Source organism: Thermobia domestica, chromosome 9 (assembly GCF_964235325.1).
Source record: "Thermobia domestica chromosome 9, izTheDome1.hap1.1, whole genome shotgun sequence".
NCBI lineage: Eukaryota > Metazoa > Arthropoda > Insecta > Zygentoma > Lepismatidae > Thermobia > Thermobia domestica.
The window spans coordinates 123,054,057-123,198,235 of record NC_137462.1 but is presented as its reverse complement, the minus strand read 5'-3'; the positions used below and the strand labels follow the sequence as shown (position 1 = coordinate 123,198,235).

The 144,179-nt window shown below is 36.8% G+C and overlaps 1 protein-coding gene across 3 annotated transcripts; it reads right to left on the bottom strand.

The window, feature by feature from the left end:
- Nucleotides 1-50,601: 50,601 nt before the first annotated feature.
- Nucleotides 50,602-136,339, bottom strand: LOC145694987 (uncharacterized). Of its 3 annotated transcripts, none has more exons than XM_081771819.1 (6): nt 136,116-136,339; nt 129,123-129,328; nt 122,273-122,401; nt 116,782-116,982; nt 111,588-111,788; nt 50,602-50,861 (listed from the first exon to the last, which is right to left on the bottom strand). In XM_081771819.1, exons 2-6 carry the CDS (start codon nt 129,279-129,281, stop codon nt 50,733-50,735), a joined length of 819 nt encoding a protein of 272 aa, XP_081627945.1. In that variant the 5' UTR covers nt 129,282-129,328; nt 136,116-136,339; the 3' UTR covers nt 50,602-50,732. The 3 variants fall into 3 exon arrangements, with proteins under 3 accessions (XP_081627945.1, XP_081627946.1, XP_081627947.1); XM_081771820.1 differs by lacking the exon at nt 50,602-50,861 and adding an exon at nt 104,857-105,238; XM_081771821.1 differs by lacking the exon at nt 50,602-50,861 and adding an exon at nt 105,117-105,645.
- Between the last annotated feature and the right edge of the window lie 7,840 nt (nt 136,340-144,179).

The following is a 144,179-nucleotide window of genomic DNA, read 5'->3' as shown; positions in this document are numbered from 1 at the left end:
AATATAATGACTCCCTCTCATTTAGAAGTTTTAGCAAGCAACTCATAAACGGAAGAAAGTATACACGATGTCCGAACTTTATTGTCAGTATAAAGGAAAGAAAGTTGTCTTCCTTTCTTTTAACATTGTGCAACATAAAAAGCTTTTAGAATGTTCTCTCTAATCTACATGTCATTGCTTAGTTCACAAGTTGTGACTCTTTAAGAGAAGAAAAATCTTCTCTTAGATTATGTCACAAATGCTAACATATGATCTCTTTATTTTAACAAATGATTTCAGACTAAAATAAACTTTTTTTCAATCGGGGAAGGGTTTTAATTGGCAAGATTCAACTGAGAGATGTATGGTCAGCGAATCGATTACAAACACTAGTCTTTCTGGTTAAATTGACTACAGTCCACCGCTTCTTGATTCAAGTATATTTTCTATTGTATTACGATCCTGGACCAACATAAAATGTTATAAATTCTCATCCGAAATCTAGTCGAGGCTATACGAACCAACACAGAAAAAGAAAAATATCTCGTATATGTGCTAGCTATTTGGCTACATGGTAGGCTATTTACTATTTATTTCATCTAGCTTTTGAAATATTAAAACTTTTCGTTTACTTTTCATTTTAATGGAAAAGTTTAATTTCTTTTACAAAAGCTACCAAATTTATATTTTTTAAAAATTATTTTCATTCCATTAGAAATAGACGGACAGGTGAAGCTTTTTATATGGCCAATGGTTTCGAAATAAAGAGACTTCTCAATACAATTACTCATTAATTAATTAATTAATTAAGTAATTAATTGAAGATCCTTTTTACTATCAGTGCTATACGAGACATGATCTGCTGCTGAACGTGGGATCGGAACCGCTACTTGGGTTTCCATCCGAGGCCATATTCTCTTCATACTGAAACCAAGATCATGTTCATACAAAATAAGCGTGTTACCTACTTTGTCATGATGGGACACGTTAGGAAGTTAAGAGGAGCGCTAATTGTCTTTAGCTCTACCTCCTCAGGATTAGGACATTTAAGTAGATTATATTCCAAATTTCAAAGCTCAAATCGCTTTGGTTCCCTTTTTGTACAGGTCTGAAGTATAGATGTTATAACGAAATACTTTAGTTTGTATAATATTTACCTGTACCGTGGGCAAAAAGTGCTCATAAATATGTAATATACTTAGTAGAATGTTCATTTTAAATTAACAAAAAAAAAGAAGAATGTTTTTGATATATGTAAGAGATTATTATGGGATAGTTGTGGCTATGTACATGTTATGTGTTGACTTAGTCAAGTGAATTTATGTATTTCACGGTTTTAAAAAGGAATATTTAAGACATATCCAGCAATAAAGGTGAGGCTAATGATCTTTGAATATCTGAGTTGATTCTTGCATAAAGAAAAGTTATTATCGCTTCGTAACTTATATTTTACCAGACGGACCAGGTTGACGACGCTTTTCTATAGAGTCGTTATAAAAATTTGGTTTACCAAACCCGGGATCTTTTGAAAATTCAGTTCCCGAAGAAGGAAAGTAGGGCTGAATTTACTTGGATATTACCATTTATGAATACGAACTTAACCGTATTACGAAGCGGTAAGGTCATCAAAAGAAAAATGGATAGTGAAATAGTGCAACAGGAATCTAATACCAGTAATCCAGGTGAAATTAGTGCAACACCAAGTTTGTCATCTGAGGATCGACTTTTGTTAGCTGTGCAGCGACAAATTATGCAAATGACGACTGAGATAAAACAAACCATGGAACAGAAGCTCAATGAATCTAACAAGACCATGGAACAGAAGTTCTATGAAGCTAACCAGACCATGGAACAGAAGATAGAACAGAAGTTCTATGAAGCTAACCAGACCATGGAACAGAAGATAGAACTGAAGTTCTATGAAGCTAACCAGACCATGGAAAAGAAGATAGAATTGAAATTTAATGAAGCTAGCAAGCAGTATGAAGAATTAAGTAAACGAATAGAACGGATAGAACTGAAATCAGACGATACGAAACAAACAATCGTCCAGGTGATGAACGACATATCCTCGCAGTTTGAAGAGAAGTTAAAAAGGTTAGCCGATGAGTGTCAAGAAAAGCACGATCATCAAAATCATGAAATCTGTGCTGTAAAAAAGGATTTAACGTTAATAGAATCTTCCGTTAAACATCAAAAGATCCAGTTGGCTACTATGCAGGAAGAAATTAAAACGTTACAGGCTAGAGACAGCATTTATCGCAATAATCTGGGCAGTGATCGCTTCGAGTTTCCCCAATCACCGGATATAAATACGCCTTCGCCGGAATCTGAGGAGGATATTATATTAGAGGAAAATTGTCCGAAGATCACTGATGAACGAAATATAAATGGTATAATGACACAACACGCTACGGACCGGAACAATCACACCACAAGAACAAGGAGTGAGAAAAGAAAGGTAAAGCTAAGTGTCAAGATGAGCGAAATCAAAGCCATGAGTAAATTTAGTGGTAAGTGCAATGAAAATGCTAGTTCTTTCTTAGAGAAATTCCAAGACGAATGTAATATAATGTCTATCGACCGATCACAATACATGAAATTAATACCCCATGTATTACTCCCACCTTGTTCCTTATGGTTTAAGGCAATACGTGATCACATTAGTACATATGAGGAATTTAAAGCGGCATTGATCGCGAATTACGAAAATGACTTTTTGCTGGCAAACAGAGATGCCACTCTTAGAAATCAACATTTCAATCCTCGATTGCACAAATCTATTGTAGAGTTTGTTATAAATGTCTATAACGAATTAAAGGTTGTTAATCCCTTGCAATCGGAATCAAGAATAATTGCATCGATTCGCAATTTGCTTCCATTTAAATTACAGCAGATCTTATTTTCCACACAGTGTATGAGTTTCAGTCATTTATTAATGCTTGTACAATGCTACGAAACTCAATACCATGCTATGAATCTAACACAATCAGGAATGGGTAAAAATAAGAATAATTCAGATCATTTGGTCCCTGTTCGGAATTTGAATATCCGAAGTGTGAATAATAATGAACCGAACCTAAGACGAGTATACTCTAGCAATCAAAATGAACAAAATAGACAAGGCTATGTAAGGAATCCGCCTAACCTAATCAACCGAAGTAGACACAAAAATAATAGAAATACATGTCGAAATCCTAGAGATGCTATCAATCCTATGTATAGACATAATCATTGTTCACGAGATGGTACTTCGTATCCAAATTCAAATCACGATGAAAGACATGTACAACCTAATGTGGAACCTAACCACGATTGTGCGGTACAATGCACTTTATTAGATTCATATGCCAGTGCGAATGTAACATGATTACCGTTAACGAAATTAGGTTAAACCCATGTTGGTTATAGATTCTTGTGAATTTTCGTTTTAAAGTTTGTGTTAATATTAATAATGAAAACGACGGTTATAAATATTTGAAATGCATCTAGTTAAAGAGTTAGTAGCACCCAACATTCTTGATCAAATAAATAAGAATGAAAAATAACAATAATAATGAAAAATGTGTTTATTTAATAACAAAAAGGTGTCTTTTGTTTCTGTAAAATAAATTTATTTACTTCCATTTGATTATTCAAACGTAGGTTTTGTTTAATTTTTATTCTTTCTTATTAATGTGAAGAATCATAATTCAATTTATAATTAGTTAAAGGCAAAAAAATTACTTTATATCAGATTGATTTGTGTTTAATTGTCAAAGATTATGTTAAGAATAAGATCCATTCTATAAAATCCATTATTCAATAACTACCTTGAATGAAATTCTTCTTTATTTATGACATCTTAGTGCTACTATGTATACATTACAATTGCAACATCTAACTTATTTGTTATACAATGCGCCCGAAAAGAACAAATATTATTTGTCACATCATCGTTTGTAATAATGATCGAAACTAGTAATCTTGATAATTTGTGTTTCACCCTCGTTAATTATATTCCTAAGCGACGATGTTTTTTTTAATGATAAAGAATAAATAATAATGTAATAAAAGAGAAATATTAATGAAATCAAAGATTTATTGTAAATGTATTTATGTGAATGATAATAACTAATATTTTATATATATATATGAGGGTTAACCAAAAAAAAAATAATGAAGATATATACGAGGTGTGATCAAAATATAAAGAACATATGTAATGTACGAACATTAATCTAATCAGACCAGTGGTTCTTGAATATAAAAGCCAAGCCTACTCATGACTTTTATATTCAGTCCCTTTGGCGGGCGACATTTTCTATAACGAAATACTTTAGTTTGTATAATATTTACCTGTACCGTGGGCAAAAAGTGCTCATAAATATGTAATATACTTAGTAGAATGTTCATTTTAAATTAACAAAAAAAAGAAGAATGTTTTTGATATATGTAAGAGATTATTATGGGATAGTTGTGGCTATGTACATGTTATGTGTTGACTTAGTCAAGTGAATTTATGTATTTCACGGTTTTAAAAAGGAATATTTAAGACATATCCAGCAATAAAGGTGAGGCTAATGATCTTTGAATATCTGAGTTGATTCTTGCATAAAGAAAAGTTATTATCGCTTCGTAACTTATATTTTACCAGACGGACCAGGTTGACGACGCTTTTCTATAGAGTCGTTATAATGTAAGCCAGTAAGAATTTCATGCAAAAAGAGTGCTCTGATGAAGTTCATCTTCGTACCGCGAAAGTCTGCAAATATATATATTTTTTTTCAATAGTAGTAGCAACACGCTAGGGGATAGTGCTCCGTCATTTGCATTGGTGAAGAGATGAGTGTATCATGTTAGGGCATAATATTTCAGCACCAAAGATAATAACGTTCAGGCAGGACTGTGGAGATTACTTCCTTTTGAGAATGTGAACGCTGTGCATGACATGGTACTTGAAAACTAGAGGACTTAAGCTAAGAGGCCAAAAATGTCAGAAGAGCAGGAGGACTACATACTTATCAACATACTGACCATTAGAAAGATTTTGGTAAAATGGATTCATAAATGTCTCAAATCAGACCAGAAGCGTAAACCTGTGACAGCTTCCATGGACATTCACAATAACATTTTGAGTGTAAAAGAAATCAAGTTTTGGAGAAACTACTCACAGTGGAGACCTGGCAGCGGTGTAACTTGATTTATAGGCGCTCGGGGTAGAATGCAATTTTGTCGTTCCCAAAGGTCGTAAGTTCCAGACCACACCCCACGCCATTCACAATCCTAATATAACATGCTAAATTAGTTATCAGTTAACATAAAAGTCGGCGACTACAGCTAATTAAATGTATTTATTTATTTTAGGTATACCAAATTACATTTACACTGTACTTACAAACGTAAAGTTTATGGGAATTAAATAAACGCGCTTTCGGAGCTGCAAACTCCAAATCGGAGGAATCCGCTTTCGAACGAAGTTCTCCAAAAATTGTTCACGTCATTTTGTTCACATTTCATAAATAAACACATTTAATTAACAACCTTATAATGTGATGTAAATCGTTTCTTGTGAAAATAGCCACAAGGAGTAGTTTACTGGTGGCTGTATTTTAATTAATTTATTTATTTTAGATAATTTCCTCCAAAAATTGATCAGACAGTCTTGTTAATATATTAAAGCGTATTTCTATAATAACTCTACAATATGGCATATTTCAAATGACAAATCCACTAGGAGTAATTTAGTCTTAGAGTTGATTTACTTTCGAAGTTTTCCAAAAACAGTCAATTATAATTTTCTTCATATTTCATAAATAATTGTCTCAGTAGTAACTGCAGCATAACTTGATCTAATTTAATACGTTTATGGGAGCGAAAACGTTTAGTGTGGAGTGGCACGTTCCTTTCATCTTGATAATGTTGTAGAAAAAGACAGGTTATCATCTTAAGTTCTAATCACGTCATAAATTACTTTAGTGCCATGTATGTAAATACTAATTTAATTCAGTCAAAAAAAAATGCATGTGCTGCACAATATGAAAGTCAGAAATTGCAACATATAACACTCGTATTACTTTCAAACTCACAATGAAGGTATTCGTGTCAATTCAGATTCAGCAATAAAATAGAAATGGTCCTTACATTTCGCTTTTTCAATTAGATACAATCATTTACTCCTCCCTCAAAATATAGTATATTCATATTATATTTTTATTTTATGCTGGAAGGTGTAGCCTTAAAATGGATTAAGTTGAAGGTGACGCTTACGTTTTTGAAGCGTTTTTAAGATTGTCCTGTGTCACGGACGTGCATTGCTTGCGGGATGTGCTCTTTATGGAGAGCTTTTCAACACACACGCGACGAAAAGAATATGATTCGCTATTCACAAGGGGAAAGTGCAATAGAAGTGAGTGATTTGATTGTCAGGTCGGCAAAAGTAGATGGAGCAGAATGGGAAGAAAAGGAAAAGGGAAGGGGGAGAAGCGGAAATAAAGAAGCAAAGAGACAGATAGGATCATACACGTCGTAACTTTATATCCTCCTCTTTCGAAAGTGATATATAAAACAGATCATCACATATCTTCGCACACTAGTACGCCTGTAAGCGTAGTTACCTTTACTTAATATTCATCACTACCCACAACAACCATGAGGACCCTGGTGAGTTAAAGATATCAACTCTTCAAACGTTTATAATCTTGAGATAGCATACTATATTGTCGTGCGTTACCACTCGTATGTGTTCACCGTGTTGTGTATAATATCCACTTTTGATAAGTATAGTAGTTTCAATACGAAATTTTACTTAAAACACTCCAATGGCGTACCACAAGAACCGGTGTAATTAGCGATCAACCATCCTATTAGTGTTACAAGTGAGGAATTCATTTACAATGAGATAACACAGGAAAATAAGCTTCCTTTTTCTCAAACGTGTTTGCTTTTGGTGTGATTCAAGAGTGTAGCCATGGGGGGCCCATCGGGGCCAGCCCCCTCTCAAATGATATCCTGGAGCCCCCAAATGACCAGCTTTTAAAACATCATCGTAAGATTACCTCGCTTCAGTCATTTAAAAGTAACAAAGTTTACATATAATTAAAAATTTACGGTAAATTATTTGTCGATCCTTACTGATCGAAAAATAGTATGGTATCTCTTCCGTGAAAGGAATGACCAAATGTGCTCGTACAGCTTGTTACCACATCTGCCACAATCGATTAATCTAGTGCTCCTGTGCGGATCGTCCAATATGAAGTATGAAAATATTTTATATAGGCCTATTGTAAAATAATTGACAGTCTATGCCAATACGAGAATTTGTATCGTGCACGAAAACGTGACCACTGAAGTTACTTTTAAAACAAAGATTATCAAATTCCTTTGATATGAAAAAAACTAATATTTATGGAGAAAAACCAAAAAAGCTAAAAAAGTGTTTACCGGATAGAAAACAAAATTTTCCGGTTTTTTCAGGCCTCAAAATTACTAGTTGTAACATAATATTTTTTTTTGGCTTTGTACATTGTAGAAGCCCCCCCTACAAAAATGACGGGACCCTCCTAGATAAATCTGCTGGCTGTGATTATTGGTGTGATTAGTGAACGAAAATAGTTTGTATAAAAAATTTTAGGTGTGGGTGGTATTTTCTTCAGAGACATTTTTATTTTACTGAGTTTCATAACCAATAGTTACTAATATCACCACTAATGCTATAATGGCATAATATTTATGAAACTTTTATACGTTCTTGAAAATATATTTTTGTGTTTGTTTATAATAATTTACAAAACAGCAACTGGATTTCAATGGCAGAGTATAGGGAGATCTTGAAAGTCCAGGCCTCTCCACCAGAAACTTGGCATTTTATTTTACAAAGGAGCCACATTGCTATAAATTAAATGCTTGGGAAACGTAATAAAATCAACGTAACTCTGACATCAAACACTCAGAGCTGCTAGGATTTCAAAATTTTATTCCCTAAGACTATAGGTGTGTACAGGGCTCCGAACTCATGAAAGGCGAATTCCATATAGATGAAAAAATAGAAAAGTAACAAAATGATATTTTTTTGTCATAATTGCGGAAAGCTTAATAAAAGGGGCAAGTGGAAGGAAGCTAATGATTGATCTCGACCTAGAACTTATTTAAAGTTGAAAACGTCTAGCCCTTCGCACTGGTCTAGTGGATAGTGCGCGCCTTTGGTGCACATTATTCCCGGTTCGATTCCCGATACGAGAGCATTAAGAGGATTACGGTGGCTTGATTTCACCTTGAACTCTGGGCTCACATCTCATATAGTCTCGGTGCTAAAAAGGGAAGATAAATTTAGAAAAGTTTAAAAAAGTGTGTGAAATAAAATTATCATTGTATAAAGTATCTTGAAGTCTTAGAAGATACTTAACTAATTGTAAGTCAATTAATAATCGTTATCGAATGTAGTACTGGTTTAATCAGTAATCTTCGAGAAATGTGTATTCTGCTAGAATATCATGACATATTACAGTAAAATTACAACCGAGTTAATTTGCAAAATGGAATTTATGAACATTTGTTCATTACCTTAACTAAAATTACTAGTATTATATCTGAACTTCTGTAACTTGTCATTAATTTCACTGCTTAAACTAGTATCCTTTAGATCCAATGATTTATATAGTTTGTAGATAACTAAGACTTTAGAAAACTGAAGTACGTGATCACTCTTAAGATTCTTAGGAAGTTTTGTTTCAAATCTTTCAAACGATAATATTACAGTAAACCCTGCATAAATGATTTCGCTTCTTTATGCAGAGCTTCTCGTGGCTAAGCGGTTAGTGTACGCGCCTTTGACGTGGGAGACCCGGTCTCGATTCCCGGCGGGAGCTCATGTGATTAGGATTCCACGTTATGCTGTAGGTCCACGTCTCATATAACCTCGCTGCTCAACAGGACGATAAACCCAAAATGAAATCAAAATCGCTTTTTTGTGCCAAATATTTAGAAATAAATGGCTAAATAAATGAAGAATAAATAAAATAAATGAAAAAAAAAATGAATTTTAATCTCAAACGATAGACCTATTTCAAGACAAATTTAAACACGGGGAAAGAATGTATAACCATATTTCCAATTCTGTTTAACATTAATTCGCTTTGTATAATTTATTGTAAATAAAGTAAAAAGCTTACTCTTAACTGGCAAAAGTCATTGTCCACTCCACACTTACACTATATTTCAGCGTACATGTTGTATTCTAAAATGGGTTGCGAAGAGATTTCTAGTGGTATCTCGAAAGTCTGAATAAACCCATGACTCATAAATATGTAAGTATGAATTACAAACTTCAGTCTCATTTAGAAGCTTATTTTAAACTCCCATTTAAAAGCGAAAATGTTCAGATTCTTCCCGAACCCTTTCGAAAGTATCGTGTTTTGGAAGATCACTATATGTTAAAGCTTTACGTTTAGAAAGGAAGATGCCCACTGTGGCTAAGTGGTAGAATGCTCACTTCTGTTGTATGGGGTCTTTCGTTTGATCCCAGCTCACACAAGTGAACTTTGTAATGGATAAACACTATGTATATGGGTTTTCTCGGGGTTTCCTCGGTACCTCGCACTTTCTTCGTTCCACTCTTTCATTAATTCTCATCATCACCGCCTCCTTCGGCCTCGGTGCATAATCGTGGAACGTTAAATTAGAAGTTTCATTTCATTTAAAAATGAAATAAGTATTAATAAGTCCATGCCTCTAGGTACACGAAAATCAATGAACAAACACACAGTAGCAACGTAAAACTCAAACCGTTTTTTGTACCAATAGAAACAACTGAAGAAACTCGATTAAATTATTGTGTATCAAGTCGAAGAATGTCCAAAGTATGAATTACAAGCGCGTTTTAACAATCTGAGAAAAGTAGAAACACAATAAGCAAAAGAAGGGAGAGAATGACGTAGAAGAGCAAGTGTTGGCAAAACGTGCACGCAGTCATGAATCCCTTTCTTTCTTGTGAACAACTAGATATCATATAGTTAAAATCGACATAGCGTTTATAATTGCTTATTGTATTTTTTGTGTTGCATTGCGCAGCATCAGACCTATGTTCAATTTTCTTTCATGGTAATGTTAGCTTCGAAGATGATAACGCGCCCAACCATTGAACACGTTTTGTGTAGGAATGAGTAGAGGTACTCAGTTCAGATATCCAATATCTTTCCTCAAACTGCTCCTATCTCAACCTCATTGAACACCTGTAGGAAGCCTTAAAACGGCCACACCCTGTCTCTCGGGGGACCTACATTGAAGCTATCATTACGTGAAGTTTGAGGGTAACGACAGCGGCCTACACCATACGTTCCATTACAACGCTGCAACGTCGAATTGCTGCTTCACTAAAAGCGAAAGGATGATCTTATACCTTATTAGGTGGCTATAGTCAGTGATCAGTGCTGAGGTTTATATAACTGTGTTGGTAACATTGACTTACATAATCAATAGCAAAGAATAGGGATTTGCTGTTAATAGATCCTCTATGGTATTGAATTTATTAGCTACTGAAAAGTGATTTTTGTAGATTCCTCGATAGAATAACATGGTAAATTCAAGACAAGCAACACGAAGCATTACCAATATTTGGTTTATAACGCAATCTCCAGAAGTTAAATGTATCGTTATTTGAATACACAGATCTTGTATTTCTCAGAGAGTGGGAATTAGGAGTTGTAGTCACTCTGAAAACTACTAATAATGGATGTATATGACACAATGATGTACGCAGACTTTTATCAAGGGGGTTCAAACACTCAATTTCATATCCTTTCAGAACAGTGTGATTTGTGTATATACAATAGTGCACAAAACTTAAAGACAAGATAGATAAAGTAATATAATATTCCAAAGTCTATGGAAATAAATGAAAGCCTGGCAGGGTATTGCCAGAAGTCTCCCACATGTGAACAGAGAGTAAGACATTGCACAAAATGACGTCAGCGAGACCACAGTACCGAATGGGTCTGCTCCCCAACATGAAACAGTTGAATGAAAGGAACGAGATGGTGTGTGTCAGTCAGAGAGCTGTTAAGGTGCATTCTGGTAGTGTTACTCACATCATCATGGATCGGAGACAACATTGGATTTTCACACGGGAAAAAATCACCAGGAAACTAGAAGAAGGACGAAGTTTGATGATTGTGGCCCAGGAGTTTGGCATTGCCCACAGAATTGTATCATGTGCATGGGAAGTGTTCCCGACCACAGACAATGCTGTGGGCATGGGCGGCGATTAGGGGGGGCAAAGGGGGGCAGTTGCCCCCGCACTTTTTTGAAGTAACCAATTAATGTATATAGTTTCATTTGGAAATGTAACGATTTTGTATGTGTTACTGATTAATAGGAAAAAATGCTGCCATATAATATTTGCTGTTGCGTGAATACGTATTGGTTGTCTTCCCGTGGAGTAAAGAGAGCTACATTAATTGCGTTTTAATCGCCACAGAAAATAACCCCAAAAAATAACCTATTGGAGCACAATTTCAGCATACTTTCATTTCTTCTTACAAGGGCTCGATATGTTAGTGAGCCGCTTTGAAGCTAATCGAAAGAACATTATGCAAAAAAGTAGGGCCTATTTCACAAGTTATTCTTTAATTACACAAAAATTGACAGTTCCTAAAATGTCTTTTCTTCTTTCTAAAGTAAGGAATATCGATTAAAAAGAGCGTGATAAGAAACAACTTCTACCTTTTCCATTGTTTTGTAGTGTAATATACGAGTGAAGTGTTGTGTTTAAGGATGTACGAGTGTATATACAATAAAATTTAGTAAATTGAACATAATTCTAGGTTTTAAGTTTATTTTGTATAACTGAAGTGTGGATTGATTCTAAGTACTGTTGTGTTTTGATGTGTTCCAAGAAAGTGAAAACTGCACCTAATGGCAACGAACATATTTCAAGAAGTTGCAAAAGCAAATGTCGTAGCATATGCTTGTAATATTTACTGCCTTTCATTTTCTAAGAGTAATAACATACATTTAATAGCATGTGTGGAATTAAATATTAAGTTTTTCATTAATCCTCAGTTTCAATATAACTTTTGCAAAACAAGCATCATTATTCATTACTATGATTAATATTATCCTTTCTATTTATTTGTTTTGCAAATTTATTAAATAATCTGATCACACAATTTTCCAGACAGAATTTTAAGATGTTCATGAACAAGGAATCAAATCTCTTCTTACACTTTCGTTGTTTAAGAGTACAAAGGGCTAGTATCTACTTGCGTTGTTCTTCTCAATTTACTTAATAAACTATTATATACGATATACGGTATTTTAACTGAAAATATAGTATCCTATTAGTTATACAACCTTTCGTCAAACAAAATGTTAGAAACAACCAGGAAAACTAACATTTATATACAAATATTCAGATCATGTCTTGCCCCCTCACTTTTAACGTCCAACCGCCTCCACTGGCTGTGGGAAGATTTGGTGGTCGATCAGGGTCAACTACAACAGCGGACGACCTCTACATTGTGCAAAGGCAAGAAGATTCCAACGTCAAACAGTGGGTGCAATTGCAAATGCATTAAACAGGAATAAAAAGCGCCCAATCTCACGCTTACAGTGGCATGTCGACTGCATGCGGATGGTCTCTTTGCCCGACACCTATAACGTTGTGTTCCATTGACATCCGTCCATCAGTAGCACTGTTTGCCGTTGTGGCAAAAGCATGAGGACTGGACTGAGAAGTGGGATCGCGTTCTCTTCTCCGATAAGAGGAGATTAAGTAATGAGTAATGATTCTAGACGTATACTTACTTTGGAACGTGCAATGAACCCAGGAACATTGTCGAACATGATCAGTTTGGTACTAGGGTGTTCTTGCGTGGGGAGTATAACGTTGCATGTACACTCATGTCCAAAATTATTGTCGCATATCTATAATTGTCTTCTTCTAAGAAAATAATTTGATAATGATTTTGCAGAGTACTTTTAATACTGATACTATGTGTATAATTGGGAAATGTATATTTGTGATAAATTTCATAGGAAAAGAATTATAAATACGAAAATTAGAACGAATAAAACAAAATGTTGCTAAATGGACAAGAAAGTTTTATTTTCGTTTTATTGTTCTTATTTACTGCTCTTTTCACATGAAATTTTCCACATACATGTCTTTGCCAATTATACACATACTAACATTGTAAGAAATACCGGGCGAATTCGTTACCAAATTATATCCCTACAACAACATATTTCTAGACATGCGAAAATAATTTTGGACATGAGTGTACATAACGACGTCCAAATTTAGAACGCGAGATACTTACCGGAACACGCTATTGTGACACTGTACCTCTCCTCCACGTGCATCTTTCCTGAGGTGAAGTCAGCCCCGACTTCATCTCTATGGATGATAACGCACGACCGCATCGAACAGTACAGGTAACTTAGGTCTCAGAATATTCGACGAATGGACTGACCTGTCTGATCTCCTGACTTGGTTACAAATAAGCATGTGGGGGTGCTATTGGGAAACGTCTTACACCACGTCTAGATGCACTAAGGACCATCGAGTAGTTGTCAACAGCGCTGATGGAGGAATGAAACTGTATACCACAACTCTTATCAACTTGTTGAAAATATTAGTGCAGATTGTAGAGCATATATCGCTGTCCGTGGTGATTACACACATTTCTAAGGATGATTTCTCTATTTCTGTAATGTTAGGAGGCAACGTTAGTCGCACTGTAAGATATTGCCTCTGTATAAAAGTACCATTTTTGTTCTTGTAATTAAGTGTTTCTTTCCGTTCTTTCCTGTATGATACTATAGCATCCTTTTCTGTATATGGTTAAAGTTTCACCAATTTATGGTACTTGGGAGTGACACAGCATGCGAAACTTAGTTCCACCCATAAGATTTGCTCACTAATCTATCTTAATATAGATTTTTATCATATCTTGCAGAATGAGGGACGGTTAAAGCCCCGAAACTCCACCTTATGTACGTCACAGATGTAAGAGCTATTTATAATTTCATGACGAGTTTGTGGGAAAATGTTAAATGTAATGAAGTTCTATCAAACATTTTAAAAAAATAATGAAATATGATAAGCATCTGTTTTGGCTTTTATCTATTATCTATTCGTTTGTCCATATATTCCAAACCTTTCGGTAAGAAAAAATACCGATCTATTCATATTCCAGCCAAGGCCAGTGGTGTGGTCCTGTAACCTACCTCTCTTGGAAGCAAATAGTGTGGTGGAGAATGGCCATTAAGATTGATCGTAAATGAAGGTCCGTGCACCCCACCAATTGCAACAGACATGATTCGGAGCCTTCGTTAGTAGTAGATCCAATCCTTCATAACCTCTGTGTTGCATAGGAAACAAAACAGAGAAACTCAAAACTATTTGCATTGCAAATGGAAGTAACGTATGAAGCTCGAAAAAATGTCACAGGCCAACGGCACAAGAAGCCTTCTCTAACCCATATTCTGGATCAATTCGTCTATTTTTGTTATTCGCAAGTCAGACAATTCTTCAAGATGACTCTCTTTTCTAGAATGTTTCACATTCGACATGAGAATATTTCATTTTCTAGCTATTATAAAAGAAGAAAATGTATATTTTGTTAGAGGAAATTACTTCTTTATACTCACTGAAAATGCAAAAACTGAAAAAGAAGTGGATTAAGTAAAATTGATTTTGTTTTGCTTTACAGATCTTCGTCTCCCTTGCTTTACTTGTCTGCACAGTTACTGCTGATAGTATTAGTCATAATCACCAGACGCCCATCAGTTACAACCACCAGACTTCTCAGATCAACAGCCCGAATAACAGCAACAGACAAGGCTCCGTCAAGGGCAAGCGAGGAATCTTTGGTTTGGGATATGGATTTGCTCCTCCTGTTGTTGCCGCACCTGCACCGGCCTTTGCCTTCGCTCCTCACGTGGCAAAATTTGCTCCAGCATTTCTTCCAGTTCCAGCATTTGGTTACGCAAAAGTAGCAACGCCTGCTTTTCTACCACATCCAGTACCAGCCTTCAACTACGTTGCTCCTTACGCTAGAATAGTGGCAGCAGCACCTCCAGCTCCCGCAGTAGCATTTGCAGCCCCCGCAGTGACCAAATTGGCCTATCCTGCTATTCCACCTCACTTTCATCCATACGCTCATCCATTTGCCTACGCTGCAGCAGCTGCACCAATTGCCAAAGTAGCTTCACCTATTCCTGCGTTTGCAGCAGCTGCACCAATCGCTAAAGTAGCATTTGGTTAAAGGATTTATCTCACAGAGCGGTAAATATTTTATTTATCTTTCACTACTTAATAATTATCTAAGATTTAATTAGTTTCATAAGACTTTTAATGGTCTGGCCCACTCCGGTTATATTTTTTAAAATTTAATTTATTTGTGTTGTAAGAGTAATTAATTCTATCATGCAGTTGTAACCAATGATTGACAACACTGGAAAGCCATCAAAAGAAAGAAATTTATAAAATCATTCTAAGAATGAAAATGTGTGCGTTCAAAAATTTGTTTAGAAAAGTTGAGATCATTTCCTGATAAACATTTAAGCTATCATCATTGTCAATCAAGTAGCTATATAAAATTGCTCATAAATGCTTGTGTTGCTTGTGAATTGCTTCCTCTTAAAGAAACTGTCTGAGCTGTTCATATCATGTTACATAAGCTTAATGTTATATTGAAATACTTGTCATAGAAAAAAATACTCAGAATTCACACATAAACTTCAATTCGTTGCTATTATACCAGGGCTGAAAATAAAGTACAGGTATAATCAGTAGATACAGGCATGTTATTGACCGTATACTGACAATCAAATTAGGGGGCTGGGATTTATCTTCTGCATGTCCTACTCTGTTTCTCGAACCTGAGGTAGCTGTCATTTGCCGTTAGCAAAGTGTATTTTTTCTTTATTTTATGGACCGCAGTGTAGCAAGTATGAAATATGGAAAGCTGATGCCTCGGAAGGTTCTTTCAATCGTGGATACAGGTCAAAATTGCAAGTGTTCACCATTGGCGCCGATCCAAGGGCCTTAAGGACCCTTTTCCCGAAATTTGCTTGGACCTCCATATTAGTATTAAAATTCTCATTGATGTCTCATTAGACGATATATGACAAAGAAACTTCATCCCTCAATGGAATCATCCAAAATTATACGAAAAGCGGCGCCACTGCCTAGATGAATGTCCAAATATGACCTGGTCAACAATTGGATCTTCGTAGCTATCACATGACAATGAACGACCCACTTTGAGTAACTTACACTTTGCTTGCTTTTCTACCACATCCCATACCAGTCGTAAACTATGTTGCTCCTTATGCTAGATTCTTGCCACCCCGCCTCCTGTTCCAGCAATGAAAGTTAGGGATGTAAGCTTTAGTTTACGGATATCTCCCTGATATTAGTGCAATGTCGTCTTGAAATTGACTTTCAAGACGACATTGCACTAATAAATCTTCCTCAGTAACGGACAGACGATCGCTACTGTAATGGATCTAATTTGCTGAATCCTCCTGGCCTGATGGAATGCGCTAACTCATCGTGCAGTCTTCCGATGAGGGAACGCATGACTCCAACATACTTTCTGCGACTATTTATGACATTGACATGTACCTTTGCTACAGACCATTTGGATTTTCATCCAAGGACGCTGTTTAAGTTTGGAAACATATTTTAGAGCACTTCACACAACACTCTCCACTTCAACGACGAACATCACAACTACCAGCTTTTACAGACTTGCTTTTTAGCACACCACACATCCAAAAACGGTTCGAATTATTCACTGTCAGGTCCTTCATGCACGTGATCATATGCATACTCGCCTCTCGACATTGTTGCCAATATTTTATTTACAAACCTCCTCTGAAAATATCTTAACTATACATTTTATACGACTAAGCTATTTATATAAAATTACGTGTCGCTGGCAAAATAGATACTACTCTATTATTGTTAAATTGTAGATATGAAAATATTCTTTTAAGTTACTGCTGTACAGTCCAAGCTCTCCACGCTCAGGCCGCATCGCCTATAATAGCAAATGTGTACAGAAACTTGCAAACTTAATGAAAACACTTGGAGCTGGAAACACGTCAGTTGTCCAGGTTGACAACGATCAGGAGGCGACCTCAGCACCGAGCTCATAGTACTGATGTGTTAGTGCAAACTTCGAATTACGTCATGGGCAGTAGAACTACTGTTTACAATAAACTCAACAGACAGCGATAGTGAAAAAAGGGTGACCTCTCTCATTTGTAAAGAGGGCAAATTGTTGGCGTTCGGTTATGTGGTCGATTGTGACAAAAGTGGCAAGAATATTGGGTGTAACGCGAGAGAAACCGTGTCCGAAGTGATTACAGCCTACAAAACTCGCGGCAAAACCGTATCGGCGAAGTAGATTAGTGGTAGCAAGAAAACCTCCAATGAAAGATTCCGCCCATAATTAAAGCGAATTGTCACTCAGAATTGCCGTACGGCTGCGATGCAAGTGACAAAGAAACTCAACCAGCAGCTCCAGCAGCGAATTACATGATATGGAGTCGGATTTCATTGGGGGAACCGCTCATAAGAGACCATTATGCTTTGACATAGCGCTAAGATGCCACAAATATGCAACATTGATCGCTGATGACTAAAATTTTGTGATAAGGTCGGATGAGTTATCGTTTATCTTATTTGAAATTACGGGTTGTGTTTATGTCTGGCGGACGCATAACGATACGTATGACCCGCAGTGTCTCCCCAAAACTGTGAAACATTGCAGCCGCTCCATGATGATGAGGGCCCTAACATACTAGTTTTCAGTGGATTCTGTGCTGACGCTTAGCAATCGCGTCACTGTTCGTGATATGTCGCCATTTTACGGAAATATGTACGGCCCATATTTCAAATGTTTCCGGGCAATGGCGCCATATTCCAGGATGATAATGCGCTCATTCAAACAGCTGAAGCTTTTGATGCGTGGTTTGATGAATTCGGGATGAAAATGAAGACCCCTACTTGCCCGTCCATTCCCAGCCCTGAATATAATTGAATATATGTGTGGTCCAATTTGGAGATAGAATACGAATTCGACATATATTTCCATCTCCATCTTTTCTCACAGAACTGAGTGATGCTTGGTACGTAGGATGGTGTAATAGTCATCTTGCTATCATTCACGGTCTGTATGACTTCACTCTACGTTGAATCAGAGCAAAGATAAATCAACGCCTTATTAATTTGGTAAGCTACACTTTTTAAGTGTTTCCATTTAACTGAAAAGTGTACTGCACAATATATTTTCAAATTTAACAACGAATGAAAATAAAATGAAATTTATAGATTTACGTCCAGGGATTATACCCTTTAGGCTAAAGGACACGGGTAAATTAATGAGTTATTGATTATGAAAGAATTGGGCCCACGCTGGCTCGGTGGTACAGTTTTCACCTCTGGTATTTAGGGTCTCTGTTTCAATTCCACCTCGCGCCAAGTATGCTTTGTGGTCGATAAATACCGTGTGCGTGGGTTTTCTCGAACTTCTTCCGTTCCCTTATACTTTCTACATTCTTTCCTTATTTGACTATATTGTTCATGATCCTCATCACTGTAAACTTTAGCCTCGGAGCATAATCATGGGACTTTACACTTAAAAACGGAATTGATGGAAGGAGAATGTGTTCATGTTGCCTGCCGACAGCACGGAGACAGTTTGCTTCTGATAGTTTTTCTTTATTATTTATTATTAATATAATCTCTATGTATCATTTATTTATTTATTTATTTATTTATTTATTTACTTTTATTTAGCACTGTTGCAAAGATGTGAAAGGGTCTCTCCATTTATGTCAAAACAATAACAAATTTAATGTTATTTTCTTACATAATTCAGTTTTATATTGTTTCAGGTGTGCAGAAAATACACAATGGCAACTGTATACTCATTTCTAGTCAGTTTCCTCTTCTGATGCACAGGATAACACACAAAATGTAGTCTTCTCACATGTCAAAGGAGATTACGTTCTTATGGTGTGATTTCGTACCTCGTAAATGTTACTTTATAATATATTATTCATCAAACTATATTTTTATAGTTTTTGTACGAGAAAATGAATAAATTAATTAAAAAGCTAATATTATTGTTTATTTATTTGGTTTTATTACTATAAGTTCTTCTATTTTTTAATAATTTCCCTCTACTTCAGTTGTATGTGTAGTGGTCGGTCGTATGTCTGTACCACCACTAGGTTCTTCCTTTTCTTTTCCTTTAACTCTTAACATCGTAACACTATCATCAATAAATTCTATTTTCATTACCGTTTCTTTTATGTACTTACCCTGAATTACTCCCATACCACTATGACCGCCCTTTTCATTACTAACGTAAAACATTCTATATCCTTCGTTGTTCAACTCCCCATTACTTTCCCATCTAACTTCACAAACTCCACCAAGTCTAGATTATTTTGTTTCAATTAAGATTTTCTAACTTTCCTCCCTGTAATATGGTACATATCTCCCATGTCCCTATCCTAAACCTTCTGCTCTTGCTTGTCTTCCATTCTCCATCTACCTTCCCCATACTGTTACTCTCTCGTTCAATACTCCTTCCTATGATATTCTCCTCCCGGAGATTCTAATGTGAGATATTTTACCTCCGGTGCTACATTTTGACCTGCAAAAAAACATTGTACATTTGTTCTCTTTCTCCTGTCGTCAAATTAGGGGAAATAGAGTGGTGGTTTCCCATTGCCTTCCACTCCGCAGTATCCCAGCCGTAAAGTCACTCTGACCACGCCTGGGACTAAATGTCCAAGTTGCCGTACCAATCACTATGATTTCCGCAAACTTGGCTACTGGAGAACTGCTGCCTTCTCCCATAGAACACTCTTCGTCTAGCTACTCCATTTAGACCAATTCCGTAAGGGTGGCCCTTCTGGTAGTGAACTAACGCCGACATAGCTCTAAATTTCACTGTATAATGCAATCCAACCCATTCAACACAAATATCTTTATATAAGTGGTGTTTATCGGTCGGATGACTTTACATGGCTATGGAAAGTTCGCCTTCTTGGTAGTTTAATGCATTACTAGAGAAGAAAAGAGAAAGATATCCCTCTGAAATACATGACAAACACATCCTTAAATACTATCAGATTTCAAGGATGAATTCAACATTTATTGATATTCTTCAGTGGAATTGTTACAGTATTATTTCATAAAAAGGCTCTTTTAACTTATACATATATGTTAATACATCAAAATACACTGGTATGCCAAACTTAAGGACAAGATAAGTAACATGAAATAATGCCCAGTCTGTGGAAATGAATGACAGCCCGGAAGTTTGTTGCCAGAGATCTCCCATACGTGAATAGTAAGTAAGATCTCGACAGCACAACCGTAGCACCAAATGGGTCTGCTCCCTCAACACGAAGGAGTTGACTGAAAGGGACGAGACAGTATGTGCCAGTCAAAGAACTGTCATGGTGCATTGCAGTTGTGTTACTCACAACAACATGGCGCGGAGACAACATTTGAATGACTTAACACGGGGACGAATCATCTGGAAACTGAAAGAAGGACGAACGGTGGTGAATGTGACCCAGAAGTTTGATATTACCCACAGCGTTTGGTATTACCCAGAAATTTGGTATTAGGTACATAAAGAGTGTTCTGAACAACAGGGAATGCTGTCCAAACGAGAGGTAGTGAGTGACCACAGACAACAGCTACATTTTATGCAACAAGCAAGAAGGGACCGACGTCAAACAGTACGTGCAATTGCAAATACATTTAATAGGACAGCAAGGCACCCAATTTAATGCTTAACAATGGCACGTCACTTGCATGGGGATAGTCTCTTTGCCCGACAGTAGCGGTGGTGCTAATAACATCAAGATTGAACGAGAATAAGTGTGATCACGATCTCTTCTCATCTCATATGAAAGAAGATTCAGTATGAGTAGTGATTCTGTATGCGAGAGTTGGGAACACGAAATAAGCTCAGAAACATTATCGATCATGATCGTTTTGATGGTCTAGGTGTTCTTGTATGAGGAAGTATAATGTTGAATGGGCATATCGATTTCATAATTTTTGAACGCAGTACGCTTACCGGTGAATGATATTGTGACACTGTGCTCTTTACCTACGTGCGTCTTCTAGACATACCCGACTTCATCTTTATAGTTCATAATGGGAGACCGCATCGAACACGGCACGTGGGGAGCCTTTGGAACAAGATGATATTCAGCGAATATACTGCATGCTCATTCTCCGGATCTGAATCTCATCGAGCACATATGTGATGATATAGGAAGACGTCTTGCAGTATGTCGAGATGCACCAAGGACCATTCAGGAGTTGTCAATAGCACTGGTGGGGGAATGCACTGAGACGAAAAGCTTCTTTTTAATCTAGAAAACACGGAGAGGCGAAATTTAGCAGAATTCTGTACTATATACAAGATTTTCAGTACCAATTTACGTACAGGTTTCTTGTTTAGTAAGGACTAATCTGTACAGCTGCAAATAGACGGAAATCATGTGTGTCTTCCGTCGCCACGTGTAGGATGCATATAATCATAATTATGTACTTCGATTAACATTATCTGGTTGTGTACGGACATTACACAGTCCTATTCTTTGAGTACGATCTTTTTCTTTCTGGTTGGAAACAAACATGAAAATGAACTTAAAAAACAACTGAGTACGTAGCAATATTTAATTTTTTTTTTTACGGAACAGACGTAGGAAGTAGTGCTGTTGAATTTTTGTGACATTTGCGGTTTTCAAAACCGAAACCGCAAATGCGGTTTTCAAAACCGAAACCGCAAATGCGGTTTTCAAAACCGAAACCGCAAAAGCGGTTTTCAAAACCGAAACCGCAAAAGCGGTTTTCAAAACCGAAACCGCACATGCGGTTTTCAAAACCGAAACCGCAAAAGCGGTTTTCAAAACCGAAACCGCAAAAGCGGTTTTCAAAACCGAAACCGCAAAAGCGGTTTTCAAAACCGAAACCGCAAATGCGGTTTTCAAAACCGAAACCGCACATGCGGTTTTCAAAACCGAAACCGCAAATGCGGTTTTCGAAACTGAAACCGCAAAAGCTCTTTTGGAAAGCGAAAGCCACCCGAAACCGAGTTTGCGGTTTTATAAGGGATTGCCCTTTTCAAAGCAGAAACAATGTTTGCTGTTTTTAATTACACCTTTTAACAATTGTGAAAGCATCTATCGATCGAGACAAATGAATTGATTTATATGTGTGTTTTAACTTTTTTTTTTTTTTTTTTTTGCTCCAAGGCTATTATGGTAATATGTGCAGCACAGTGCGAAAGGGATAGTTCGATGGTTGTACAAGTCACAGTTAAATTAGGGTTGCCATATTTTAAAATCAGAAAAGTGAGGGTTCTAAACCGTAAGTATTGATGTGAACTTCCGTGTTACAAATACTGACCTGCGATCCTTAATACTTTTTTTTAGTTATTTCTTTGATGACACTTCCAATGTACTTTTCGGCTGCAGGGAAGCAAACTGGATCCCACCTGATTTTCATATATGTTGTAAATTAGACCACAAGGAACACGAATATGAAGGAATTTTGACATTTCGAATGTCGGAACTCGAGATATTCGAACATAAATTGACCATGGAAGCAAACTGGACTCTACCTGATTTTTATATATTTTGTAAATTAGACCACAAGAAACACGAATATGAAGGAATTTTGACATTTCAAATGTCGGAACTTGAGATATTCGAACATAAATTGACCATGGAAGCAAACTGGACTCTACCTGATTTTTATATATTTTGTAAAGGAGACCACAAGGTACACGTATCTGAAGGAATTTTGACATTCCGAATTTCGGAACTCGAGATATTCGAACATAAAGTGAACACGGAAGCAAACTAGACCCCAATTGATTTTTATATATTTTGTAAATTAAACCACGAGGAACACGAATCTGAAGGAATTTTGACATTCCGAATTTCGGAACTCGAGATATTCGATCATAAACTGACCAGGAAGCAAAAATGACCCCATTTGATCTTTATATATTTTGTAAACTGGACCAAAATGAGCAATAATCTGAACGAATTTTGACATTCTGACTTCCCGAACTCGAGATACTAGAACTTATACAGTAGTTTTATGTAATATGTAAAAAAGTAACGAAGAAAGTTTTGTCGCTTTTTGACCTATGACTTACAGCATCGATATATCACCTAAGACGTATCTGGAAGATCACAAACAGTACCCATCAGTATCAATGACCTTCTGCCAACGTTCGGGATGGGCATGGATTCCTTCGCGGTAGAACTTGGTTTGCCGTGAAGCGAAGAAAGTATCAAGTGCATTTAGCACCTCTACTACGGAGTTGAACTGGAGTCCTCTAAAGTGAGTGTCCAAGGAAAGGAACAGGTGATAACAGGAAGGTACAATGTCCGGACAGTATGGCGCATGTAATAGTGTTTCCCATCCAAAGCGTAGGATGGTGTCCCGGCTCATTCTAGCTATGTGGGGTATAGCGTTGTTCCGTAACGGGGGAACCCCATAGCGATTGAGAAGTGTTGGCTCCAGGGTTTTGAGTTTTTCTTGAACACGGCTCAACTGCTGACAGTAGACAGTTGCATTGATGTTCTGCTCTGACCACCCGGTAGCAGTTCCCGATGCACGATGTCGTGAGCAGTCCACCAAACACACAGGAGGTCTTTCTGCTGCATTGCTGATTTCAGCTGTTTTGGAACCAGTTCATGGTATTTTAACCAATGATGACGCCGTGGAGCTTCGTACAGGACCCACTTCTCAACACATGTCAACATCCTGTCCAGAAATGGCTCCTTCCTCAGACGAGACAGCAAAGAATCACAGGTGTCTGCACGCGTAGCCTTCTGGCCCGGAGACAAATCAGTGCTTCCCAAATTGATAGAGGTGCTGGCGAATGGTTTCTCCACTAACATTGAATGTTAGCCCCAGTTCCTCACATGTCTGTCCACAGTTCGGCTCAACTGCTACCTGAAGATCCTCATTTTGTACATGTGTTGGTCTTTCGGCACGTGTGGTGCGTCTTTCGTGAGTGTTTCGTCACCGTTCTTAAACTTGTTAAACCACCCTTGCACTGTCTGCGTAATCACGACACCTTCACGAAAGGCCTGAGGTATCTTCCGCTCTGCTGCAATGGTGTTCGATACAAGTTTGAACTCGTATAGCATACACGCCCTTATGACGCTCTGTGGAGGTTCCATATTCACTCAGTCCTTACACAAATTCACGTTGTAACTGAACTGCCACAACCAGGTAGAATATTGGATATACCCACACCAACAACTGACCTTCGCCTTATATCCATTCGCATTCAACTCACGGTATGAAGGTCAATTTAACACAGACCTCCACAAAAAGCGACACAACTTTCTTGGTTACCTTTATATATCTCACAGGACATAATATGTTTCGTATAGAGAATATTGTGTTTTTTTCATATAGATAGATAGCGTCTATATTAAACTTTAAGTTTTAATATCTCGAGTTCCGAAACTCGGAATGTCCAATTTCCTTCAGATTCGTGTTCCTTGTGGTCTAATTTACAAACTATATAAAGATCAGGGGAGGTCCAATTTGCTTCCCTGCATCCTACTTTTCAAACGAAACAGTTTTCCAGAGTGTACATTTTGCTTCAAACTGAGTTCTGCCCTGGCTAAGAAACGTAAATTCGCTTCTATAAGAGTCTTGAAAGTTACACTTGAAATTGTCGTTCGGCATTCTTGTAGCTTATGAAGGCATGATTAATTCAAGTATGTTTGTCACAACATCTACAAACGAATATTCATTCGTATAGAACTTCCAATACATTACATTAAAAACACATGAACTACACAAAGAAAACCATTGTGCATTAGAGCAGATCTCTTATTAGCAAATGATTCTGCACACGCGCACTGCTCAGATAGCCCAGAGCCTGAGCCTGAGCCCGAGCGCGAGTTCAAATTTAACTCAATCGCGATTGAGATTGTCAGAGGTGTAACGGTTTACGTTGAATGTACCATACCAACTAAGTCCTCTTAGATTTTTCTCCAATCCCAAAAAGCGGGTGGTTTTTCGTGATTAAGATATGTTTAAGCGGGGGACGAATATAGAACCTGAAAATCGGGTGGTACCCGCTAAAATGGATTAATAACCCAACACAAAGCTCAATAGAAATGAGGTATATCCCTATACACATGCAACTCATGAAATTCAATTTGAAATATCATCCACTTAGACAGTCATCTTTTATATTATTATTACTCTTTCCCCTTGTTTTTAAAAATAGTACTGCCACTCTTTCTTTTGTTAACAAAAAGGCACCACCTCACTTTCTTAATAAAAAAGAAAAAAAGAAAATCTCTATCTCAATACACAATTTTATTGTTGATTTGTTGCCACTCCGATAAATGTGAATGTTGTGGTTTTGCGTGTGTTGACTGGCTTCTTATCGCAAGTCCCAGACACCTGCAGTAGTTTATACGTGAAGGAAACACCGATCATATTTTATTCTATCTTTTTACTTCCCAATAACGATAGCCGTGCCTCTTTGAGAAATTGCAACTTATTTTTTATTCTGCCAATTGTAAAAGTATATTCACCAAGAATTTTCCCACACTTTAAGACATTTTAAGAAAAAATATCTTTTTTTCCTTCTGCAAATTTTGATCATTTTTTCCCTACGCCGAGGGAAATTTCCCTCCATCTGGCAACTGTGAGCCGGAGTGGGGACAGATTCTTTGCTGTTTTCTCGTCGTTACGTGCTGTCGTATTTTTGTGACATTTGCGGTTTTCGGTTTTTCAGAAAACCAATTTTCTGAAAACCGAAAACCGCAAATGCGGTTTTCAAAACCGAAACCGCAAAAGCGGTTTTCGAAACCGAAACCGCAAAAGCGGTTTTCGAAACCGAAACCGCAAAAGCGGTTTTCAAAACCGAAACCGCAAAAGCGGTTTTTGAAACCGAAACCGCAAATGCGGTTTTCAAAACCGAAACCGCAAAAGTGGTTTTCAAAACCGAAACCGCAAAAGCGGTTTTCAAAACCGAAACCGCAAGAGCAGTTTTCAAAACCGAAACCGCAAATGCGGTTTTCAAAACCGACATTTCGGTTTTATGAAATTTCACTTTTTTCAAAAACCGGTTTTCGGTTTTTCAAAAACCGATTTCGACAGCACTAGCAGGAAGGTAAGGAGTGCGTATGCAACATATAGGCTGACCTGGCTTCAACGCAGTACGACCTCCTCGCTGGTCTAATGGCTAGCACGTGTACCTTTGATAATCGTGGATTGGATTCCCTGTGGAAGAGCAAAAAGAAATTATTTTCACATGGTTCACTTTCACTAATCATCCGTCTCCTTCAGATTAAAGGATATAACCGTGGATACTATACTAAAGAACTTCGTTTCATTTTTCATTTCCGAACGCAACGGAAAATCTTCACCACAGCACTGATTACAATTCTTCTGCTCCGGCAGGAGCTGCACCAGGAAAGACGGAATCTACCGATTTTCTTTATAAATGCAATTGATTTTTCTCTCCGTGTGGTATCAACTTTGTGAATAGCATGGGAGCACGTTACAGAGCATGAATCGCTGTCCATGCTGATCACACACCCTTCCAAGAACCATTTCACTCCTTTTGTAATGTCAGGGGGCAATCAGAAGTCGCAGTGACTTCAATGCAAGTTGTTTCCGTACGAAGCGTCATTTTCGTCCTTCTAGTCACGTGCTTCTTCCTTTGTTTCTTGTATGATACAGTATCACTACTTTCTGTGTGTGGTTCAAGTTTCGCCACAGAATGCAAAACTTACTTTCACCCGTTAAGTCTTGCAGAAGTATAAAGCAGCAAGACTTCGAAACTTGCTTATTTTTATTGTGACCATTGAATGGAACGGCTACAAAATTGCATAAAATAAAAATGCTTTTCGCTTTATCAAAATGGGAAAAATGCCAATGTGGGGATGTATGAAAACAGTTTGCATGTAGTTCGTTTTTGTGTGTTTCAATTTGATTGATTTTACACAGAAAATAGCACACCATGTGAATAAATAAACAAAAACGTACTACGTTCAAACTTGAGTTAAACGCCTTGTAAGTGAACATGTAATGGATGTTTATAAGTATTTTCACTTCTAATTAATTTATTCTTCGGATTCTGTTCTGGTATGAATCGGAAATCCCTAAATTATTATATCTTGGAATTATCATCCTAGTCTTCAAAAGCAGAATCAAGCACTAGTTCATCCAAAGTATTCGCTAGTTGTTCTTCATCCATTTTCATTCATTCATATATTAACTACAGAGAATAAAGTAAATCAACTTTGGAACAAAAAATTCAGTGAAGCATCATTCTATATTAATTGGCGAAGTATCACAAAACAAGACAACTAACAACAGGTTTCAGTTTACAATCTGTTAACTACTCTTCCTTTAATTATCTCTAATATTTCTTTTCTCTTCCCTACTTTTTCTAGTACTAAAATAATTTAGTTCTATTTTTGTTCGCACCCTTGTATTAAGAAAGTTTTTTTTTTTTTTTTTAATTTTACATCCCATGCTTATGTAATGTAGCCAAAGAGACGGATGAATAATGAAATGACTGATTACCAAAGGAATTGATGGAATGTGATAAGATAATGAAAGAAAACGGAAGAACATCAGAAAAGCCCATGGATACGATGTCGTTTATTACAAACTCACATGCCCGATGATCGAATCAAGGACCCTTCAAACCAAGGATGAGCCTTCCACCATTGCGCCACCTTGTCCCCACTTCAAATCAGGCAACGAAAACACAAGGAACCTACACTACTCTCTCCCCTTCTCTCAGGCCCGGATTAACGCCTAGGTTATGTAGGAGACATAATTAGCTTTGTCTACCTTTAATTATCTTTTATCGTATATATAAAATAATGTGTTTGTGTGTGTCATCAGATTTTCGCATAGAAAGGAGTGACCTAGAGACACACCAAATTTGGTACACAAATCTAATTGCGTTCAAATCCGCTTTCTCGATTTTCAATATGAGACAAGAGTTTGAAAAGGACCAAAATATAAGAAAAATGGAGAGGATAAATACCGAGACGGCGGATATTAGCGGTAGTGCATTACAATTTTGGATCCCTTTCAGAAGCAAGGCTATATAAAACGTGGATTTACAACTACTTCATCTACCACCGGGAATCGAACCCAGCCGAAGGCGCGCACATTATCCATATAGCTACGAGGAAGTTGTCGATGGATATCAGTGTCAAATCGATATTGAAGGCGCTAAAATGAATAGTGATACTCGTGACGCTGCTCAAGTCCAAGTTTAGTTCCCATGATTATGGGATGGATGAGTAAAAAATAATAAGTTCAAAATGACCCATTAGTGTTGAATTCATAGTTTTCGGGATCGCTAAGATATTTGGTGATAATATCGATGACATTTAAGCCGAAGTTTAGGCAAAGAGGAACATGTCAGCTGGCCCGTGAATTAACAGGAGGAACTTCGTTAATCATTTATTTCTCTCATATTGACAGGGAGAAAATCGAAGTCGTTACTCTTCGTCACTTACTTATTTTACTCATATTGATAGAGGCAGTGCCAAAGGTGTCCCTTTTCCTTATTTGTTTATTTCACTCATTTCTTTACTCGTTCTTTCGATTTTCGGCTGTGAGGAATTGGTGAAGGAGTCAAAATGTCTGCATAAAAGGAGAGGATAAAAAATATCCAGTACGACGGACATTAGTGCCCAAACTATAGCTTTCAGGGGTTGCTGAGATTAGTAGTTGACACTCCCAATGCAGTTCAAGTCCAAGTTTAACCGCGTCGTCATAGGGAAGGGGCTGTGAAAAATAAGAATCCAAATGACCGATATCAGCGTCAAATCGATAGCTTTTGGGAACAGTAAGCTGATTGATAACTGTCTCGATGACATTTAAGTTCACATGTAAGGAACAGGGGGATGTCACTTTGGCTGGAGATTGACAGCATCAACACCGATCGTTAATTATTTCAGCTATATTGACAAAAGCAACGCTGAGTTGTTCCTTTGCGTTATTTACATATTTCACTCATATTGACATGGAACGTCAAAGGAATTTTGATCAAAATATAAAATTGTCTTCATGTATTAAACAGAACAGGCAAACAGCACCTTCAAATTCAGAAAGTAGAAATAGAAAATTATATTACTTTCTTGGGAAGGAAACAGTTTTGAAAGTATAACCTAATTGTGGGCCTCCGGAACCTAACCTGGTACCACGGACACAAAAAGCAAGCACATTATCCAGTAGGGTAGGCGGAGCGCTACAATAGGTCCCTCTTTTTCATCTTTCTTCATAATTGCAGAGGTAAAAGTGGATCTGAAAAGGTGGGGGACGGTAGGTAGCGGCATAACGTCACGCCGTTCCCCCTGCCTATCTTTACCCTTTGTATTTTTTCAGGAACTGGGGGACGCTGTACAAATTTTTCCAAGGTGGAGGGATGGCGTGAGCCCGCGTCCCCCTGCACTTTTACTTCTGTATCAGCGTTTCCCAACCTTTTTCAACTTGCGGCACACTACAGGTGTAACTTGGAATTCTCGCGGCACACCCATATTATATATATAAAATTACTATTATTATTTGTAAATATAAAATACCGTGGTATTTTAATGTGATTACTGATCATCTTCTTACAGAGAAGAAAGCTCGATCACTGATTTTCCCCCGTGGTAAATCATTATGCTTATTTTTCATTCTAATTTTAAAATAGTAAACAATAGCAATGAAATGTAGGACTCGGGTTTTTAAAAATCCACTTTCTCATTCGAAAACTGGACCTAACCTTTAACTAAAAGGGATGATCACTAAATAACGAACAAATAAACAAATCTCTATACTTTTAAAACACAAATATAGGTAATTTGTATGCATGTTTGCTTTGTTGAATTTATTGAATATGTTAAAATTTCAAGTTACAAAAGTCTGCAACAATAAAGAAGCAATAATGGTCATGACAATGATAAATACGCTTTCCAACATTAAACATGTACATAAAAGTAACACAGTATGAAACTTAAAATTGTAGATTTATAGTAGATGTTCATATACATTTTCCCCTGTCTTGCAATTTTGTTCCTATAGAATTAATAATTTCTTTCGATTTTCTCGCGGCACACCAGCGGCCCATTCGTGGCACACCAGTGTGCCGCGGCACACCGGTTGGGAAACGCTGTTCTGTATAGTTGTATAATATGAATACACTGTAAGGTATGATAACCCTATTGCTTACTTTACTACTGCTTATTAAGCTTGGTATCAACTTACAAACGAGGTATACACACATCAATACCAAGACCTACCGCAATTTCATAAACTGGGTTTGTACGCAGCGACGCAACTATATAGCCTACTTGTCGCCCGGCTTAAGAACTCGCATTAGCGCCCCCTCCCCCTGACCAACCAAACCAAAACGCTCCCCCGACCATACCTGATATGACATCACATAGTGATTCTCCTATTCCATTTTTTCTTCAAGTGGTAAACCTTGATTTCCAAATTGCAGAACATAATTTAATTTTTAATAAGATACAAGACAAACACCAAACTAATTAATATTTGATTGTCAAATAATCTGAGAGCAGCATGCTTGATATATTCTTATAGTCCTCTTATATTGGACTGCAAATCACAATGGTTTTGGAATTGTATTGGGATGTGCATATGTGTAGAATGAATCAACAGTCTGTTGCTTCAAAATAGAATATTTAATAAAGACAAACATTCAAGCTGTTGTCTCGAGTATTATATTCAAACATTTTGCAAATTTTTTAGATTGATATAAGTTAAATGAAACACAAAAATCTGAAACTAAAATTTAATTTCGCTGACTCTTTTGGTCACAAAGGTTTTTACCATGTCCTCAAAATATAACTTTGAAGCTAACTTATGCTCTACTAGCAGCGTTCACCCCGCTTCGCTGCGGTCACCCCCGAACGCAATAAACTTTGTTACTTAGATAATTTTTACTTTTTCGCTTTCAAATTGCAGTAAATGTTAACATTATAACGCCTGTCATTTATGTTAACCTGCCGAGTGACACGCTCATGCGGGTTGCATATAAATACGTTTATTTTTATACCTATGATGAACTAACAAAGGATTTGTACGTAATGGACACCTGAATGGTCAATTATCTCAAGACACTGGTAATTGAAAATTAAAGTGATATGATAAAAACCATCTAGGGTCCAAATCCTAATAACCCCCCAAAAATAAAAGAAATTGGTTCAGCCGTATTAGCGTGATGAGCGGACAAAGGATTTGTACGTTCTCTTTTATATATATAGATGGATATGATCCTAAGGTTGGTGAGTCGTTGCTGTCCTGTTAATAGGTAATTTCTCATGGTCTTTAGTTTGCTAAAACCCCTTTCCTTGCATAGTGAAAATATATATTTGCCCAGTTCTGCGCCCCCCAATCCGGCGCCCGGGGCACAATCCCCGTTTGTCCCCCCCTTAGTTACGTCACTGTTTGTACGGGATCATGATTCAGCTGAAGAACATCGGATGATTTTATTGCCGAGAAATCTGACGTGAATTTTTAAAGTATTATGTAAAGTATGCATGTAAGTGAATTTTTAAAGAAGAAGAATGTATTATGTCCGTATATGTAATTGCAGTCATACTGTTCACTTTCCATTCTCATCTGAGAAAAAGGAAATTGATTCCGGCAGCAACTTACTGTTAACGGTAAGGGCAGTAGGATGCAATTTACGTCATTAAATTAGGGGAAGGGAAAACAGAAACGCGCTACCAATTCTTGGCACCTCCTACATTTCAGTCGTCATTCAGTGATTGCTCGCTCAATACGCATTGCTGAAGAAACTTCATGTTTTTAATCAGGTCAATACGTGATCCTTTTAACCGAATCGCGCATGACTGATCAGAATTTTTACACTGGCTATTGTGATCACAATCACGTAGTCAGCTTCCACTTACATGTGCGGAGATACTGTAGGTGTGAAATTTCTTGTTGCGCAGTGGTGGATCCAGCCCGGGGCCAGGTCCCCCAGTTTTTGGGTGACAAAAATAATTTATATATATATTTTAAAAGATTATAATAAAGTCATGATATACCTATCATAGTCTGAGGTCTGGCTGCAGTTTTTACCTTCTAGATCCACCACTGCTGTTGGAAAGCAAGTATCAATGAGAGAAGTCAGTTTAAATAATAATAATAATAATAATAATAATAATAATAATAATAATAATAATAATAATAATAATAATAATAATAATAATAATAATAATAATAATAATAATAAGAAGAAGAAGAAGAAGAAGAAGAAGAAGAAGAAGAAAAATTCTCATTCAGTAGAGAACAATATTGCATTACTTGTTGAAATATTTTCGTATTCAACTGGTGGTTTCTATAATTATTTATCTCACTGCACTGATGCCCACATCCTCCAAGTGCTGAGTGCAATCCCTCCCCCTCCCCCCTAAAAAAGTAGATAAGATCAGATATGTTTGTGACAAGTGTTCGAAGTGGGAGAAAATCAGAGGCAGTATGTTTTATTACGATTTTGACTCGACATACCGACTATCTAAATGTTGAAATACAGTGAGGGTATGTTGCCTAAAAGAGTGCATTTCTATTTACATAATGATTGAAAACCATAGAGAGATTCTCTGTAGTAAAGAAGGGGGAGGGGATATGAAGAGACTTTGATCCCTCGCCAACAAATTTCTGGAAGAAAAATATAAAAAATATCCTCTTATGTTGTATTATAGAGAATTATTCACGAAAATGCTGAAAAACTGAATGAGTATATTAACAAATTCCTGAGGAAAAACTCTCGGTCCTCCCACTCGACTGTAAAGTATTGCAAAGCCCCGGAAGGTCATCACCACCGAAGACAACCTCTAAATCCGCCTATGCTCAAAACATGGCATTTATATGCATCAAGGCAAGAAGACACATACATACATAAAAAGAAATTATTCAATATGTTACATCAAAATATAAACTTGATGAACTTCTTTAAAGGCACATCATTTTAAAAACAAAAGGTAGGGAAAAGATAACAAAAATGTCGGTGTTGTCGATTTAGAAATTATTTCTAGATAAATAAAATCTTTTTATGTGCAAAGCTATTCGTCATTTACTGTGTATAAAAATGGATTTATTAAAAGTATTTAGCATCTACTTTCCAGTGACGGTATGTTTTAATCATTGAAAAACCAGAGACGGTATGCCTTCATCACTGAAAAACTAGAGGCGGTATGGCATACCACCGCATACCGTCTCCCTTCGACCACTGTTTGTGACAAAAGCAAGATAGCTCACTTTGTAGTATGTGCACACCCAGAATTTTTTATTGAGAGGGGTCTAAAATATGGAAGGTTCAATACTTCAGGACATTCCATTTATATACTATTGAGCTAGTGTTATTCTACACCCTAAAAGATGATAAGTAATGTAAGAACTACCTTTTATACTTTATTGAAGCAACACTTTATGTTCATGAATCCAAGACTAAATTTTTTGCCGCAATTTCGTACTAAATATGTGTGGTTGTCTTGCTTTCGCGACGTATAATGTGGTGTTCCTCTGACTGAACACAATCGTGAACTCCCATTAAGCTCTAACTTTACCCTCTTCCTCGTCTCCCGCTTTAACCTATAGCGTTCGCAAATTCAGTGGATCCTTCCAGTGAGGAAGATTAATTAAAAGAGGTCTGTATCTGATTTGATTTTTAGTGTAGATTTTTATTAAGTTCTAAAAATATATCTAATATGTGCTATAGATGCACTTTTTGTAATCCTTTGTTTAAAAATATGGAAGTTTGTCATGAATTCAGAAATGTACGATATATAATTTGCTTACTGGTTCAAAAGATCCAATATATTTCAGGCAAAAATTTCCTTGCAGGCCTTATATCTGGAGAATACATATAGTGTAGCCAAATCCAAATTATCACTTAACTCAGTATGGTGTGCTTATTCCGTACAAAAAATACGAGAACTCGATTTAGGGGCCGTTCAAAATTTTTGTGGCCCCTGATCCAAAAACTAATTATTGGCCGAGATCGCAATCTTTTGATTCATTTTTTGGATAATTCCTAAAACTCTTGTTTTTATAAGAAAAGAAATTGTAGAGAAGAAGTGTAAGATCAAATCTATGTTGCATCAATAATTTCTCTGTTAAACAAGTATAGTTTTATTAAGAAAACTTATACATTGTACTCTCATGTCCAAAATGATTGTCGCATATCTATAACTGTCTTCTTGTAACAATATAATTTGATAATGATTTTGGAGGTTACTTTTAATACTGATACTATATGTATAATAAAAAAAATGTATATTTGTGGTAAGTTTCATAGGGAAAGAATTATAAATACGAAAATTACAATAAGTAAAACAAAATATTGCTAAATGGACAAGAAAGTTTTATTTTCGTTTTATTGTTCTTATTTGCTACTCTTTTCACATGAAATTTGCCGCACATATGTCTTTGGCGATTATACACATATACTAACATTATAAGAAATACCGTTCCTACAACAACATATTTATAGACATGCGACAATAATTTTGGACATGAGTGTACGTCGAGTTACGAAGCTTTGTTGGGGGGGGGGATCTGGACTCGGTGGGGCTCCGCGTGGGTAGATTAAATTTTTATTTAATTTCAGAACTTATTGTCACTTTTAAAATGACCAATTTAATTAAAGTTCAACTGTGTCATTTTCGATCAAAATTATAGCCTATCCCCCTCAAAAAGAAAAAACTCTCATGGGCTCAACTTGTGCTCTAAAACTCCCTTCCCTTTCTTCTACTCAAATCTTCCTCCCAGTTCCCCTTAACAGTATTAGATTTCTATTTAGAAACTGAAATTTATTGCTTTAAATGTTAATCACGTTACCTATACACTACAAAGTAGATATTTTTCAGTAACTTGCTATACCTGGCAACACTAAAATCAATTTACCAAGTTTCAATGTTGCGTTGACTTATTCTGTGGACGTGTTCTGCGAAACTATTTATCCAAGAAATTCCGACGAAATCACTCAGCATTCTTCCACACCTATAACAAATTGCTCTTGCGTAACATTCGAGTTCATTTCACCTCTGTAAGTAATCTTGTTCGCTTCGCAATCTTTAAATGCTAACTCCTCAATACGTACACACTGCAAGATCATTTGCAGCTTAATTTCTCAATTAAACGAAGGAGAAAGTATCACGCAATGTGTAACTAAGTAGATAATGATTGCGGTGTGTGTGCGTGCGTAAACGCTGAAGTAATTGCACCGTTGTCCTTTTAAAAGAAAAAAAAAAACACTTTTCTTTCGTTGTTCTTAAAATATATACAATATTTATGTTTTCTTTTTACCTTACCATTATATTACAATCAGTGGCGGCTCTGCTAGGAGGGCATAGGCTCTTGTTCAACTAGAGGTGTCTCTTGACAGACGAATAAATAGCAGTGAAGTTCAGAGAATTGTTCTTTAATATCCGGTAGAAAAATAGAGTGCTTTCTAATATTTCCTTCAACATCCACCATAAAAATCAAAGTACTTTGTCTCAAAAATTGTTACTGAACTTCAGATAAAGAGATAACTCATTCAGGAATTGTTTCTGATCCTCGAGCAAACTAAATCAGACGTGACTTTTCAGAAATTGTTATTAATTCTCCAACAAATGAATAAGGGGATCATTACGAGAACAAATGCTGGACAATTATGAGCACTTTTCTTAGGGACCTCATTTTCAAAAATCGTCATTACGCTTTCCATTTCAGAATTGTCTTCAGGTCTCTAGCAACTCGTCGTGTATGAATATTTTGAGTTATGTACTAGAAAGAGCTTTCTTTCTGTATTTTTTTTTTAAATATAATTCGGGAGAATTACTTCAACCTGAGGACTTCCTCGCACAATAACGCCATTCCCCCATCTTACTGGAACTAAATTAGCATATTGACAGAGCTTTGTTTTGTCTTTCAAGATAAACTTCGTTCTTGGAGGAAAGAACACCGAACTGATTTTCCGATTAGAAAAGACTGAGGCTTGGATAAAAATTATAAATCTCTTCATGATTTATCAATTAGATTTAAAAATGTTTATATGAAAATAATTCGGAGGTGATTCCTGACACCAACTGATTGTACAAATGCCTCTTTCGGCGCTACGACCAGCCGAAAACTTGTCGGAAAAATAACTCGAGAACAAAATGCGGATAGAAGTCGGGTGAAAGGGTATATCCATTATTTTTTTAGTCGTACATTCCATTGATGCACAATTGGACGGAACGTGCACTTGGGTGAGCCCAAAGAAATTTGTGAATTCTTGGGGTATTTTATCAAAAGCTGAATGAGGAAAATAAGCAACAATCGAGTTCGATATTTCAAGGATGAAAATAAATGTACATTGTTCAAGTTAGAAGAATTCGAAAGAAGCAGAGATGTACAGGGTTGATTTATCTACTTTGTCTCACATCATAATGTCAGTACAGAATGAATTCTCGGATGAAGAACCATCACTCTGAAAGATACATCCTTTGAGTGTATGACATTATTTACGAAAAATATTGAAATATGTAGGCCTATGATGCGTTGGAGTTCGCAGCTTTTGCAAGTGCAATAGGAATGTCTTTTACGAACAATTTATCAGTTAAATTTCTCTCTTCTCGTTTCTTTTAAATTGTAGAGTCCATCCTTGATGTATTTACATTCTTGAACTAATGCCGAACTTCCTATTATACATTACTTTTACTACTTTTTTTTTCTCTCTTAAGTTTCTCTAATTGAAGTTTCATAATAATTCCTCAGTAAGTTAAGGGATCACTTTTTTCGAATTGAAAATACTTGTCATTGAATCTCTTTGAATTAAGAAATAGTTATTTTGATCCAATGAAGCAGTCTATACAACTTAGTTTATTCTTGTTAACTACGTAAATCTTATAGAATAGATCTTAAAACACCTGCTAAGTGCTGTACATCGTAAAACACTAATATACAGGGCACCCGGTAAATATCCTCACATAGACTAGATCTTATCGATAAGAATTGAAGTTATTTATATCATATCTCGACAGTCACCTGTTACTGCATGTTTTTGTCATCTGGCTGCGAGCTTCTTTATTTCGTTGCATTCTACGACTTCCCCGTCCCTCTTCATTGGAAAACTGACTGAATCACTTCTGTATCTATGATGCGACTAATAATGTTTCAGACTCATAAATCCAACTTGATATTCATGTAGTATTCATTCAATTTGCATTATCCTAGAATAGACCTAGAACAGTAATTCAAAACCTTTGGAATCTAAGACACTTTTTTTTTTTTTTTTTTTTTTGCTAACCCCATAAACCTCTGCTTCTTTACAAAACACCTTTATGGCTACCCACCCACAATCTGTCCGCGACGCTTGGAGGGATGTGGGTAACCAGTTGAGGATAACTGGCCTAGAAAAACACAGCTTACCGTTTCCGGACTAAGAAAGCTCTATGAATTTCACACTTTGAGCGGAGTATTTTGGTTTATCACACATGGTATTTACTTGAACGAGACGTCTATCAGAATCATAGTTCTTTCCAAGTCGGGATACGGTGGCTCAAAGATAGAATACTCATTTCGGTGTGAGGGGTTTCTCGTTCGAATTAGGGCCATGAAAGTTTGTGGTAGACAACATCGTGTCCGTGAGTTTTCTCTGTATTTTCTAGTTTCCTTCTGCACTCTCATTCCACGAAATGTTTCACAATAATTAGCTTTCATTTATCATTCGTATCTATTAGCCTCGAAACCAATGAGAACCAATGGGAAGTTAAACGCTTCATTTCATTTAAGATCTTCCAACGAAATGTTATTCTGTACAGAGACTAAATACACTCCTGCACTGGTCAAGTATATAGCATTCTAGTTTATGGATTTATTTGCTTCGGCTCTTCCGAGCTTAAGATGTAAGTAAAAACACATTAAGAACAAATAATAAAAACAATAAGAAATTATATAAAATGCAATGAGCTGATCAGTACGGTAATCTATATCTATTTTTGGCCCACCCTGTGGATTAATCATATACGTGTATCTCTGTTTATTTCGAGTTCTAACAGTGTTCTAATCTGAACAATGCACTACGACTTTGTTCGTTGTAATATGTACTTCATGGTTGTTTATTTTCCTCATTCAATTTTTGATGAAATACCCCAGAAATTCTCATTATGTTTTATTGTGTACCACCTTTGCACCATTCCTGCATCACGTCCAGTTGTTTATTAATAGAATCTACGACTAAAAATAATGGACATTCTCTTTTACCCGACTTCGATCTGACGTTTTGTTCTCGAGGAGTTCTAGTTAATATATATAAATTTTCGGCTGGTAATAGCTCCGAAAGGAGGCATTTGTATACCCGACTTGATCTACAGTTTTTTGTCTTATCTTGGTGTCACGAATTACCTCCGATGTTGTTTTAAAATACCTTGTGTATATATAGTCATGTCTGAATAAGTGGGATCACAAGGTAGTGCCAATTTAACCTCAATCTTGTAGAAGTATCTCACTTATCAAGTTTCTTAGTTAGCAGGTTGAAAAAAAAAACGATGTGTCACTTATAGAGGTAACATTGAGAAACAAGATTCTCAGTAACAGATGTTTCTCAGTTATCTAGGTTTGATTGTATATTGGAGGGGAGCAGCTCTAGTAAGACCCACAAGACCAGACATACTTCTTCCAATAGAAACATAGGGCCTACACTTTCCTCCATTTAAGTTAATCAGGAAATACTTTTATCACATAATTCGAAAAATGAAATCGTACTTACCAAATCGAACTGATACCACATCGTTGAGGAAAATCACTTACCTGGAAAAAGGGAAGCCAGGATTACAATTAGACTCTTATCAAAATGATTACTTTCACACCATCTGTCACAAATGGATATTTTCAAGCATTATGGTTCTCAAGTGTTATCTTCACCTTGACACACATACCTCATTTTCCCATTACTCTTCATGCCCATATTCTAGTGCTTGTTCCTTAACTTTTTCATATCTATGTTTCTGGCTCGCAGAGTACAGTACAGCCTTTCCATTTGTAACGGAGGTTACACTTTTACTACTGCAAAGTGATATATTATGCAAATAGAACTTGCGCTGTCCGTGTTGTTGTAGACCAAACAATACATACCCATGCCACCATTTATACGATAAAAGTATATGTGGAAATATCACATCTTTATGGAGAAAAAACGTTATTTGTTGCGTAACGGAGGTTACATTTTTTGGGAACAGGTTTAACTCTTCATACTTTTCCAATCGGAACTTTGGTTATTGTAGCACCAAAACTATTGCTGTTCGATTTTTTGTTTATTAAAAGATAAAACTAGGAAGTGAAAGAACAGTTGTGAGGAGAAAAAATTAAATTTACTTTATTTCTGATATGTTTGTTGTGTAACGGAGGTTACAAGTAATTTAAGATCAGTGACTGAATCAGTCCTGAGGTACTATATCGTAATATAACTCGGTTTATGTTACTACAATAACTATTTACGTAATACATACAATTGTACGCAATCTATAATCATATCTATATATACTGTATATCTTAATGAATGTTTGTCTTATACTAGTACCAAACAAGACAAAGACTTGCAAGACGAGATATAATATATCTGTAATACCAAATCGTGGGTGTATAGAAGAGTGTATTACATAGCACAAATAAGACAATAGTCTGTTGATGACTGATACCAAGCTCAGGATTTCCACTCAAGAGCAATACAAACTATTGTGCAGTGAAGTTGGAAAGTATTAACAGCTATAGAGCATAAGATACAAAATAACTTCACGTTACGGAAAGAGACAAATGAAACTGTTACTTGCGTAAAATAATTAACAGAAATAAATATAATCTATCAAGCTTAAAGTTTGTTTCTAGAAGATCGGGTACTTTGATTTTAATCAAATATTCACTTTTCATATACATCAACTGGATGCGAAAATTTGTACAGTATCATGTTGCGTAATACCTTCAGATTTTGAGGAGGTAAAATTGTGTCTACTTTTCATTATGTTCATCAAGTTGAAACAATGTACCGTCACTTTTACACAATTTTAGAAATGCCAACCGAACTTCATCATCTTCACATTCAGTCTGACAGATGCCTGCATACTTACAGGCAACTTTACTTGTAGCGCCATACTTGAAATCAATTGAAATATAAGTTTCTGACTTAATATTATGTGCTGAGAGTTCGAATTCCGATATAAGTTTTCCAACTGATGGTCCAGGAACGCCAGAATTTGCATGCTAGACAATGTGCCACTAACATCACCACCACTAGCATCATCGTCATCAGTGTAAACATCACTATACTTTAAACGTCTTTGAGATAATCTTTGTATGGTTGGTTGCTGAGTCGACCTCGAAGAAACATGTATTTTGATTAAGTTTGGACATTGCGGTAAGACCAACTAGAATATTATTGTTATTCATTTTCTCACAGTGATAGAAGTTCCGTATTCCAATGATATCAGTAGCTAACATACAACGTTTGTTCAGGAGGAGGCGAGCATTTCTTTATCAGCTTGAGATATAAAAAACACATTAATACTTTTAGAGAAATTGGCAGTGTGTTCATAGAAGTTTTAACCAAACAGTCCTTTCGATTTGACCACCTATGGCATCTATCAGTCCCTTTCCACGTCCTGGTGTAAAGGTGAAGTTTTTATGTAACTAAGAAACCTATTGTTTCGATTGTACGTGAATTTACATCATTATTTTGTTTAACGGAGGTTACATCGTGTTAGTGTCAATTCAAGACATGTAACCTCTGTTACACCTTTTAAAACGTAATATTATATTTATAAACCAGTTATTGTAGATGGGACATTAGTAATGTCTTCATTATTACTTTCCGCAGGTTTGGTGCAAATAAGACACCTATGTTCGACTTTACATGAATTCATCAATATTTTATGTAACGGAGGTTACATCGTGTTGTTACACATCAAACCCTGCATAAGTTTAATACAGTAGTTGCCTTGACAATACTTATTGCTTTCTACAAGTGTGCTTTTTTCGTTAATCCCACAAATATGTTACTTCACTTCGTCCACTAAATTAATACAAGCTAGCCAAATTCATCGTGTTTGAACGGAACTTCGACAATGAGCGACTAGTTTCATTCAGTGATACAAATATATAACAAAGAGGTACAATAAATGCACTAATAAGTTGTTTTTATACAATATAAGGATGATCAATTCCAGTGCAGATAACATTATTCTTCAGATTTCATATGTATTTTTCTCGTGAAATTCCCACTTCTCGTGGAATGGCTGAGTAGTGCACACTACATACTAACTGACACGGTTAAGTGGGCTAAAAAAAATAGACTGAAGAGTATAACACTTTTTCGTAGGTTCGAATCCAATTCAGAGCATGAATATAACGTATTCTCCCTTCACCATTTATTTTTTTCTTTTCTTTTCATCTCACTTAATTTAAAGCACAGAACTGTAAGATGTAAAACACAGAATAAATAAACAAATAATAATAATAAATATTTCGTAACTTTTAACCCATAAAATATGTTTTTCACTTCCCTAAGTGCTGTTATTTCCCATTCATATTTCAGAATATTACTAATAATACCAATACAAGTGCCGAAAGTAGTCACTTGTTCTAGTTTTATGTCTGCAACTTCTACGGTTGACATAGCTCTTTTTTCTTTCAATCATCACTGCTTTCCTCTTTTCAATAACATTCCACAAATATCCTTCCCAATTTTCCCTTAAGTTTCCTAACATCATTTTCGACTCATATACCACAATTTCGATCCAAAGTGTTCCTTTTATTTATATGACGTTCTCTTCCTCCTTCGGTACCTTGTTGTACACATTCCCAAATAGCATTGATCGGTTTCGTCTATTTACATTGTATAGTCTATCAATAAGAGTTAAATTGCAACAAAAAAAAAATGACAAGAGGAAAGTGTAATGGAAAGGAAAGTTCCATGAAAAAATGACAAGAGGAAAATGTAATTGGAATGGAAGTTTGATAGAGATATCACTTTCTCCAACACAATTTAACATCTTTAGAATAAATAATAATCAGCAGTATTCTACATAATAAAAAAGGATTTCGATAGGAAGTTAAAGAATTAAGTTATTCGCTTTGAATATCACACGAATTTTTATATTGAAACAAGAAACAGACACAGAATTTACAAATCTTTGAGGAAAGACTGGGAAGAATGCAGAAGCAAATAAATATTAAAAGATGAATGGAATGATGTTTAGAGCCAAACTATAAAAGTAACCAAAAAAGCTCTGTCACATTTTCACCCGCCATCTTCGAATATCACTATATCACCTAAGACGTACCTGGAAGATCAAAAATAGCCCCATCAGCATCGACCACCTTCTGTCAACGTTCTGGAAGGCCATGGATTCCGTCGCGGTAGAATTTGGTGGGCCGTGAAGCGAAGAAACTATCAAGTTCATTTTGCACCTCTACTAGAAATTTGAACTTGCGCCCTCTAAGGTGATTGTCCAAGGAATGGAATAGGTGATAATCGGACGGTGCAATGCCCGGGGAGTATAGCGGATGCAATAGTGTTTGCCATCCAAGGTGTAGAATGGTGTCCCGAGTTATCCTAACTACGTGGAGCTTAGCGTTGTCCTGTAACAGGAGGACCTGTTTGCAATTCAGAAGTGCTGGCTCCACAGTTTTGAGTTTTTCTTGAACACGGCTCAACTGCTGACAGTACATAGTTGCATTGATGCTCTGACCAGCTGGTAACAGTTCCCGATGCACGATGCCGCGAGCAGTCCACAAACCCACAGGAGGACCTTCTTCTGCTACAGTGCTTGTTTCGGCTGTTTTGGAACCGGTTCATGGATTGCTAACTAATCATGATGGCGTCGTGGAGCTTCGTACAGGACCCACTTCTCATCACATGTCAACACCTATTCAGATTTGGCTCCTTCCTCAGGCGAGACAGGAAAGACACCAAGATATCTGCTCGCGTTACCTTCTGGCCAGGAATCAAATCATGTGGGACCCATTCGACCCAACTAGTAGTGCTTCCCAAGTTGATGGAGGTGCTGCCAAATGGTCTCTTCACTCACACTGAATTGTAGTCACAGTTCTTAACATGTCTGGCCACTGTTCACCCCAATTGCGACCTGAAGATTTTATTTTGTACACGTGTTGGTCTTCAGCACGTGATGCGTATTCGAGTGTTTCGTCACCGTCCTCAAACTTGTTAAACCACCCTTGCACTGTCCGCGTAGTCACGACACCTTCACCAAAGGCCTGGCATATCTTCTACCCCGCTGCAGTGGCGTTTGACCATAGTTTGAACTCGTACAGCATAAACGTCCTTGTGACGCTCTGTGGAGGTGCCATGTTCTCTCTCTCCCTTACGCAAGTTCACTGTGTAACTGAACTGCTACAACCAGGTAATATGTTGTGTAAATATACTCACACGAACAACTTACCTTCGCCTTATCTCCATTAGCATTTAACTCACGGTGTGAGGGCCAACTGAACACAAACTTCTACTGAAAGCGACAGAACTTTCTTGGTTACCTTTATAATTTGTTAAATATAGAAGAGAAGAGAAAAGCCATAACAGTGATTTATTTTAGACATGTACGTAACGTTATTAATAAGGATTAAAAAGAAACTAAAATTAAAATAAAAATGGAGTAGGAAAGACTTGAAGAAAAAGTACATTTTGTAGAATGTGAAATAAATAGTTACGAATAAGGATCTTCAAAGATTCCTCATGAATTATTTTATTGTATAGAAGAAACCTATGTAACTTATTATCGAAACAGCACGAAATACAGGTCTGAAGGGACAGGTCTGAAATGCAGAAGAAAAAATGAAATGAAATCTTTGAGTTTTACGTCCCACGCTATGCCGGTTAGGATAAAGGAGACGGTGATGATGAGTGATGAATGAAATGGTGGAATGAAGAAAGTGGGAGGAAACGGGAGAACCCCGAGAAAACCCACGCACATGGTGTTTGTTCACCACAAAGTTCACTTGGCGGGGGCTGGGATCGAACCCGGGACCCGAAGCATCAGAGCTGAACGCTCTACCACGGAGCCACCGCGGCCCCTGAAATGCAGAAGAGAGAAGAATCAAGAAAATAACCTAGACGGAATGGAAAGTAATGAGGAAATATAAACGAAAGTTGAGGAGAGAAGAAATATAGCGGAGAGGTCAGAAATAGGAAAAGGAGCAGGTTGGGACATTACTTGTAAAGAAATTGTTCTATTGTGAATCTGATAAAAGATAAAATCTGATAAAAGAAGGAGGAAGAAGAAAGTAATAGACTGGCGACATTAAACAAAGCAATTCTTACGTCGAACTGGAAAGATTATAGAAAATTTTACAGTTCATAGATGTTTCTAAATTCAAGCCATTTAAAAAAAATGATCGCTATTACTTGTGATTAGGGCCTGGAAGTTAAGGAAAAATCATCTTTTTTACGAGTGCCCGAAGACGAGGCTTAACATAATATATATTCATTTTGGGTCATTGTGTGCCATAAACTGGTGGATTTTATTTGTCCATTTTATTTTATTTTATTTTATTATTATTTTTTTTGCCTTTTTCGGTGTTTTTTTTTTTTTTTGTTTATTGGTTTTTTCAAGCTTTTCATAGGTCTTAATGTCTTTTTTTGCCCTTCATCTTTCGACAATAAATTTGCTGGCTATTATCTCGAATCACCACCACCTCCTAAATATCTTTTCTTTAGTAAAGAAAATTCAAAAGATAAGATATTCTTCAACCACTGGACTGATAAGCAGTGGTCGAAGTGTGACGGTATGCGGTGGTATGCCATACCGCCTCTGTTTTTTTCTGTAATGAAGACATACCGTCTCTGGTTTTTCAGTGATCAAGACAATATCTAAATAGCCGGTATGTTGAGTCAAAATCATAGTAAAACATACCGCCTCTGCTTTTTTTTTTCACTTCGAACACTGCTGATAAGACCAGATCTGCAACAATCACAAATCAGATAAGGAAGCGTAACAATGTCCTCCAGCAAGGAGGAGTGAGGGTGGGGAAGTTTTCTTATTTTAGTCTGTACTTCGGTTTGTGGAAGAAGGACAGATCGTTAACCTACCAGAAGCTTGTATTTTTTGAGCATTATATCCATTAAATATGTGATTCTAATTAAATTGGTTTTTATTTTTACGTCCTTTTTTTTTCAAGTTTTTAGGCCCTTTTTTTAGATATTTTTAGGTCGTTTTTAGGCAATTTTTAGGACTTCAACTTTCGACCCCTATTTATGATGATGATCAGTGCCAGGAACAATAATAAGTTCGGAGTTTGATCTCTCGTACTCTTCGTTGATGCTTGTTTGCTACTGTATTTCACTGCTTAACTACTAGTACAAGCCAGACACAAAAGAAGAGTGCAACTGCAAAAGTTAACTAAAAAATTCTTCTTGTATATAACTACAACATAATCAGTCAGCCGCCGGAACTTTCGAAGTTCCTTTTAGTTCAAGAATACATGAATTATAATCCTTCAATGTGTGGATACGCTGGGACACATCCACATAACCCAATTCATGCAAAAGTCGGTGTAGCATTTCAACTGCAATGGCCTAATTGTACAGGGCCATTTGAGGTTCCTAATTAACATAGGCAGAAACCCCCTAAAGAAAGAAGGCACATGGTGTAAGATCCAACGAATAGAAAGGACAAGGAAGATTATTGTCTCTATTTGCAACATATCCGATCCAGTGCTGTAGAACACGATTGAAAAGCGTTTGTACACCCCTGTGAAAATGTGGGGAGGGGAGTTTTGTCCAGTTGTAGAACATAATAATCATTTTGATTTGACTTGATGTTAGTTTAGCGTCCCTTTCAGCAGCGTGGCTATATGAGACAAGAACGTGGGATCCGAACCACATGAGCCCCCCGCCGGGTCTCTCACGCCACATAATAGTCAGAATTGGTATTCAACTGAAATAATGATCAATTTTCCAGCATGCTCAGAAAGAGTTATCTTTGACAATTGCTTAGTGAAGAGAAAGAAGACGTGTACATTCTTGTGAGATACTACAGAAAACGATGGGCCCGGCGGGAGCTCATGTGGTTCGGATGCCACGTTAATCAGTAGGCCTCATCTTATATACCTCGCTGCTGAAAGGGACCTTAAACTCAACTCAATAGAAAACGATGGCTTTTATACAATCCGTGCACGTAGTTGCTCGGTTTTCTAGATATGGACATAGTGTCTATTCACCTTGCCACTGATATGGAATTCGCCTTCATCGGGAATGAGTCTGTACGAAATCATTTTTCTCTTTCCAACTGCATCTCATCACAATCACGACTTTTCATTTTGTCCGCTGGTGTAGAAACTTGCACTACTCGATCTTGTACGGTTTAAAACAGCCGCTTATGCATTCACACCATCATTTTTGACACATCCGATTCCTTGATTTCTCTAGCTAGGAACGTCACTGAAGCGCTTCACACTCTTTCAATATTGTTAAAAGACACATGAAGACGACCAAGTCTTTACATAAGCATCCAATTGGGCCAACCCGCTGGTCTATTGGCTACTGCGTGTGGATTTGGTGCCTGTTCTCGGTTTAGACTCCCGGTGGGAGAGCATAAAAAGTTTAATTTCATAATCATCCACTTCCGTTAGTCATCCGTCTCCTCTTGCTCAAAGAGCATAAGGATGAAACATTAAACTAACTAACTAACTAACTCTATGGCCTATGAAACCCGGAGGTTCAATGCCGCGTTCACAAAAGCTATCCACTAATTTCTATCCTTAGCTAACTGCATCCAGTTTCTACTCTGTGTTCCAATCTCTGCGAGATCCATCTTAATATTGTCCTCCCATCTGCGCCTAGGTCTTCCTAATGGTCGTTTTCCGATTGGTCTTCCAGTCAAGACTTTGAAAGCGTCTCTACTTTCTTCCATTCTAGCTACATGACCCACCCATCTAAGCCTCCTAGACTTGACGACCCTAACAATGTTGGGTAAACCATATAAATTATGTAGTTCCTCGTTATGAAGTTTCCGCCATTTCCCATTCCCGTTCTTCTTGGGTCCGAATATTCGTCTCAGGATCTTGTTCTCAAATACTTTCAGTCTATGTTCTTCCCTCAGAGTAAGTGACCATGTTTGGCAGCCATACAGAACAACAGGTATGATTATCGTTTTGTATATTTTAAGTTTCAAATTCCTCGACAGAATTCGCGACGACAAGAGATTTTGAACCGAATAGTAACACGAATTCCCCGCTTTTAGTCGACATTTAAATTCTGCGTGAATATGATTTTCCTCTGTTAATATTGATCCTAGATACTTGAAAGTATCCACTTTATCAAAAGTATTATTTGATATTTTAACGCATCCATAATTTGCTGTATTCCGGTCCCGACGCACTTCCATGTATTTAGTGTTCTCTGCATTTACTTCTAAACCCATGTCCCTGCAAGCGTTTAATAAGATCTCTGCATTTCTTTCTATTGTTCTCCTATCATCATCTATTAAATTTACATCATCAGCATATGCCATAACCTGGTGAATACCGTTCAACTCTAGGCCCTGGTTGCTATCTTTGATTTTCCTTATAGCGTATTCTAGAACGAAGTTAAATAATAATGGTGACAACGCATCTCCTTGTTTCAGGCCATTTTCGACGTGAAAGCTCGTGGACAAAAATTTTCCTACCCGGACTTTACTTTGGGATTCATTTAAACATATCTTAATTAATCTAATTAACTTTCTCGGTATCCCAAGTTCTGCAAGAACGTTGTATAATGTTTCTCTCCTAACCGAGTCGTACGCCTTTCTAAAATCAATAAATAGTTGATGTACCGGGGTATTGTATTCCCACTTTTTTTCCGAGTATTTGGCGAATGGTAAATATTTGGTCGATAGTTGATTGATTTCGTCTAAATCCGCACTGATATCTCCAATAATTTCATCTGCGTATGGTGTCAGTCTTGCTAACAAAATATTTGAAAGGGTTTTATAGGATGTTGACAGAAGAGAAATGCCTCGATAATTATTACAGTCAGTTTTGTCGCCTTTCTTGTGGATTGGAACAATGATTGATTCTTTCCACTCTTGTGGCAATTCTTCCTTGTTCCAGATAAGGAGAAATGAGTTTGTGTATCTTGTTCCACAATTTTTCGCCTCCAGCTAAAATTAACTCAGCCGGGATTTCATCTACACCCGGAGATTTGTGTTTCTTTAATTTCTTTATAGCGGTTTCTACTTCTTTTCGGTTGGGTTCTGGAATATACGGTTCTGCGGTGTGTATCTCCTTTTCTCCACGCACACTAGTTTTTGGTTGCGTGTTAAGCAAATCGTCAAAGAAATCTTTCCATCTATTTAAGATGTTATCCGTGTCAGTGAGAACTGTACCGTCAGATTTCTTTAATATATAAGCACGAGGTTGATAGCCTTTCTTAAATTCGTTGATTCCCTTATACATGTCCCGTATGTTTTTATTTTTACTATTATCTTCAAGTTCCTTAATTTTAGCTTTCAGAAAATCGCGTTTCTTTGTTCTAAAAGTTTTCGAAGTTTCCCGCCTGATATCTGCGAAATTTTGTGTGGTCATTTCATTCGGATTTTGTAGCCAGTGTAATTTTGCCTGTTTTCTCTTCTCTGCTAGTTTTATGCATTCCTGGTCGAACCATGGTTTGTTCCTACGTATTTCCGCGTGTCCCAATTTTTCTTTTGCTGAAATTTTAATGCTATCTCTAATTTCAGTCCAGGTGTTCTCAACACTAGTGCACTCCGAATCTTCTAAAGCCGAGAATCTATTCGAAACTTCAATCTGGTATTCCTCTCTTACCTGGCTCTCTTCTAATTTCTTTAAATTGAATCTCTCCGTTTTCGGACAATGAATATTACCTTTATTCAACGATAACCTCTCTCGTATTATCGCTGCTACCAGTGTCACAATCAGCCCCTCTAAACGACCGGACATCAATTAGGCTAGATTGCCTTCTTCTATCTACTAAAACGTGATCAATTTGATTATGTGTTTTCCCGTCTGGTGATGTCCAAGTGTATTTATGAACGTCGCGATGTGAGAATTTTGTACTCTTCACGATTAGGTTTTTGCATGTTGCAAAGTTCACGAGTCTAACAGTTGTCATTACTTTCCTTACGCAGACTTTCGTTCCCTATAATCGGTTTGAAAATATCCTCTCGTCCTACCTTTGTATTGAAATCCCCTAATAGAATTTTCATATGACATCGCGGGAGTTGGTCAAATATCCGTTCCACTTCTTCGTAAAAACTGTCTTTTATATCGTCATCCTTATCTTCAGTTTGGGCACGTACATTTAAAACAGTAATATCACACCACCGTCCCTTAAGAGTAATAAAAGAAGTCTGTCAGTAACAAATTCAACCCGTTTAATTGCTAGTAATATACGTTTATGAACGAAAAACCCTGTTCCTAACTGGTGATTTTTATTTCCTTCCCCGTAAAAGAACGTAAAATTTCCGGAATTCTCAGATCCATTTCCTTCCCACCTAACTTCCTGAACTCCTACTACGTCCATCCTGTATTTCTCTAACTCCCTCGTTACGGATTTTAACGCGCTTGCCCTATAAAGACTCCTAATATTCCATGTTCCAAATCTCATGTCCATTTTCTTTTGCTGAGGTTGTGCCAAGTTATCAGTCCTTGTCTGAGGCTTTTGTGAATATTTCTGAACAAGTGCTTTTTTTACAGGATGAGATTGTTAGCCCTACCCAAACCCCCAAGCTGGAGGACCACTCCTAGTCGGCTGTCAGCGACTGCTTATTCAGTATATTCGCAGCTAACCTCTATATCTAAAGGCCTTCTCCTCGATCCGCAACCTGAGGACGCGCCATGCCGTGGTGACAGGAAAGCTACAAAATCCCATTTACAAACATTCAGCTTCCACAAATTGTGAGCAGAGAACTCACACTTGCACTGTAACTACGGATCAAATCGGAGCGCAGAGGAAACTTCTCCTGCTACAATGATAACCTGGAAACTCGCCTCACGGCTCAGCAGTCAGTATGCGAAACGAATTTCCAGATTCGCATGAGAATTTTGTCATTTTCAGTTGCTAATGTGAGTTATATCCATGTAAGGTGAGAAGCAAATATATCATTACCTATTTAAACCCCACACAATTCTTACATGTACACACCCTCTGTTGATCATAAATGTCTACCAAAGAGATTATAACAATTTACGTTACAATAAGCCAATCAATTCTTTATAATAGGTCATTCATATTATGATTATGAAGAATGTCATTATAATTAATAATCATAAGGATTAAAGCCCAGTCGACAGAAGTTTCATATCCATGAAATCGTTTAGTCACTGTATGTTGGAGGGTGTATTTTGCTTAAAGCAGAAAGTGAACGTGTTAAAGAGTATTTCGCTTACAAACTCCATATACTTTTGAAATTGCAGAAGGGAAGGGGCAGAGTATGATATATACTACTTAAATGAAAACTTACACACTTTCGATCAGTTTCCTATACTTTAAGGAAAGGATTATGATGAAAATCGGTGCTGGGGTGTTCGTTGTTACTGCTTACCTAGGAGTTAAACCGCAAATAAAGAATATCTTATTTCTGATTATATGAACGTAAATGCTCAAGTCAAGTCTGTCACTCATGATCAACCAGAGTGAGAAATTCTCCTTACTGATTAAGTATTCACGTTGAACCAAACTTGTAACACCTATAAAATACTGACCGAAAGGAACTGACTACTTAATAACACATGCCTTTAACTGAAGATCCAACTCGCCCGTGTGCTCCTCCACTTTGTTCAGGCGCCGCTTCACATCTTCTCTTTTTATGTTCTCTCCTGATAGATCCAGAATGTTGCACAAATCCTAGAATAGGAAAACAAACAATAAAATTTTCTTATAAATAAACCCAAGTTAAAGGCAAATATTACATGTTGAAACGACGTGCAACAAAACAACACAGCAACGAAACAAAGTAGCACATAATGGCGCTGCGTTACAATGACACAACGATAGAATGAGCTGAAAACAATACATTTCTCATGGTTACTTAAGAGGCTCATTAGCTTAGTAAACTTAAGAACTAATAGCTACCACGTATGTAAAATAATTGGTTTACACAAGAGGTTTTACGGCGCGTGAGACCTGGAATTGACTCCCGGTGGGAGTCCATTTGGTTCGGATCCCATGTTAAACTGTATGTCCACGTCTCATATAGCCCTGCTACTGAAAGGGATGCTAAACTCTAATCCAGCCAGGCAGCCATTAAAGTTCTCAAAAGGGAGAGACAGTTTTGACACATAGCTAACTCGAGAGGGAATCATGAAGTAAAGTAGAATTGAAATATGTAGGGTAAAGACAGAAGTACGGATGTGTCCTAAGCTAAAGTGATAAACTAAAATACGGGAATAACAGATATAATTGTGATGGAAAATGCTTTACTGTTGGAGGATACCTGGGATGTAACACCGGCCTACGTCACCGCTCCATAAGCTCCTTTGTGGTTATATGGTTAGCGAACGCATCTTCGGCGCGAGAGACCTCTGTTCGATTCCCTGCAAGAGTAAGTGTGTTCCGAACTTCACGTTAAGCATAGGACTATGTCTCATGTAACCTCGATGATGAAATGACCACTAAACTTCAACAGTGCAGTAAACCAACGCCACCCGTGTCCAGATGGCGTTGAGTAAAATGGGTCGGTTGTTCAATGTGTCCGATAAACGGTCTGTCAGAATGTGGCAGCAGTTTCAGAAGACATTAGATCGTAGTGATCTACTTCCACGCTTCACCCGCCATGAGTGACAAGCTGTGGTCGTTGGGCCTAAATTTTGGACCGGCTACGTTAGATACATCCGCCCCGTAATTCCTCTATTTTGGACGATTTGTCCACGTGAAGGAGGTGCACTATCAAGGTGTGTCCCTTTACTTTGATTCGCAAATTGTGATGTAACCCCTATTCTCTAAGGGAGGGGGACACGCCTACTGCGCGGCCAGACCAAAATACTCAGTGTCTAGTAGTTAACTCAAATGTTTAAAACTCGGGTTAACATTATTGTTCATGGTAGAGACTTTCAATTTTCCACGACGAAACACAAGTTTTCATACGAAATCTTTGCAAAACCAGACACTTTAAAACCGTTACAGCCTAGAAGCCCAAAAGGAACTCCCGCTACCACGGAAGATTTTTCAGCTGTCTGTTGTGATTGGTGAAGTGGATGATGAAGTCGAACAGGGACTGAAATTCGAAGGACACCATGTATCCAAATGCAATGACCAAGGATAAACCTACATGATGAAAATCTTAAGAAATTTGCAGGATACAATAGATGCTTTACTCTCTGAAGGGGCCGTATGTCTATTAAAAGCGACAGAGTTGAAACTTTCTTGAACATCCAAACCACTCTCAATTGGGTGTGAAAATACTAGCAAATTAATGATCAACCCGCAGCAGCATGTAAGAGAGAACTCATTCAATTCACAACTGCATGCTATCCATTCGTACCCAAATCTTCAAGCCCCACTCATGTGTGCTACATGCCAACAGAATCACCCTACATACACGTGCAAATTCAAATCACGTCCAGAACCATAACGTGTAGTCCCAATCCTTCCTTATGAACTTAAGCAAACACAATTTCCTGATCCATCCATAACGGAGGTAGTTACCGTTTCTCAGTTGCTTTCCTTCCTTACATTATTTGTGCAAATTGTAATCTGTTCCCTAACTCACATATTACAAGTTCAGTATGCTGCACGCAACATCTTCACTGCTACTTATGATGAGTCGACTGTATACTTTCATGTTACAGCAATCATATCCAATGCCTAACTTTTCTTTGTACATGATAGCTCTCACATTTATGTGATGATATACAAGAACAAAATAAAAATAAAAACTGGAAGATGAAAGGGAGATAGACGGGAAGTATTAGAGGAAGATATTTTGAGAATTTAACACGGAATGAAAAAGAGCCAGGAGTAAGATCTGATAGATTAAAACTACAGAACAAGTTAACTTCATAGTACAAGATATTACTAAAACGTATGAGGAAGTCATGATTGACGAAAACGGTTTTAAACGGGAAAAAGCGATGGAATAAGAAATGAAATCGTTTAAATTACATAATGTCTGCTCACTTGTTCCACGTCTACCTGAAATGATAGTTAATAGCGAATGGTATTTAATAAAGAAGAAAATTCAGATGATATACTGCAGAAAAGAAAGGCTAGGTTAGTAGCAAGAGGTTGTAAGCAGAAGCAAGGTATCGATTATCAAAACTTTTTGCCTCAGTGATGAGTTAGAATCACTGAGATTATTAATAACATTAACAGAACGACGTGAAAGAGTAATCAAGCTGTATAACGTAAAGATTGCATATTTATATGGAAATTTGAAAGAAGACATATACATGGAATCAGGCTCTTATTTATAAATTGTGCGCCTCTGTCCCCTAAATAATTTGCCGCCCCCGAAAACAACCTATATCGAAGTTGAATTCACAGTTTTTGGAATTGCTGAGATGAATAGTGACAATTTTAATCCAATTCAGCTTAAAGGTCATACTCTACTTCCCAGGGAGGAGACAAGATCTTGAAAGTAATCGGAAACGACAAATATTAGTGTTGAATTCATAGTTTTCATGGTGTAGGCCTATCAGTTTTCATGATGTTCAAGTTCATCCTCACCCCTTTTTAAAAATAATCACATAAGCTAGTTAATTAATAACTACGGTAATTATAGTGAATTAAACACATGAACATATTATCTCGCACTTGCGTGGGACTATGCGGGTTGCTAGTTTTAAATATTGCTTTATTGCGATTTTTTAAAAAATCCAAAATTTTGCCGCCCCCTAAATTCTGCCGCCCTGAGCTCGAACACAGAATATCATTTACCTAAATACGGAATCGGAATGATGAATTGACCAAAGTCATGTTAGTTTCCAAAGGTTACAGAGCGATTCATATATATACAAAATGAAACTATAGTAAGATAGTATCTATATCTTGGAGTGTATGTAGATGATTTTCTAATTATAGGTCAAAATATTTAATCTATTAATGCTGAAGTGCAAAGAAGTCAAAATTGCATAGACTTACAAGAAAACAATGATTCTAATATTTCTTGGGTATAAAAATACATGAAATAAATAATGTTTTTGAGCTGCCATAAGAGTTATATTTCCAAAAAATCTTAAGAAAATTTGAACTACTAGGTTGTAATTCACTGAATCTTGATAATTACCAGGGTATTCAGTAAATTACAACCTAGTAGTTCAATGACGATATATATATATATATATATATATATATATATATATATATATATATTAGGGTGGGTCGAAAAAAACTATTTCTTTCAAATCGAATTCTAATAGTGCGGAAAAGTTGGACCATCTATCGAAATGTGTAAGTATAATTTCTTTTTGAAATCGCGTAATATCTTCAGTTCGCGCATCCAGGTTAAAGTTTTACCAAATTGTCAAAAATCATACTTTTTTTGGAACACCCTGTATAGAACACAGCTTGCTTCTGATAGTTGTAATAGAGCGCTAATTCTCAAGTAGGCATGTAACAATACACAGAAGAAAAGAAAATCAACATCGGATAATATCTTCAGTTCTTGTACTAACGTCAAAATCTCGTGAAATTGTAAAAAATCGTACTTTTTTGGAACACCCTGTATAAAATAGTTTATGTTGTTATAGTTTTAATATGGCGGTTATATTTTTCCCAACCATGCGGGAATATTCACAAAAAAGAAAATAGAAATTGGATAGTATCTTCAGTTCGTGTATTGGAACTTAAAAATCGAAAATCGAAAATGGATAGTATCTTCAGTTCGTGTATTGGAACTTAAAAATCGAAAATTTTACGAAAGGAATCATTTTCTGTTTCCGATCTGATCTTGCAGCTCTTCGCTCATTTCTGATCTTAGAAATGACCCAGAACTCACCACGAGGAGGTGGCTGCACTTCACCCACACCCTTCCCAACCACCCTACCATTGTAGAAGTTTCAAGTTTATTTCTTTTGTATTTCGGGTATAACTTTAAAATCAGACTTCTTACTAAAATCTGGCATTACAGAGCGTGACAAAAGTGTGGTCCGAATAAAACATCTCTGTTTAGGGAGCCACATACTTTTGTAGCAGCCTCTGTTACAAGTTTAACACATCTTTCTACGGACTGCGTGTGACATGGAAATTTTAGGTAGTCAAACTCTGGTAGTTGTCTTTAGAAACTACGAAATACTCGCTGTTACATGGGCCATTATTGGTGGTGATGGAAGTTTACACGTTGACCAATCTATCAATTCGGTATAGTCAGTTGCTTCAAAATTGAGATCAAGTGGTAAACATTTCTTACACTTTTAACTGATGGTGGTTGATTCCTCGATTTCCACAATCTTCTGAAAGCTAATTCTCTTATGTGTTTCCGTTCATCCATCGCCATGGCCAAAATAAGGTTTTCAGGGTGCGCAAAAAAACCGTTTCGCTGTATTACAGGATCGATAATTTCTAGTAAACTTTCCGGTAGATATCGTGATGTCTGAATCAATTTAAACACATGTTTTGCACCATCTTTTACAGACGAATTTTGTTTAATAGCAAATCAAGCTGGTGCATATGTTTTTACAATGTAAGTCGCCAATGTCTTCAGCTCAAATGAAGGATCTTCTGTCGAAATATATAACCTTAAAATACGATACGCTATAGTAAGCCACCTTGAATGACTAATTGGGTCTGGATCCTTTACTGCAAGATCACTTGGACACTAGCGCTGTTTATAGCTCTAACAATATCAAGAAAATATTTTTTTTCTTTGCTCAGGTCATTTTCTTTTACGGAGATATCTTCGGTCTGAATATTCTCATAACCATCAACAGGAAGCTGCTCACAGTGTTTCAATTGTTTGAAGATAGTTCCAGAAAATTATTTGGGCCTGAAGTGTCACCATCTAGGCACTCGAAAAGATGTCTGAAAGATAACTCATTAAAATGTAATAAACAAATGAACCACTAGAGTGGTCTTCCAAGTTTGACCCCAATATTATGAATAACCCCAGTTTTACATCCAGTATTAACCACTGTCCCATCACAGCCGATAGCAACAAGATCATTTATGCCCAAGTCTTTGTCACTTAAATAAAAAAGTATACTCTCATATATATCCTTTGCAGATCCAGTTCTAGGCGTTATATGGCCAATGAACTGATTTCTGAAGAAAAAATATACATTTTACAAATGGGGATATGAAACACTGTGGAATTTTTATTTTTCGTGAAGAATGTATTTGATTTCTCTTTTTGTGTGCCTGTTGCTACATGCTTGAAGAAAGTCATAGACTATTAGGGCTATAACAACAAACTATTTTATACAGGGTGTTCCAAAAAAGTACGATTTTTTACAATTTCACGAGATTTTGACGTTAGTGCAAGAACTGAAGATATTATCCGATGTTGATTTTCTTTTCTTCTGTGTATTGTTACATGCCTACTTGAGAATTAGCGCTCTATTACAACTATGAGAAGCAAGCTGTGTTCCATACAGGGTGTTCCAAAAAAAGTATGATTTTTGACAATTTGGTAAAACTTTAACCTGGATGCGCGAAGTGAAGATATTATGCGATTTCAAAAAGAAATTACACTTACACGTTTCGATAGATGGTCCAACTTTTCCGCACTATTAGAATTCGATTTGAAAGAAATCGTTTTTTTCGACCCACCCTAATATATATATATATATAGTCATTCGGGGAATATGCACACATTAAGCTTTGTGTACAAGTAACAAAATAATAATTTTCAAGTGACAATGTTAGTGCAGTTTAAACTGCAGTCTACGAATTGGGCAATTTTCCCCAAATGTTGGAGTAATATCTACATATATGTAAAATATGCACATATGAACCAAATTATACACTGAACATGTGGTATCTTTGAAAGAAGTAACTGGAAGATAAAGAAGGGTTAGAAACTGTAACATTTGGAACTACAACGTCTGAAGGTAGAAAAAAGTTTGTAAAGATTAAATACATGGAATAGAGATCTACAGCACAGAGATATGAAATTACAAAAAGTACAAAATACGGATAAGTCTCCTGTCTCATTTTCAGTATAAAAGGCACTTGCTAGTATTGCGTCGGGATTCACTGGATAAATGCCATAAGCACGAAAAACATTTGCTGCTGATCCAACTGTCGCTGCCTTTTTACACGCAGCAGAAAAAAGTCGTTCTAAAACAAATATTGTTAGCTTTCTTCTAATGTTTTGACGATTAAATGAAGAGCACTGTTCATTTCAGTTGAATGTGAGGGGTCTGTAAATTGCTCTATCTAAGAGCTTCAACTGTGGTTTATGTGGCTAGGAAGACAGAGCAAGGCAATTTGATTTTGAATGCAGAACTCGATGGCTGCAACATTACTATAGTAGGTGGAAGACCCATTCAATAGCAAGAGCACTCTACTAGGAGATTTGTGATTGACAAAATGTTTCAACCACGACGTGAAAGTTACCTGGCATGTATCCAGAGTCTGGAATGGCAGTGACCGAACCGGGAGGTAATCCATCCTTAAATTATTTTCGCATTGGATATTATAAAAGGAGGAATGTAGGAGTCGCTGGCACTACCGCATCCCATTACTGTTACAGTCTCTTCCTTTTCTCCTGTTGTAAAGGTCTGTATACATTATTTTCTTTTTTTGATCCAATACTTTTCCTGGTTTGATAATTAACTGTAATCCAGTTTCATCAAAACTGAAAACAAGAGCTCTTCATTTGATTCAGTCATTAAAGCTTCGAGAACATTATAAAATGTCCTACATTCTTCTTTAATCCATCAGCTTGTCCATTCGCACACTGACATTTGGATGTCTTCGTAGTAGTCCGTATAACCAGTCATATCCTGCACTTTTTCACCCTGAACTGAATAGACGGGAAGTTCTTTCTTCTTCTTCTTCTTCTTCTTCATTATTGTTATTATTATTATTATTATTATTATTGGTAGAAGACTTTTAAAAAGTCCATATAATCTGTGTGTTTAAAATCTTTTCGTTTTTGCTTCTAAGTCAGATAAAGAAGGATCTTTTTCTGTCCTCAATCTGCAGATGTTTATATGTTTTAATAGTGTGTTTGAAAGATAAATTATAGGAAGAAGATCCTTGGTACAAACATATATAAAATCTTTCATGTTTAATATTTTCAAATGATGCTGTGTATGATTATTGTACATCTCGATGTAAACCACTTTGAAAGAGTTTGGGCGCAACACACACAAATACACGGAGTACAGAATACACATACATACACGCATGCGCACAAACAGAATCTCTTCTCATTTAGCGCTGCTCAGGCACATTGTTGAAAATCAAACATGATGTTAAATTCTGTTATCAGCATGACGTGTTCCAATCGCTACTTTTCCCGCCCACGGAGAACTTTTCTCACTCGACTTTGCTCTTAGTGTCGTGCGCATACCAATCAGCTTCCTTTCCAAGCTGTTGACTACTACTTGATTCCTCCCCAGGGAACTTTCAGACTACCACGCATGTCCAACCTTTGACCTAACGGCCCTAGTGCAATGTCTGCACACGTTAAACCTATGCGCCCGACCCGTAAATTGGTGCCGACCGCAAGGCCGATCGAGCCATTTAAAAACCCAGATTTTTGGCTCGATATTCGGACTTGGTTCCTATCTTCCTGATGCCCCTCAAGGTCGTACTATCTACACGGAGTCCGCAATGTCTTAGGTACGACCTAGCCCAGGGTTTCCGAGTTGTTTCTAGTGATCCTTGCCGTCACTCCACCTCTCATTCTGCTGGCTTCCCCGAAAGCCCTCCTTACTCTCTTGGTTACCATTCATACCATGTCCCATCGGCTAACTTGGCAACCTGTTTCTGAAAGCTTGACGACAGCCAGGGGTCTGCTCCTAATTGCTGGTCGGTTTAGGAAACTGACGATCAAAGTCTGCCTCCCTCGAACTTGGCAATCTGCTTCTACAAGCTTAGCTACAGCCGGGACAAGTGTGCCCAGAAACTACTGGCGAGCTTAGGAAGCTGACGGTCGAAGTTCTGTCACTCCCCTATTTGATTTGTTTAGAAAGACTCTAGGTTTATTGCCTAGCTAGCTCAAACACACCGGTAGATCAAATAGTTACACATGTAATTCTAACTTCTCTGGTAAACTCCTCTATTTGATGTGTGTTTAGATAGACTCTAGGTTTATTGCCTAGCTAGCTTAAACACACCGGTAAATCAAATAGTTATACCTATGTACCTAAATCTTCTACTAGGACTGACTCGTGTCCTCCCAACCTAGTGAAGTTTTCTTTTGTTTTGTGAGTTTTTCTCTGTGAACATACATAGAGATTGGAATGTGTCACGTAAGTTTTACAAACATTTTTCTATAGACAGTTACACTCAAAGCCTCGGTTCGTGGACTTGTAATATCAGTAGGACCAATAAACTGCAGGCTTACTGCAAGGAACTGTATTTCTGAGTTTTTGTTCTCAGTGATATCCCAAAGGGTTGGTAGTTATAAAACTTCTATCAGGATAACGAATTCCATCCTTTCATTAGAAGTCTTGGCCAAAGGCAACGCTACCTTGTAATACTTAGATCTTCAGATTGGTTGTTAGCTGAGTTCCTATTCCAGTTTATAACTTTGCCGCTCGAGTTATAATTGGTGATTTCCAGAAACTTTGTTGACCAATTAGGAGTATTTTGGTTAATTACTAAATTCTCTTGTGTGGGAGCCGGTCTACGCAAACGCATACCGCCGACCCGCCACACCTCTTCCCCACCTGTGATGCTCCACCATTTCTTCGTATGTACCAAGAAGTGGACATCAACTAAATTCGTTCCTCTTCACTTCTGAAAAGGTAAGCTCTTGGGTCGCCATCTTAATAGAAAGTACAAGTGAATAACGCATCTGATTTGCTTGCGAAGAACAGGAGCTAAAGGGAAGCGGATGACCATCGACGAGCGCTTATTATCTAAAACTACATATGTCTATGCTATGGAATTCAGCTAAGAGATCTTCAATTAATAACGATCTTTAACAATCTTCCATCAGTAATAATGCTTTAATATCCACAAATATACAGTAGGGTAATGGATCTAAAGTTCAATTTGCATTTATAATAGATATCTATACGAATTATACAGCATATGTGACATCAATAGCACGGTAGTTTCCTAACCATTCCTCTGAAATTCTGCATAACATCACAACGTAGAGAATGACGAGAGTAACTACATTAATCTATCAACTTGAAGACTACTTTTCATATAATACATTAATCTTCTTAATTCATAATTCGTCGTTTCATATGATCCAATATCTTATAACAATAATACATAATTACATTGTCGATTCATTCATATCAATTAAATCTCATCTTAGCAAAATTACTTATTCTTTTGCATTTCTCCCTTCAATTCATCACATTGCAATAGTTGAATTAAAATATATAAATACAGTATATTATGGAGGAACAGCTTAAACTACATTAAGACGTGTGCTATGATAAATGTTTGAATAACGTTTCATTCACAAGGCATTACCACTCCTACTGTGCAAAATTTAGATTGTTTTAGAAACTGCTGCATAATATATTCCATAACATTTGACTATGTAAGCTACTTTCAGATGTAATTTCAATTATTCATGGCAATATAAAAGTAAAGAATGATTCGTAGGACAGAAATAATTTAAAACTTCATAATATAACAACACGAACACTTTACAAACCAAGAATCACTAAGGAAAAAATGTATATTCAATACAACTTTCTTTTCTTCTACTCCCAAATTTCTATCCTACGACGTGACATTACAATGAAATGTCATGACTTCTGGCTTTCATAGGTTCTACTATATAATGTTTTAATATAAAAATTTTTGAAAAATAGCAAAGAACAGAAAATAACTAATTAATAAATTAATATTACGAACAAAGAAAAGCAAATTAAGAAACAAAATGTAGCGGTACTTTTGGGGCCGTTACATCTACCACCGCCACTAAAATAAAAATATGAAATATTTTTGGTTTAAACTTTAAACATGTTAAATAAATGTTTAATCTCTATCGCTTATTTAACCTCCAATCTAAATTCCTGAACTACAGAACGCATCAACAAGATTAGAATTACTGAGTAAGTCAGCAGTATGATTATTATTCTCTGGTATATTTGTATTTCCAGTGTAACCACTTCAGTAAATCTATTGCATCTCGGTCCTTATATATCCTCCTCTTATTTATTATCTGAGGTTTCCACTTCCGATGTTTCCAATCACATCTTTTTCTTTCTTTCGTTTTGAATTTTCTTCTCTGATGCTTCCATTCTGTCTTGTGTTTTGGTTTCATTAACTTTCTTCTCCTCCTTTTCCAGTTCGTTTCATTCTCTTTCTTTTTCTGGAAATCGATTCTTCCCTTCATAATCACAGTTACATCTTGTTGGTTGTCATTTGATGCATTGTATTTTCCATTTATTTTCCTCTTTTTCGGACGTGTCAAATTCGTTCTTTCTTGTTTTGTATTCTCTTTCCTTCTCCATAACCTCTGTTTCCATCTGATATTATGTATCACTCGGTATCTACGATCCACTCGGTATTCACACATGGTTTTGTTACAACTTCGAATTATTTTCTTCTCCTTCGCTTTTAGGCGAGTTTTCCCAACTCTATCAGTCTCTCCTATTCCTCTGCCTTTCAGAATCTTCCCACTGTCATCAAATGTTTTATTGTCATCGATTCGATATATCATTTTCTTCATTTTAAAACCTTTTCTTCCTCTTGGGCGTTCAACTTCTTCAGAATTTGACTCTTTACATCTCCTTCGATTATCATCTTCTTTAACTTCAAATCTTTGATTCCTCATCTTTTCGCCATATCTAGTATGTTTGTCTTCATAATACTTTTGATAATCGTTTTCTTTTAACGGAAATCTGTCTTCTCGAAAAATACATTCATCTTCAATTACTGTAAGCTTCTGTGTCAGTTTAGATTTTACATCGGACTCAATCTTCTCATTATTGCCCATTTTCTCCACCTTCTGAGTAACTTAGATTTTAAGTTCTGTAATTTTTGCTACACTTTCTTCATATAGCACTCCTATTTTATCTTTCATTTTCGAATTTGGTTCTCCCATATACACATTATTTTCTTTACTTTCGTCATTATAACTGGGTGTAGATTTGTCATTTGTGTCTGTTGGTGCCAATCCACAACTATCAATGCTTCCGTCTTTCAGATTATTTTCACTTTTTATGTCAACTAGCTTTTCGGTTTCCTCATATTCCTCGTGTCCGCTTTCTGTATTATCAGAATTTGTTTCTTTTTTGGATTGATTAGGTTTGTTGTTCTTCTCTACTCTGAAGCTCAATCGTGCCTCATCCATTCGGTTACACAAGGTCATACACTGTAATTTTCTATCTGTTCGAATGGTTTGCAAATATTCCAGAAGAAGATTCTCAAATCGATCCAACCGCTTCATAATATCTTGCACCGGTTGTTGTATCTTCTCTGCAGCTTTATCATCTATTGACTTGTTCAAGGCCTCGACATTTGAACTTTTAGTAATACTTTCGTCTCTGGTTTCCGCTAAATTTACTTCGTTCGGTTTTGAAACCTTACAATCACTATTACAATTTTCCTTGCACACACTTAAATCGTGACAATAGTTTTCTTCCTGAGTGTCAGCACTCTTATTTGTTAATTCAGCATCTTTTTCTTTATCTAAACTAGGAGGCGATGCGTCCTCATGAGATAGCTCTTTATTTATTCCTTCACATTTATCGGTACATTTCCCTTCATTTGAGTCAGCAGTCTGTGCATCATCGGTCGATACCTTCTGTTGTATTTTATCATGATTCGAGGTTCCTTCCTTATTATAATAACTAACTTTCACCCTTTTTACAATTGCCATATTTTTTTAATTAATAATGTCCCTTTGAATCATTCTTCCTTTTCCCGCCAGATTATATTAGTAGCTTAATTTTGCAAGTAAAATTTCCTCCCGCCGACATTCACTCCTTTCTTCAGCCTTTAAGATCCTGGCTGGTAGTCTGCCATTTGTGATGCTCCACCATTTCTTCGTATGTACCAAGAAGTGGACATCAACTAAATTCGTTCCTCTTCACTTCTGAAAAGGTAAGCTCTTGGGTCGCCATCTTAATAGAAAGTACAAGTGAATAACGCATCTGATTTGCTTGCGAAGAACAGGAGCTAAAGGGAAGCGGATGACCATCGACGAGCGCTTATTATCTAAAACTACATATGTCTATGCTATGGAATTCAGCTAAGAGATCTTCAATTAATAACGATCTTTAACAATCTTCCATCAGTAATAATGCTTTAATATCCACAAATATACAGTAGGGTAATGGATCTAAAGTTCAATTTGCATTTATAATAGATATCTATACGAATTATACAGCATATGTGACATCAATAGCACGGTAGTTTCCTAACCATTCCTCTGAAATTCTGCATAACATCACAACGTAGAGAATGACGAGAGTAACTACATTAATCTATCAACTTGAAGACTACTTTTCATATAATACATTAATCTTCTTAATTCATAATTCGTCGTTTCATATGATCCAATATCTTATAACAATAATACATAATTACATTGTCGATTCATTCATATCAATTAAATCTCATCTTAGCAAAATTACTTATTCTTTTGCATTTCTCCCTTCAATTCATCACATTGCAATAGTTGAATTAAAATATATAAATACAGTATATTATGGAGGAACAGCTTAAACTACATTAAGACGTGTGCTATGATAAATGTTTGAATAACGTTTCATTCACAAGGCATTACCACTCCTACTGTGCAAAATTTAGATTGTTTTAGAAACTGCTGCATAATATATTCCATAACATTTGACTATGTAAGCTACTTTCAGATGTAATTTCAATTATTCATGGCAATATAAAAGTAAAGAATGATTCGTAGGACAGAAATAATTTAAAACTTCATAATATAACAACACGAACACTTTACAAACCAAGAATCACTAAGGAAAAAATGTATATTCAATACAACTTTCTTTTCTTCTACTCCCAAATTTCTATCCTACGACGTGACATTACAATGAAATGTCATGACTTCTGGCTTTCATAGGTTCTACTATATAATGTTTTAATATAACAATTTTTGAAAAATAGCAAAGAACAGAAAATAACTAATTAATAAATTAATATTACGAACAAAGAAAAGCAAATTAAGAAACAAAATGTAGCGGTACTTTTGGGGCCGTTACACACCTTAGATCTAAATTTTCTTTAAAACTTTACAGCTTGGCATAGCTTGTATAAAGAGACCAGGCGAGAAAGCGCAAGGTATAGCAGTCGCCGACGTAGCTAACCATTAAAGCGTGATATTTATTGTAACATCAGCGCCGAACGTCAGTGTCTGGGACGATTTGATCTCAATTTGTTCGTGTGTATGTATGCATCAATCTACAGGACGGAATTTTCCGTCTTTTAACATTAAATTTTGAGGGTAATGGCACGAGACGTCGGAATTTGCTATATAGATTTTGACTGCGATCGACGTAAAATTTCAAAATTAGTGGGTCGGATCACACTTTAAACAAAAGCCCTGTCTCATGTAGCCTTGCTACTGATGCAAGACTGTTATCAATCAAATTAAACAAACTAATTTTATGCGTTTCGAACAAACTTGGGTTGCAGGATAAATTTGACTCCAACTCGGTTTTTATAAAATATTTCTAGATCTGGGGCATTCGGAGCACAAGGTATTCAAGTCCATTTTCAGACAAATTCACTTTTGTTCATCGAACGTAGCATCTTCGTAGCCAAGTGTACGAAATAAATTAAACTAGCACAGCAGCACCTCGATCGATTTCTTCATTTCTAAAAACGTTTTGACTACACCCTTCTAACTTCCGTCCGTTGATACACCACTTGCAGAGTAGCACTTACCAACTGAATCTGGTATAGGCTTATTACTATATTGTCACATTTTTCCTTATTGAGGAGGAGGTAGGCTCAAGACCGCTCAAGACGTTGTCAATTTCAGTCATCTGCATCTGTCCATCAATATCTTTTCTCGGAAACAACCGGAGAGCGCAGGAAAGTAGCTATGAGCGGGTCTGTTTTGTCAATTGTTTTGATCGAAACACCGCCCGAAACAAGGAGGTCATGTTGTGTCTTCACTGTTCGCCTTTTCCCGTTTTGCCTTATGAGTCTTATCCGAGGAAATGTCAATCAAAAATTGGTACTTCATGATTTGTTATCGTGAGGCAAAACAGGAATTCCCGCTTCGCCTTACAATAAATTAGATACAGTATATTGGTAGCCCTGCTTGAGCAGATATAAATGTAATTATAAAATGTTAAACGTAAGGATGCCGAGAAACTTTAAAAAAGTTTCATTGAAAAGATAACAATGTAATGAATTGGAATTCAGGACTTAGAACTAATGATCGATGATAATGATCAGAGGTCATAGGTGGACTTGCGAACTTTGACCCACAATCAAAATTTTAACCCACGAATCTGACCATCATGGTTCACGAATCCGGATTTTCGACGCCCTACTCCAATTCACGGGATCAAAGTTATACCTAATCACAAAAAACAAAATAAAAAGGAAAGAAAAAAGGAAAAGAAAAACGGCATAAACATAGCCCTTCAAGTCTTGGTGTGCGTAAGAGTCTGTTTTTCTACGTATAATTTACATGCAGGAATTATACCATGAAAGTTTCCTACTTTGACAAAATCTTTTTCAGGATCATATTTTGGTCAATCGGTGATTACATGAGGCACGAATTTTCCCTTCTTGTTTGGACTCGCAACTTCAAACAAACGTGTTTGCTTCAAATCTGCTGCCACTCCCTCAAATTCACGTTGCAATTTTTACTTCTCTTTGCCGTATTTTTTTCTTTGCTGCATATAAAAACAGTACTTTTAACACTAAAAAGTAAAACTTTTAACACTATCCACCTCACATGTACGTTATTTATTTTAACCTTAATGACAATCGTTTATTCCATCTACAGAAATAGAATTGCAACTTCTCGGAAAAAAACTGAATTCAGATCAGGAGTGCAGAAAAGTTTTGAAGAGTGAAAAAAATCCTCTCGCCGAAGTTCACTACTTATGTGTAAAGAAAAGAACAAATTAAAATTATAGTTCTCATAATAATGTTTCATTTATTGTGTAATGAAAACTTTTTTTTTTTTGCAGAAACTCCGACTCATAAAAATTCCCAACCATCAAACAGTCTGAGCCCTATGTTCATTAGTATGCAAAAAAAAAAAAAAAAAAAAAAATCAAGCAAAAGGTAGTACGACTATACTTAGGTAGGAAAAAAGAAGAATAAACTCTTCCATAACCCAAAGGGAGGATACTTTTATTTGGTAAAGTTAACATCTTAAAAAATGGGAGCATCAAGAAACTTACAATAGCTATATGTGCAGGGGTCGCCGGGTAGAGGAATAGGGAGCTGACTCTCCAAACCACATTCTGCCACATGGAGTTCGCTTGTTATATGTTTATTAAACTTGTTTAATGCTTACAGCCAGGGACGTGAGCAGGAACTCATTTCCGGGGGGTGCCTCAGCGTAGAGTACTCGCTAACGCTCTCGCCTTCGGTGCGAGAGGTCCAGGTTTCGATTCTCGGTGGGGGCACTCGGTCGAAAAAGTGTAAAATACTTTTTCAGGCCAGCCACCCTGAATGAGGTTTTCATGGATTTTCCTCATTCACACCAGACAAATGTCGGGGTGGTACCTAACTTATAGGCCCCAAGCCGCTTCCTTCCTTCCCTTTCCCCAGATAGTGTGCTCGCCAAGGGACGTCATCCCTTAAACGTGACGGGCTAAATGGCCTTAGATGCTGAAAGTCCAGAATAAATCATTTCCGGGGGCGAAGGTGTCCAAATTCAATGTGAGGACAAACTGTATTAAAATTTGTAATATCCCATAAAATTAGACAAAATTTCTAGAAAAGTTCTGGATTTCGGGCAGAGAGTTGCTACTCAAATAGAAATGCTGAGAATCCTTACCTCAATATATATAGGCTAATTGAAAATGAAATCTAAGTCTTTCGTCCCACGATTATGCCTGCTAGGCTAAAGGAGACAGTGATGATGAGAAATGAATGAAATGCTGGAATGAAGAAAGCGAGAGGAAACGGGAGAAAACTCACGCGAACGATGTTTGTCCACCACAAAGTTCACTTGGCGAGAGCTGGGATCGAACCCAGAACCTCATGCACCAGAGGTGAACGCTCTACTACTGAGCCACCGCGATCCCTATAGGCTACCTGAGTTACTAAGGCAGGAGCAATTAGAAAAAGAAGCTTCGGTGGCCATGCTTTTAACAGGACACCAGAAACATAATTGGAGACAATTAAACATTCGCCTGCGTACTTTGAAATGCAGACTGATTAGTAAACAGATTTCTCTAATGCAATACTTAGATGCTGTTGCTCATTGTATATATATGGCAGATAAATAGCATCTTGTATAGATGTTCTGTACTTCTTGTAGTCACTGTACTTGCTTTGTTATATGAATAAACAAATCAAGTTGTATCTATGAATGTATTCACAACTCTTCGAACATAAAGTTCTTAAGGTGAAACGGGAAAATGCACATCGAGATTTTCCGTTATGCCTTACATCAAGATGGAAAGCGATAACAGGTTTTACATGTAAATTTCATTGCTAGAGGTCATAAGGCGAAACAGGAAAAGGCGAACAGTGCAGGAATCAGGTCATATGGTTCTCGAAGCCGTACATGAGAAGGAGGTCGCTTCGTATTTTGAAGTGAAGTAAATAAATAAGAATATTGCCTTTTTTTCCTAAACGCTAAACCTTTTTTAACTTGATGTAATAAATAACCTATAATACTGATTGACATAATTGGTTATTCCTATTCCATCCAGGGTGTGTGTAAAGACATTTGAGGGGGGTGTTCGGGGGTGTAGATTACTCCCTGCTCGGGTAATAGGCTAATACGTAGAATTTTTCTTTTTAAGTCCTGTTTAACTGATAATTTTAGTGGTTTTCATAATACTGAAGTAGGTTTTCTTTTGCAAGGCTGTGTGTAATAACGTAAAGTGGAAAATTTCAATATGAGTGGAAAAATTAATATATGCTTGTGATCACGGCTATTGCTCGGACCGAATTATTAAGTAAATAAACCTTAGAGAGCTACGGACGCAAAAGTGAGTACAATATTTAAACACGTTCAGAAAGGTTAGGTGTGGTGTGTACAGTGGACCACAGATATTCTTGATGTACAAAGTCCGCGAGATAGGCAACCCAACTAACGCCTGCTCAGAGATTAATTACGCCTGGTAGTAGCTACCACAGCAGCATGAAGTTGCCCCCAGCTGTTAAAAGCACAAATCGTAAAGAGTGCTTTTGTGCACAAGTGGAGCGAAACGCTGGCTGACAAATGACAAAAGGGAGTCTTTGGATACTTGTACTCACAATAATTCTTGTTTGTATGATACACACGTAAAATTATACACAGCCACTTTAAAAAATATACGGATACCAAAGGCGCCGATGAGTAGATAACAGCGAGGGGACTTAAATAATTTTATACTGTAATTAACTCAAATGAGGGATTATATAAACAAGTTTACTTACTTCAAATAACTATACATATCCGCGTTTCAAATAATATACGGATAGATTATGCGGTACATATGGTAGGTTATTTTTTTAACTAACTCAAAGCTTTGCACTGAGTTTTGAAACTCTTAACAGTGGTCCTAACTGGAAATTAATTAAAAATATGGATGGAAGAACCTAACCCCCAATGAAAATTTTGGGGGTTTAACAGGGTCTGAGCTCCTAGGTTCCAGCGCCACTGATTGATACGTAATAATACTTCGAAAGAAGAAATTGTCCGATTTCATTATTCGTTAAGTGACTTGAAAAATGCTAAAAATTGGTACGCAGTAATTTATTTGTAAATATTAAAGTGAAAAATTCAATAACACTCAAACGAGTTGGAGAACTTATCCGTATTAACGTATTTCCCGTTAGGTTGCAAATATAACTAAGAGTTCCTGATTTGTATAATTTTTTGGGAAAATTTACACATTGAGATACAAAGAGAAAGAGGAAGAATATAGTGTCAATAAACAACAATTTTAAAATGCACGAAATTAACCGATAGAATCAAATATAGAACCATTGACAGAATTAACTTTGCAACTCGTTTCCTCTATCTATTTTTCTTCCTTTATTCTCAGGATTATATCATCACTGAATTTCTCCACTAGAGATTATCTTTCATTTAGCAGCATCCAACTGGAGCTCAGCCTTGTAAATGAAACATTTTAAAAGGAGACCAAAGGGAGCAGGCGGCAATCGAACCCGGGCCAGGAAATTGGCAAATCACAACGTTAACCATTCACCTAAAGCGTTACTTACTCTGGCTTGCCTAAATAAAGCGTATTTTCTGTTCGTTCAAAACAGTAGCTTGTTTATAGTCACTTAAGGAGGATTACTTTACTATTGTATTACCCCAAAAATATTAGGGCCTAAGTACTATATCAGTTCATGCGCAGACTGAGAATATATAGGCCATCATATAGCTTTCCTTCGTTTTGAAGATTTGTCGTTAATTTCCATGCTATTAAGCTACGGCTACAAATAAGCACTTTGGATGCACCAAAAAGCTCTTAATCCCTTGAAACATATTCATATTCTATTACATCCTTCCATTTTTCTACTATTTACTCTGCATATTAGTAATCGGTCACCCCACCACATTGCTACAATTATTCTTATCTTAATGCTACAAGAATCGCATTATATAGCGCTTTACTTTCATATATTTCTTCAAGAGAAATGCTTTTGTGGTCACCGCGGTGGTTTGAAGGTAAAGGAAGCTGTAGCGAATAGATGCAGACAGATAGTTAGGCTGCCGAAAGACCATCATATACAAGATAAGTACTCGAGAATTTTTCTTCTAACCTAGGCACCAGTTCTCAAACCTAGGCACCATAATAATACAATTTCATACATGGGCCATCATAATTTTATTTTTGATTTAACTTATTTATGAGCCAGCCTCCTATTTCCAATCGGTTTGACTAACTGGCGTCCAGGATTTATCGAGCCTGAACAAGAGGAATATTGACAGAAATTCATTATTATGTGTTACGTATGTTGTTACTTTAAAACTTCAGCTTTTTCTTTTCAATAACCTCACACGAAATAGTGTTCTAAGTATACAAACATAAGTTTATTTATATTCTTCTTCCCTTCAGATAGGCCAGTATCCCTGGGAGGCTGCCCCCTAAACTTTTCAAGGTAGGCTTGCAAATAAACCATAATATGGTGATGAACTATAATATGGTTGGATTAACTCCCCTAACTTCTACAGGCCCCCCTACATTTTTGGGGTGGCTACAAGCTCTGAGATGATTAATGTTTGGTATATGGTAGTACATTTGCAAAAGATTATATCGTGAAAGTATTGTGTTTTGTGTTCTGAGGTCCACAAGTAAAATAAATAAATAAATAAATCAAAATCATTCATAAAAGCAAACATTTTAAGCGTTCAGCCTTTGTTACGTTTCGTCCAGTAGATTGACTTCTCTTATATTGTTTTACTCACTGGAACAGAATACTGTGTTCATTACTCGTCATGACATAAATCACAAACATTCATTATCAAAGGACACAGTGGATCAATAGCGGGTTTTCTCGCGATTCATATGTTTCCTCCCACATGACCATTCCAACGATTCTTTTATAATCATTCACTCTCATTAATCATCAGTCTCCCTTTGCCTACAGGACATATTCGTCGAACATAAAAGTAGAAACTTCATTTTATTTTATTTAGTAATAAGCCACTATATCTAGTTTATCATTACTATGAGACCACATCTGTTCATTTGTTGGTTTAAATGTAAACTCATGTGCTCAAAACACTTCAGCCAATTTGAAAATGTTCACGTGAACTAATATAAACAATTTACGAGTATGTTCCACCTTCAAAGAAAACGACAATAAGTGCGAAGATATTATGTTGAAATAATATTGCTAATGTGTAAAGTAGTTCGATAATAGCGCTGGTAAATTATCAGAATGCTCATGAACATAATTATCATCGTAAGTTTGTGCGTCCTTGCAGTAGCGTACGCAGGAATTTATTTCGGGAGGAGTCCAAACTCAATATGAGGGTATTTTATAGTAAAAGTCCTAAAATTGCCCCTAAAATTAGGTTAAATTTACACAAAAATCGAAATTTCGGGGGGGGGCGGATCCCCAGGACACTCCCCCTGCGTACGTCCCTGCGTCCTTGTGTTGAACTCAACAGAGAATTTAGATTAATTTTACTTAGAGAAATGTTTTTTCATGTATTAATTTCCTAGGGCTTCCCCCTGAGCTCATAACTATGAATCCAGGATGAAGTTGCATATATGAAATTAGCACTCTACTATCAAATAACTATGCTTTTATATTGTTGATTTCTTTTTCCTTAAGAATGAATAAAATTCGCTTCCTAAAGTCGGTCGGTGACCGAAACATGAGGGCGCCGATCCTGAGGGGGCCAGACCCCCAAAACATCTGAATACCACCCAAATTTACAGAGAAATCGGGGCTCTTGCATGAGAATAATTAGTTTCTTACTTCAGGCTGCAAACAATGTCAATAATATGGCAAATTATTACACTTCAACTTTGTCCTAAGATATTCAAGTATATTCAAATAAATGGTAACAAATATATAAATAAATAGTTTGCCTTTTAAATAAGCCTTAAATTCTGTTACTTTTCTTATTCTTTGTGTTATTAGCAACGTCGTACACATTTGAAAAACATGCATCGTATCTTTCACTAACCCGTTTCCTAGTGAGTGGCGCAGACCTTTTCCACTGTACCGACCGGTGGCATATTTGCGGATCCAAAGGTTTCAGATACCCTCTGATCTGATTGGCCGATACAGGTACGACATCATGAGTCATGACCTACATATAGCACTAAGTAAAGGCCAGATGCTGTCGTTCCTTGTAGCCGAGTGAGCTAGCGGAACATGCTAGTAAAGAAAATCGTTTTTGGCGTGAGTTCAACCCTGTCTAAGGAAAGTTTTCTTTATTATTTAAAAAAATTAACACTTCTTTCGTTAAAATAGGATTAAAAATAATATTCAAATAGTGGTTTAACGATTATTTTTTTAAATTTTCATTAAATTTCTTTCATTAAAATAAGTTTGCCCTTTAACTATACAGATCCATAGCAAAAGTAGTAGTAGTAATAAATAATAGTAGCAGTATTAGTATTAGTAGTAGTAGTAACGGGTTAGAAGCCCCGCAGGGGTTGGTTGGGTTCTGTTCTCGACATCAAATTGGCAAGAATACTGAAACGTTTGGGATCGGCAAAAATGCCGGCCAGTGACGTACAAACATGGTGGTCTTTGTTTTAAGCGCACGAGTGGCAGACGGGAATTCAATCGCAAATTTCGACTAGTTAGAATCGTCGCATGACCGAAAAGAAGTGTTCCCCGTAATCAGCTAGCTCTGAAGTTGTTTTTAGAGCAATAAAACAAATTAGTTGTGGACTCAGAGGGTACTCACTATATCAACATTACAGATTTTTTTAAAACAAAATACAGAACTCCTTTATTTTGAAGCAAATACGGCGCGTCTATTATACTCATACCAAATTTCATATAAGTCAGTCCCCACGTTAAGCGGGTTTGCACATCCAGACTCATAACTATGAAAACATTTATGATCACTCCAACTCCAATCATTTCACAGATTCAACCTGTTGTATATAAGTTATTAGGACGTAAAGTCGAATTGTAATTTATACGAAAAAGACTTTTATACATTGCAAGACTTGTCCAAATATCCAACACAAACTCATAGTCGTACCGACATAAACAAAAGCGAGCGTGTAGCAGAAAACCAATTTATACAAAAGTCAAAAGAGAGACTATGAAGGCATATGAAATGGTCGAGCGGTTTGAGTGAATAATCTGTCAATCAGAAGTTTATATGTTCAAACCCTGTACGTAGAATTCGTCTTTTCTAAGTGTGTTCCTATTTTCATCAGAGGACTGAGAACATTTCTTTGAATAAATATTTGGCAACTACTTTTCTTTCAAATTCGATTAGATTCCCGGCGGGAGCTCATGTGGTTCGGATTCCACGTTAATCAGTAGGTCCACGTCTCATATAGCCTCGCTGCTGAACGGGACGTAAAACTCAAAATCAATCAAATTCGATTAGAACGGAACATTATATGAATTGCAAAACTAAAATCCATAGCTGTAAAATCTAAGTATATTCAATATTTTATTATTATCCTTTGATTTCTAATGAAAAACTATTTATAAGTATTGGTGATTTCAAAAGATTCTTCCGGGGGGATTGTCAGTATATGAAGGACGGAAAACAACTATTAGTCCACTTTGAGTATGATCGAAGATATGGCTTCGAAGGGGAAAATTATTTAGGTCGGCAGTGTCTCAAATTCTCCCTCAGATAACCCCCTGAAATCATCACTATTTCAAAGGTTTTCTTAACAAATAGAATATTACATTCATTTCTCGTTCCACGTTTTGAAATGGCAAAATCTTAACTTGAAGAGAATTATAATACGTACAAGAGTAAAGAATTATAGAAGTAATGAACTAAATATTGTCGTGTAAGTTATCGATTTCTAGTCGGATTAAAACTCGAATATTCGTGTGGATCCTCTATATATTTAAAGCAAATCCTCTATATATATAATTTTTACTGGAAAGGCATGTTTAACTCCAATTACTTAATCAATATTTTTAATAATATATTTTTATTGTAATATTTTTTACAATTCAATGTTGTATACACTTCATTTCCCAAAGGAAACTCTCGCAAATGTATGGTGGACTAGTGAATATTATCAAATAAATTATCATTTAGTTTACGTAAATGCTGCATCGCCTCATTTTAAACTTCGTACTTTCACTAATAATAATAATAATAATAATAATAATAATAATAATAATAATAATAATAATAATAATAATAATAATAAATAATAATAATAATAATAATAATAATAATAATAATAATAATAATAATAATAATAAAATCATGGTCGTTATCTTTATCAGAATTTCTGGCTTAGTCAAAAATGAATTTCACGACGTCTCTATTCGAAGTTCTATTCAATAGAATTCGTTACAAAGAGAAACTTCGAGAACAGGTAAAATACAAATCTTATTTCGATAGGACTCAAACTAACATTTAAGAGTGATCTACGCGCAAGCGCTTTAGACAATTTTTTTTTATTTTCTTTAAGTTAACTCATTCACCGGACGTATCTTAGTAACTTGTCTCTATTTTCTACTCGGTATACACATTTTACAGTTATTTCCAATAACCATGAACGACAGGGACACAAACACAAAAACATTAAAGACAGTAAAAATTCTTCTAGCGGGAATCGAACCCGGGATGCCGTACACCAAAGGCACACGTGCTAGCCACTAGACCGGCAGGGAGAGCAAATGAAATGTATTGTGTAGTGTCTGAAGTCTATTTCACCCTGACGTAATATCTCTAGTGATCGCATGTTCACCGTATTTGTTACTTTGAGAAATTATGTATGGTACTGACATAGGTTCTATTATATATTCGTCCATAAATATTATATCAAATATAAGAATTATTCATGATTTGTCATGGAAATTCACTGGTAAATGCACAGTAGACAAAGAATGCATTGGAAGGAGAGTTCGACAGAGATAATATATTTCGCCGACATTTTAAAATATCTATCTAGAAGAGATAGCGAAGAGGAGTCTACATAATGGAGATACTATTTCGTTAGGAGGTAAAATGATTAGGTGTATAAGGTTTGGGGATGATATGGCTGTTCTTGCAGGATATAAAAAAAGTCAATAAGATGTTGAAAACTTGAGAAGAGTTTGTGAAGAATATAGGATGAAAATAAATGCCAGAAAGACAAAATCCATGGTGATTGGAACGAAGTGATCTGTGTCAAATATAGAAGTCGGAGCGGAGAAAATACAAGAGGTGACTAGTTTTGTCTGACAAGTAACACTTCCCAAGTGTAACACTCCGATTTTGATTAAATTCGCCAGGTAGATACTACATATAAAATAAACGAATATGTGCTTTTTATTTTCTGTAAAAAAACTGTTTTAGGGGCAAAATCCCCCACCCAAATTTTGGAAGTTAACGCCCGAAAACCAAGAAGTGCACCGAAGTGAATGAAATTGTACACAGATATTGTAGACCTAAAATGAGGGAATACGTGTTTCGTATTCTCCTAAATTAAAACGGTTGGGTGAGGCACGGACCCCTGCAAAAATTTGATCATGAAATATCAGAAGTGCTGATAATAGTATGGCAGAAGTCCTTAAAGGACATGAAGAACTGGAACGAAATTTTGTTGTAGTGACAATATGCAAAAAAAATTAACGAATACGGAATTTTATTTTCTGCGGAACAGCGGTTTTAGGGGGCAAAAGCCCTCACCTAAAATTTTAAAATTTGACGCCCGAAAGGCAATAAGAAGTGAACCAAAGTCAATGAAACTGTGCACAGATATTATAGACGTAAAATGAGGGAATACTGTTTCGAATTTTCCTTTTTAAAAAAGAGTTGGACGGGACACAGACCTTCTAAACCGTTGATTACGAAATATCAAAAGTGCAATTCGGAGGGGTCCTGACTGGAATACTGATATATATACCAGGAGGATGAATAATTTTCATTTTGGACGTATGGTTTCAAGTTGATATTTAACTCAGAGCTATGTTCTTAATGAGTTGAGTTGATTTGGAGTCTAACGTCCCTTTCAACACCAAGACTATATGAGACGTGGACGTATTGATTAACGTAAAAACCGAACCACGTGAACTTCCGCCGGGTGGTGGTGGTGATGATTTTGACGCAGCTTTCATTTATGCCACACATAAACTTCGGAAGACAGTGACCCATATTTAGAAATCTTTTGATGTCAGCAATCATAGGCTAAAGTGTGGACGTTTACTGCTATTTGAAAACATAACACTTTGTACCAGCAACCCAATAAGCTCAAATATTGATTAGTTTCATTCTCTATGTTAGTATAAAAGTATTTGCACATGCATAATTCCACTTGATTGTATTATTCCTGTAACATTGAACATTTTCATTTACTTTCCCATAGTGAGCCAAGGTAAGGACTCGACATATTCCATATTCCTGTGTTTTGGCAATCAATTTGACTATAAACAAGCTACTGTTTTGAGCGCACAAAATACTCTTTATTTAGACGAGCCAGAGTAACGCTTTAGGTGAAGGGTTAGCGTTGTGATTTGTCAATTTCCTGGCCCGGGTTCGATTCCCACCCGCTCGCTTTAGTCTTTTTAAAATATTTCTTTTACAAGGCTGAACTCCAGTTGGATGCTGCTGAACGAAGATAATCTCCAGTGGAGAAATTCAGTGATGATTTAATCCTGAAAATTAAGGAAGAAAAATGAATGGAGAAAACGAATTACAGAGTTAATTCTGTCAATGGTTCTGTATTTGATATTATCCGTTAATTTCGTGCATTTTAAAATTGTTGTTAATTGACACTATATTCTCCCCTTTTCTCCTTGTGTCTTAATGTGTAAATTTTCACAAATATTATACAAATCAGGAACCTTCAGTTATATTTGCAATCTAAGGGGAAATACGCTTACTACGATAAGTTCTCCAACTCGTTTGAGAGTTATCGAATTTTGCATTTTTAATATTTACAAATAAATTACTGCGTACCAATATTTAGCATTTTTCTAGTCACTTAACGAATAATAAAATCGGACAAGTTCTTCTTTCAAAGTAGTATTACGTATCAATCAGTGGAGCCAGAACCAAGGAGCTCAGGCCCTGTTAGACTCCAAAATTTTCACTGGAGGCTGAGCTCTTCCCCGAATGGCCGATCCATATTTTAATTGATTTGCAGGTAGGACTATTGTTAATAGTTTCAAAACTCAGCGCAAGGCTTTGTGTTTACTTAAAAAAATATCGTACTACATATACCGCATAATCTATCCGTATATTATTTGATACGCATATATGGATAGTCATTTGATGTAAGTTAACTTGTTTATAATCCCTCATCTGAGTTAATTATACGATTATTTAAGTCCCCTGACTGTTATCTACTCATCGGCCCCTCTGGTGTTCGTATATTTTTTTCTGCTATTGTGCTATTTACTGTGAGTACAAGTATCCAAACACTCCCGTTTGTGGTTTCGTCAGCCAGCGTTTCTCCTCACTCCTGCACAAAAACACAGTTTACGATTTATTCTTTTAACAGTAGGGGACAACTTCATGCTGCTGTTCTAGCTACTCTACCAGACGTAATTAATCTTGGAGCAGGCGTTAGTTGGGTTGCCTATCTTGCGGACTTTGTACATCAAGAATTTCTGTGGCCCACTGTACATGTCAGACAACATATACATAGTTATTGTCCGTAGATTTATTGAATTAATAAATCTCTTATTTATTACAGACGTCATATCATGTTTATGTGTGTGGGTAAGGCATTATTGTCTCATTTTGAATTATTGCACCTTCAGACTCTACGCACTGTTGGCCTAATTTTATCTCCCCCAATATAAATAATCTAGTTCGCACACTCGGTATATCCATAACAAGATACGACGAAATAATTTAAAATTTAACTCCACTAAGGCCACTTACAAATGTTCATTCTAGAGGACAGCACAAACGACACGTTCCAATTGCTTTTGAAAGCAGAACTTAATGTACATTTTCAACTATAGGTTATCACGCAAAAATACTAATTATAAAGGTAGTTTTAAAATGTTATGTTTTATATATTACTGCAAAATCCCTTCTGAAAGTTTACTACATTAAGGTGTAATTCTTACAGTATATTTGAAAGCAAATGTATTATATTACAGTTTACTACGCCCCTGCATATAGGCTTAACACGTCCACACCGCACCTTTAACCAAACGCCGTCCATCTCTTACCGCCAGACACAGCCATATCTAACCCTATTAGCGTTCACGAGATCTCTCAGGTTCGCCACAATAAACTAAATACTGCGCCTGGTCTAGATAATATAACATACCGCCATATCAAAGAGTGTCCAACTTCGTTATTACTCCTTCTCGCTAATATTTATACCTTTATCTTGCGAACAGGCTTCTTTCTTTTAACATGGAAAATCTCTAAGACACTCGTGTTTCTAAAACCAAATAAACCACCCCAGAACGTTTCATCATATCGCCCTATTCAGCTAACTTTGACTTTCAGTAAGATCCTGAAGCGCATCCTGGTCAAGCGCCTATATATCTACCTGAACGATCGGAGCTTAATTCCTATCACACAAGCCGGTTTCAGACCCTCTTTTTCTATTAACGATCAGCTTTTAAGACTCACATCACTTATTACTCAACATTACAATTCTGCAAAACCATCCTGTCTAGTCCTACTTGACTTAGAGAAGGCATTTGATAAAGTCTGGCACCACGGGCTAATATACAAACTTCTTCAGTTTCGACTCCACATGTGCTACATCCGCCTAATATACAATTTCATTACCAACCGTCTCGCCTACATATCCATTCATGGCTGTTTATCGCATCCGATCTTTCTACTTACTGAAGTGCCATAAGAGTCTGCATTATCTCCTTTACTTTACCTCTTGTACGTCGCTGACATGCCCAGACTACCTGATAACGTCCATCTTTTTCAATATGCCGATGACACGGCTTTCCTTGGAATCGGAAATTCTATCCAACAGATCAATACCGTTCTCCAGCTTGCTATCGATCGCTTCAGTAACTGGTGTAATCACTGGAGACTTACTATTAACGCAACAAAAACGCAGGCCATGGTCTACTTACCTCCACGACGCTCTTCCAGAGTGCGCAGAAACCCACGTCGCTTATCTCTCCATGTTGATCAAGTGCCGCTTCAGGCCAAAAAATACAGTAACGTACCTGGGAATTACCTTTGATCGCCATCTTACCTGAAAGCAGTCACTACTAAAGCCTATAATCGCATCAATCTTTTGAAACGTCTTACTGGTACTATCTGGGGTCTGAAGCCAACACAATCCTCAACACCCACAAAGTTTTCCTCCGACCTGTTTTGACATATGGTTTCACTGCCTGGATAGCCGCCCGACCTCAGTATTATCATAAACTTTTCATCTTAGAACGCCACACATTTCGTACAGCTTATCGCATTAAGCTCCCTAGCCCTACGCAGGAACTTTACGGCCATATTACTTTTCCAATTCTGAAATTTCAGCTTGAAAAACTGCGGCTAACACATCTCTAAGCGCTTTCAAACTCGCCACCCATTACTTCAAGGTACAATGCATTATTTAGCAGTTCATCCCACACCTTACACCTACTATTATCCACCACTCTCCCTACTGTTTATATTATATCACTACACGCTTCAACTACCAGATCCAACTTTGCGATTCATATCAGAATATGTTGTTCACGATCATCTTCCTCTCATCCATCCATCATTTCATGCACAGTGATTACCTTTGTTTATTAACTTGGACTCCCTATGTTCCCATCAGTGCCTAGAGCAGCCCATAGGCTGAAGAATAAGCTCATCTGTCTCACTAACATAACCTCAAGTGTTGTATTGTGTACTGCACTTCGCCTCGTCTTTCATGCTTACTGAAATGTTTTGAATTATTATTTCTATTCTTATATTTCACGGACATTTTTCAATGCACGTTTTCACGTATTTCTAATCATTGTGTTATTTTGTATATTTAACTTTGCTTTTTCACCTCACCACATGTTAAGGATCAAAGTTACTTTCCCCTACATCGTTTTGTGGGTATCGTGTACCAAAGCTACTAAAGCAGTTTTTATATTAGCAATATAGGTGTATTATACCTGCGCTCTGTATTTGCAATGTAGAATAAAATTCACCTCAAGTCAGCTTCCTAACTAGTAATAGATGAAGCTCCTTTATGGCAGGGATTCCACTTTTAGTGTTGTCACTACAGAACTAGTGATCTAGCACGTACAGATGGTGATCAGAAAAATGGACCTGAACGAAGTTGCAACTTACCAGATTAATATGGTGTCGGGCCACCTTTCGCCTTCAGAACAGCCTTGATGCGACGTGGATGGAGGCATAGAGGTCGTGAATGGTAGCAAGTGGAATTTTTCGTGCAGGGCATCGGCCAGTTCTGTGAGAGAGGATGGAGGTGGAAATCGTCGCCGGAGTCGTGTTTCCAAGACGGACCACAGATGTTCAATTATGTTGAGATCTGGGGATTGGGCGGGCCAGGAGAGGTATTGAACTTCATCCCGATGTTCCTCAAACCACGCTGCAACAACGCCAGCTGTGTGAATAGCTGCATTATCATCCCGGAAGATGGCGTCATTGTCCGAGAACAACATCCGGACCATAGGATGCAAGTTGTCTCCTAAAATTGCGACATAATCGTTGGCAGTGATTCGTCCGCTAAATGTGACCACATGAACCAATGAAAACCACGATATGACGGTCCACAGCATCACCGAGCCGCCGCCATGTTTCACAGTTGGGCGGAGACACTGCAGATCATAAGCTTCTTTGGGCGTTCTCCACACATAAACACAGCCCGTGGTTGGGAATAGTGTGAAGGATGACTCATCCGACCATATCACACGTTTCCAGTCCTCAACGGTCCAAGTTGCATGGTCGCGGCACCATTTGCGGCGTGCGAAAGCGTTATGGTCCCTGATGAGCGGTTTGGCCCGTGCAACACGACTCCGTAAGTTCATGTCATGTAATTCGCGGCGGACTGTGATTGTCGAAACAGGGTGGGGGAGGTGCTGATTGAGTTCCTCCGTAACTTGCTCCGCAGTGGCACGACGGTTCTGCGTGATTTTCTTCCGCCCACTGTTCCGCTTCCCCGATGTGGTTTTCCCGTGTGTTGTGTAGACCGTCATCACCTTCGACACTGTCCCACGCGACAAACCTAACACAGTAGCCACTGCCGTCACACTCACTCCACATAACCACGCACCAACAATTTGCCCTCTTTGAAAATCTGAGAGGTCTCCCATTTTACACTATCTCCGTTTGCTGCAGCCACTGGACACTGCTGTTCCACTGCGCCTGACGTAGTATGGAGACCGACCTAACACACCACCACCAGCGGTCCGGCGCTGCGGGCGCCATGACACCACTGCCAACCCATAGATCTGACGTGTTGCCAACTACAGGTGTTTCCATTTTTCTGATCACCATCTGTACTTTGTTTAAATATGCACAATTTAGTGATTTTCGGTATTTCATTTCAAATGCAGAGAAGTGACAAAGAAGGGTTCTTTCGTGACTAAGCGGTTAGAGTACGCGCCTTTGGCGTGGGATACCGGGTTCGATTCCCAGCGGAAGCTCATATGGTTCGGATTCCACGTTAATCAGTAGGTCCCGTCTGATATAGCCTCGCTGCTGAAAGGGGCATTAAACTCAAAATCAACTCAACTCGAGTGTCAAGGAAATGATTCTTAAAATTATAAGGATTGTAGTTGAAAAGGAATGTACAAACTTGGAAGTATTTTCTGTCTCTCTTTATCTATATCTCTGTCTGTCTAAATGTTATCCCTAGTGTGAAGTGATATTAGGTTGTAAACAGGGAGTATCTGATCCAATATCTTTTTTCGTTCGCTAATTGAAATGGCATTGCAAGTTTCTTAGAGTGAAGAAGTAGTTTCTTGAAGCAAGTAGGAAATACTGTAAGTATCTAGTGCGTTTATTTTTGTCACGCACGAAGATGCAGCCACTATCCCAATGAGCTATATATAGAGAGAGAACCAAAATATATTCTCTGTAGAAGTTTCAATAATGGTTTCCTTATCGAAACAACACACCGTTGACTCAGGACACCGCAATTTGCCATGTAGACTAATGCTGGTTTCTTCCAGATTGACTTATTTTTATCCCATCAACCTTAGATGTTTCATTTATGTAGGACTAATGAAACCTGTCAAAAATCTCTTGACAAAGGGCCTATATCTTCGCCGCCAATGGAATTAACTCTTCCCTCACATTTTCAAATATGAAGATTTCTAAAGAATTCTCGCCAACACTTTGAACCTACCAGCTAATTCGTTATTCGGCAAATTTTTCAATTGAACACTGACACTTAGCAGATTGATTTGATTTTAATTTAACTTTTATCCTCCAAAACTTGCAGCAAACCGTAACCTCAAAGAATACGCTTCTTTGAAATGAACAAAGTAACGTATGTTACCATACTCCTTCTCGGGTTCTCTACTATACTTGTCGTTTCCGTAGACTATCATCTCAATGTCCATACTAATTGTGATCTTTCTTGAGATAATTTGTTTTATATACATAAAAAGGTAACAAGAAAGTTATGTCGCTTTTTCACACACCACCTTCGAACATCGATATGTCAGCTAAGATGTGCCTGGAAGATCAAAAATAGTTACCATCAGCATCGACGACCTTCTGGCAACGTTCTGGAAGGCCCTGTATTCCATCGCGCTAGAACTTGGTGGGCCATGAAGCGAAGAAGGTATTAATTGCATTTTGCATTTGAACTAGCGTCCTCTAAGGTGATTGTCCAGAGTGGAACAGTGATAATCGGACGATGCAATGTCTAAGGAATATGGCGGATACATTAGTGTTTCCCATCCAAGGCGTAAAATGGTGTCCCGGGTCATCCTAGCCACATGGGTCTTAGCGTTCTGTAATAGGAGGACCCCTTGTATAAGGTGTAATGTTTCTAAAAATATATGTGTTTAGTGCAAATATTTTAGAAACATTACATCTTATAAAGGGTAACCAAGAAATCACGTTGTTCGCATCACGAACTTTCCAATATAAATTATCTATATATTCCAGTGATAATCACAACTTTTTTAGTATTCGCAACTCTCTTTATTTTATAGCTACTACATCGCAGTCTTCGCTCGGAACCAAAAACATCCAAATGACACCGCCTAGATATATCTCCACTAATTCAAATGGACACATTTAATAGTATTCATACTTCTAACAGACAAACTATTTCACAGACTTCAACACCTCTCACCTAAGTGAACTAATATACATATATTAACAAACCAATGCCAAAGCTTAAAACAGCCATTCCTCGAGTGAAACGAAGTGACACTCTTAATTTAACGTGCATCGCTCCTACCTGTGCTTAGGGAATAACTGTTTAATGATTTCTTCCACTGTCTTAATAATGCTTCAAAAAGTGATTTTTTTAATGTGTATTGTGTTATCAGTGCTTTTAGTGATTTTTTGTGTGTAGTCCCTTAGTGTCGCTACCCCCATAAGAAGAAAAATAACCCTTTGGCTTATTTTTTAAACAAGTCAGGGGGTGTAATATCCCACGTGGTATTGTGTATAAAAACATATTACGCTTGTGTTTATAAACACCACCACATGGTTTTATATCAAGATACTACGCACCAGGTGGATCAACTACAACCAGCAGACGACGGATTTCTGGCTCCTCCTACGAAGCAGACGACATCGGAGCAGCAGCGCCACCGCCGTCTGGGGATCTATAAATTCGGCAGCCGCCAGCGGACCAGTACCAGTTCTCTGGTGCTCTCCCTTCTGTTTGCTTCGGAACATTAGGAGTAACCTAACCCCAAGCCTCTAGTCTGCTACGGGACTCTTGGCTTTTACTTTCTCCTGGCTCAGCCTGCTTCGGGCTTTGTTGGGAATCCTACATCCAGTTGCTTAGCCCGCTACGGGGTTCTGTGACCACTAACCTCCTCGCTGCCTGCCACGGGGCTTTGTGGAGATCCTGTCTGCGACCTCTCGGTCAAGGACTACCTATTTGTAACTTCACAAGTATAGGGAATATCTTTGTAGTATGTCTGTAAAATACTGTTATTTAGTGAATTTTATAATAAAAGCCGGTAGTGGGAATCGATTCCGTACACTCATTTTATTAGCTCGCTCTACCTACAATTTACATGGGACAGAGTTTTACAATATATATTACGTTTGTAGAATATTTGTATGTCCTAGACGTCTATAAATAACTATCACTCATATAATACGAGTGTCCCCTTTCTCTTTTCCTGAAGTGTAAGTTTTTAGCTTCATTAGAAGTCATAAAAAAAATCATTCTTCTTGACTCCTTACTCTAATAACATAACAATGTTCTAACATTCCGTAGATGGCAATGGTTATGAATATTAATAAACGATTGTTTTTATGCACAACTGGAAATAGAATACTATTCCCTAACACATGAGAACTCTATATTCTATGCGGGAACACCAATTACAGTTCTGAACAACAGATGGCAGTGAAACTTGAATTAAAGTTTTCGTATAATATACTACTCCAGAATGTCTCTTGAAACAAGGTTGTCGAAATCATAATTACTTCTAATGCACACAAACATTTTGCTTGTCTCACGTACACCCAACAGAGATTTTACCACTGTTATGCCCAATTCCCTCGAAATGTTTTCGGATTTTTTTCTGCTGTAAGAGGTGCACCGCAACTTATTAACTTGATAGGGCCCTTTATTAATAGTTATTTTGTGTCTCGTGTGTGCAAGTGATAGCAGGAATTTCAGTACCATGAGGAAGTTTTCAAGTCAGTTCAAATCCCTAGTAGAGGTACAAAATGCACTTGATACCTTATTCGCTCCACGGCCTACTAAGTTCTACAGCGATGGAATCCATGGGCTTCCATAACGTTGGTCTATATCGTTGGCAGAAGATCGTCGATGCTGATGGGGACTATTTTTGATCTTCGAGGTACGTCTTAGGTGACATATCGATATTCGAAGGTGGTGGGTGGAAAAGCGACAGAACTTCCTTGGTTATCTGTATCTAAATTCCTATTACAGCACATAGGGGATAAAAGTAGACACGAAAACAAGTAAAATAATTTATTAGGGGGTGGGCTATGATACCCCGCCAAAATTTAGAGGGGATGGTCCTAAGTACCCCTAGGTCATTGACCCCGGGCCAAGGTCATTGACCTTTGATCTATGACATCACTAAAATTTTTGCTGACTCGGCGAGATATAGAGGGACCACTACTACTGGTTTACATCTCACCAGTCAACTCTATCTCTCACTGTTCTTTAGAAACAAAAGAGTTTCCAAGAAAAGCATTTGGAAACAGCTTGGCTTTATTTTATTATAATAGCAGACGTAAGCTTTCAGAAGGTAGGAACAGCACATGTGACATCTTGAGGAAAAAACACTGCAGGTTGAGTGCTGTTTTCCATTATAGAAGGGATTCTCGGTCGATTCTCACACCCGAAAATGCAAACGTTTTAAAAGAATTTAGACATCACTCGCGGCAACAGCCTGAAGACCAGTTTTTTTTTTTTTTTTAATGCAGTACATGAAAAGCAGTTGTTTGTTCCAATGAAGTGATATTATGAATCGAATGTAGCGTATACCCACATACTTCCTAAATTTTAGGTGCCTATACGATAGCTTCCAAAAATCAGTGGTGGGTATACGCCGTATATCCACGTATACCCTCCATTACATCCCTGCTATTTTAAATTACGAGTTTGCTAACGAATTCCACACCTTCAACTCGAGCAATCCCTTACCTTAAACGTTAAGAAATTGTAGAGTATACCGAATTTCAAATCCCCAATTTAAAAGGGTCTTCACATTGGTGTGAGAATCTTCTGTATAAATAATGAGAAATTTCAATGTTATAGAAATTGCCCTTTCTTTCCCGCCTTACAAGCAAAACTTTCGAGAACTCTGGAACGCGTGACCTTCTATTTTTAGTTTCTAAATGTCAAATATAACATATTCGACTTAAGCGAACCCTTACATTGGATATTTTCTGAATAAGTAATGGAAAATTTTAGTATAGAAATTGTCATCTTTCTTCCTTTACGAGCGGAATTTTCGAAAACGCTTAAACACGTAGGGCCTTATGCAGAGTCATTCTGACACATGATTGGTGCCATACTAAAGAGTTCGACTCGTTCCCTACAGTAGTCAGGCCTTTAGTATGACGCTAATCATACGTCAAAATGACTCTGCATAAGGCCCGTAGTCTGTTATTTTTTAACTAGCTGAAATGCTCGTTATTCGCAGGTACAGAATAGGTTTATAGAAAATATTCCAATCCGCTTCCCCATTAGGAAATTCATTTCAGCGAAACTGTAATGGTAAGATTTCGTAAGATACTCTACTTTTGGCATAAACTTTGAAACCCTTACCTCATAGAATACGAACTTGAATCGAAATGACATGATAAAAACCCAGTTTGAAGTTGATACTATGTTCCAAAAAAAAATTTTTTTTTTTTCAAACGGTCAGCCTTTTCTCGATCCCGGAAACTATGGATTCGACACCATTCTCGATAATTTTGGATACTTTATTTTTCATCCTTTCCCACCACCATGCCGATAGAGGCTGAACGTAGACTTAAATGGTATCGGAAGTGCCATTATTCATCTCAGCGACCCCGAAAACTATGGACTCGACATTAATATAGGTCATTTTTTTTATTATTTTTATGTCATGCACTTTCACCTGCCGGATCTTAGGAAGGTTTCATCCTGATTGGAGGCTGAACGTGCACTTAAACGGTACTAGGAGTGTCACAATTTGTCTCATCAAAACTATAAACTCGGCATTAATATTAGTTGTTTTCAAGTTTTCAATTCACATTTCGTTCCTAAGTGGGATCTCGAGGATTCTAGAGGTGTTTTATACCCCACAGTACTTTTTCCAGACTGTGTCATACGTATACAAAGTTTGGTTGAAATTTCTAGCTGGAACATACACACATATATACATATAACCGCATTTTACAACTCAAGCGAATACTCACATTCATCATTTTCTCAATAAATAAATAAATAAATGGAAACTTGGACATTATAAAAATGCTCCCTGTCCCTTTATTGCTTAGAAATATTTTTTTTTTTTCCTTATTTTTATTTAAGAGTTCCTACATCGATTTTCACATCTCCAACTAAGTAAATCCCCACATTCGGCACTTCCTGTGTAAGGCAAGGGAAATTAAGAGTATTATAGCAATGATTCCCTTTTCACACCTTAGAAGCAGGATTTTCAATAACGCTGAAACACGTATTTCGTTATTTTTTAATTAAATCTATATACCGAGTTTCACATTTCGAACTTAAACAAATCCCGATATTCGTCACTTTCAAATTAAAGAAAGAGAAATTTGAATAATATTGAAGTGATCTGCATTTTTCCACTTAGTAGGGGAATTTTCGGAAACGATCAAAAAGATACTTCCTTGTATTTTAAGTAAATGTTTACTGTATGTACCAAGGATGTTATAAATAGAGGATTTGCCCATATGTATCTTCATCCTATTAAATCGGTGAAGCCAAAAAAAAAAATCAACCGAGCATAGACACATCTGATTGGCTACTCTCGTTTCCGCCATCGTCTGATTGGCTACTTTCGTTTCCGCCATGATTGTTGGCTCAAAACATTACGATCCTATTGGACGAAGTGGGCAGAGTAGGGGTGGTGAAACTGTGACGTATGGCTTCAAGATTTTGTTGTAATGGCAGATTCTCTACTTTATAAGATCCTTGGTATGTACCGAATTTTACATCTCTAGACTCCTCACGTTCAGTATTTCTAAATAAATTTTAAAAAAAGAGGAGGGAATTTGACTATTTTAGAAATGTCCTACCTTTTACTCTCACGAACGAATTTTCGAGAATGCTGAAACATGTGTTACTTTATTCTTAATGAAAGGTTGGTATGCCGAGTTTCATCCCTCTATATTCTAGGGATTCTTGAGATACAAACTTCTTGTAGGACAATTTGAACCTTCCTTTAGACGCATACCTTTGCTTTCGTCACAATAGTAGTATTCTGTACGAATTTCAGAACTCTGCCTACAGTTGTGAGGCCTGGATACTGATGAGTCACTCTTTTCTACCCTTTTATATACCAAACCATTTTTAAAAATATTTTAATCAAGACAGGCCTACTTGTTTCAGTAGAAACATATTTGACGCTCTTGATAAATCACAGAGCATCACTTCAAAATTAGCAACAACTTTCTTCTCTCAGTAACAGAAACAGAACAAAAAAAAAAAAAAAAAAAAAAAAAAAGTATGAGATTCACATAATAAACTCCTTTGTTGAACTATTACATTTATCACGTGGAATTGTTAAGAGTACTATTCACGTATTACATTGTTTTATGCGGAATTGTTTTATTTCCAATTGTAAATATTGGTCTATCATAAAACGATGGTCAGAATTTGTTTAGACTACTTATGAATTACGGGAAAAGGTCAGATTTATTTGAAGTAAATGCTCGTTAGTTGAAGTTTAGCGTGTCTTTCAGGAACGAGGCTATACAGACACGGATCTAGAACTTAACGTTGGATCTGAACCAATAAGCTTTCACTGTTTTTGTCGATTTCCTTCTTAATTTGTATTTCAACTTTCCGTACATTCTCAAGTGCAACCCTGTTTCCATATTTTTTCTTTCCTAGTTTCCCAGACTGTCTTTTATAACCTACCTTCTTATCTGCTATTTTCATGATACCATACTTTTACTTATGAAGTTCGAAATACTTCCACAACTAGTTGGTTCCTGTGTCTATTTCATCCAAACTCAAATTTCAAGCAAATGTTTTTACGTTTCCTTCTTTAAACTTTCCAGTATTTAAATTGTAGACCTCTGCTTAAACTTTCTTCTGAACTTTTCACTTGTATTTCCACTTCAGTCAGTACAAGATTGTAATCTGGCAACTTCTGCGCTTTTCACTTACCATTGGCGTTCTTCATAATGTTCTTACCACGTTAGCAAGCCACTTGCTACAAACTGAAGTTTCTATACACAAAAGTAAACAGGTAATTTAGGTAACATCTCTCTCTCTCTCTCTTGACACAGCAAGTACGATGGCGAATCATAAAGTTACACTAGCTCGCCGCGAAATCACGCTGTGTGTCGTGACTGTAGCCAATGCAGGACAAGCTACAGTAACTGCTGACACGTCCGAAAGGAAGGTTTGTGTGTGCAGAGCGATCTAGGTTCAATGACGCGTCAACTGGATGTTCACTCCAAATTGGAGGTGCGTGGAAAGATCAGATTTGTATGGGCTAAACGGCTCAATTGCACGGACATTCATCGTGAAATCACTGCTGTGTATGGCGAGCGTGCAGTATGTCGCCCAGGTATTGGAAAGTAGTGTAAGCAATTTGACGCCGGACGCACGGATCTCATGGACGAATATCGCTAAGGCAGGCCCGCAACATCCAGTACCGTTGCAAATGTTGACCGTGTGGATGGGATCATTAGAGAGAATCGGCGCATAACCCTGCAAGAAATTGCCAGCCTGCTGAACATTTCGTATGGCAGTGTTTTCCGTTGTTCACGAGCACCTTGGTTTTCGTAAACTGTGTCAAAGATGGGTACCACATCTTCTCATCGATGTTCACAAGGAACAACGCTTCCAATCGTCACTGGCGTTTTTGCAACGGTATTCTATGGAGGGCAACGAGTTTCTACGGCGAATCATCACAGGGGATGAAACGTGGGTCCACAACCTTAACCCACGAATCAAAGAAAACATCAATGGAATGAGTGCACATCACATCACCACCACGAAAGAAGGCCAAGTGCCAACTTTCAGCAGGAAAAATCATAGCGACAGTGTTCTTTGACATTGCACGTAGAATACCAGTATATGCCGCAAGGCACGACAATCAACGCGGTTTCATATTGTCACACGTTGCACCTGTTGCGTAAGGCAATTAAAGAAAAGCGACGAGAAAAATTGAGGGTCGGTGTGATTTTGATGCACGATAACGCAACACCTCACACGGCCCGCCAAACGTCCGAACTGCTGCAACAATTCAAGTGGGAGATATGGCAACATCCTCCAGTCTAGACTTAGCGCCATGTGATTATCATGTGTTCGGTAAGCTGAAAAGAGATCTCGGTGGACGACGATTCCGAAACGACGAGGACGTGAAAGCAGCTGTCTCCAGGTGGTTACATAGCGCTGATATATCCGGAATCGAAAAATTGGTTGACAGTTACAAGAAATGTTTACAGTCTCTTGGTGACTATGTGTAAAAGTGAACGTACAGTGTATGTTGTCATAGTCGTGTTGCCAATATGTAGATGGTTTCATAAATGGCCATAACTTAGAAGCGTAACTTACTTTTTGATTGGCCCTCGTATATGCTTTACTACAACCTATTAATTATAGCCGTTACACCCTTCATCATACCACCGCTTTTAGAAGACAACTCCTTCTCAAAAGACACGTCAATAAGAATATACACAATGTAATACTACTAAATAACAGATGTAACATTTATTTATTGTTCCTATTTATTTCCTTCTTTCATTTACGTATTTTCAGGAGGCCCCACGTAGCGTAGTCGCTAACACTCTTGCCCTCGGTACGAGCGGTCCCGGGTTCGATTCCCAATGGGGGCACTCGGTTGAAAAAGTGTAGAAAGAAAAGCTTTTTCAGACCAGTCATCCTGAATGAGGTTTTCCTCATTCACGCCAGGCAAATGCCTGAGTGGTACCTAACTGATAGTTCCCAGGCCGCTTCCTTCCTTCCTTCCCTTTCCCCGGATAGTGTGCTCGCCGAGGGAAATTATCCCTTATACGTGACGGACTAAATGGCCATAGAAGCCGAAAGCCCAGAAATCTAAATCCTTAAATATTTTCAGCTTTCATCCATTTGCTCTCCTACAAAATTTGGGGTGTGCGTCTCCCCTCTCCGCCAGAGACGCCCGTTCTAGTGACAAGTTGCAAGATGATCGCCTGTAGTGCAGATAAAGCATTTTGAGCCCTACTATTCACATTAGTCGGTTTGTCATGAATATTTATTCTGAGTATCATACAAAATTTCGTAAAAACACATCATCAAAGAAATCTATTCACAAATGCTATCTAAATTTCAAAATAACAAGATTTATTTGCAAGCGAAAATCATCTGGTAGGCTTTCCAAGTCTGAGGGAGATGTCGAGAGAATTCGAGCTTGTTTTCAACGCAACCCTCAAACGTTGACAGCGAGTGCTAATAGGGAACTTCAAATGTCTCGCGCAACTGTATGGTACGTAGTTCATAAGCGTTTACACATATATCTCTACCAAGTGCAGTTGTTAGTACATTTCATACTTAATGAATGCACGTCCAGCTACGAATTATGTGAGTAATTTGGGTGGTTGTGCACTGACTTTTTTTAAAAAAACTGTGTTTCAGTGATAAAAGCACATTTCACTGAAGGAAAAACTGAACAAACAAAATGTTTGTATTTGGGGAACTGAGAAGCTCCATAATATTGTGTGCGCTTCGCCATTTTTTTTTTTTTTTCGCAATTTTATCTTTCAAAGTGTATGGTCCGTACTTCTTTCTCAAAGAAACATCTCTACACATGCTTACTATATGACTTATGGCACAGCTTGAACATGACAATGAAAACTTTATCTATTAATTGGATGGAGCCCTTCGCCACCTTCATCCCAATGTTAGGAAATACCTTTAATGAGAAACCTGTCACATCGCTGTATTGGGCGAACTGCTTTTATGTTGGCCGCCAAGATCACCAGACTAACCCCATGAGTTTTCATTATTATTATTATTATTATTATTATTATTATTATTATTATTATTATTATTATATTAGTTCTATAGAATTATCTCAAAGACATTGTGTACAAGCCACCTCCACCCCAACATGTCTGTGAACTGCAAGAGCGCATTACTGTTGCAGTGTGAATTATTGATGAAAACCTGATGAAACGGATCTCGAAGAAATTGGATTACCGAATTCATGTATGCACAGTAACAAAGGAGCTCACATTGAGCATTTGTGAGTTATTGTATTACAATTTTTACCACTAAAACTTAGACAGTTATAGTACTTATGTCTATAATTTTACGCAATTTGCAAAATTAATAAAAAAAAAAAAAAAGTTAAAAGGAGTTGAAATCGTTCAAATCATTTTGAACTACCCGGGATTAATTTGAATACTGGTATAATCAGCAAGCTGCAGTCTAATTATGGCTTCTCCTAGGCTCATACGATGGTTTTAGTTGTTAACACAGTATGATTTAAAGTTTATATTTACAAAAAGTACACAAATTACATATTTATTTCACACTGTAATTCACTGCTAGATACTTTTCTTTTCCTTTCATTAGTCTCATCATAACATATAACCTCAATGGCACGGACTGTTACCCAAATTGCCTGTTATTATTGTAGATTTTACATCAAATTAAATTGTTTTAAATTTTAAGAAATTGCATTAGATACACAATAACTGCAACCAAAATGGCACCTACATGAGTCCCGAGATTACCTGTTCAAATTGAATTATTTAAACAATTGAATGGCTTAAAAAAGAAAAAAAAATCTTAAGACTGGCGCCGGACATATTTTACTTAAATTACACATTGTAAAAATCATATCGAAACATAAATCGTCTAAGGTAAAAACTATCTTAAAGTATAAAAATTGAATTAAAAGTGAATATAAAACTAAGCAGTGGTACTCTCTCGATCTCTCCATTTTCTTTGCTAGAATAATGAAAGTCAACAATAGGAAAATACATCTCTTTTTTCCTCTTCTAACAAGTCAGCTTCAATTTTCTTTTAACAATATCCACCTACCTATATCATGCAGCACTTTCCAAATGAAATTTTTAAATTTTTCTAATTCCAACGTGTCGGTGTTCTTCGATGACAATTGATAATGGCAGGAATCAATTAACGTCATCTGACGTTATTATATATTAATGAAAAGAGGAAATTACCGGATTTTTCTTAATACACCAAATCCTCTGTAGGTACGAATTCAATGATATACAAAGAATGGAAAAGTAAATGACTGACTGGACAGGCATGCCGAAGATCCCGAATTCGAGTCTCGGTCTGGTCATTCACTTTTTCACTCTTTGTACACATAGACTTAAAGTACACACATTTTTTTTTTTTTAATCATGTTTAAATTGTTGTTATAAATCTTCTCGGATAGTCATTCTAATAACTTTTTCCGCACATTCACGTTGATCTTTTTTTTTTTTTTTTTTTTTTTTTTATCGATAACAGAACGACAAATTTTATTACGGGCATTATTTAGAACAATTCACGGATGATTCTCTTTCAAAAGTGTACCATTTTTAATGTCACTTATTAACACATATTCAACACCCATTTATAATCGAATAAGAGATCTCGGTCAGACCTCCCCAACGAAGACTTATTCTCAGTGCCTTCGATTGCAAAGAATCATGGAATTCGTTAACGATAACTTCGGAAATACAATGAACAAATGACTGACCGCTCATACTACCAGCCTGTCGTAAAACCTTAGTAGGCCCTGGTGCGAGAGAATCTTAGTTCGCCTAAAGCCATGTGGGCTTGTGATGGACATCATCACATCCATGAGCTTTTCAGGGTTGTTTCATTTTTTTCTATCTTCATTCCATCGTCTATTGCGTACCATTCGCTTTCATTTATCATCCGCGCTCTTTATCCTTTAAGACATAATCGCAGGACATTAATTTCTCTCAATTTATCCACATAGTCCATTAAATGGCACATGTAAATTTAGTTTTATTTACATATATACGAACATTGTAACATTGATTGAAATTCAAGAATTAAAAAGAAAAAAAAGATAGAAAAAGGGAATCTGGTGAACACAGTATACCTTCTAGTTTGATTACCTTTTCACTGTAGAAGGAGAAGGAACCACATGTAAGAAATCATCACTGTTATAACGTAAGAAGAAATAGTCAAAAGCAGTGTCATGCACGTGGAAGTACACAGAAGAATATAAACAAATGGTGCAGTGAGCAGTACAAAAGCGAGGAAAAGTTTTTTAAACGTGCACAATTCAAAATCGGAATACAATTCACCTCCTTATTTTACTTTAGGCGGTAGGTCATTAAAAACATCGAGAGCATTCCGCTCATACAGATTTAATGATATTCAGTCTTATGGTTGCGCTTTACGTCCTTTGGTAGCAGTGGTGTCTTAAAGAACCTTATGTATAGACTGAAATACAAATAGAGTATGCATCAAGGTAGTATTCCTAGAGTTAGGATCCGCAAAACTCACGTACCAAAAGCAAGTGTTTATTAATGTGTGACATCAAACATCTCTGTATTGTATGTTAAAGATTCTTGTATCGTCGCTCTGAGTATACATCACAAATTTGTAGAATGTCCAGAATACTTAAGATCTCAGAGAATGTTTAAGACTAGGTAAAAAAAAAAAAAAAAAAACTACGTAATAAATCTATTTTTAGCGGCCATATTCTCGCCTTTATTCGTGTACCTGCAATAGCTGACGTTCTGAGATTTTTACTCGCAGCTTTTGTGTTGTTTCATTATTGTTCCTATTCTTTTTTGACTTATTTTTCTTGTTACATGCTTTCTATGTTGTTATCCTTTCAGCTTTTTTAGGATTTCTCTCTTAATTCTTATTTTGTTATTTCACCGTGCTTATATTCCATTTACAATTTTCTAGAAGCTTTAATTGGTAGAAATCTTATTTTTGATCATTCTTAATTTTGGGAGTCTGTTTATCAGCAGCATGTATCGACCATTGGCCTTTTGGTGACGGGGGGAAAAACTTCTTCCCTGTTGACGTCCCCATTAAACACCATAACCAATTAATCAATCAAAGTGATTGTTCCAGATAGGCCGTGAAAATCCCACAATCTTCCTTACATTCTTCCATATGGTAGTTCGTATCATGATTAGTATTAAGGTAGTAACATTAGTCGCTCTATTTCCTTTAATTTTTTTTTTCCCTTCAAACTACGAAGTATTACAAAAGCTGCTTCACGAAAAAACATACTATGTATTTGTCTTGTTTCGAGAAAAACATGTAGCTATACAAAAAAAGAGAAGTTTCTAGAGATGTCTATGCTTCCAGTTATAACAGTGAAATAAATTAGAATTATTAACTCTTTTTTTTTTTTTTTTCACGTACAATGTCTTTGGAATACTAACAAGGGACATCACCCAATTGTCCTTCTCCGATTTCAATGAAATTTTTATTGCTGATAGAGGACATGTATTCATTACTTGTGATGACAGAAATTTTTGCCATGGTACATGTTTTCTACTTTTCTATAATTTTTAAGAGTTGTGATGTGGTTAATAGAGATTACTGCAGAAGTCCCTTACTACCCTTTGTAAACGAAGTGTTAATGAAAGAACAACAATGTAGATACATATAAGGCTTAGGGGAAGTCGTATGGTACGTATGACCTTGACGGCAGCCATCTTGAAATCCACCATTTTGAATTAAGGTCAAGTTTTTTAAATGGGAATAGCCTAATATGATACATAATTTCGGGCTAGAATTTAATCAGGAAGACAATGGTGAAGTTAGTTTTAAGATACACCCATTTGGGGAAAAGTTATAGGCATATTAATTGTTTAAACTTACTATGTGCGTAAGTCCCTTACCTCCGCTTCTAACCCGCGTATTAATGATAATAAGTGGGTAATACATATTATGCCTAGGGGTAAGTGATACGGTAAGGGTATCCTTGGCGGCAGCCGTCTTGAAATCAGCCATTTTGAATTAAAGTGAAGTTTTGAACAATGAATACCACAGTATGTGACACCTCATTTTAATAGTAAATTTTCCCCAAAAGCCAATGGTATGCTTATTTTCTATCTATAGTTAACCAGTATGAATTTAGGACTCTTCTAATGTGCACCAAACGTCCATTATTCGACCTTTCAAATTGACAACACTCCTAATTTTCACCGCATGTTTTAAGATTCTAACTGGCACTTTGCAATTGTTGTCATGACTCATGTTTTCTAAATTTATTACATTTTTTTAAGAGTTGCGATTTGTTAGTTCATGAATAGTGTTGGGATAAGCATCCAGCCATCTTTCTGAATTTTGAAGACTTGCCACGTAATTATTAATTTCCTAGGCAGTGTAATTATTTATTTTAACCCAGAGTACATGAGGAACCTATGGACCTATGTGGCGTAAAGAAATACAAATGAAATTATAACAAATTGGTGTTATACGAACACAAAATTATCATGAAATGTAACCTACACACTGTGCAAACGACGAACAGTATTTTTTTAAAAAATAAATACAACTTTACAACTTTAAAGGAACAGCAGCAATGATAGAAAATATCAAAGAGACATAATATGACTGCTTCCAACACACTGTTTGTACCATGAACAAAATATGAAAACAGGTAACTTGTTTATAAAGAGGTGTAACTTAATCGAGTTTCCGATCAATACTGATTATAAATCTTACAAACATGAACCATCGACAACAATCGCTAGAAAACGAATGACTTTTTTGTCTGACTAGCTAAACTATTGCTACAGAAAATAAATAAAAATACAATAAACAAATAAATATAAAACAAAACAAAAGATCATTGTTTTACACAACAATCATATTTCGCTTCATTTTTTTGAAGTGAATTTTCATTTGATTTCTCGTCTCATCTAGTATCCATTACAAGCTATGTCTTCGGTATTACTTGAATGCAAAGTTGGAGTTGTTTCGTTGTGCGATGATTCATGTCAGTAAACGAGTTTTTGAAGGACAGGTATAGGAAATACATAATTACATCAGTGGTGCCCCCCCCCCTTATGTCCATGACGCACCCCCCAATTGTCTACCCGTAGGTGTTCTTCCATGAAAAAAATCTTCTTTTCGATTAATTTTTACACTCCCTCAAACATATTTACACAGATTTTTAGCCCCCCCCCCAAATATTTCAATGACGCACTTTGCGTCATAGCCCCCCCTTGTGGGCACCCCTGATTACATTGCCTAGGAAATTAATAATTACATGGCAAGTCTTCAAAATTCAGAAAGATTGCTGGATGTTTATCCCAACACTATTCATGAACTGACAAATCGCAACTCTTAACAAAAAATGTAATAAATTTAGAATACATGAACCATGGCAACAATTGCAAAGTGCCAGTTGGAATCTTAAAACATGCGGTGAAAATTAGGAGTGTTGCCAATTTGAATGGTCGAATAATGGACGTTTGGTGCACATTAGAAGAGTCCTAAATTCATACTGGTTAACTATAGATAGAAAATAAGCATACCATTGGCTTTTGGGGATTAGGTGCCACATGCTATGGTTTTCATTTTTCAAAACTTTACTTTAATTCAAAATGGCGGATTTCAAGATGGCTGCCGTCAATGATACCCTTATTGTATTACTTCCCTCTAGGCATAATATGTATTACCGAAACCTTTATCCACTTATTATCATTAATACGCGGGTTAGAAGCGGAGGTAAGGGACTTACGCACATAGTAAGTTTAAACAATTAATATGCCTATAACTTTTCCCCAAATGGGCGTATCTTAAAACTAACTTCACCATTGTCTTCTTGATTAAATTCTAGCCCGAAATTATGTATCATATTAGGCTATTCCCATTTAAAAAACTTGACCTTAATTCAAAATGGTGGATTTCAAGATGGCTGCCGTCAAGGTCATACGTACCATACGACTTCCCCCTAGGCCTTATATGTATCTACATGGTTGTTCTTTCATTAACACTTCGTTTACAAAGGGTAGTAAGGGACTTCTGCAGCAGTCTCTATTAACCAGATTACAACCTTTAAAAATTGTTAAAAAATAGAAAACATGCACCATGGCAAAAATTTCTGTCATCACAAGTAATGAATACATGTTCTCTATCAGCAATAAAAATTTAATTGAAATCGGAGCCGGTCAATTGGGTGATGTCCCTTGTAAGCTATATTATGTTTGAGGAAAAGGAGTTGATTTTAATAAAACTGAAATTCGAAGTCGGTTAAATCGTAGAAAGGCTTTTACCAAAAGTCTTACGGATCTGTGAAGAAATTGTATTTTATTCGTTAGTTTCTGCACAATTTGACATGGTGATGAAAGTGAAGGACAGGCAGAAAACAATCACTTGGATGTACAGAAACAAGCACATAATAATAAGGAAGAAGTAAAGAAGCAAAGAAAACTGGTACACTGGTAGGTAAACCAAATTTAAGATTTTGAAGAATTGAAAGATAGAAGGTTCAAAATGAAGAAAAAAAACATATATACTTCTTCGACTTAATCACAATGATGTCCGTGAATTATTTTTGGAGGAAGAACACACATTGAACATTTTAAAGTTGTATTCGCGAGATAATCATAAAATGTTCTGATCAATTTAAGTACAATTCTTTATTGACATCAAACATTGATAGGATGAACTTTTCCCAATCACTAGGCAAAACTCAGTAGTATCTTGCTCCATCATTCTTTCCAATTTCTTCATTAGTCTACGTAAAGGATGGCCAACTTAAAATATGCGTGTCTCCAATATAAGCAAAACTGTTTAATATGAAATGGCAAACTATACCTCCTTGCCTAACTAAAAATACACTTCTTTTCTTCGCAAACGAAAGACTATTTCTCTTCTCTTCCTTTTATTGACAGGGGAACGAGAAGGGAAAAAAATAAAGGAAACCATTTAGTTCTTAAATCACACACATATATACACAGTCTGTTAGAAAATAACTGCACCACCCAAGAAAAATCGATACATTTTGCGAATTCTTATATATATTTTGAAGGATATTAATTGCAGTGGTTTCAAATTATTTCTCATACATCGTTTGGTGTTCAAATGAAAATGAACGTTTGAGTTTTACGTCCCACGATTATGCCAGCTAAGCTAAAGGAGCCAGTGATGATGAGAAATGAATGAAATAAATGGTGGAATGAAGAAAGTGGGAGGAAACGGGAGTACCCTGAGGAAACCCATGCATACGGTGTTTGTTCACCACAAAGTTTACTTGGCGGGAGCTGTGATTGAACCCGGGACCCCATGTACCAGAGGTGAACGCTCTACCACTGAGCCACCGCGGCCCCTCTATCGTTTGGTGTTTTATCTACTACATATATAGAGACAATGGCAGAAGATATCAGATAGACAATGTTATGATTCAGGACAGGTACCAGAATAGCTTAAAGAACACGAAGACCCTTCCCGGTGCTGATATTTTCTCTGATCATAATCTTGTGCTGGCCGAAGTAGATATTCAACTGAAAAATGTAGACAGAAGAAAAGTAGGCAACAAAGTGTTGAATACTGAAAAGTTGAAAAATTCGAAGAAAATATTCAAACGAGAAAAGAATAGGCGCAGGTAGTGCACGGTGGGAACACATTAGACGTTGCTTACAGCAGGCTGCAGAGGAAACAGTAAGTTACCATGAACACAAAACGGCTAAGAAACCGTGGGTTACAGAGCAGATGTTGCAGAAAATGAGGGAAAAGAACACGTGGAGACAGGTTGATACAGAAGAGGGCAGAAAGATGTACAGAAAGTTAAATAATGAATTACGGAGAGAAACAGAGCAAGGGAAAAGCTGTATAAAAGAAAATGCCAGGACATAAAAGAATTAGAAAGAGTTGGGAAATATGAGAAAATGTACAAGGAGGTGAAATCTATGGAATTTCGGAGGAAACAAGGGGATATTACGGTGGCAGTAGAAAATAAGAATGGGAAGGTAGTCAGCGAGAGAAATGAGGTCACAGGAAGCTGGAAAGAATACGTTGAAGACTTATACAAGAGTAGGAATAGACTGTGTAGCCTAAAGTTGAAGTAGAAAATGAAGTACGCAAGGATGATAAAGGATTTAGTATTCTTCGGGATGAGTTTGAAAAGACTATATCCGAAATTAGGAATGGAAAGGCAACCGGGATAGATAATATACCAAGCGAATTCATTAAAAATATGGGAAAGAAAGAATTGTTCCGACTATGCAATGAAATACATAAAACAAGAGAGTGGGGAAAAAATTGAACCCAAAGAGATGTGAGGATTATAGATCTATTTGGTCTAGGAATTAATTCGTGCGGGTGGACAAGAGATGGCGCAACGAACGGAGCGTCCCACAGTTCCGTGTATCCACACATGTGTTGCAAACCCCTGTCATCGCGTATCGTTCGTAGTATAGGGCAGTGGATTAAAGCGTCAACAACACCAGTTTGTAGTTAAGTGAACATTGCGCAATTTGTGCCTGATAAAGTGTTTTTGCGGGGTGTCCTGCTGCATTACTTTAACATGCAGAAAAGTGCGACTGAAAGTCATCGTATTTTGGTGGAAGTGTATGGTGACCATGCTCTAGCTGAGCGAACGTGTCAGAAGTGGTTTGCACGGTTTAGAAGTGGTGATTTCGGCTTGGCAGACCAAGAGCGAGCTGGACAGCCAAAAAAATTTCAAGACGAAGAATTGACAGCATTGCTCGAGCAGGATTCGTGTCAAACGCAGGAACAACTTGCAGCAGCATTAGGCATTGATCAAACAAGTCTCCAAACGCTTGAAAGCCATGGGAATGATTCAAAAGATGTCACATTGGGTTCCACATGAATTGAAAGACAGAGACGTTGAAAGACGAAAAACCATTTGCGAATTGCTGCTTCAACGACAGAGCAGAAAGGGGTTTCTGCATCGAATTATTACGGGTGATGAGAAGTGGATCCATTACGAGAACCCTAAACGAAAAAAGGCCTGGGTGAAACCAGGTGAACCAGGTCCATCACAACCAAAACGAGATATTCACTGTGCAAAGGTTATGCTGTGCATATGGTGGGATATGAAAGGTGTGGTGTACTATGAGCTGCTGCAACCGGGTGAAACTATGAATGGAGAACGTTATCGACGACAATTAATGCGTTTGAAGCAAGCTCTGGCCAGAACACGACCAGAATGGGAGAACAGACATGATAAACTTATTGTTCAACATGATAACGCTCGCCCACATGTCGCAAAACCGGTCAAAACCTATTTAGAAAATGTCGGATGGGAAGTTTTACCCCACCCGCCGTATTCACCAGACGTTGCTCCTTCGTACTACTACTTGTTCGATTGCATGAACAACGATTTGATTGTACAGCGGTTTACTTCTTCAGAAGATATCGAAACATGGGTCTCTGACTGGATCGCTTCCAAGGATGAGGACTCCTTTCGCCACGGAATCCGTACATTGCCTGACAGATGGGCGAAAGTGGTGGCTAGCGATGGACAATATTTTTCTTAAGGTATTTATGTATTTTGTGTTTGTACTACAGCTTCAATGTGTGCGTACCAACCGCACGAATTAATTCCTAGACCAAATATTAATCTCATATCTCATGCAGCTAAAATTTTGCTCCGAATACTGAACAGGAGGTTATGTGAAAGAACAAATAAAAAAGTTGAGGAGGAGCAGTTCGGGTTCAGAAGAGGTAAGAGAGATGCTATTGGATTATTAAGGGCGATTGGTGAAAGATTTATAGAAAAAGGGAAAGAGGTGTATGTTGTACTTATTGATCTAGAAAAGGCTTTTGAGCAAGTGAACTGGGAATTGTTGTTGGGAGTTCTAAAGAAGATAGGGCTGGAATGGAAAGATAGAAGACTGATAAGAAACTTATACATAAACCAACAAGTAAGTGTTAGGATAGGGGAAGAACTGACGGAAGAGAGTGCAATTGGAAGGGGAGTTCGACAAGGATGCTGCCTCTCGCCAACACTATTTAATGTCTATCTAGAAGAGACAGTGAAAAAGAGTTTACATGATGATGACGACATTTCGGTAGGAGGTAGAATGACTAGATGCATAAGACTTGCAGACAGTATGGTGCTTGTTGCAGAATCTGAAAAGAAAATCAATAAAATGTTAGAAAACCTGAGGATGGGCTTTGAAGAATATGGGATGAAAATAAATGTTAGAAAGACAAAATCCATGTTGATTGAAACGAAGCGGTCGGTGTCAAATATAAAAGTGGGAGGGGACAAAAAAGAACAAGTGAATAGTTTTCGATATCCGGGTAGTATTCTTAGTAATGACATGAAGTGCGAATGTGAAATAAAAACAAGGATAGGAAGGGCGAAAGAAGCTTTCAGGAGGAAGAAAAGTCTGTTTTGTGGGACCTTGAATAAAGAGTTGAGAAAAAGACTCATAAAATGCTTCGTGTGGAGTGTTGTACTGTATGGGGCCCAAACGTGGACATGACGTAAAAGTGATGAAAAATGACTGGAAGCCTTCGAAATGTGGGTGTGGAGCAGAATGGAAAGAATTAATTGGATCGAGCGGAAAACGAATGCGAGGGTGTTAGAAATGGTGGGGGAGAAAACATTTTAGATATTGTTAAGAAGAGAAAGAGAAACTGGTTGGGACATTGCCTAAGAAGAAATTGTATCATGAGGGACGTCCTAGAGGGTATGGTGGCAGGAAAGAGATGGAGGAGGCGAAGAAGACTACAATTAATGGATGATATAAAAACAGAAAGATCATACGTGAAGACGAAGATGTTAGCGGAGGACCGTGGATCATGGAAACTTCTCAGCTGCTGCAAATGACCTGACAGTAAGGGCAGAAAACGTATGATGATGATAATATAGAAACAAATGATTCAAATACAATATATTACACAATAATACGCTTTAAATAGCCATTATTATAAAGAGTATGAGCATATTTGTTTTATGCACTTTGTATGAACGCATGTGAACATCTCATTAATAAACAAATGGATGCGTTTTTTTTTTTGTTTTTTTTTTTTTTTGACAGTACTGTTAAGTGTATAAAAGTCATAACTGTGTATATGTCCCATTCAGTACTTTATATATTTCCCATGTGCCGCTTTCATTGCTGCCAACCTACTTGGCATGCTGAGTACGAGAGACTGGCACAAGGATACGTCTAACTCATGTAACCAAACTTGCACCACAGCTTCAATAAGCTCCATCCTTATTTGGAAGTACTTCCCTGAAAGCTTGCGGGACATGATATGTCATGAATTTTCAATAGGATTCATGTCTGGAGAGTTAGGTGGCCACTACAACCTTTGGATATGCATGTCTGAAAACCACTTAACCACAGCAGCTCTGTGACACGGAGCATTATCTTGAAATCCCCACACCATTATACTCTCACCAAACTTCTCTGTCGGTGATATACAGTCGCTATTAAGTTCTTCCCCACTTTTCATCCATAGTCGGACGCCACTGTCATTCCCAAGAACCCTAAACTTTTGTTTTCATAAGAGAAAATTACATGTTCCCATTCTTCAACACCCCACGCTTCGTACATGCTAAGAAAGTGTTTACTGGCTCTTACGTGATTTGCGTTAAATATCGGCTTCTTTCTAGGTGTTTTCTTCGGAATTCCTTGTTTCTTTAGCCGTCTAGCAAATTTCAGTAGCTTATACTAATACCAATATCATCGGACACAGTTTGAGCAATTTGTCGTGAAGATGTTCTGCTTGTCAAAGCTAGGGTCTTTATTTTTTAGTCTATCCGAGGGCTTGTTTTTCGTCTTCGGCCACATTTGTCTCTCAAAGAGGGCTTATTATACATTGTTTGCTTTCTAATAACTCTACCAACTATTATATGATGCAGTTCAAGTTGTTCGGCAATCTGACTCGCGAAATGCCACGATGGTACAACTCCAGTATCTTTTCTTGTTTACGAGGGGATGTGTCGTTCAGTATTTTACCCATTTTTAGTATGTAATCACACTAACTATTGGGGAACAATCACAAAGCACTAAATATCATATACAGATCATAAACAACTCTCAAGCACAAAAGATCACGTATGGAATAAATTTTCATTAACAGCGATCAGCAGATCACCATTCATTTGATTATACATGAGGCAGCCATTTGTATAGTGAATGTACTGCCACCTGTTGAGCAAAGAGCACACAAAATCCATGAGCAGTAATAAACAAAAACATATCAAAATACAATGGCTAACAATTGTACGATACGTTAACCCTCTTTAGAGATAAAAATTAATTGACAATTTTCTAAGGGAAATTAAAACATTGAGATTTTAGCAAGCGGTGCAGTTATTTTGTAACAGACTGTATATGATATCGACGATATCTTTCAAATATGAAGCACTACTTCATAAACAATATTAACTATTTTTAGAGTAAAAGAGGAATATTTTATATTTATTGATTCAAGATATAGGGTAAATATCATGGAGTACAAAGGTAGGTAGCTCTATTGTACTCGGAAATTTACAGTTGATTATCCAAGAAAAAAATACAGTCAATAGTAAAAAACCCGTTTCGAATTTGAGTCTCTAGAATCACATTCATACTGAGATCGCATATTTTAAGGAAAAATCAGCTTCAGTTCCTTAGTTCGTTGCGTATATATATATATATATATATATATATATATATATATATATATATATATATATATATGTGTGTGTGTGTGTGTGTGTGTGTGTAGTAAAATTGGCCTTAGCCAGGCAATATAGAAAAGACTCTCTCAACACACTTCACTCAAAATCTGTTGAAAGAATATTTTTTTCTACAGCGTGGGCCATAAGTCGTTTGACACTAGCAGTTATTCAATTCACAATTAACTTAGAGTAGCGTTATCTAACACGTAAACAAGACAATATGGTGTAGTTCATGACAATACATGATTTATGAATAACAGTCTTTCAGAAGTTAAAATGGCATTTTACTTCTAAATTTGATAAATTATCATCCAACAATATTAGTAATCATGTTCCTTTGTGCTTAAAACACGTAATTTGTGCCATGAAAATGAAGGACACTGAATACTTGATTTAGGTAACGTAACTAATGTGACTTTATGATACAACTTAAGATAATTTTAGTTTCGAAGTTGATAAATAATTGATTTCAAATGCATTTTTGTTAAGTGACTTGTGGTCCACCCTGTATTAAGCAGAAGTTACACACAAGAGTTGAATTTACACCAGCACCATTAAAAAATAAACAAAAAATTTAAGACAATAACACTGTTACTAATGGTGTAACAATCAAAAAATGGTGAGAAATTACGCTAATAAAACACATTTGAAGTGGTGCTTTTTACATTTTTATTTACTTTATTTGATATAATTAATACTGCAGTGTTACAAAGATTGTAATCATTATAAACTGAAAAATAATAACACAAAATAAATTAAGAAATCTACCAACAAATTAAATAAAAATTCTAAATCCATGCAAAACATGCGGGTGCAAAGAAAGAAAGTACAGAAGATAATTCCAACCAAATTCTAGTTAAGGTGCATGCAGACATTTTAACAGTACACAAGTATCTGACTTTTTTTCTTGATCCTAAGCTTTGTCAAATTACGTATTCCAAGTAAACTGTTAGGAGTATTACTACACGATTAGCATGCTCCAAGTTTATTTTCCTGTTCCCCATCAGAATCAAGACAGAACACAATGACCAGTCCGCAAACTAGATAATATATACATATTATCAATCAATCAATCGACTTTTTAGTAATGAATGATGCAATTACATTGCACCCATACGTGTTATGACATTAAGTGACAGAGCATAAGCATAAATATTCTATTTATATAGAACTTTAAAATCCTTGAAACTACCCATTTTGTACTGTAGCAAGGAAAAAATTGATTAGTATTTTCAACAACGAAGATACAGTTGATGTTGTTGATATAAAACGTTTTTTTCTTCTTTCTTTGAAGGAAAAAATGGAATCTGAGATGTCAGCATTAATAACTTTCATATTCAAGTTTCCATGCATTCTAACTGTAAGCCCGACTATTTTACAAAGTTTATAATGACCATATTTAACATCTTCCACACTTAAAGGCATGGACTGCTTATGTTTATGGATGCTGGAATACGGAATGTTCTTGATAATTAATGCAAAGATCACTATAAACATAGTATAAAATAGAATAATATAAAACACAAATAAAAACACGAACTACAGGATCACAATAATGGATTTTTTTTGAATGGCTGAGAACTTTTACTTGTGGTTAAGTACAATAATTACTAAAGGTGTGTTACGTTACTGTAATTAATAAATGCAACTACACCTACAAAATTAAGAGGGATGTATACAAAAACATATGTTAACTGAGAAGGGGCATATCAGACCAGATTGAATGTAATTGATGATGGAAAAGGAAATATATTAACCAGCTAATTCCGAAAAATTTAGCTAAATATAAACTATATTTCCGTTACATGCTAAGGACAATGAAAAACATGTGGCAGAAACTATGATTAAGGAATTATTTCCCTTCATCAGCAGGGAAAAATTAAAGCTCGACGAACTCCGGAGTGCTGATCTTGTTTCAATCAAACTCTCAAGGGGAACGGATCACTTTACTCAAGGATATTTACAGATTAATCTGCGTGATATGTCAAAGAAGGAGTTCCTGAGGAATGAACTGAGTCTATAATACCTCCTATACTTAAGAAACAGGGGGAAAAAACTATCTGTATGTGTATCCCTAAGCTACTATAAGTCCTTATCTAAATATGCTTAAACAGCGTTGTCCGCAGCAACCCATTTACATAATTTATTTTCTTAAAAACTTTGAAGTTCGGAGTGTGTAGGCCAATTTGAGTACGGTTTGGAACGATTTGAAAACCCTCTTTAAATCACACAAATATGTACTCAAAAAGATGTCCATATTTCCAAGTTAATGATAGAAATTTTACAGGAAAATACTCATCTTCGCATTGCTAGCAACTTTTCGTAAATGAATATCACCAACGGAGCTTCCAACATAAGGTCAACATCGAATCATACATCTCTCTTATTTCAATAGCAAGTGTCCCACTCACTATCGGCTCCACTGCTTTTCTCAATAACAACTTGGACTTGATAGTAAATGGGACACATTTTAATTTCTAAATACCTCTTGTACTTCAAAATTTTCAGTTCTCCTCTGAAGTTTTTGTCACGGAGAATAAAAACAAGACTGTTTTGTTTGAAGTTTAATGTCCCTTTCAAGCAACAAGGCTAAATGGGACATGAACCTACAGTTTAGGTGAGATCTGAATCACATGAGCTCCCACCCAGAATCAAACCTAGGTCTCCCGCGCTGAAGATGGGCACACTAAACCACATAAGAAACAAGAGGACATTTATTATATTTTTTAAAAAAGATTCACTGAGGAATAATAGTGGGAACACTGTACTGTGTAGTAGCTACAATTTTAATCGTCCTCGATGATTATGTTCATTGAAGAATAGAAAGGCCAATTTGCGTAGTCTTTTGTCTAGCAAGTGAGAGTTGCGACCTGACGATTGTGTTTCAGTTATACTAACACTCAATGTATTTTGTAATTACCTTTTTCACATTTGTTGTTTAACTAAACTTCTCTATCTTATGTGTTATTTCTTTATACAGAATAAACGAGTTTTCAAAATCCAATCTTCGCATTTCACTTTTGGATGCAAATAAAATTTCTAAATTATGGCACTGTGTTGTGTTTCTTTAAGTGCTTCGGAAGACCTGAAACGGAGTGTTCTTTCTTGCATGTTCTCCGAGTTATATTCTTTTCTAAAATTTGTTTTGGACATACCTACGCAGCGCTTCAATTTATTTAGTAATTATTACTTTATTTTTTTAACAATAGGATATAGTCCATATAGTGAATATAATTTGTTCAATGAAAATTCAACTTGGCAAAAAAAAAAAAAAAAAAAAAGTAACCGAACTCATTTTTAAACTATGTTGGTCTTTATACTTGTATTATCAAGTCATATAAATTTAATAAAGCGAACACAGTACATCCACTCAAGCTACTAATTCTTAATGAACGGGTATAGATGAATTTTCCTTTTTTCTACTCCTCAGGAGAACGTCGACCAAATGGTACCCTTATGCGAGAGGGTGGTTTAAATCATGTAGCCTTACTCCAGTAATGGACCTTAATGAATTAGATGTTAAACAAGCTTCTAATACCAACAAATGACTTAAATCTCATGTGGTATAAGATGTGCTAAGTGTACGATGCTATGAAAACTATTACGAAATATACTTTTTTTTATATACATACATATTTGGGATCGAAGGCGTTTGGTTTAAAGTGAACGTTTTGTTGAGGAAGCCGCACTCCCCCTGTATATATCTTCGTGCGAGGGCTCAGTCCACTCAGGACCCCCTGAATTTAATCTTTAGTTAGGAGGGATCTAATTGGTTAGTACTGAAATTTATAACGCATAGATTTTTGCGTTTGAAAAAAGATTATTTTACCAGTGGAGGGTCCAGCCATGAGAAATCCATTATACTTTTTTTTTGGGGGGGGGGGGGTCAACCCAGTTCTACACACACTAGAAAGTAAAATTCTTAACCTCCAAAAATTAAATGTTGCACATGTCACCGGTACGTTGATGACGTACAGATTCTTTATAGAGAAAAATCACAACTGGAGCTATTTATCAACGAACTCCGTACAACATATTCCTTACATTATTATCGCAACTAAAACAAAGATGAAACTAAACGTAAAAATCTACTAAAACGTTATTCTCCCAATTGTACTGCATGAATGTGAAAGTTGTCCCTATGGTTGAGAATTTTCAAAACAAGATTTTGATTGATATAGTTAAAGTAAACATATAGAGTAAGTTAAAACAATCCTGAGCTTTGCAATATATGCTTGACACTGAAAATAATACGGACTATCAAATCGAGATGTATATGACAGGCGGAATATGCACTTGCAATAATACCTAGTTAGGAAACCTGTGGGAAAAGACCCTTTGATACACCAAATACAAGATCAAGAGCAACAACAATCCTAGCTGAACTGGTTTGGTACAAAATCCAATAACAAGCTTCTGTTTTTGTGGCGATTTGCCTTTGGGTTCATACGAGTTACAGTACAAAAACGGATGAGGTTTCAATGTAAGCAGAGATATGTAGTCACTAAATGTACCTATGTTAAAATATTAGGAATTACAATGAAAGTGGAAAGTAAATAAATATATTTTTGATTGAAGACATTCATAATAAATAATGCAAGTCAAAAGTCCTAACATAGTAACTCAACTGAAAAGGGTTCCTATGCACTGAACTGGATTCCTATGCACTGAAAAAACTAACTTACAAACTTTGATGAACTATTGAAATATAAGCCGAAAACTTCCATAAATCTTATTAAGTTATACTAAACAAATCTCCTACATATCTCAAGGCAACACAAAAATTCATAAACACAACGTAAGAAGTAAATACTAATATAGTGAAGTAAGGAAACACACACACATCTTACAAACACAACGAAGAACGCCACACAAACAAGAACGTTATCATCAGACAAAGGAAAACCGAATCACGAACAATATATCGTTTAGGCAAAGAACCTTCCACATTCTACTATTTTTCAACCAGCTCAAAAATTAATACATAATAACTATAATGAAAGTACCCACGCTTGAACAAATTTTCCATTCGACTGTATATGATGTTTTAAGAGTGAATGTCCTTATTCGTTTCTTATATGGTAAACTAATTTCAATCAATATCTTAATTTGATCATTACGAATGTTCCTACTGTTTACTAGTGTGTACATTAACGTCCTTCTTCTGCAATAAAACTGCACTAGATCTACAGATTAACGTGAATTAGGATTACTCAAACTTCACGGTTTGCTTCACATACCTCTAATAGAAAATACAGTTTGATCAACATATCCAAAAACTAACGAAAAAGAGATGGATAGAGATATGCGTAGATGCTGATATTCGCGTGTGTACCTGCATCAAATATAGCTTTTCGCGGATGTATTCTTAGTTGCTGTGCGGACTAAGGATATTTGTCAAAAGACAAGTATTTTCGTGATCTTTCTTCTAAATACTAGATTTATTGTGTTTTATATTGCAATTTTGATTACTATTTGAGGGTATATAACCACCACAACAAAACTGTGTTTTGTTCACTTTTTTTCTTTCTTTGCGATCAAATTCTATAATAAATACGTGGTGCTAATGCGATTTTATACGATTTATGTGATGAATTTGTTTAAGGTACGGCTTATTCTTCGTTCAGAAGGATTTTGTTTTAACTGATATGGTAAGGTATTACAAACTTAACAACTTTCTTGTCAGAAGTCTGCCTTTTGAGAAGACCTTAAGTACGAAGTTTTCTATGTATTTTGTAATTTGTGTTTGCATGAATTTTAATCTATTTATTTAGTGTAACTGACTTACAGTAGTATAAGATTGAGTTTAATGTTCAGCTTTCAATAAGGAAAGGATTTCAATTGTTAGAAAACCTTCTTTTTAATCATAATAGCCATAGTTGTGGTTGCGGGTGTGATATTTTATATCCGCGCAGACCTCTGGAGCAGTTCTTTTAAGCGAATGAAAATTACATTTTGCCAGAACAGTTATTAGTAATTTCGAAAAATGTTAACGTTCTCTTATGTCTTCCTTTCAACAAACCAGAGAATATGAACTTGCATTATGATTATTACTTAAAAATTATTACTGATACAAAGATTAAATTACACTGTTAAGTAAAATTTTAAAATGCTACAAATTTTTCCATGCTAAAGATTTCCAAACTTCAATTTAACCCTAAAAATACGAAGTAGTAATAGACCTAGAAAGTGAATAACACAGCTAAACACCTAAATAAAGAGAAGGACTTTATTATTAACAGAAATTAAAATAAGAAAGTGTAAATGTTTTAAAGCAATAACGAAGTGTATCTACACTATAGCAACGGAAAAAGAAAGAATAAGTTGTCATGTTCAGAACAGATTCTTCAACTTCTATTTCACTGCAGAAGGCAGATCTGAAAATTAACTGCTTAAAGTTGAATTTTTAAAATACTGTATATCAATCAAAAGCTCATCACTTTTATGAGCAACAGCTCCCATATTTTCTAACTTATTATAAATGTTAATACGTTACATAAATGTTAACTAGGGCCTATATAAACGTTAACATGAATGAGAAAGTTATCTTGTAGTCAACTGGCTAACACGTGCGCTTTGTGTGCGTAGCGATGGCTTGTGTACACTCTATTGTGATACTTGTTTTGGATACAAACTCGAATAGCAGTTGGAATACCAATTTAAACAGTACCTATTGTCTCATACGTCCTCGGTGTTGAAAAAAGGAAGTTAAAACCAACCAATCCATCAATCAAATGAGAAAGAAAAAAGATTGGCCATTTGAATATCCTCTTACGACAAACTCCAAAGTTGACACGAAATTTCTCGGAGCCCTAGTAAAAATTTCGGTTAAATTCTGCTGTAACACATACTGAAATTATTAGCAAGAAAGCGCTGTTATTTTAAGCTTACATTCAAATCTTGTCCTTACCCTACATCTATACAAAGTGGAGTTCCAAACCTATATATGCTATGAATCGTTTAGTTTCTCGTTAACATTAACCAAATATTATAATCTCAATTAAATGTTGGCTTCTGGCAAGCCAACTGTGGTACCAAAGACCGGTAACGCACTTTTCGACAAGGAAATGCTAATCACAAGATTTTGTAGATACCGGAAACTATGTTGTAACTTGTAAGCAATATTTATCTCTGGTAATTCTTCAGAAAGTATGAAAATATGTTATAATTTTGGTAAGCACCCGAATGATTTTCATTCGCAGCAACAAGAAGTGGTCTTTTGCCAGAGTATTTTCAAGACAGTCTAGTACTATTGTTAAATAACTATAAGGACCAAGTTTAGTAACAAGAAAATTATTATTATCTAACACAGTTTCAATCGCATGCCAATACATTCATGCATGTCTTCCTTAAAAAGAAAAGAGCAAACACAAGAGAAAATAAGTTTACCTGTATTTCACTTTTAATGGCAGCCTGGATGCCACTTGAAATACTCTCTTGAGGAAAAGTTTGTTTCTGGTTTCCAGGACAAATTTCACACCGAGATTCTAGTAAATCATGAATTTGTTTCACTCCAAGTGAGACTTCTTCTAAGAGAGCACTCGCTTTAGGTATCGAAAACTGTTCTGCGTTAAGATGTGTAAAAGTAGCCTGAAACAGAAAAAAATATATATCCAAGTCAAGGGGACTCGTCATTTTTAGCAGGCTTCCTAATAGAAATCACAAGGAACACTGTAATTGTCTCACGACACACATTCAAATTAGTATAAGGACAAACGATATTTAAATATTTAAGATACTGAAACATTTTTAAGTATATCTACACATGAAATACATGAAGAAGGTTTTGTCAACTTTACTTTCATATGTATTACTACCATCCTACGCTGATGAGTGTCTCAATACTGCACTTTGTTTTTGAAAGGAAAATTGGCCTGTGAATAAAGATAACCAGAAAAAGCTTCATCATGGGTAGTTGGTATTAGAGCTCAAATATAGGATCTTCCTAATGGCAGGAGGTAAAATAATAACTGTACATGGGATAAACTGGCTACATTGACATTGTTCACTAAAGCAACGTTGACATAACAAAATCACCGTCTAATGATTGCTTGAATTCAGTATTTAAAGAATTTGAGTTGAGTTGATTTTGAGTTTAACGTCCCTTTCAGCAGCGAGGCTATATGAGACGACACCAATTTATTAACGTGGAATTCGAATCATATGAGCTCCAGCCGGGAATCGAACCCGGGTCTCCCACGCCAAAGGCGCGTACACTGACCGCTTTGCCACGAAGAAGCTCTTTTAAAGAATTTGATAAATTCAGTTATTTACATTGCAGGTAATCCTGAAATATATTACTTTTCCACTCTTAACTACCAACTCGTGTTGAATAAAAAGCGTTTTACTCTAACAGGGTGCAATTTAAGGAAAATAAAATAAATATAAATTAGTTTTGTGTACTTCGTATGTATTATAGGAGATTGAGTTAAGTTTAAGCAGCTATGCAAATAATTATCAAAATAACGGAAACGCCTTAACAAAACGCAACTCAACACACTATTACGGCGTTAGACCACCTTAGGCTGCAGTACAGCTTGTGTTCGTTGCGATACTGACACATATAACTTGTAAATCGTTACCAGAAGAATAGTAGACTATTCTTCATGCAATGCAGCACTCACTTGCATAAGTGATGACAAATCAGAAAATCTTCATCAGACTTGCCTTTCTAAAACTAACTATAAATATTCAATAATATTTGAGTCTTTGGACTAAGAGGACTAAACGATAAGGGGAGTCCTGAAGTTCAACTTGATGTTTCTCAAACCAACTCTCAACAGTCTCTGTGTATTGACACATTGTTGTTCTGGCAAACTGTCCTCGTAAGGTAACATCTGTGCCACAGGATGTATCTATCTGGTCACCTAAAATGTTATACATGCAATCGGTGGCAGTAGTAATTCGTCCTCTACGAGTAATAATAGGACCAATGGCATACCATGAAATTTTGTCAAATACTAGCACACACTCGCTACCATTACCGGTAGGAAGTCAGTCCGAAAAATATGCCTCTTCGGAGACTTGTCATACAGAAATCCAGCTTGTTATCTGAATCAATACGTCACTCTCTTCCAATCACTGGTAGTCTGCGTTTCATCTTTTCAGCGCCATCTTTTTCGTGCTGGCGGCGATCACAAATTCCGATATGGCAATCCGACTACAGATATTAAGATTATGCAGCTCTCGCCAAACTGTAATTATAGAAACTGGCCTTTCCAGATGCTGATTGAGTTTTCCAATTAGTTATACCGCATTAGCTCTACGGCTCTTAATCTCAATCCTCTTCAGCGATTGGCGACACTTCTCACCTACGCCTAGTTTCCGTCCATTCCTCTTCTCTCATGCTGCCTTGCCACGATTTCTGGGTATCTTGGACATATACAGTATGCCTAGCACACTGATAGTCTTCGATGTACTTGTCTCAGACAACTGCACACCCACAATTTGTCCTTTTTGAAAATCGGAAGAGGTCTCCCAACGTATGGTCTATATTACTTACACGAATTCGTACCACATCCTCTTGCGTACTACTCAGTATCACCTAACAGTACTAACACAACACGGTTGGTATATTTTGTATTCCTAACTCATAAAAATTATGTGTTGCAGGAAATGGTGATTCTATTATACTGATAGCTATATAATTACCATCACGTAACTAAGTAATAGTAATGAATACTCTTGGTACATTCTTAACTCATTTCATCCTATGACTGAAAAAAACATGGTTAATTTTAAAAACAACTATATGAATTACTACGTGTTGGCAAGTAGGTAAGTCATCGATATACGTTTTCATCACCCCTGATGTACGATCATTTGAATTAATTGGAATTATATAGTTACCGATAGATGCTATACAGTATATATATTTTAAAAGTATAATCTCAGCTTTGTGTTCCCAAACCGGTTTAGAATCTCATTCTTACGGTATTTCGGCCTTCTCTGTTGTCATGTAGTCGTTCCTGTAAAATTTACGATGTAATGTCAGTGCTTTTTACATTTTGTTGAGTATCTCCTAGTCCTGTACAAGAAAAATAGCCTCAAGTGTTCCCAAAATGCGCATTACGCCAATTCAACACTTATAAACATTGTAATTACTAATTTCCATGAACTTAATGCAGTTTTCTAGTCAACGTAAGTGACAAGTTTAAAAGTTAAGTATTACTCCAGTAAAACGTGAATAAATATACAACACAATTTAAGAAGAATCCACAGGAAACAAGGAAATAACCATTAATACTTAATTTTACACACAAAATTAATGGTAAGTGACTTTGACTTTATTTGTAAAATCAGTTCACAAACTTAAGTGACAAATTAAATGCAATTCCAATAAAAAGTTAATAGATCTACATTACACCTTAGCAACAATTCAGAAGAAACATAAAGAAATAACTGGTGCCACTAAAATATTTAATTTTACATAGAGAATTAGTGATAAGTGATTTCAACTTTATTTATAAAAACAGTTCACAAAAAGCTGCTTGAGTTCATGGAACTGAGTTATTACAATATTCGTAAATGTTGAATTGACATAGTGTGGTTTTCGGAATAGTTAGGGCTATTTTTCTTTTACAAGACCAGAAAACTCGAAAACTACGCATGAGAATTTACCCTCAAGCACGTTGCTTGCTCGTCTCTCGATGTGACCTATCGACTGATATGTCTTTGGACAATACTATATTTATAGCAAGAATTAAAGTTTTAAGAGAAAATTTTGGGTTTCTACTTTGTACTGTTGTCTTCCTAGTATCATAAGGAAAAGCTTGATGAGGATTACTTGAGTAACAATTTCGTCTTAATAGGTGGCGTGGTTGTCGTACAGCATCAATTTTTAGATTGACAAAATAATTAGTTTTTTTCTCGATTCTCTCATAAACTACGCATCAAGTTTTATAATCAAGTATATCATTTTGCTCGGCTGAATAAGGTCTATCGACTAGCGTATGTCTCATCTTCGAAAAAAGTTTTTCTCCTGACTGACATATGTCTCATTTTTGAACAAAGTTTTTTTTTCTCTTGACTGACATGTCTCATCTTTGAACAAAATTGTTCTCTTGATTGACATATGTCTCATCTTCGAACAGTTTTTCTCTTGACTGACGTTTCATCTTTGAACAAAGCTGTTATCTTGACTGACATATCTTCGAACATTTTTTTCTCTTGAATGACATACTTCTCATCTTTGAACAAAGTTGTTCTCTTGAGAATCAATCTATTCTAAGTGATCAAGCATGTGCCGCTCGATCATCTCCAAAAAAAATCTAATTTTTTCATGAATGTTTATATATATCAGGGTACTTCAAAACCACAATTAATTATATTTTAAAACATCTCGCAGCGACGCAGCTTCTGCAGCCATTTTGCGTTTTCTCGATTTCGGGCGTTTACGTTGTTTTGAAAATCTCGGCATGCATTTGTCCTAGCAAATTGAAAATTGCTGGGCGTGTCCAACTTGTCCGGAGCTAAAACTTTGTCCTCTTAACATTTTTTGCGTAAAACCACTTGAAGGGGTGAAATCAGGGCCTACAGTAGCAACATTTTTGGACACTGAAGACATGTTTGGGAAGAGGAAGCAATTGACGTAGAGGTCTGAATTTTTGTGTGCATGTAGTTCGGGGTCATAAGTTTATACTCAAAAATTTGCAGATCTGTAGCTGTTCCCAAAGACCTGAAAAAATATCGTAAAGTTGGGCAATTATGCAAATTTAGTATATTTCACTGTCCAATATCTCCAATGGGCCTGGATAAAAATATCTAAAATTTTGGGAATAGTTACTCCTTTAGCATACCATGACACACAACAAAGCGTGTTTTGTGTTTTAGAGCAGAAGGAGGTCAAAGTATTAAGGAATGACGTCATACTTTAGGTGGTGTTTTCTTCACAAATTCAACTGGAAATTCGTTATTGTAAAATAAAATAAAATAGGATGAATGGCTAGTCCAGTTAAGGCTCTCAGTCTCGTTTCTTTCTTTTAGTTGTGACTCACTGTCTTATCACCCAGAGCAGCACTAGTGAAGAATGCCGCTATCAAGAGAAGGCGAGAAAAGTCAAAATGCATGCTTGGCACAAAAAAAAAAAAAAAAAAAAAAAAAAAAAAAATCCGTAAGTACTCATTGCTCTTGCTATTTGCTATTGCAATGATATTCAATTCTGTTTATTGTTGTTTTAACTGTCAACTGTCAATTTTTCTTTTTCCTTGATCACTTGGTATGGATTGACCCTTGACTGACATATGTCTCATCTTTGAGCAAAGTTTTTTCTCTTTTTCTCATCTTTCAAACGCATTATTATATTTCATTATAAAAATTGTGACATTAAGTATCAAGGACAATTGACTGCACAGGACTTTAGCGTCCCTTTCAGCGCGAAAGCTACGTGGGACGTGGACATATAGTTTAATGTGGAATCTGGACCACATGAGCTCCCACCGGGAATCTAACCCGGGACGCCCTCGCCCAAGACGCGTACGCTAACCATATAGCCACGAAGAAGATGACTTGAAAGACAATTCTTAGTAGTTTACGGCTTAAAGTCTAAAATTCTGGATTATAACTACTTTCAAAAATGCTCTACCTCTAGAATTTCATTGGCATGTGCTTCGGCGCTGGTTGCGTCTTCCTTTGTACCGTCACCATGTACTTTTGCTGTATCTCTCTCGGTAATAATCTTCTCCATCCTTTGCAGAGATGAAGACACATCTTTCAAAATATTAACTGCTTCAGGCTTAAGTATATACTTTGAAGTAAGACGAATATCCTCCAAAGATAACGACTTCTGAAATGAAAACATGCACTGTATTAAAAAATAATTACGATAAAAATACGCATATAAATAAATAAGTAAAAGGTCTTCCTATAAGATTTGATGTTAAAGGCCCACGAAAACTTAATGCATTCCAAATGAAAGGTAGTTAATATGTCAGAGCATTTGTAGAGGTAAGTGATTTATGATTTGCATGTGTCCTCTAGGCTTACTTTAATCAGATTTTTAAAACGAAGAAAGTGTATATCTATAGAGATACAAAAATTTCAGGCGCCAGATCGCCATAGCGATTGAAAATACGAGTTTCACGCCTAGCTCTTTTGACATCAGTATTCTCAAATTTTACCTGCCACTTTGATGCGCTGGTTTCCAGAACTGGTGCCTAAGTCAATAGTAATTCTTGCGAGTCCTGGTGTCTGAATCCACTTAATATTAGATTCTTACACTGTTTACTATAGGGGGACACTGGTGACCATGGTTATTTATCCATGATACTATGATGCTCGTTTGAAAATTACTTAAAATCATGAATTTTACATTACAGATTTAATCAAATTCTTCCGTAACATAATAACTACCCTGTATTATAATGTAATAGTTAACACAAATATTTTCGAAAGCGGCTCCTGCTTTTTTTGTCAGTTACACTACGAAAGATACACGCAGACGTCGGAAACTCACATTCTTATTTGCCTTTTTTTAACACTGCATATTGTATCACGAGTCAATTAGATAATCCATACATTGATATGACCAAGAGGAATACTGATATTAGAATAAAGATACAAGAGGCCATAAGAACCAAGATTCTGCAGTTTCTGACTTATCAAAACATGATATCAAGGCAATCAAAATCATTCGCAAATCCATATCACCAACCGAAAGAAACTTTTCCGAGTCGTTATTATACTAGAACTAAAAAATATTAAATTTGGACGATGTAATCTTGATAAAAACTGGAACTGTGTCATTAATAGTTTCATTCAAAATTTGAGTTTCATTGATGTTATTTCAATTTAGAAATTCTTTTTCCTCGTTTATGCTCAAAGGTCTTAGATAGGAACAATTTGTTAACGTATCGAAATTGGCAACTCTTAAGATTTTTCAACTTTTATTCTAAATAATCTTAAGTATAGTTCAGTTATATTCTGTGAAGTGCTTTGTAAGTATTTTAATGTACATTTTCTGTTTGTGTTTAATACGTGCACGTTCGTGTGAGTAGCAAGAACAGGTTCAGTTGGCTGGGTTCTTTTTAATAGAATGATCCATGATACAGTACAATGTTAAAGACAAATAAGAATATGAGTTCTTCGACCTCTCCGTTCATTTTTCATAGTGTAAATAACAAAAAGAGCAGCTGTGAGCTCTCGAAATTATTTCATCATGTTCAATATTATACGTATCTTAAGACAGGTTAGTCAGTGCGTCATGTTAACTTCTGTCAGACGCGATTTTTCTAACATTTTAATTCTTCCGTAATTTAGATCAGTGGTTCTCAACCTTTTTTTGACTGAGGACACATTTTACTAAACGTCCAAGACATCGCGACAAAATTGTTTGATATTTTTAATAATAATAATAATAATAATAATAATAATAATATCTATTATAATAGTGAAACCTATTGATTTTTATAACAACTCCGCATAGTACTGAGCATTATTGCTACCGCTGGAGGTATTGACTGGTACAGTCTGTCTCGATTTTAACTAATTATTATTAAATTCTTCATGATTTTTAACTTCTAAAATTTCGCGACACACCTTAGGGGACTGAGTGATACACTAGCGTGCCGAGACATATCTGTTGAGAACTAATGGTTTAGATCATTGATCTGCTACATTATCTACATAAAGAAAAAAAATAATAACTGGTGTTCCTAACACCATTTGTTGCTACTAAATCGGCCAAATTTGTGCAAAATTTGGAACTAATGAGCTTTCAATTACGGAAAAAAGTCCTTCATTGATTCATTACATTTACAGATTAATCAACTCAGCTAATGCCCATAGGGTTAAAGGAGTACCACTTTCTACCTGAAGTTACATTTTAGCAATGTTTACGAGAAGCTGGAAGTTCACTATAACATGATAGTGTTTGACACCATTCAGGTCGAAAAACAAAAATTAAAAGTTTAACAGGTTTGTCCCACATATTCTCCCTAATTCTTATTCTAAACAGCAATTAACGAATTTTTAAACGAAAATTTGACTAAGTCCAAACATCAGCCAACCACCATACACCATATGAATGTTATACATGTCAAAATCTTTAAATGAAATCTGAAGGGTAGTTGTCATTACATTAAGATTACACATCAATTCTCCTGAGAGGTGACAAGATTTGTTTCGTTTCACTACTTATTACGAATGTACGTTGCTTCACTTTATTTCCATTAGGAATAACAATTTTCATGGGGCGCTAACAAAAGTAAACAATGCAGTTGAACTCAGAATACAAATTCCAGGAGCTGGGTTCATACTCGGATTCAGTCTCGTTACTTTTATAAATTGAAAATACTACAAAATGTCTAAAATATTGCTTAAGCAACCAACCTTATACCAACGAAGACATTTGAAAATAAACATTTCATATTCTATAAAACCATATTCTTCTCACTTCACTATCTATGTAGCGAAAAATCCATTTCAAACGCCTGAAGAAATAACCCATGCAAGGCAAAATATCCTCAATTAAATCGATTTTAGAAAGCAAAATTAAAGAAAACTAATATTTTTACAAGATAACTTTCAACTCCCAGTTTTCTATTGCAGACTTACATTTTCATTCTAGCAATGACTCCATGAAAAATCTGAATTACATTAATAGAAAATGCCTTAGTAATCTCAATCCCACACGAATGAAATTTTATACATACACTACATAAAGGCTCTACAATTGCACATGATCACACTCACAGGATTCTACACCTACGGACAGAATATACACCGGCGTGTCAACATACCATATAAGTACGTCATATGCCCACCCCTAGCTTCAATGCAGGCCTGCACTTTTGTGTTGGAGACGATCGTAATGTCGCATGTCACCTTCGGAAATTGCGTCCAATGTTTCTTCCATCTGATTGCGTAGTTGGTCAACGTTTGTCACCGGGATTAAATGCTGGACCAGACGCCACAATACCAATCCAATTCAATCGAGTACCACATATACTCAATGGAGAAAATGCTTGGGTTATCGTGAGGTCTACGGAAGGTGACGAAAGCCTTAAGAGAGAAAAAATTACGTATGTAATACAAGTTGTACGTGGAAGGATACTGTCGTGTTGAAAGAGCACATCACCCTGGTGATGTGCAGGAACGGTTCTGGTGATGCTTTAGATGAGCACTGCACTGGTCAATGTTCCATGTATGAACAGACGCGAACAGTCATTTCAGTCTCACTCCCCACACACTATGGTGCCTTGCTTTAGTGCCATGTACCACTGTTGTATACATAGTGGAAAACGCCACCCCCTCAATCGATGTCGTACCTACAACCATCACCAGCGCTGAGGCAGAGGTACCTACAATCATTCCCAAACAGAATGACGCATTCATCCCTCCAATTTCTTTCGCGACATCGTAACAGGGCTGCACGATGGTAAAGAACGCGGAGAAGTCTGGCGAAAGATACCCGTTTTAACAGTTCTGCATCCACAAAACAGTTGAAGATGGTCCTATCCCAGATGTGATATTGATCCTCTGTGATTCGGCTACCGTGAGGTCTGCGACGGCAGCTCGTCTGATCCGCAACAGGGCTGACGTGCACATGCATCTTCGTCAAATTACTGGAACCAACAGTGATAAGCTGACATTTTTCGTGAAACGTGCTGCGTGATTTTGCGGAATGATTGTCCATGACATGCCCTCGCTCAAATTGCGTTAACACATATGAAAAGCCGTGATTTTTTCATTCTCGGCGGAGTGCGTCTAAAGACACGATCTTTTTATTAAGACGCTTTTCTTGATCCAGCGTCGTCTTCGCGCCCCAGTAAAGGTATTAACCGAACGAACTGAGCTCGTCTATGCCATCTCTTCAATGTTTAAAACCAATTCGACGCACAGTACGATGCGGGAAACATTCAACTACTCTTTTGGCACGCAATCATTTCGTGCTACAAGCTCATGGTTTTAGACGGTCTGTACTCACCTTTTACTACGTCTACAGCGCTACGCTTTTGATCATCGCATGTATCGTTCCCTGCCAATAATTCATGCAAATACGGTATTTCTATGTCACTTTACGTTCACGGTACTGCATTTTGTCGCTTCCAAGTTGAAACACCTTATTTATGAGTTAAGTACAAGTTATAGAACTTTAATCTTTTTTTACAGGAAGCTCATTTTATATAAGACAGCAGGACCGGGGCCGGGGTCTGTTCATTAACTGGTGTTATCAGCGGTAACACTAAAAAATAAAATCACTAGAGTCTATAGTAGTTTATAAAACCTGTAACAATATTTTAAAAGGATATTAACAGAACAGTATTTTCACTTGTTCTTATTGAATGGATTGATATGTGTGTGTCAATAGAGAATGTTGTTACAGGTGACGAGAATTGTAATAATAAATCCGATAGAGAACATTGATTCCTCTCATTCTATGGCTTTGTCACAAGTCAAAACATAATATCTGCTCAGGTGTCCTGTTACTGCTCAGTTGGACGTTAAAATCCATAAAGTTACTAAACTTATCACCGGAGATCCAGTCAGCGCCAGTGTATGTGATTCCAGTTATTAGTGCGCTGCCAGTTAAATAGTCATTTGGTTTCCTCTTGTATGGTAAAAAGAAGTCACCTGCTGTTTTTTGCAATGTGTAAGCAATATTACCAATTCATAGACAACTTTAAATGTATCAATTATGTAACAACACAACTTTTTAGCATGCATATTATGTATTTCCAAAGAGGAGATCTGCAGGTATTCATTAGTTTATGGTTATGGTTTCTGGTTAGGCTAACAATAACTTATTGTCTATGAGTAAAGGTCGGTGACCTGTGTAGTGTTCACGTCATGATCGTGGAGGACAGCGTATTAAGCTTATACTGTTCCCACATATTTTTTTTTATTTCAGTTTAATGCTCCACAATTATGCACCGAGCCTAAGGGGGATTGTGATGATGAGATGAATAAGAGGGATAAAACGGGAAAATCCCGAGAAAATCCACGCACACGATGTCTGTCCCACATAAAACTCTCTTGGTGGGGCTGGGATGAAACCAGGAAACCCACGCACCAGAGGTGAACGCTCAACCAGTGAGCCACTTTGGCTCCTGTTCCCATATCTAATTACAACTAACCTTTTTCGGTAAAACACTTGCTGCTTCACCAAAGTCATGACATGACTTTCGCCTTTCAAGTTGTTCAGTCAGTCTTGTGCAGTATTGTTTCAACATTCTCTCACAAACTTCAAGATTGAGATTTGTTTCCTGCAAAAATGAGTTAAAACGTTAAACAACAATATTAATAGAGTAATAGATTTGTTTTTCAATAAAAGATAGGACATTTATATGCATTTGTTAGTTTATTATTCAGTCGTTGAAAATGTGGTGAAACAAGCGTATTCTCATTTTAAACATCTCCACTGAGCAATTTTAGAAAACTTTCTTAATAAACAACAACTAACTAACTAACTAACTAACTCTATGGCCTATGGAACCCGGAGGTTCAGTGCCGCGTTCACAAAAGCTCTCCACTGACTTCTATCCTTAGCTGATTGCATCCAGTTTCTACTTTGTATTCCTATCTCTGCGAGATCCATCTTAATATTATCCTCCCATCTGCGCCTAGGTCTTCCTAATGGTCGTTTTCCTATGGGTCTACCAGTCAAGACTTTGAAAGAGTTCTTAGAAAGAGTAATAAAGAGTAATAAACAACAACAATAATAATAATAATAATAATAATAATAATAATAATAATAATAATAATAATAATAATAATAATAATAGAAACATTTAAAACACTTAATACATTCATCAAGTTAAGATAAATATATTAGGCACAACTAGTGTTGTGAAGGCCTGGAAAAAACCGGAAATTTTGGGTAGAAAACCAGTTTTTTTACCGTTTTCTTCCCGAGCTTGGAAAAAAAAAACGGAAAATTTGGGAAAAATTGAAATTTTCAAATATTTCACTACATTATGCATTAAAAATCAAAACTGTTTTATATTTACTAGTTTACACTTAAGATCATTGAGTACTTATGTTTCTTGTATTAGAATAGGGAAAATTTGCGCCAGCAAATATATGTGCACCACTCCTTTAAAGTTAGCACCGTGATAGAATGGAGTTATAGCTACAAAAGATATTAAAATATAATCCTAGCTAGATTAATTAGTATAGACACATTTAAATTATCTTAAGCAATCTTATGAAGTTCCCGCTTTATGGCAGGAAAGCGTTACAATAACGGGATCAGAATCATTTTAGTTAATACCGATATGCTAAAATCAAATATGGAGATACGTATCTTCTTTGTGCTGTGTAAAATTTTCAGAAATTTTGAGCGCATTAGAAAAAAATCTTTTGTTCGGAAATATTGGCAAAACCCGGAAAATATAATTTAAAAGCTATTTCTTCGCCTGATGCTAATCTGATTTGCTGTAACGTGTCTGCAGCATATAGTCAATGTATTTCGCTAGCAGAAAAAATATTTAAAGCAACAGGTTTTATTTTACCTGTTAGTTTTCTGATATCTGGTAAAAATTCCTCTTTTCTTATTTGTATATTTTTCGAATAATCCAAAAAGAGAAATTATCTTATTTACATATACACACATACATTGCACAAGTGGTAAATTTGAGTAGCGAGAAATATATTAAAGAATTTAACATGTGAAACTTCCATTCGTTCTTATTAAAGACTACAAAATACTCTGTTCTTCGCACGGGGAGAATACGTTTCATTTTATACATAAAGGGCACCAAAACTGTCACCAATGAACTCCCAAAGACTATGAATTGGACACTAGTACCGGTCATTTTCAATTACTTTTACATGTCACCCTCCCCCTTTTGGAGTACTAATGAGGGTTGAATTTGGATTTAAATTGTATTGGAAGTGTCACTGTTCATATCAGCGACCCGGAAAACTATGACCAATTAATATTGGTCATTTTCGATCGTTTTTGTATATCTACCCCTTCCTCCCCGAAGTTGCGGCGATGAATTTGGATTTAGATGGCATCGGAAGTGCCACTCTTCATCCCAACGACCCCGAAAACTACGAATTCGACACTAATATTGGTCATTTTCGAACATTTTTATATATGCAAGGTGTCTCAAAAGTCGCCTGACATAGGGTAACTCTGTTATTATCAGAGTTACAACAGAATGTAAGAAACAAAATCATATCCAAATATGATGTTTTTAATCTAAAGTGAAGGATTTTTTTAAATCGGACCAGCCGTTTGGACTGTACACTCTTTATGCGCCCAATGAAAATGCCACGTTGCCATTTATCTGGACCCACAACATGAGTGAATGAAGTTACTGCCTTTTACGCAAACATGTCGATGGCCAGCCCCCGTTTCAAACAGTAATTTAATTTATTTATGTTATGGGTCCAGATAAATGGCAACGTTGCATTTTCATTTAACATTGGGGGCATAAAGAGTGTACAGCCCCAACGCCTCGTCCGATTTAAAAAAAAAAATCCTTCACTTTAAATTGAAACATCATATTTAGAGATATTTTTTCCTCTTACATTTTGTTGTAACTTTCATAATAACGTGAGTTACCCTATGTCAGGAGACTTTTGAGATACCTTTTATATATATATATCCTTCTCCCCGCCCCCAAGTTACGGCGTTGAATTTGGATTTAAGAAGTGTTACTCTTCATCTCAGCGACCCTAAAAACTACGGATTCCACACTAATATAGGTCATTTTCGATCAGTTTTATATGATTTAAACGGCATCGGAAATGTCAGCAACCCCGAAATCTATGGATTCGACAATAATATAGATCATCTTTTATATATGTCCCTCCCTTCTTTTAACTTGTACCTTCAAAGTGAAATGAGAGAAACTATGCCAGGCCCAAACTTTATCTAAGTTGAAATTTTTTATTGAGATCGGTCTCGTGGTTCAAGAGTTGTTACATATATAGGCACTTTTATTATTATATATAGATAATTTGTCGCACTAGAAAAGAAGTACGTGTTTACATACAAAATTTTGTAAAGTTGATATAAAAGTTATTAAATAACAGTAATTATATCTTTTAGTGCATGAGTATTAGTGAAATTTGCATACTGCTCTCTCTTTTAAGAAGGAATTTTGTTAAAATTAATAAAATTTCACCAGATCAAAGAGCACATTAAGAACTCAGTTTCATTCAAGAGCCCTATTTGTTGCAATAGAAACGCTTCATGGTAGATGTGTGTGCAACTATAAGTTCAGTAATTAATGCACAACCAAGAATAAAAAGCCAATAAGCACTAAGAATAATTACAACAGTTTTATTTTCCAATGCTTCTTTTTTAAGTATTCGCACATTTTTCACGCGTTCGAGAAAAAACGGTTTTATTAGTAATAAAATGAATCTAATACAAAGATTTTTGTTTTTTTTTTCTCCAATTTTTCCAAATTTTCCGGAAAGAAACCGGAAAAAATGTTTTTTTTTACTAACAGGTTCAAAATTTCCGGAAATTTCACAACACTAGGCACAACTATCTTATCTATATAATCATTTTACGGGTTATATTAAGGGTTGAATGCTCATTACAACTGAACTGAAGTAAACTAAGCAGAATCTATTTCATAATGAAAATTCTCTCTAAACATTCAATCCTTTGCCAAATACCAGACTAAAGCAACAGACCTGAACTTCAAAACTCTATTATTTATCTACTTCTCAAACGACATTTGTTTCTTCCAAGAAAGTTACTTCTCGTATAGACTCGTTGCTGAAAAGGGTTGAGTTGAGTTGATTTTAGTTTAGCGTCCCTTTCAGCAGCGAGGCTATATGAGACGTGGACCTACTGATTAACGTGGAATCCGAACCACATGAGCTCCCGCCGGGAATTGAACCCGAATCTCCCACGCCAAAGGCGCGTACGCTAACCGCTTAGCCACGAGGGAGCTCTCGTTGCTGAAAAGGGTTGCTAACCTTCAAAAAATAAACAGACAAACATTTGACTCTTTGTGTCTGCGCTGGCCGCTAATGCTCTTTTAACAGTTTTAGTTCTGATAACGAAGTTGGTTTAATGTATAACTGCATTCCACTTCTATATTATATCAACACAAAATAATCTTTAACGAGCAGTACTGGTAAATTTATAATACTTGACTACCAGAAAGTACCATTCATTTTCGCTTCTCCATTCTTTTTTGACTTTGATATCCTTAGTAAACAACACATTTGTAGAGGAATGTTCAAAAGAATACTATCTCGCTTTTAAAAGGTTCTCCACGCAACCAAAACTTTGATATATATATAAAATAGGTTTACAACGAAGTCGATAAAGTTTATATGCCATTGTTTGCTGCAATCCTTTTTACGAATAAAACCATAAAACTTTCGGTCATAAACCATGAATCCAGAAACGTGACTACAGTGGTTTACCTTTTGAACATGACTGTACATTACTTGCGTTAAGCAGACAGTTCTTTATTTATTAGCTAATGACAATAAACTGATCTGGTACTATTACCAATTCTGCAGATGTTATAATGTGACACAAAACCTACTTACAAGTTTAAGAAATTTTCTCTGCAACAAAGTTATTAATTTGACGAAACATATGCGACACATTATATCTATATACACTCATGTCCAAAATGATTGTTGCATATCTATAACTGTCTTCTTGTAAGAATATAATTTGATAATGATTTTGATGGGTATTTTTAATACTGATACTATGTGTACAATCGGGAAATGCATCGGATTCGGATGTCAACGATAGCATTGCTAAGTGGTCATCTATAGTGGGATCAGATCCTCCTGATCTTGATAAGAGAGGACTACTATCCTCTTATAAATCATCACTTTTCAGCTCTTCCGATAACCCAGAAGATAAGGCCAGACTCCTAGCTACATCATCTCCAGAAACAGGCGCTTGGCTCCATGCTATCCCGTCACCTTCTTTAGAATTACATCTTCGCAATGACAGTTTTCGAATTGCCAGTGCACTGCGTTTGGGAGCAGATGTTTGCGAACAACACAGATGTCCTGCCTGTAGAAGTGTCGTAAACAAGAAGGGCCCTTCATGGACTCTCCTGTGCCAATAGTGCGGGTAGACATTCACGCCACTCCAGCGTCAACGACATTATCATGAGGGCACTAATTTCAGCAAGTGTTCCTTTTATATGTGAACCGTTGGAATGCAGTCGTGCAGACGGCAAGAGGCCAGATGGAATGACCCTAATACCGTGGAAGAAAGGAAAAGCACTTCTATGGGATTTTACTTGTTCCGACACCTTCGCCCCTTCAAATCTACATTCTTCCTCAGCACAAGTTGGCAACGTGGCTTCTCGCCGGGAAACAGAAAAACGCAAGAAGTACAGCAATTTACTCGACAAATATCATTTTGTCACTATAGCTATCGAATCAGGTGGTTCATGGGGTCCCGAAGGCCTTAACTTTATAAAAGAAGTCGGTCACCGCATTTATTTATCACCAGGAGACGCTAAAGCAACCTCTTTTCTACTACAACGCATCAGTATGGCAGTACAAAGAGGGAACGTTGCCTCAGTTTTGGGAACGCTACCCTCTGGTAAGAAACTGGAGGAGATCTTTTTTCTGTAATCTCGGCAAAAGTTTGAAAATGCTGTTGCAAAGCTTATCACAATAACGTATATTAATAAATAATTATATTTTAATATTCTGTAAAATATAAATTTTACACTGTATTTGCGTTTTAGGCTTTTTTATTAAACGTACTTAAGACAAAAAAAATCAGGAAATGTATATTTATGGTAAATTTTATAGGAAAAGAATTATAAATAAAGGATTTTCATATTTATAATTATGAAAATTAGAATGAGTAAAACAAAATGTTACTAAATGGACAAGAAAGTTTTATTTTGATTTTATTGTTCTTATTTACTGCTCTTTTGACATGAAATTTGTCACATACATTTCTTTGCCGATTATACACAAATTAACATTATAAGAAATACCGGGTGAATTCGTTATCAAATTATATTCCTACAACAACATATTTATAGACATGCGACAATAATTTTGGACATGAGTGTACCTGCAGGTTTAAATCAGTTTATTAGAATAATTCCAAATCATTGGAGAATAAATGAAATGAAATCTTTGAGTTTAACGTCTCACCATTATTCCTGTTAGGCTACAGGAGACGATGATTAAAGGAAATGAATGATGATGGAAGAATTGGTGGAATGAGAAAGTGCATCAGGGAAAGGGAGTATCCCGAGAAAACTCACGAGCATGTTGTCCAGTAAAAACTTGCTTGGGCGGGGATCGAACCAGGGATCCCATGCACTAGAGGTAAGCGCTCTACCACTGAGCTACCGTGCCCCCTATGATTGGAAGAGCTAAAGTTGCCTAGGCAACGTGAAATTTTTGCCATTTTAACGGATATTCTTTAGAAAGTCGTACCACATTTTGAGACAAGACTGCGTGAAATCATTGAAGTTGAGAGAAAACATATCGTGAAAATGTTGCAATGAAAAATGGCAAGATATGTAGTCATAAGTAAAATTTAAATGAGAATTTCATATCTATTCATTTAGTAGTTATTTACAATTTCCACCATCCTTCGTAGGAAGGCCAATTGGATTGGACACATTTTGCGAAAAAAATGTCTTCTTCATAACGCCATAGAAGGAAAGATGGAAGGGAAGCGTGGAATAGGGAGAAGAAGAACACAATTGATCGATGATTTGAAAAATAGAAGAAAATATTGAGAGTTAAAAGAGGAAGCTGAAGATCGAGAAACATGGAAGAAACATTTCCAGGCCCAAAATCTAAAACTGAAAAAAAAAAAAAAAAAAAAAAAAATCCTCATTAGTCCCAGGACCTGCCAAAAGGCAGAATACTTAATAATAATAAATTAGGTTTTGCGCCACATATTATGTGATAAAAAAAACACGTGCATGCATTTATGACATGATTGGCAGTATACTGCTAATTAGTTGCCTCTACTAATATTAAAGAACAGAAATAAAGTACCTTAAGGACAGTCCATACGTCATTTAGCTTTCTCTCAACAGAAGGATCTGCCAGAAAGTCACCTGGTGAACGTTGTTTCAGAGATGGCAATATTTCATTTGAAGATTCCGAACCTTCAGATTCAGGGGACGATGCTACACTTAAATTGTATTTCTTCATGGCATCCAGAATGCAGTACCCTCAAATTAAAACTCTCCTCGTTCAACCTGTGTAAGTAAATTAAAATACAGATAAATTAATACAGAATCATTTAATAACTATACTGGTTGTTAATTGCTAGGGAGCCAACAAATTTTCAGCCATATATATATATATATATATATATATATATATATATATATATAACACAATCAGGGTAGCTACACTGTGACCAATATAATTATGAGTACCGATGTTATGTCACCTTTATTTACTAAAAATGGCATTAATTCGCAATAATGCAGACAAATAGGAGGTGTAAAACAACATATGCTGACCACAAAAGAGTGATGAAATGTTATGTCATTTACCATGAATACAAATGGATTATGAATAAATCAGTAAGGTGTATGACCTCCTTGGTCACCAATGTATGCTGCATATCTGCTTACCACACGAGAGAGTTTATGAATTCTAGTCAGAGGCATGTTTATCCTATTCCTCCCTGAGGGCAGTTTACAGTACCTGAAAAGTACTGGATCCCACTGTGGAACACATAATCCAAGAGCATCCCAGAAATGCTAAATGGGATTCAGATTGGTAAATTATGGTGGCCAGTCCATGTGCTGGATATTCTCATGTTCTAGAGTCTCTTTAACTTAAGCGGACCCGTGTGGATGTACGTTGTCAACCATGAATACCGTTCTCTGGTGACGGACGCGGTTGCAAAGATGTGCCGTGATACTTTTTTTTTTTTTTTTTTTTTTTTTTTTTAATTTCCGTCCATACAAGTATAAGACTACTAGTGTAAAATCATTACAAGCGCTTTAACACGGTTAAAACAAGCGAATAAATATAAAAGACTACTGTATTAGATACTATTATCGGCCGATGGATTATATCTGTAGTGTACAAGAGCTGTAATTCATCTTAGACGTATAGCGTTAACACATTCGCTGAGTTACGAGCCACCAGTGGCTCGTGCGATATTTCATTTCTGTGCGGTGCCATTGTATGCATTGTATTACCTCTGTGCGTTTCTGGTATTTTCGTTTGTACAGATTTTTAACATCACTAGCATCCATGTGCTAACCTTCAACAAGACACACGCTGACTCGTATAAACTCGGTTCTACACTGCCGCAGAGAATGTGTTTTAATAGTGTTAAACCATAACACATGTTATAAGAATCTGAATCACTGCAAAAACCCACTTTGTTCACTACCATTGCTTACGCGCATAGGTCCTACCTACTATCGTTGACTTTCCTGCTCGGACTTCGGATGCACCTCTATTCTGACTCTGTTTGATAGCATTCATTCTTTCTAATGGCCACACACAAGTTGCTTTGTTTCTTACATTAGAGTTTCTATGATGGTATATATATCTGGACTTTGCATTTACGCAAGAATTTATTTATTTATTTGCCAAAGTTCCAGATACAGCAAGGTAGCCATTTTACACTGAAACTATATAACATAGAATATAAAATTAACAATAACAAGTGTAAACAAAAAGCTATATAAAGGTACATAAGTGTAGCAATAACAAATTAAAAGAAAACTAAGGTTCTATAAGTGTAGCAATAATTTCCCGTCGGAACACATTCTCAGATTTAAAACGGTACGTGACGTTTGGGCGCGGACGTTTGGGCCTCGCCGTTTGGGCACTGGACGTTTGGGCGCGAAGCCATTTGGGCGCCAGACGTTTGGGCGCGAGTTAAATTAAAAAGTCATTATGTTAAGCGCTGAGTACTAAGTTCGAATCAAGATATCACAAGGTGTCTACTGTAGTGGAAGTCCTTGAATTATTCTGGATTTTGTTTTACATACTAGAAATACTGGAATTTCAAAATTCTAAAAAAAGAATTGACAATTAAATTTTGTAAATTTAAGTTTCAACCAAAGTTAAGTGTGCTTTTTAATTGATAACTTTTTAAGCCAAAGGTAAGTAGACCAGACTACATATGATTCACTGCATTACATACATAGTGAGCCTATTCCATTAAAAAAACTTAAAGCAGGCCTTCTACTGTAGTTATGCAATAAGTGTGAATGTCAAACATATTTCTAGTGGCTAAATGACCAATATATGTATACTTAACTATTATTTTTCACTTTGAAATCGTTCTTTTTTCCTTTCGCCACTTTCTTTAATGCAGATTAAATGCTTACAATGAGACGAAAAAAAATGTGTTACGTTTTGATTTTTATATTGGAATGTTAATAAAAAAAAAAAAAAGTGATACCAGAAATACGACATACTACAGTTCCTAAACTCAATGTCTTAGACACCCTCTATGCGAAATATCTTTCCCTCAACTCGATTAGGATTTAGGATTTTTAGATTTCTGGGCTCTCGGCATCTAAGGCCATTTAGCCCGTCACGTTTGAGGGAGCACACTATCCGGGGAAAGGGAAGGAAGAAAGGATTGGGGAAGGAAGGAAGCGGCCTGGACCTATAAATTAGTTACCACACCCTCATTTGCCTGGTGTGAATGAGGAAAACCTCATTCAGGGTGGCTGACCTGAAAGAGCATGTTACACTTTTTCGACCGAGTGTCCCAACCGGGAATCGAACCCGGGATCGCTCGCACCGAAGGCGAGAGTGCTAGCGACTACGCTGAAAGCGCGGTAGTTCTTTATTGGACTTAAGGAAGAGAAGAGTATGGCAAACGTAATACGAAAGAAAACAAATTTTAATATTCATAAATATGTAATTATTAACTTTTTAGAAAAATCTAAAAATTAAATCAATATGTTTTAATTAACATTAAGAAAATTAACAGTTCGTTTGATTCCTTCATTTCCTAGCTTTCTTATATAATACAAAAATTAGATCAGAAGTACAAGAATCCTGAATAAGCGAAAAATCAATCCATGATGAGGTTAGGCAACAAATGCCACAAACGCATTGAACTATTTAATTTAGATGAATAAATCAGATAGAAAATATGCAGATAAATGAGGTGAGATAAAGATAGAAGTTTAGGAAATGTATATATATCTTGATTCGCGCTTAGTTTTCAGTGTCTAGCTTACTTTATATGTCGTAAATTGTGATTTTTACTATGTACCTCGCGCCCAAACATCTGGCGCCTAAACGGCTTTGAGCCCAAACGTCCGGCGCCCAAACAACAGCGCCAAAATGTCTGCGCCCAAACGTCCTGTCCCGATTTAAAAATATCCACGTCAGAAACAATGGAGTTAAATTCAGAAGCCAGTCTATGGAACAAAGAACGCTGAATAAGTAATAATCGAGGCATGTTGCAATGAAGTAGTTCACTATTTCTAGTTCTTCTTGCAGGTACCCGAATATTAAATTTAGAGATTAGTTCTTCAATTCTAAGTTTCCCATTTAGAATTCTATGAAGAAACATCATATCAAGTAGCATGCAACGAGTTGAAGGTGTACGGATGCCAAGAACAGTCAACAATTCAGGTTTACTTAAACAGCGTACAGAAGGTATTCTTCTCCTGGCAATGGCAAGAAAGAAATTTAGAACTGAGTCAATGCGAGAGAGATTTCATACTCTACCCATACTCCAAATGGTGGAACAGTACTCTATTTTGGTTGAAATAAACGTTTTATAGAATACACTTAAGGCTGTAAGATTCCTAATCTCTGTAAACCTGTACAGGAGACCTAATAATAGCATAGCACTCTTGGTCATGGCAGCAATGTGATCAGTAAACAGAAGTCTTTCGTCGAACACAACCCCGAGATCCTTCTGAGATGAGACCTTAGCGATAGGATCATCTCCAATGAAGTACGTAGAAGGGGTTTTTTTTTTTTTTTTTTTTTTTAATGAAAATGTAATAGTAGAAGATTTTAAGGGATTTACTTTCAGATTCCACATGCTACACCAGTCCAGAAGATCTGAGGTTTTTTTTTTTTTTTTTTTTTTTTTTTTTTTTTTTTTTTTTTTTTTTCAGTTCAATCACATCCTGAGCTGTCCTAATTTCTCGAAATAATTTGCAGTCATCAGCAAAAAGAATTTTGGTGTCAGATAATTTAAGATAAGACGGGAGATCATCTATGAAGAGAAGAAAAAGAAGTGGGCCCAGAACACTATACTCGCCGCGACCTTATTCTGATAGCCGAGATACGCAACTTCAATTCGGGCGACTCCGCGCATGTTACCTAGTTCTTCACGTTACACACGTAAAACATTACTTAGGAGATCAATTCAAAGAGCTAATTGAGTTCAAGTATATAAAAATGTTAATATAGAAACAATATTTAAAATAAAAGGTACTAGATTTATTAGTAACGGGTTATGAAAATGACGTCACGACTCAGAATCGGAAACAGAGAAGGAAAGAAAAAAGTGAAAAGCCGGTAGCTAAGATGCGAATCTCTTGCAAGTGTTGCAAGATTATAAACTTGAAAAATCTTTTATCAAAAACAGAAGACCAGTAAAATTAGTTAATTGATCAATGTTAGAAATCGTCCACAATGGATAGGAAATGGCTTAATATTTTTATATGATACATAAATTAAATAGAGTTGCTACCCCGTAAGAAACTTCTATGCCTGCTGATAAATGAAACAAAAGAAAGAACGGGACTCACATGTAACTTCTGCAATTTTTGTGCAGGGAGTAACACTGCTCTGCCAAATATCGTCTTCGCGCTTGCGTTAGTGTGGGTACGTGGGTGTAGTGAAACTGAAACCATGGAGAGTGTTAAGCGCGAAATTGAAATCATGAATGAATCCGAATTATCTTCTCAGTATTATCGCAAACATGAGGAAGGGAAACCTCTTTAAAGTCAAGCAAAGTAAATTGTCAACAATGTGTACTCTCGACTAACAAGTAAGAGAAAAATACGGAGACAAAACTGTTGATATGATTGTTGCCGGTTCGCAGCTGGTTTACTCATTGCTAACGTAGAGTTGCTATGTTTTGAGAAAAAAAAATCGTATTGTTAATTTATTATGTGGGAGGGTGGCTGCTTGTGTGTTTCTGTTTATGATTGACCTTTTCCAGGTAGATATATGAGAGTAACTTTATTTCTTATCCTCTCTTACGTTAATCAATTGAAATGAATAATCAAAATAGTTTTCATGCTCTCGAGTTTTAATTGTGAAGATTGCAAATACATCACGTGCGAATTTCCAATACATTTATTACTATTGTCGTGTCTTCATGAATTATTAAAAACAAATAAACCAAGGAACATTTTTCGTAGCGGCAGGAAAAGAACGAGAAATCACCGCTCCACGCATATCAGCTGAGACCCAGAGCAGCGCCAGTTGAAACCCTGGTGAATGAGAACCCAACCAAAACACACACACACACACACATACAAAGGCTTTCCTGCGAAAAGGTTCGCGCGGCAACATGTATTAATGCGCTTGTGATTCGGCTCTCAAGTTAACATTGCGTTTAGTATACCCTGGGGAACATCAGAGAGAACAGGAACAAAATTCGAAGCAGATCCAGAGAGAACAACACGTTGTTCATGTTCAGTGAGATAGTCTCGTAACAATGAGGTTGCCGTAAATATTAAATCTATTTGCTAGTTTATGAAGAAGAAGCTTCAATTACAATTTCTTAGTAATTACTTCTGGTGGCCCCATTGAACTTCACCTACGTTATGTGGGCTATTGTATCGCCCAGTGTAAATCTTTTGGAGAATAATAAGGAGGAAATTAGTAAAACAATTATTTCGAGGATTTATCTATTTGCATAAATACAAATATATGTATACTTTTATTATGTATAAATTAACTGCAAACAAGTTCTAAAAGTACTGGGCATCTTTTGGGAGTAATGTTTATTCTTGGAGTAGGGCACATATTAAGAATATGAAAAAAAATGCTAGGGTTTGTTTTCTGGTTAGGTGTTATTTTCAGTTCCCTACCAAGTAGTCGTCCAAATATATGAAAAATAAGTAAAATGTACAGAAAACAAATGATGAAATCATGAAATTCATACAAACTATATAAAAAAAAAAACTTTAGTGTTATATTGACATACTAAAAGCTGCGTCTTGTTAATTTAGTACCATTTTAAGTGAGACAGGCTGATGTTAGACATTAGGATGTAATGAGGCAATTAGATCCCCGTATAGAAAGATGGCAGGAACAAAAATTACTATGTTTAGAGGAGAGATACGGATAATTCAAATTGAATAGAAAGTGTAGTAAATGTAGGAAGGCTTAAAAATAGAGAAAAACACATATTTAAAACTGGCCATCGCGGTGATGGTGTGAATGCAATTGCAGACAATGTATTCTGCAAGCATCTAACCGAACTCAGCCTAGTGCTTTTAACAAAATTCTTGTTTACTCACCATTACTAACGCGCCTCTCTACAAACGTACCTCCAGATGGGCCCACCCCCTCTGCCCTGACCTAACTCAGATAGTATTCGTGCTTTAGTGGCCATCTAGCACAGGTTGGGTCTTACATTTTTCTTGCATACGTTTAGACGCAGTATTTAATCGCAAAATAGTAAAGCATTCTTAAATGAATCTACACAGAGGAATGAAATTCCTTTCTTGAGAAACACTTCCTATGGAAGTGAATTTCCTGTTAAATGACCCAAGTTTTAACGCTTTTAAGCCTGAATATATTGCACTTACTCTGCAGCACAAAGGTAATTATTTTCAAGGGAACAGAATCAAGGAATAATTTTATTTATTCTTGTTCAAGGGAGGATGAAGTTGTTGAGCCCAAACTTAAGCAGACGTGTTAAAGACGATTGTCGAATAATAAATTGTAACTACAGATTTTCTGAATCCCGCTATTCAGGCACTAATACTCCGGACTGTTCCTCAGAACATTCTCTATTCATATTTTCCTTTCATTAAATTACGAGTCTATGAAGTAGTGTAAAAAGAAAAATACCTTCGGCATATATTCGTTAAAGGACGAACGACGAACTAATATTCACTCCTACTTCAATATCCGCCACGAAAATAAACACTCTTGTTAACGAAACGAAACGATTGAATAGCACAGAAATGAACACGCACGAAAAAGTATTTAAAACAATAGCGTCAGTAAATAATTGCCAAACTATAACACCGGTCAAACCACGCCACCATAGATGTAAACAAACACTGTTGCCAGGTAACATCTTTCGTCTGGAAGACAGTGTTGGGCAAAATCAATTGAAATCAATTGCAATTGATCAATCAATTGAAAGTAATTGCTCTGAAAATCAATTGCAATTGATTTCAATTTGTAATTGACAATTAATTTCAATTGCAATTGAATTCAATCATAAAATTTGCAAGTAAATTTTCGTCAATTGTTAATTGTTAATTGGTCACCAGGCAATTGAAACTTTCAATTGTTAATTGTCAATTGCAAAGGGTGCAATTGAAACATTCAATTGTTAATTGCAATTGACAATTGAAACTTGTAATTGTTAATTGTAATTGTTAATTGCAATTGAAATCAGCAATTAAAACTGAAGATAAGAAGATGTGTGTATATTGTATTGTCCACTTGTTACTGTTTTACATATTTCAAATAAGGTACTTATAAGAAATGCTGGATACCTACCATCCCTTTCCCCCCCTGGGAAGAAAACCGTGAAACTAAGTATTTTTTTAAATATATTATGTTTATGGTTCTATCCCCCTCGAAAGAACTCTATATGCCCGTCATGCATACAATAGGAATGAGCACGAGCGAGTTCGAGCGAGTTTTCTTTAAAACTCGACTCGACTCGAAGCAGACATCTTTGAGTTCGACTCGAGACCTCGGCTCGAAAAATTTCCCCCAACTAGACTCGAATTCGGATCGAGTTTCCAGTCGAGTCGAGCCGATACGAGCTAAATCCTTTGTGTAGTTTCAAGTACTACTATCTTCAAGTATCCTATATAGACAATATAATTATCAATGATACTACTACTACTACTATAACTAATTATTATTATAACACCGTGTACCTGTATAAACATGGAATATAGGCGGTTCGTATCGGAATACTAAAAATTAGTTGACTGTCAATCTCGGTAGTCAAGAAATCTTCAGGAGGCAAGGACATCGGTCACGAGGTTCTTGGTTTGAGTTCAGGAGGAGCAAATATTCGGCTCGAGCCAAAAATTGTTAGAAGTTATGGGACTAGAGCCAAACATGTTTAAAACTGCTCGACCCGGGTTTAGGGTTGTCAACGACTCAATCGGCTCGCTCACAGCTCATTAACTTATCGAGCCGAACCGAGCCAACAGCTCATCCAACCGAGCCAGCTCGAGTCGATGGCTCACACGAGCCGAACCGAACCGAGCTGATTGCTTACCCCAACAGAGCCGGTTCGAGCCATTGGCTCAGTTAAGCTGACTCGAACCCAGCCTATGGACTCGTTTCAACGGAGCGGTTCGAGCCATTGGTTCCAATCGAGCCGAGTCGATAACTCGTCTTTACCGAGCCGGTTCAAGCAATTGGCTCAATTGAGCCCAGTCGATGGGTAATCCCAACCAAGCCAGCTCAAGCTGTACGCTCAGTTGAACCGAGCCGGGCCGGTTGACATCACTATCCGGTTGTGCTTCTACTTTGTCTAAAAAATTGGACCGTGCAGTTCTCAGCCTTGATGGTAAGAACTACAAAAAATGATATGAAATCTTTAACTTTACGTCCCACGATTATGCCGGTTAGGCTAAAGGAGACGGTGATGATGAGAAATGAATGAAATGAAGAAAGTGGGAGGAAACGGAAGAACCCCGAGAAAATCCACGAGCACGGTGTTTGTCCCCCACAAAGTCCAAACTGCGCGAGCTGGGATCAAACCAGGTACCTCAAGCACCGGAGGTGAACGCTCTACCACTGACCCACCGCGCCCCCTGGTAAGAACTACAGTATATACTTATATTGGTGCTCACGGCGTCATTAACTTGTTCCACCACCAACGAATTTCGAGGTACTTTGTTTTGCATCTTTTGTGCGTGTTTTGTGTCGCTTTGTGCGCCTATTCCCACATTTTGTGCATCACCGGAAGTGGGTCAAAATCGGCCTACAAATATGGCGGAACAAATTATTGCTCTTCCGCCACCATTGAATTTCGAGGTCGTTTCCTTCACATCGTTTTGTCCCGTTTTGTGCGTCTACTTCCGTTTTGTGCGTCATGGGAAGTGGGTTAAAATGAGTCCCGAAGGTGGGACGAAAATGACCAAGAGTTCCTCCACTATTGAATCTCGAGGTCGTTATGTTCACATCGCGTACCCTTTTGTGCGTCTATTTCGACGTTTTATGCGTCACTGGAAGACGGTCAAAATGGGCCTCAAAAGTGGGACGAAATTGACCCACTGCTCCTCCACTACCGAATTTTGAGGTTCTTCCTTTCGCATCGACTAGTGAATGTTTCGTGCCGTTTCGTGCCCTTATTTCCACGTTTTGCGCGTCACCGGAAGTGGGTCAAAATGGGCTTCCAAGATGGGCCGAAAATGACCAAGAATTCCGCTACTATCGAATTTCGAGGTCGTTAATTTCACATCGCGTACCCTTTTGTGCGCCTATTTCGATGTTTTGTGCGTCACTGGAAGACGGTCAAAATGGGCCTCGAAGGTGGGACGAAAATGACCCACTTCTCCGCCATTACCGAATTTCGAGGTCCTTCCTTTTGCATCGACAATTTTCGTGCTGTTTCGTGCCCCAATTTCCACGTTTTGTGCGTCACCAGAAGTGGGTCAAAATGGGCTTCTAAGATGGGACGAAAATGACCCACTGTTCCGCCACTATCGAATTTCGAGGTCGTTAGTTTCATATCGCGTACCCTTTTGTGCGCGTATTTCAACGTTTTGTGCGTCACTGGAAGACGGTCAAAATGGGCCTCGAATGTGAGACGAAAATGACCCGCTGCTCCGCCACTACCAAATTTTGTGGTCCTTCCTTTCGCATCGACTACTGAATGTTTCGTGCCATTTCGTGCCCTTATTTCCACGTTTTGCGCGTCACCAGAAGTGTGTCAAAATGGGCCTCCAAAGTGTGACCAAAATGACCCATTGTTCCGACACTCGAATTTCTAGGTCGTTTCTTTCGCATCGTTTAGTGTCTATTTTTTTAAAAAAAAGTTTTCTGTACCTACTTCCTCGTCTTGTGCGTCACCGGAAGTGAGTTAAACAGGCCTTTAAAGTGGGAGTTAAATGGCTCACTGTTTCGCCACTATCGAATTTTGGGGTTGGTTCTTTCGCATCGTTTAGTGCCTGTTTTGTACGTTTTGTACGTCACCAGAAGTGTGTCAAAATGGGCTTCCAAACTGTGACGAAAATGACCCACTTCTCCGTCACTACCGAATTTCGTGGTCCTTCCTTTCGCATCGACTAGTGAATGTTTCGTGCCGTTTCGTGCCCTTATTTCCACGTTTTGCGCGTCACCAGAAGTGTGTCAAAATAGGCCTCCAAAGTGTGACGAAAATGACTCACTCCTCCGCCACTACCGAATTTCGAGGTCCTTCCTTTCGCATTGACTAGTGCCTGTTGTGTTACGTTTTGTGCCCCTATTTCCACGTTTTGTTCGTCACCAAAAGTGTGTCAAGATGAGCCTCCAAGGTGTGACGAAAATGACCCACTGTTCCGACACTATCGAATTTCTAGATCGTTACTTTCCCATCGTTTAGTGCCTTTTTTAAAAAGTTTTCTGCACCTATTTCTCGTCTTGTACATCACCCGAGGTGAGTTAAACGGGGCTTTAAAGTGGGAGTTAAATGGCTCACTGTTCCGCCACTATCGAATTTCGGGGTTGGTTCTTTCGCATCGTTTAGTATGTATTTTGTACCGTTCTGTTCGCCTACTTCCACGTTTTGAGCATCACCAGAAATGCGTCAAAATGGTCCATCAATGTGTGAGGAAATAGAGCCATTGTTCCGCCACTATCGAATTTGGAGGTCGTTTCTTTCGCATCGTATAGTGCCTGCTTTGTACTGTTTTGTGCCCCTATTTCCACTTTAGTGCGACAACGAAAATGGGTCAAAATGGCCTACAAGTATAGCGGAATAACTTAATGCTGTTCCGTCACCATCGAATGTCGAGGTCGTTCCCTTCACATTTTTTATGCATGATTTATGTCGCTTTATGCATCAGTGGGAGAGGGTCAAAATGGACCTTGAAAGTGGAATGAATATGTCTTTTTCTGCCATATTTGTAGGTCATCTTCGAACCACTATCGTTGGCCTACAAAACGTGAAAATATGCGCAGAAACGGTAAAAACATGCACTAAACAATGCGAAAAAGCAACCTTGAAATTCGATACTGGTGGGAGAGTGGATCATTTTTCTTCCCACATTGAATGCCCATTTTGACCCACTACCATTGATTCACAAAACGTGGAAATAGGCTTACTAAACGGTAGAAAACACGCACAAGACGATGTGAAGGAAACGACCTTGAAATCGTTCCTGACGGGACAGCATTAACTTGTTCCGCCATATTTGTAGGATAACATTGGCCCATTTCCGGTGACGCAGAAAACGAGGAAATAGGCGCACAAAACGACACAAAAAATTTCCATGTAATTAAGCTAAATTTCCATTTAAGTTTGTAAGCTTAATTATATGGAAAATTTTATACATTTTTCCTTTACGTTGATTTGGGACTTTTAAATTTTATTCAATTTTCCACTGAAAAGTATCTATAATTCAACAAGGAAATAATTATTAATTATAATTATAATTATTATCTATATAATTGAATTCATTGTAATTTGTTCCATAACAAACACTTTACCATTTCGTACTAGCTGTTATGCCCGTTCTTCGCACGGATCAGATAAAATATCAATGTAAACAAACTGAACAACGGGAGAACAATTAAGAAACATTTCTAAAATTGGATATATTTTGTGTGAATATATATCCAACAACGTACATGTGTTTTCATTGGGAAGGCCGATGGGGGCTGAATTTCAATGTAAACACTATCGGGGGTGTCACTATACGTCTGAGCAACCCCAATGAATATGGATTCGACACAAATTCTACTACTTTTACATGTCCCGGTGAACCCCCCCTCAGATTCCCTTGGTTCGTATTGTGAAAAAATCTCCTCTGGTCCCCACCAACATCCAACCAATACCGCGAAAACTATGAATGTGACACTAACATCTGCCATTTTCTACTACTTTTTACATATCCCGGTAAAAGTCCCTATAATCCTCTGGTTCCAATGTTGAAAAAACAATGCCTCTGGCCAACAGCCGATGGGGGCTGTATTTGGAAGTCAACGCCTGTGGAAGTATCACCATTCATCTCAGCGACAGCGAAAACTATGGATTTGACACTAATATCGGTCACTTTCCATTATTTTTACATGTCTCGCAATTCCCCACCCCCGGTGACTTCCGGCCCGCATACAATGGTGGCTAAATTTGAAAATCATCGCTAATGGAAGTATCACCATTGATATCAGCAACCGCGAAAACTATGAATTTGACACTAATATCGGTCATTTTGGATTACTTTTACGTTTCGGTATCCCCCCCTCCCTTGTTGACCCACGGCCCGCAGCCGAATACGGTGAATTTGGAAGTTAATGCGATCGGAGTTTCACCATTGATCTCAGTGACCGCGAAAACTATAAAATCGACACTGATATCGATCATTTTCTATTACTTTTACATGTCCCGGTAAACGCCCCCCTGAGACCCCCTGGTTCGAATTTTGTCGAAAACGCTTTGCTTTGGTATGGGACCTGGACCAAGGTATCTTTGACCAAAATTTGGTAACTCTCGGTCGACTTTTCTGGTTCCCAGGCCGGTCTCGGTAAACGTCCCCTGGAGACCCCCTAGTAAGAAATTTAAAAAAAAAAAAAACTCTTCGTCTTGGTCTGGGGCCTACACCAAGCTACCCGTGACCAAATTTTGAAGTTTCGGTCCACTCGTCTCGTCCACAGGCCCCACAAAGATAGACAGACAGACACACGAACAAACTCTATTTTATTTATATTAGAAAGTTCAGATCCGCCGTTATTGTATTAGTGCGGTGCTTAAGCGATTGATCGTAGAAATTCAAACTCTGATGAGTGATAATTTTATAGGCTTGTTTTATTACAAGTTTAAACTCTTTAGTCAGTAGAGAAGAGGGCGTGAATCATGGGTCAGAGTTGATCACAATGGGTTTTGGTGGGTCTGTGGGTCACAGTGGGTAAGAGTGGTTTATGGTGGGTGGTGGGTCACAGTGGGTCACGGTGGGTCACGACGGGTGGTGAGTCAATTGGTCGTGGCTAAAGTTTTCATTGCCCCACGCCCTCTCTGAACTACAGTATTGAAAATTAATCAGTGAAAATCAATTGCAATTGATCAATCAATTGAAAGTAATTGCTGTGGAAATCAATTGCAATTGAATCAATTGCCAATTAATTTCAATTGCAATTGAATTACAGAATTCAATTGCAATTACTTTCCACTGCAATTACTTTCAATCGATTGATCAATTGCAATTGATTCTCCTTTTTCAATGGCCAACTGCAATTAACAATTAACCATTACTTATTTCAATTGTTAATTGCAATTAACAATTAAATTTACAGATTAATTGTTAATTGTTAATTCAATTGAAATTTGCCCAACACTGCTGGAAGATTTGATGCATCAAGTTCACAGCAAACAACCAAAAATGCAATACTTAGAGGCAGCATTGGATAAAAAACGTAATTTTGGCATTTTTCTGAACTGAGAAAAATGCCACTTTGTACCAAAGAGTATACACCTTTCTTTTAATATTTCCTTATTGCTTCGAAACTTTCAAATCATAATCTACAAACAGAACAGAACATTTAGAAGACGCTAAATCAATTAAATATCTGTTGGTAAAGGCTTTATTCCTTTTTTCCAAACAGTATCGATATTCGGCACCTTTCCTATATCATGCGTTCTATTGGCGAATAGATGTGCGGGATCGCCTGAACGTCTTTTGAGGAAATCATTCGAAAATAAAAACACCACCAACAATAAAATATTCCTTGTGTACACTTTTCTAGGGCAAAGAAGTTACATCGTATTCAGTGGCGTATTTGAGGAGAGAGCTTCCGGGCTTAAGCCTCCCCGAATTTTTATATACTATATTAAAGTAAATTAAATATCTTGCAAATTTTCACATTTCCAGGACTAAAGTTAGTAACCCCCCCCCCCCCGCCGAAACAAAATCGTAAATATGCCACTGATCGTATATTCGGATGTTAATAAAAGAATTATTTATGAAATGTGAACAAAATTAGCCGACTCATTTTTGAGGAAAAATGCGGAGCAAAATCGCCTTTCGTGGATTCGTTCAGAACAAGTAAGTTATACATTATCAGATTATTAATTAAATATATTGATGAAAGGTTAAAAACATATCTATGTGTTTTGAGAAAATCATTCGAAAAATACTTGCTATCATGTATAAACTACCACTTACCGATTTTTTCCATAAAAATGACACCACAGTAATGCAATATTGGTATACGAAATATAAAGGAAATCGTAAGAATCGTTTTCGAGAAAATGGATCTTTTTTTTTTTTTAATTTTCACCATTTACTAAACTTCCTTACTTTTGAGGGTAGTAAAAAAATTCGAGAAACTCTTCCACAGAACCTTAAGTTTAAAATTTGCTGCGGATTCGTTGAACGGATTTCTAGATGTCGGAACACGTTAGACTGAGATGGATATTCAAAATCACTCTTTTGGTATATAGAGGGCATGAAACGTGTAAATCCGTTGAAATCTCAATTCGATTTTTTTTTTTTTCACGATCATCATACTTCCTTCCCTGTTGCTTCACACCAGGTTTTGCCAGTCATACACTACTGAGTGTGCGGCGAGTAACACTGGTATACAAAAATAAATAAATACAATAAAGTTTCTGTCACAAGAACAAAACAGTTTCTGGGCCTTGAATCCAGACCAAATTGCAAAATTTCTCCATCGGCCTGTTTTCAATGAAAGTATTTTTTGTACATGTACATGGCAGCTTACGTATTATATGTATTT

What these genes read in the sequence shown, in the direction of transcription:
- LOC145694987 (XM_081771819.1), bottom strand. Translation starts at nt 129,281, where the DNA reads ATGAAGAAATACAATTTAAGTGTAGCATCGTCCCCTGAATCTGAAGGT. An exon ending in CAAGTGTTTTACCGAAAAAG is followed by an intron (nt 116,983 to 122,272) that starts GTTAGTTGTAAT and finishes TTTTCATTTCAG; the next exon opens with AAGTCGTTATCTTTGGAGGA. An exon ending in CCATTAAAAGTGAAATACAG is followed by an intron (nt 50,862 to 111,587) that starts GTAAACTTATTT and finishes TTCCTATTCTAG; the next exon opens with GATTTGTGCAACATTCTGGA.